The 144,179-nt window shown below is 46.1% G+C and overlaps 2 protein-coding genes across 2 annotated transcripts; one reads left to right on the plus strand and one right to left on the minus strand.

The window, feature by feature from the left end:
- Nucleotides 1-3,581: 3,581 nt before the first annotated feature.
- On the minus strand, nt 3,582-73,692 carry LOC138364950 (uncharacterized). Its single transcript, XM_069325033.1, has 5 exons — nt 73,493-73,692; nt 56,331-57,032; nt 55,515-55,661; nt 6,016-6,195; nt 3,582-5,899 (listed from the first exon to the last, which is right to left on the minus strand). The coding sequence occupies exons 2-5, from the start codon at nt 56,832-56,834 to the stop codon at nt 5,714-5,716; spliced, it is 1,017 nt and encodes a 338-aa protein (XP_069181134.1). The 5' UTR covers nt 56,835-57,032; nt 73,493-73,692; the 3' UTR covers nt 3,582-5,713.
- Nucleotides 73,693-92,445: 18,753 nt separating this feature from the next.
- On the plus strand, nt 92,446-94,581 carry LOC123753271 (uncharacterized). Its single transcript, XM_069325206.1, has 4 exons — nt 92,446-93,178; nt 93,697-93,912; nt 94,027-94,416; nt 94,523-94,581. Exons 1-4 carry the CDS (start codon nt 93,013-93,015, stop codon nt 94,579-94,581), a joined length of 831 nt encoding a protein of 276 aa, XP_069181307.1. The 5' UTR covers nt 92,446-93,012.
- The last annotated feature ends 49,598 nt before the right edge of the window (nt 94,582-144,179 follow it).

Below are 144,179 nucleotides of genomic sequence, written 5' to 3' on the forward strand. Positions count from 1 at the left end.
AAACCTAATGGCAGATGAAATATAATTAGAACTAGGTATAACAGTCAGGACACAAAGGGGAAATAAAGTGTATAGACACAACACTTAACGAAGCCCTACCAAGACATAATGGGAAATCCTAGAATTAACAGGCGGGCAGAAAATACCTAGTGACTGGGGAAAATTGATATGACAAATAGGAGAAGTTTTTCCCAGGGCGTGAGGCCGGCCGCTAAGGAATAAGAAGTGTTTCCTGACTCTTACTAGCACCTAGACTGGGCAAAGGATTAGCTGCGGACAGCGGGACACTTGGGGACCGGCGCTGCACCCCCCTCCCCACTTGCGGTGGGGAAGACAGGGACACTGGCACAAAGCATGACTGGGAACTGCCACTTGCATGAAGGGGAGGCGGGTGGGAGTTTCGAGTACTGCGGCGGTCGGGTGGGAGTGAGGGAGAGCCCCTCTCTGCCTCAGAATTTATATGGCCCCAGACTTCCCGCGCATCTGCGCGGGGCACACTGCGCAATTGTTTCTTTGTCCCCCTCTTCAGAAACATCTCCGCTTTGTATTTCAAAGCAGAGGCCATTTCCTGACCAGGGGGAAAAAGACACAGGCCGAATGGGCTTAAATTTTTTATTAGTAAATTAAATTCTGCAGAACATGTAAATAATATAAGTAGGAATTGACAAATGTAACATGTCATTTATGTAACATGTCAAATGTAACATGTCATTTATTTGTATTGTTCTATGTCATTTATTGAAATCAATTATTGATCTCATTTTTGTTCTTTTAATTAAATTCATACTAATTATAAGTTAAAACTAAGCTTAATAAAATTTATTATCTTTAAGATTATTTTACTTTACAATTATCATTTGTCAATTTTTTTATATATTCATCTTGTCAGTCTCTACTGATTTTTTGTTCTCTCCACCAAACTTGTGTATCCTCCATGGCTATCTAGTGACCTTAATTCTACCTCTAATTGTTTCAATTCTTTTGTTTACTTGCATTTATTGTTGTGTTTTGCCATAATTATTCTCTAATTTAGCAGACTCAATACTTTGTAAGCTCTTATTGTATTGTTATATTATTATATTGTTGTGTTTTGCTATAATTACTTTCTATTTTACAGCAGATTTGTTTTCAACTGTTCCTGTAACTGCTTATCTTATTGTATCGTGACATTCTTATCTATATTGATATATATTATCTATCTATTGTTACTTACAGTGTACCTGAGAGTACTTGTAAGCAATCTACCTCATTTTTCATTTTTGCTCAATTTGTTTTTGTATTGCTTAGTCTTGTTTATATTTTTGTTTTGTATATCTATATCTTGTGTTTTGTATAGTCCATGTTTATATGTTTTTTCTTTAATCTCATTTATTACCTAGGTTGCCTAGCCTAGCCATACTCCCTTACTCCATTGTACCCCTGTAAGCCCCTTTTGTGTTTGTTTTGTACAGTATTGTGTACATTTTTTTCCCTATTTTATAGCTTATTTCTACCTCGTAATTTGCCTTTCTTTCCTTGTTTTTCCTGCATTCAGCTTTTTTTATGCAGTCAAGTATAGACCCAGAACTTAACCTCTTATCCACTATCTGTGAAAATAATCACTTTAATGATCTAAATTGCAGATATTTTGCAGCACATGATGTAAACAATGTAGTAACTCATAATCACAATATCTCTGTAATCAATTTGAACGTTAGATCCCTAGGTAAACACTTCGATGATGTTAGTGCCTTGATTGAAGCTATTGACAACAAATTCTCTTTTATTATACTTACTGAAACATGGTTGAAAGAGGATACTACTCAACTCTTTAACATGCCTAACTACTCAGCAATTCACAACTGTCGTCAACTTCAGAGAGGTGGTGGCACTGCTCTTTACTACCACCAAGAACTAACATGCTTAAAAGAAATTAGAACTAGAGACTGCTATGGGGAGTATATCTTCGCCAGCTTCAGAGTCAAGGGTGCCGAGTCTGTCCTGTCTGTGGGTGCAGTCTATAGAATTCCTAACACTGATGTGTCCGAATTCAACTCAAACCTTAGAAATCTAATACTTGATAACAGACTGAACAAAAACCATCTAATTATCGCAGGGGACTTTAATATTGACCTCTGCGAGCATGAACACCCTACTGCTGTTAGTTTCCTCAACTGTATGAATTCCTGCTTCCTCATACCCTTAATCACTAGACCTACTAGAATCACTGATAGCACTGCCACGACTCTATATCACATCTGGACAAACATAACCTCTCCGCTTACTTCAGGTATAATCACCGATAACACTACAGACCATTACCCCACATTTCTCTTAACTAACATTAGCAAACCAACTCTAGAGTCAAGAGAGTTACGTTTTAGACTGCACAATGAAACTGCTATAGACAATTTTATAACTGCTGCTGATAATGTCAACTGGGAGTCCGAGTTAGGTAACATAGAGGACATCAACCTAGCAGTGCAATCTTTTCTTCAAAAAACTCTTAGCCTTTATAACACCCACTGTCCTATGCTTACAAAACAAGTCACAACCAAAAGGCTTAACAATCCCTGGCTTACAAAGGGAATACTTAAATCCATTATTAAAAAACATGACCTTGAGAAGAAGTATAGGTTAGGAATTGTCTCCAAAGAATTCTCAAAGAATTACTCATTATTGCTATCTAAGATAATTAGAAGAGCCAAAACTAAATACTACGAAGATAAATTTACCTAAATAAAGAGCAACATTAAACAAACTTGGAGCACAATTTCACAAATATTGGGATCAAAGAAGTCTTTAAATAACAAACCAACACTCCTGTCCAATAACGATGGTCAGCTTTCAGCCTCTGATTTTGCTATTGAGTTCAATAGGTTCTTCTCTTCCATTGGGTCATCAGTTGCAAATGATATTCCATCTTCCAGTACTGACATTAAGGACTATCTTACAGGTAACTATCCACAGTCTCTGTACCTAAAACCTATTAATTCCACTGACATCAATGAGATAATTCCTTTCCCTTAAAACCAAGTCTAGTGCCCTTGAGGAGATACCAACTTTAATTTACAAAAAAGCCTCCAGATCTTTAGCCCGTGCTATTGCTTTGCTCTTCAACAAGTCACTTTAACTGCAAACTTTACCAGCTATTCTAAAAAAAAGCGAGAGTAACGCCTGTCCACAAATGTGGTGATCTCACAGATGTTAACAACTACAGACCTATATCAATCCTGCCAAACTTGTCAAAAATTTTTGAAAAACTAATCTATAAGCAGCTTTACTCATATCTAGCCAAACACAATATACTTAGCCCTTGCCAATATGGCTTCAGACCCAAAAAAAGCACTAACGATGCACTTATTAGTATGCTTAACTCGATTCATACAGCTCTTGATAAAAATGAGTTCCCTGTTGGGTTATTTGTGGACCTGCGTAAAGCTTTTGACACTGTCAACCACCAAAACCTTCTTCTTAAATTACATCATTATGGAGTCAGAGGACACTCCCTGCAATACCTCAAATCCTACCTTACTGACAGGCTCCAATATGTTTCTGTGAATAATACAATTTCTCCCACCCTACCCATCAACATTGGTGTTCCTCAGGGCAGCATACTTGGCCCTCTCCTCTTTCTCATCTACATTAATGACCTTCCAAATGCCTCCCAACACCTCAAACCAATTCTATTTGCTGACGACACAACCTTCATTTACTCCAGTCCTGACCCCCTTGCTCTAAATGCCACAGTAAATACTGAGCTAAATAAAGTCCATCTTTGGTTAACTGCCAACAAACTCACCCTTAACATTGACAAAACTTTCTATATTATGTTTGGCAATAAATCCTCTAATCAAATAAATCTCAAAATAAACAATACCCAAATTTGTAACAAATTAGATGGCAAATTCCTTAGCATTCTCATTGACCATAAGCTGAATTTCCAGGGACACATTCTAAATATATCAAAAAAAGTTTCAAAAACTGTGGGCATTCTTTCTAAGATCAGATATTATGTACCACACCCTGCCCTGGTGACTCTCTATTACTCCCTTATCTATCCATATCTCAACTATGGTATTTGTGCTTGGGGCTCTACTACCCAAAATCACTTACGTCCTCTAATTACTCAACACAAAGCTGCTATTAGGACAATATCCAACTCTGGCCCCAGACATCACTCGGTACCCCTACTCAAATCTCTGAAAATGTTAGACATTAAGTCACTGCACATTCTCTCATGTGTATTATACATATATAAAACGCTAAACTATAATGCCAATCCTGATCTCAAAAGCTTCATAGAAGGTTGTAACAGAACCCATGAGCACTACACCAGAAATAAATACCGTTTTGATATTCCTAGAGTTCGACTTAATCAAACTAGAAATGCTCTACGAATCAAGGGGCCCAGAATGTGGAATGACCTTCCCAACCATGTTAAAGACTGTACCTCTCTCAACTAGTTTAAGATAAAAACGAAGCTATACCTAATAAATTCCCTGTAACCTACCTTACCCTTCTATTGTCAACCAATGTCTGTTTTTTTTTTAAAGATCGCTGTTTGTCGACATAATTGTATTTCTGCTGCTTTTTCAGCTATGTTTTCATTTCTTGTTTTCATTCTACTCTTTATGCTCAATTAGTATTAAGCTTGTCATTTAAGTTTTTCATGCCTGAAACGCTTTGCGTAAAAGTGGCTTTAGGCATTGTATGTACTAGCTCTACCTATAAGTCAACCAATCTTTGTAAAAATTTCTTGTATGTATGTACCCTACCTAAATAAACATTTATTTATTTATTATTTATTTAACTAGAGTGGAAGCACAACACCACAGTAGTGATGGTGATAGTACAGTGAACTAGAGTGGCAGCACAACACTACAGTAGTGATGGTGGTGATAGTACAGTGAACTAGAGTGGCAGCACAACACCACAGTAGTGATGGTGATGGTACAGTGAACTAGAGTGGCAGCACAACACCACAGTAGTGGTGGTGATGGTACAGTGAACTAGAGTGGCAGCACAACACCACAGTAGTTATGGTGGTGGTACAGTGAACTAGAGTGGCAGCACAACACCACAGTAGTGATGGTGATGGTACAGTGAACTAGAGTGGCAGCACAACACCACAGTAGTTATGGTGGTGGTACAGTGAACTAGAGTGGCAGCGCAACACCACAGTAGTGATGGTGGTGGTACAGTGAACTAGAGTGGCAGCACAACACCACAGTAGTGATGGTGGTGGTACAGTAAACTAGAGTGGCAGCACAACACCACAGTAGTGACGGTGGTGGTACAGTGAACTAGAGTGGCAGCACAACACCACAGTAGTGATGGTGGTGGTACAGTGAACTAGAGTGGCAGCACAACACCACAGTGGTGATGATGGTGGTGGTACAGTGAACTAGAGTGGCAGCACAACACCACAGTCCACCACAGTCACCTCCCTAATGTCACTGTGGTTGACTGCTGCCCTCACCACATCCAGGCCGCTCACCACATCACCGAAGACACGTGGCCACTGGTAACTATCCTGGAGGTCCCTGGTGGTGATGGCGAACTGGGCACTCCCGGGACCCCGCGACCCACCACTGGCCAACACAGCTCCTGCGCGGGCTGACCCCCGGTACTGCCCCTGGAGGTCAGGCAGCAGTGGGGCTCCTCCCTCACCATCATTACTCTCGTAGTATCCGCCCCCCACACACTCCCCCGGCTGACCCTTGCCCCACACCTACAACAGTTTAGTGTTGCGGTAGGTGTGGCCCCGCTGGCCCGTACACAACAACACAAACTGTCTGGCCAGCGGAGTGTCAGGGGTCAGCTGGATGGTGACCCGCCCTCTTGTTGACCCCGCCCACCCGAGGTCAAGGAACGCCAGGGTGCAGGAGGGCTCCAGCACGCCCACAACCTCACTCTCCTGCAGAAAATGAAATAAATCATGCTGATAACTGTATAACAAAATGTTATCATATTAGTTATCATAACTCAGTAAGTCAGTAATGTTAGTAAGACAAGTGGGTGTGATAAAGTAACCTGGAGGGTGTGAGCGTCGGCGGGCGTGGGCTGACGCAGGAGTGGGTGGAGGTACAGCTGTCCGTCTTGTAGAGTTTTCCTGGCAGAGCGGCGGCCATCTTGGTCTTCCTGGACGGCCAACACCCGGCCAGCCTCCACCAGCCTCTTGACGGGCTCCCTTATCCTGCGGAGGTCCTCAACCTGTGGACAGTGTCAGCCCCATTATCACCTGTGGTTAGTGTCAGCCCCATTATCACCTGTGGACAGTGTCAGCCCCATTATCACCTGTGGTCAGTGTCACCCCCATTATCACCTGTGGTCAGTGTCACCCCCATTATCACATGTGGTCAGTGTCACCCCCATTATCACATGTGGTCAGTGTTACCCCCATTATCACCTGTGGTCAGTGTTACCCCCATTATCACCTGTGGTCAGTGTCAACCCCATTATCACCTGTGGTCAGTGTCAGCCCCATTATCACCTGTGGACAGTGTCAGCCCCATTATCACCTGTGGACAGTGTCAGCCCCATTATCACCTGTGGTCAGTGTCACCCCCATTATCACCTGTGGACAGTGTCAGCCCCATTATCACCTGTGGTCAGTGTCAACCCCATTATCACCTGTGGACAGTGTCAACCCCATTATCACCTGTGGACAGTGTCAGCCCCATTATCACCTATGGTCAGTGTCAACCCCATTATCACCTGTGGACAGTGTCAGCCCCATTATCACCTGTGGACCGTGTCAGCCCTATTATCACCTGTGGTCAGTGTCAGCCCCATTATAACCTGTGGACAGTGTCAGCCCCATTATCACCTATGGTCAGTGTCAGCCCTATTATCACATGTGGACAGTGTCAGCCCCATTATCACCTGTGGACAGTGTCAGCCCCATTATCACCTGTGGACAGTGTCAGCCCCATTATCACCTATGGTCAGTGTCAGCCCCATTATCACATGTGGACAGTGTCAGCCCCATTATCACCTGTGGACAGTGTCACCCCATTATCACCTGTGGACAGTGTCAACCCCATTATCACCTGTGGTCAGTGTCAGCTCCATTATCACCTGTGGACAGTGTCAGCCCCATTATCACCTGTGGTCAGTGTCAGCCAAATTATCACCTGTGGTCAGTGTCAGCCCCATTATCACATGCGGACGGTGTCAGCCCCATTATCACCTGTGGTCAGTATCAACCCAATTATCACCTGTGGTCAGTGTCAACCCCATTATCACCTGTGGTCAGTGTCAGCCAAATTATCACCTGTGGTCAGTGTCAGCCCCATTATCACCTGTGGACAGTGACAGCTCCATTATCACCTGTGGTCATTGTCAGCCCCATTATCACCTGTGGACAGTGTCAGCCCCATTATCACCTGTGGTCAGTGTCAGCCCCATTATCACCTGTGGTCAGTGTCAGCCCCATTATCACCTGTGGACAGTGTCAGCCATATTATCGCCTGTGGTAAGTGTCAGCCCCATTATCATGGACCTGTACCTCCAGCCCCCCCCCCCTCTACTGGCAGGGGGTTGGTACTGGACCTCTAGCTCCAGCGCCCCTCTACTGGCAGGGGCTTGGTGCTGGACCTGTAGCTCCAGCCCCACCTCTACTGGCAGGGGGTTTGTGCGGGACCTGTAGCTACAGCCCCCCTCTACTGGCAGGGGGTTGGTGCTGGACTTGTAGCTCCAGCCCCCCTCTACTGGCAGGAGGTTGGTGCTAGACTTGTAGCTCCAGCCCCCTCCCCCCTTTACTGGCAGGGGGCTGGTGCTGGACCTGTAGCTCCAGCCCCCTCTACTGGCAGGGGTTTGGTACTGGACCTGTAGCTTAAGGCCCCCCCCCCTTAACTGGCAGGGGGTTGGTGCTGGACCTGTTGCTCCAGCCCCCGTCTAATGGCAGGGGGGATTGGTACTGGACCTGTAGCTCCAGCCCCCCTCTACTCGCAGGGGGTTCGTACTTTACCTGTAGCTCCACACTCCCTATCTACTGGCAGGGGGTTTGTGCTGGACATGTAGCTCCAGCCCCTATACTGGCAAGGGGTTGGTACTAGACCTGTAGTTCCAGCCCCCCTCAACTGGCAGGAGGTTGGTGCTGAACCTGAAGCTCCAGCCCCTCTCTACTGGTAGTGGGTTGGTGCTGGACCTGTAACTCCAGTCCCCCTCTACTGGCAGGGAGTTGGTGCTGGACCTGTAACTCCAGCCCCCCTCTACTGGCAGGGGGTTGGTGCTGGACCTGTAGCAGCAACCCCCCTCTACTGGCAGGGGGTTGGTGCTGGACTTGTAGCTCCAGCCCCTCTCTACTGGCAGGGGGTTGGTGCTGGACCTGTAGCTGCATCCACCTCTCAACTAGCAGGGGGTTGGTGCTGAACCTGAAGCTGCAGTCCCCTCTCTACTGGCAGGGGGTTGGTGCTGGACCTGTAGCTCCAGCCACCTCTCTACTAGCAGGGGGTTGGTGCTGAACCTGAAGCTCCAGCCCCTCTCTACTGGCAGGGGGTTGGTGCTGGACCTGTAGCTGCAGCCCCCCTCTACTCGCAGGGGGTTAGTGCTGGATATGTAGCTCTTGCCCACCCTCTACTGGCAGGGGGTTGGTGCTGGACCTTTAGATGCAGCCCCCCTCTACTGGCAGGGGGTTGGTGCTGGACATGTAGCTCCAGCTCCCTTCTACTGGAATGGGGGTGGTGATGGACCTGTTGCTCCAGCTCCCCCTTTACTGGCAGGGGGTTGGTGCTGGACCTGTAGCTCTTGCTTGCCCTCTACTGGCAGGGGGTTGGTGCTGGACCTGTAGCTCCAGCCCTCCATATACTGGCAGCGGGTTGGTGCTGGACCTTTAGCTGCAGCCCCTCTCTACTGGCAGGAGCTTAGTTCTGGACATGTAGCTCCAGCCCCCCCCCCCCCACCCTCGACAGGCAGGGGATTGGTGCTGGACCTGTAGCTCCAGCCCCCCTCTACTGGCAGGTGATTGGTGCTGGACCTGTAGCTCCAGCGTCTCCTCTAATGGCAGGGGATTGGTGCTGGTGCTGTAGCTCCAGCCCCTCTCTACTGGCAGGAGATTGGTGCTGGATGTATAGCTCCAGCCCGCCTCTACTGGCAGGGGGGGTTGGTGCTAGACCTGTAGCTTCACCCTTCCCCCTCTATTGGCAGGGGGTTGATGCTGGACCAGTAGCTCCATCTTCTCCCCCCCCTCTACTGGCAGGAGGTTGGTGCTGGACCTGTAGCTCCAGCCCCTCTCTACTGGCTTAGGGTTTGTGCAGGACCTGTAGCTCCAGCTCCCTCTACTGGCAGGGGGTTGGTGCTGGACCTGCAGCTACAGCCCCCCCTCTACTGGCAGGGGTTGGTGCTGGACCTGTAGCTACAGCCCCCCTCTACTGGCAGGGACTGGTGCTGGACCTGTAGCTCCAACCCTCCTTCTATTGGCAGAGGGAAGGTGCTGGACCTGTAGCTCCAGCCCCCGTCTAATGGGATGGGGCTGGTGTTGGACCTATGGCTCCAGCCTCACTCTACTGGCAGGGGGTTTGATGCTGGACATGTAGCTCCAGACCCCCCTCTACTGGCAGGGGGTTGGTGCTGGACCTGTAGCTCCAGCCACTTCTACGGGCAGGGGGTTGGTGCTGGAACTGTAGCTCCAGCCCCCTCTACTGGCAGTGGGTTGGTGTTAGACCTCTAGCTCCAGCCCCCCATCTACTGGCAGGGGATTGGTGCTGGACCTGTAGCTTCAGCCCCCCTCTACTGGCAGGGGGTTAGTGCTGGACCTGTAGCTCCAGCCCCCTCTACTGACAGGGGGTTGGTGCTGGACCTGTAGCTCCAGCCCTCTCTACTGACAGGGGGTTGGTGCTGGACCTGTAGCTCCAGCCCCCTCTACTGGCAGGGAGTTGGTGCTGGACCTGTAGATCCAGCCCCCAATCTACTGGCAGGGGATTGGTGCTGGACCTGTAGCTTCAGCCCCCCCTCTACTGGCAGGGGGTTAGTGCTGGACCTGTAGCTCCAGCCCCCCTCTACTGGCAGAGGGTTGGTGCTGGACCTGTAGCTCCAGCCCCCTCTACTGGCAGGGGGTTGGTGCTGGACATGTAGCTCTAGCACCCCTCTACTGGCAGGGGGATAGTGCTGGACATGTAGCTCCAGCCCCCCCTCTACTGGCAGGGGCTGGTGCTGGACCTGTAGCTCCAACCCCACTCTACTGGCAGGAGGTTGGTGCTGGACATGTAGCTCCAGCCCCCTCTACTGGCAGGGGGTTGGTGCTGGACCTGTAGCTCCAGCCCCCCATCTACTGGCAGGGGATTGGTGCAGGACCTGTAGCTCTAGAACCTCTCTACTGGCAGGAGGTTGGTACTGGACCTGTAGCTACAGACCCCCCTCTACTGGCAGGGGTTGGTGCTGGACCTGTAGCTCCAGCCCAAATCTAATGGCAGAGGGTTGGTGCTGGACCTGTAGCTTCAGCCCCCCTCTACTGGCAGGGGGTTAGTGCTGGACCTGTAGCTCCAGCCCCTTCTACTGGCAGGGGGTTGGTGCTGGACCTGTAACTCCAGCCCCCCTCTACTGGCAGAGGGTTGGTGCTGTACCTATAGCTCCAGAACCCCCCTATGCTGCAGGGGGTTAGTGCTGAACCTGTAGCTCCAGCCCCCCTCTACTGGCAGAGGGTTGGTGCTGGACCTGAAGCTCCAACCCCCCCTCTACTGGCAGACGGTCGGTGCTGGGCCTGTAGACCCAGTCCCACCTCTACAGGCAGGGGGTTGGTGCGGGACCTGTAGCTCCAGCCCCTCCTCTACTGGCACGGGGTTGGTGCTGGACCTTCAGCTCCAGCCCCCTCTACTGTCAGGGGGTTGGTGCCAGACCTCTAGCTCCAGCCCCCCTCTACTGACAGGGGGTTGGTGCTGGACCTGAAGCTCCAGCCCCCCTCTACTGGCAGGGGGTTGGTGCTGGACCTGTAGCTCCAGCCCCCCCCCTCTACTGGCAGAGGGTTGGTGATGAACCTGTAGCTTCAGCCCCCCTCTACTGGCAGGGGGTTCGTGCTGGACCTGTAGCTCCAGCCCCCTCTATAGGCAGGGGGTTGGTGCGGGACCTATAGCTCCAGCCCCCCTCTACTGGCAGGGGGATGGTGCTGGACCTGTAGCTCCAGCCCCCCCCCTCTATAGGCAGGGGGTGTGTGTGGGACCTATAGCTCCAGCCCCCCTCTACTGGCACAGGGTTGGTGCTGAACCTCGAGCTTCAGCACCCCCTCCCCCTCTACTGGCAGGGTGTTGGTGCTGGACCTGTAGCTTCAGCCCCCCTCTACTAGCATGGGGCTGGTGCTGGACCTGTAGGTCCAGCCCCCCCCCTCTACTAGCAGGGGGTTAATACTGGACCTGTAGCTCCAGCCCCCCTCTACTGGCAGGGGATTGGAGCTGGACCTGTAGCTCCAGCCCCCCTCTACTGGCAGGGGGATGGTGCTGGACCTGTAGCTCCAGCCCCCCTCTACTGGCAGGGGGTTGGTGCTGGACCTGTAGCTCCACCCCCTTCTCTACTGGCAGGGGGTTGGTGCTGGGCCTGTAGATCCAGCCTTCCCCCCCCCTCCTCTACTGGCAGACGGTCGGTGCTGGGCCTGTTGCTCCAGTCCCACCTCTTCAGGCAGGGGGATGGTGCGGGACCTGTAGCTCCAGCCCACTCTACTGGCAGGGGGTTGGTGCCAGACCTCTAGCTCCAGCCCCTCTCTACTGGCAGGAGGTTGGTGCTGGTCCTGTAGCTTCAGCCCCCCTCTACTGGCAAGGGGTTGGTGCTGGACCTGTAGCTTCAGCCCCCCTCTACTGGCAGGGGGTTGGTGCTGGACCTGTAGCTTCAGCCCCCTCTACTGGCAGGGGGGTGGTGCTGGACCTGTAACTCCAGCCCCCCTCTACTGGCAGGGGGTTGGTGCTGGACCTGTAGCTCCAGCCCAACCCTACTGGCAGGGGGTTGGTGCTGGACCTGTAGCTCCAGCCCCTCGCCCCCACTCTATTGGCAGGGGGTTGGTGCTGACCTGTAGCTGCAGCCCCCCCTCTACTGGCCGGGGTTGTTGCTGGACCTGTAGCTGCAGCCCCCTCCCCTTCTACTGGCAGGGGGTTAATGCTGGACCTGTAGCTGCAGCCCCCTCTCTACTGGCAGGGGGTTGGTGCTGGACCTTTAGATGCAGCCCCCCTCTACTGGCAGGGGGGGTTGGTGTTGGACCTGTAGCTCCAGCCCCCTCTACAGGCAAGGGGTTGGTGCTGGACCTGTAGCTCCTGCCCTCCCCCCCTCGATTGGCAGGGGGTTGTGCTGGACCTGTAGCTTCAGCCCCCCTCTAATGGCAGGGGGTTGATGCTGGACCTGTAGCTCCAGCGCCCCTCTACTGGCAGGGGTTAGGTGCTGGACTTGTAGCTCCAGCCTCCCTCTACTGGCAAAGGGCTGGTGCTTGGCATGTAGCTCCAGCCTCACCTCTACTGGCAGGGGGTTTGTGTGGGACCTGTAGCTACAGCCCCCCCTCTACTGGCAGGGGGTTGGTGCTAGACCTGTAGCTCCAGCCCCCCTCTACTGGCAGGGGGTTGGTGCTGGACCTGTAGCTCCAGCCCCCCTCCCCCCCTTAACTGGCAGGGGGTTGGTGCTGGACCTGTAGCTCCAGCCCCCCTCTACTGGCAGGGGGTTGGTGCTGGACCTGTAGCTCCAGCCCCACTCTAGTGGCAGGGCGTTTTTCTGGACCTTTAGATGCAGCCCCCTCTACTCGCAGGGGGTTGGTGCTGGATATGTAGCTCTTGCCCACCCTCTACTGGCAGGGGGTTGGTGCTGGACCTTTAGATGCAGCCCCCCTCTACTGGCATGGGGGTTGGAGCTGGACATGTAGCTCCAGCTCCCCTCTACTGGAATGAGGGTGGTGATGGACCTGTTGCTCCAGCCCCCACCCCTCTACTGGCAGGGGGTTGGTGCTGGACCTGTAGCTCCAGCCCCCTCTACTGGCAGGTGATTGGTGCTGGACCTGTAGCTCCAGCCTTTTTACCTCTACTGGCAGGGGATTGGTGCTGGACCTGTAGCTCCAGCCCCCCTCTACTGGCAGGTGATTGGTGCTGGACCTGTAGCTCCAGCCTTTCCTCTAATGGCAGGAGATTAGTGCTGGATGTATAGCTCCAGCCCGCCTCTACTGGCAGGGGGAGGTTGGTGCTAGACCTGTAGCTTCACCCTTCCCCCTCTATTGGCAGGGGGTTGATGCTGGACCTGTAGCTCCATCTTCTCCCCCCCCCTCTACTGGCAGGAGGTTGGTGCTGGACCTGTAGCTCCAGCCCCCCTCTACTGGCAGAGGGTTTGTGCAGGACCTGTAGCTCCAGTTCCCTCTACTGGCAGGGGGTTGGTGCTGGACCTGCACCTACAGCCCCCCCTCTACTGGCAGGGGTTGGTGCTGGACCTGTAGCTCCAGCCCCCCTCTACTGGCAGGGGGGATGGTGCTGGACATGTAGCTCCAGCCCCCCCTCTAATGGCAGGGGTTGGTGCTGGACCTGTAGCTCCAGCCCCACTCTACTGGCAGGAGGTTGGTGCTGGACTTGTAGCTCCAGACCCCCTCCCCCCTCTACTAGCATTGGGGTTGGTGCAGGACCTGTAGCTCCAGCACCCCTCTACTGGCAGGGGGTTGGTGCTGGACCTGTAGCTACAGCCCCCCTCTACTGGCAGGGATTGGTGCTGGACCTGTAGCTCCAACCCTCCCTCTATTGGCAGAGGGTTGGTGCTGGACCTGTAGCTCCAGCCCCCGTCTACTGGCATGGGGCTGGTGTTGGACCTATAGCTCCAGCCCCACTCTACTGGCAGGGGGTGTGATGCTGGACATGTAGCTCCAGCCCCCATCTACTCGCAGGGGGTTGGTGCTGGACCTCTCGCTCTAGACCCCCCTCTACTGGGAGGGGGTTGGTGCTGGACCTCTCGCTCTAGACCCCCCTCTACTGGCAGGGGGTTTGTGCTGGACCTCTCGCTCTAGACCCCCCTCTACTGGCAGAGGGGTTGGTACTGGACCTCTAGCTCCAGCCGCCCCCCTTTGCTGGCAGGAGGTTGGTGCTGGACGTGTAGCTCCAGCCCCCCTCTACTGGCAGGGGGTTGGTGCTGGACTTGTAGCTCTAGCCACTTCTACGGGCAGGGGGTTGGTGCTGGACCTGTAGCTCCAGCCCCCTCTACTGGCAGTGGGTTGGTGCTAGACCTCTAGCTCCAGCCCTCAATCTACTGGCAGGGGATTGGTGCTGGACCTGTAGCTTCAGCCCCCCTCTACTGGCAGGGGGTTAGTGCTGGACCTGTAGCTCCAGCCCCCTCTACTGACAGGGGGTTGGTGCTGGACCTGTAGCTCCAGCCCCCTCTACTGGCAGGGGTTGGTGCTGGACCTGTAGCTCCAGCCCCCCATCTACTGGCAGGGGATTGGTGCTGGACCTGTAGCTTCAGCCCCCCTCTACTGGCAGGGGGTTATTGCTGGACCTGTAGCTCCAGCCCCCCCTCTACTGGCAGAGGGTTGGTGCTGGACCTGTAGCTCCAGCCCCCTTCTACTGGCAGAGGGTTGGTGCTGGACCTGTAGCTTCAGTCCCCCCTCTACTGGCAAGGGGATAGTGCTGGACATGTAGCTCCAACCCCACTCTACTGGCAGGAGGTTGGTGCTGGACCTGTAGCTCCAGCCCCCTTTACTGGCAGGGGGCTGGTGCTGGATCTGTAGCTCCAGCACCCCTCTACTGGAAGGGATTGGTGCTGTACCTGTAGCTCCAGCCCCCTCTCTACTGGCAAGGGTTGTTGCTGGACCTGTAGGAGCAGCCCCCACTCCCCCTTCTACTGGCAGGTGGTTGGTTCTGGACCTGTAGCTGCAGCCCCCTTTCTCCTGGCAGGGGGTTGGTGCTGAACCTGAAGCTGCAGCCCTCCTCTACTAGCAGGGGGTTGGTGCTGGACCTGTAGCTTAAGCCCCCTCTAATGGCAGGGGGTTGGTGCTGGACCTGTAGCTCCAGCCTCTTTCCCCCTTTACTGGCAGAGGGTTCGTGCTGGACCTGTAGCTCCAGCCTCTTCTACTGGCAGGAGGGCTGGTGCTGGACCTGTAGCTCCAGCCCCACTCTACAGGCAGGAGGTTGCTGCTGGACTTGTAGCTCCAGCCCCCCCTCCCCCCTCTACTAGCACGGGGGTTGGTGCAGGACCTTTAGCTACAGCCCCCCCCCCCTCTACTGGCATGAGTTGGTGCTGGAACTGTAGCTCCAGGCCAACTCTACTGGCAGGGGGTTGGTGCTAGACCTGTAGCTCCAGCCCAACTCTACTGGCAGGGGGTTGGTGCTAGACCTGTAGCTCCAGCTAACCTCTACTGGCAGGGGGTTGGTGCTGGACCTGTAGCTCCAGCCAACCTGCACTGGCAGGGGTTTGGTGCTGGACCTATAGCTCCAGCCCCACTCTACTGGCATGGGGTTGGTGCTGGACCTGTAGCTTCAGCCCCCCTCTACTGGCAGGGGGTTAGTGCTGGACCTGTAGCTCCAATCCCCTCTACTGACAGGGGGTTGGTGCTGGACCTGTAGCTCCAGCCCTCTCTACTGACAGGGGTTTGGTGCTGGACCTGTAGCTGCAGCCCCCCCTCTACTGGCAGGGGGTTAGTGCTGGACCTGTAGCTCCAGCCCCCCTCTACTGGCAGAGGGTTGGTGCTGGACCTGTAGCTCCAGCCCCCTTCTACTGGCAGAGGGTTGGTGCTGGACCTGTAGCTCCAGCCCCCTCTACTGGCAGGGGGTTGGTGCTGGACATGTTGCTCTAGCACCCCTCTACTGGCAGGGGGATAGTGCTGGACATGTAGCTCCAGCCCCCCCTCTACTGGCAGGGGTTGGTGCTGGACCTGTAGCTCCAACCTCACTCTACTGGCAGGAGGTTGGTGCTGGACATGTAGCTTCAGCCCCCTCTACTGGCAGGGGGTTGGTGCTGGACCTGTAGCTCCAGCCCCCCATCTACTGGCAGGGGATTGGTGCAGGACCTGTAGCTCTAGAACCTCTCTACTGGCAGGAGGTTGGTACTGGACCTGTAGCTACAGACCCCCCTCTACTGGCAGGGGTTGGTGCTGGACCTGTAGCTCCAGCCCAAATCTAATGGCAGAGGGTTGGTGCTGGACCTGTAGCTTCAGCCCCCCTCTACTGGCAGGGGGTTAGTGCTGGACCTGTAGCTCCAGCCCCTTCTACTGGCAGGGGGTTGGTGCTGGACCTGTAACTCCAGCCCCCCTTTACTGGCAGAGGGTTGGTGCTGAACCTTTAGCTCCAGCACCCCCCTATGCTGCAGGGGGTTAGTGCTGAACCTGTAGCTCCAGCCCCCCTCTACTGGCAGAGGGTTGGTGCTGGACCTGAAGCTCCAACCCCCCCTCTACTGGCAGACGGTCGGTGCTGGGCCTGTAGACCCAGTCCCACCTCTACAGGCAGGGGGTTGGTGCGGGACCTGTAGCTCCAGCCCCTCCTCTACTGGCACGGGGTTGGTGCTGGACCTTCAGCTCCAGCCCCCTCTACTGTCAGGGGGTTGGTGCCAGACCTCTAGCTCCAGCCCCCCTCTACTGACAGGGGGTTGGTGCTGGACCTGAAGCTCCAGCCCCCCTCTACTGACAGGGGGTTGGTGCTGGACCTGTAGCTCCAGCCCCCCCTCTACAGGCAAAGGGTTGGTGATGAACCTGTAGCTTCAGCCCCCCTCTACTGGCAGGGGGTTCGTGCTGGACCTGTAGCTCCAGCCCCCTCTATAGGCAGGGGGTTGGTGCGGGACCTATAGCTTCAGCCCCCCTCTACTGGCAGGAGGATGGTGCTGGACCTGTAGCTCCAGCCCCCCCCTCTATAGGCAGGGGGTGTGTGTGGGACCTATAGCTCCAGCCCACCTCTACTGGCACAGGGTTGGTGCTGAACCTCGAGCTTCAGCACCCCCTCCCCCTCTACTGGCAGGGTGTTGGTGCTGGACCTGTAGCTTCAGCCCCCCCTCTACTAGCATGGGGCTGGTGCTGGACCTGTAGGTCCAGCCCCCCCTTTACTAGCAGGGGGTTAATACTGGACCTGTAGCTCCAGCCCCCCTCTACTGGCAGGGGATTGGAGCTGGACCTGTAGCTCCAGCCCCCCTCTACTGGCAGGGGGATGGTGCTGGACCTGTAGCTCCAGCCCCCCTCTACTGGCAGGGGGTTGGTGCGGGACCTGTAGCTCCACCCCCTTCTCTACTGGCAGGGGGTTGGTGCTGGGCCTGTAGATCCAGCCTTCCCCCCCCCCTCCTCTACTGGCAGACGGTCGGTGCTGGGCCTGTTGCTCCAGTCCCACCTCTTTAGGCAGGGGGATGGTGCGGGACCTGTAGCTCCAGCCCACTCTACTGGGTGCCAGACCTCTAGCTCCAGCCCCTCTCTACTGGCATTAGGTTGGTGCTGGTCCTGTAGCTCCAGTCCCCCTCTACTGGCAGGGGGTTGGTGCTGGACCTGTAGCTTCAGCCCCCCTCTACTGGCAGGGGGTTGGTGCTGGACCTGTAGCTTCAGCCCCCTCTACTGGCAGGGGGGTGGTGCTGGACCTGTAACTCCAGCCCCCCTCTACTGGCAGGGGGTTGGTGCTGGACCTGTAGCTCCAGCCCAACCCTACTGGCAGGGGGTTGGTGCTGGACCTGTAGCTCCAGCCCCTCCCCCCCACTCTACTGGCAGGGGGTTGGTGCTGGACCTGTAGCTGCAGCCCCCCCTCTACTGGCCGGGGTTGTTGCTGGACCTGTAGCTGCAGCCCCCCCCCCTTCTACTGGCAGGGGGTTAATGCTGGACCTGTAGCTGCAGCCCCCTCTCTACTGGCAGGGGGTTGGTGCTGGACCTTTAGATGCAGCCCCCCTCTACAGGCAGGGGGGGTTGGTGTTGGACCTGTAGCTCCAGCCCCCTCTACTGGCAAGGGGTTGGTGCTGGACCTGTAGCTACTGCCCTCCCCCCCTCGATTGGCAGGGGGTTGTGCTGGACCTGTAGCTTCAGCCCCCCTCTACTGGCAGGGGGTTGATGCTGGACCTGTAGCTCCAGCGCCCCTCTACTGGCAGGGGTTAGGTGCTGGACCTGTAGCTCCAGCCTCCCTCTACTGGCAAAGGGCTGGTGCTTGGCATGTAGCTCCAGCCTCACCTCTACTGGCAGGGGGTTTGTGTGGGACCTGTAGCTACAGCCCCCCTCTACTGGCAGGGGGTTTGTGCTAGACCTGTAGCTCCAGCCCCCCTCTACTGGCAGGGGGTTGGTGCTGGACCTGTAGCTCCAGCCCCCCTCCCCCCCTTAACTGGCAGGGGGTTGGTGCTGGACCTGTAGCTCCAGCCCCCCTCTACTGGCAGGGGGTTGGTGCTGGACCTGTAGCTCCAGCCCCACTCTAGTGGCAGGGCGTTTTTCTGGACCTTTAGATGCAGCCCCCCTCTACTGGCATGGGGGTTGGTGCTGGACATGTAGCTCCAGCTCCCCTCTACTGGAATGAGGGTGGTGATGGACCTGTTGCTCCAGCCCCCACCCTCTACTGGCAGGGGGTTGGTGCTGGACCTGTAGCTCCAGCCCCCCTCTACTGGCAGGAGCTTAGCACTGGACCTGTAGCTCCAGCCCTTTTACCTCTACTGGCAGGGGATTGGTGCTGGACCTGTAGCTCCAGCCCCCCTCTACTGGCAGGTGATTGGTGCTGGACCTGTAGCTCCAGCCTTTCCTCTAATGGCAGGAGATTAGTGCTGGATGTATAGCTCCAGCCCGCCTCTACTGGCAGGGGGAGGTTGGTGCTAGACCTGTAGCTTCACCCTTCCCCCTCTATTGGCAGGGGGTTGATGCTGGTCCCGTAGCTCCATCTTCTCCCCCCCCCTCTACTGGCAGGAGGTTGGTGCTGGACCTGTAGCTCCAGCCCCCCTCTACTGGCAGAGGGTTTGTGCAGGACCTGTAGCTCCAGTTCCCTCTACTGGCAGGGGGTTGGTGCTGGACCTGCACCTACAGCCCCCCCTCTACTGGCAGGGGTTGGTGCTGGACCTGTAGCTCCAGCCTCCCTCTACTGGCAGGGGGGATGGTGCTGGACATGTAGCTCCAGCCCCCCCTCTAATGGCAGGGTTGGTGCTGTACCTGTAGCTCCAGCCCCACTCTACTGGCAGGAGGTTGGTGCTGGACTTGTAGCTCCAGACCCCCTCCCCCCTCTACTAGCATTGGGGTTGGTGCAGGACCTGTAGCTCCAGCACCCCTCTACTGGCAGGGGGTTGGTGCTGGACCTGTAGCTACAGCCCCCCTCTACTGGCAGGGATTGGTGCTGGACCTGTAGCTCCAACCCTCCCTCTATTGGCAGAGGGTTGGTGCTGGACCTGTAGCTCCAGCCCCCGTCTACTGGCATGGGGCTGGTGTTGGACCTATAGCTCCAGCCCCACTCTACTGGCAGGGGGTTTGATGCTGGACATGTAGCTCCAGCCCCCATCTACTGGCAGGGGGTTGGTGCTGGACCTCTCGCTCTAGACCCCCCTCTACTGGCAGGGGGTTGGTGCTGGACCTCTCGCTCTAGACCCCCCTCTACTGGCAGGGGGTTGGTGCTGGACCTCTCGCTCTAGACCCCCCTCTACTGGCAGAGGGGTTGGTACTGGACCTCTAGCTCCAGCCGCCCCGCTCTGCTGGCAGGAGGTTGGTGCTGGACGTGTAGCTCCAGCCCCCCTCTACTGGCAGGGGGTTGGTGCTGGACTTGTAGCTCTAGCCACTTCTACGGGCAGGGGGTTGGTGCTGGACCTGTAGCTCCAGCCCCCTCTACTGGCAGTGGGTTGGTGCTAGACCTCTAGCTCCAGCCCCCCATCTACTGGCTGGGGATTGGTGCTGGACCTGTAGCTTCAGCCCCCCTCTACTGGCAGGGGGTTAGTGCTGGACCTGTAGCTCCAGCCCCCTCTACTGACAGGGGGTTGGTGCTGGACCTGTAGCTCCAGCCCCCTCTACTGGCAGGGGTTGGTGCTGGACCTGTAGCTCCAGCCCCCCATCTACTGGCAGGGGATTGGTGCTGGACCTGTAGCTTCAGCCCCCCTCTACTGGCAGGGGGTTATTGCTGGACCTGTAGCTCCAGCCCCCCCTCTACTGGCAGAGGGTTGGTGCTGGACCTGTAGCTCCAGCCCCCTTCTACTGGCAGAGGGTTGGTGCTGGACCTGTAGCTTCAGCCCCCCCCCTCTACTGGCAAGGGGATAGTGCTGGACATGTAGCTCCAACCCCACTCTACTGGCAGGAGGTTGGTGCTGGACTTGTAGCTCTAGCCCCCCTCCCCCCTCTACTAGCATGGGGGTTGGTGCTGGACCTGTAGCTCCAGCCCCCTTTACTGGCAGGGGGCTGGTGCTGGACCTGTAGCTCCAGCACCCCTCTACTGGAAGGGATTGGTGCTGTACCTGTAGCTCCAGCCCCCTCTCTACTGGCAAGGGTTGTTGCTGGACCTGTAGGAGCAGCCCCCACTCCCCCTTCTACTGGCAGGTGGTTGGTTCTGGACCTGTAGCTGCAGCCCCCTTTCTCCTGGCAGGGGGTTGGTGCTGAACCTGAAGCTGCAGCCCTCCTCTACTAGCAGGGGGTTGGTGCTGGACATGTAGCTTAAGCCCCCTCTAATGGCAGGGGGTTGGTGCTGGACCTGTAGCTCCAGCCTCTTTCCCCCTTTACTGGCAGAGGGTTCGTGCTGGACCTGTAGCTCCAGCCTCTTCTACTGGCAGGGGGGCTGGTGCTGGACCTGTAGCTCCAGCCCCACTCTACAGGCAGGAGGTTGCTGCTGGACTTGTAGCTCCAGCCCCCCCTCCCCCCTCTACTAGCACGGGGGTTGGTGCAGGACCTTTAGCTACAGCCCCCCCCCTCTACTGGCATGGGTTGGTGCTGGAACTGTAGCTCCAGGCCAACTCTACTGGCAGGGGTTGGTGCTAGACCTGTAGCTCCAGCCCAACTCTACTGGCAGGGGGTTGGTGCTAGACCTGTAGCTCCAGCTAACCTCTACTGGCAGGGGGTTGGTGCTGGACCTGTAGCTCCAGCCAACCTCCACTGGCAGGGGTTTGGTGCTGGACCTATAGCTCCAGCCCCACTCTACTGGCATGGGGTTGGTGCTGGACCTGTAGCTACAGCCCCCCTCTACTGGCAGGGGTTAGTGCTAGACCTGTAGCTCCAGCCCACCTCTACTAACAGGGGGGTTGGTGCAGGACCTGTACCTCCTTCCCCCCTCTACTGGCAGGGGGTTGGTGCTAGACGTGAAGTTCCAGCCCCCCCCCTCAACTGGCAGGGGGTTGGTGCTGGACCTGTAGCTCCACCCCCCTCTCTACTGACATGGGTAGGTGCTGGACCTGTAGCTCCAACCCCCTCTACTGGCAGGGGGTTGTTGCTGGACTTATAGCTCCTGCCCCCCTCTTCTAGCAAGGGGTTGGTGCTGGACCTGTTGCCACAGCCCCCCCCTCTACTGGCAGGTGGTTGGTGCTAGACATGAAGCTTCAGCCCCCCCCCTCTACTGGCAGGGGGTTGGTGCTGGACCTGTAGCTCCAGCCCCACTCTACTAGCAGGGGGTTGGTCCTGGACCTGTAGCTCCAGCCCCCCTCTACTGGCAGGAGTTTGGTGCTGGACCTGTAGCTCCAGCCCCACTCTACTAGCAGGGGGTTGGTCCTGGACCTGTAGCTCCAGCCCCTTCTACTGGCAGGGGTTGGTGCTGGACTTGTAGCTCCAGACCCCCTCCCCCCTCTACTAGCATTGGGGTTGGTGCAGGACCTGTAGCTCCAGCACCCCTCTACTGGCAGGGGGTTGGTGCTGGACCTGTAGCTACAGCCCCCCTCTACTGGCAGGGATTGGTGCTGGACCTGTAGCTCCAACCCTCCCTCTATTGGCAGAGGGTTGGTGCTGGACCTGTAGCTCCAGCCCCCGTCTACTGGCATGGGGCTGGTGTTGGACCTATAGCTCCAGCCCCACTCTACTGGCAGGGGGTTTGATGCTGGACATGTAGCTCGAGCCCCCATCTACTGGCAGGGGGTTGGTGCTGGACCTCTCGCTCTAGACCCCCCCTCTACTGGCAGGGGGTTGGTGCTGGACCTCTCGCTCTAGACCCCCCTCTACTGGCAGGGGGTTGGTGCTGGACCTCTCGCTCTAGACCCCCCTCTACTGGCAGAGGGGTTGGTACCGGACCTCTAGCTCCAGCCGCCCCCCTCTGCTGGCAGGAGGTTGGTGCTGGACGTGTAGCTCCAGCCCCCCCTCTACTGGCAAGGGGTTGGTGCTGGACTTGTAGCTCCAGCCACTTCCACGGGCAGGGGGTTGGTGCTGGACCTGTAGCTCCAGCCCCCTCTACTGGCAGTGGGTTGGTGCTAGACCTCTAGCTCCAGCCCCCCATCTACTGGCAGGGGATTGGTGCTGGACCTGTAGCTTCAGCCCCCCTCTACTGGCAGGGGGTTAGTGCTGGACCTGTAGCTCCAGCCCCCTCTACTGACAGGGGGTTGGTGCTGGACCTGTAGCTCCAGCCCCCTCTACTGGCAGGGGGTTGGTGCTGGACCTGTAGCTCCAGCCCCCCATCTACTGGCAGGGGATTGGTGCTGGACCTGTAGCTTCAGCCCCCCTCTACTGGCAGGGGGTTAGTGCTGGACCTGTAGCTCCAGCCCCCCCTCTACTGGCAGAGGGTTGGTGCTGGACCTGTAGCTCCAGCCCCCTTCTACTGGCAGAGGGTTGGTGCTGGACCTGTAGCTTCAGCCCCCCCTCTACTGGCAAGGGGATAGTGCTGGACATGTAGCTCCAACCCCACTCTACTGGCAGGAGGTTGGTGCTGGACTTGTAGCTCTAGCCCCCCTCCCCCCTCTACTAGCATGGGGGTTGGTGCTGGACCTGTAGCTCCAGCCCCCTTTACTGGCAGGGGGCTGGTGCTGGACCTGTAGCTCCAGCACCCCTCTACTGGAAGGGATTGGTGCTGTACCTGTAGCTCCAGCCCCCTCTCTACTGGCAAGGGTTGTTGCTGGACCTGTAGGAGCAGCCCCCATTCCCCCTTCTACTGGCAGGTGGTTGGTTCTGGACCTGTAGCTGCAGCCCCCTTTCTCCTGGCAGGGGGTTGGTGCTGAACCTGAAGCTGCAGCCCTCCTCTACTAGCAGGGGGTTGGTGCTGGACCTGTAGCTTAAGCCCCCTCTAATGGCAGGGGGTTGGTGCTGGACCTGTAGCTCCAGCCTCTTTCCCCCTTTACTGGCAGAGGGTTCGTGCTGGACCTGTAGCTCCAGCCTCTTCTACTAGCAGGGGGGCTGGTGCTGGACCTGTAGCTCCAGCCCCACTCTACAGGCAGGAGGTTGCTGCTGGACTTGTAGCTCCAGCCCCCCCTCCCCCCTCTACTAGCACGGGGGTTGGTGCAGGACCTTTAGCTACAGCCCCCCTCTCTACTGGCATGGGCTGGTGCTGGAACTGTAGCTCCAGGCCAACGCTACTGGCAGGGGGTTGGTGCTAGCCCTGTAGCTCCAGCCCAACTCTACTGGCAGGGGGTTGGTGCTAGACCTGTAGCTCCAGCTAACCTCTACTGGCAGGGGGTTGGTGCTGGACCTGTAGCTCCAGCCAACCTCCACTGGCAGGGGTTTGGTGCTGGACCTATAGCTCCAGCCCCACTCTACTGGCATGGGGTTGGTGCTGGACCTGTAGCTACAGCCCCCCTCTACTGGCAGGGGTTAGTGCTAGACCTGTAGCTCCAGCCCACCTCTACTAACAGGGGGGTTGGTGCAGGACCTGTACCTCCTTCCCCCCTCTACTGGCAGGGGGTTGGTGCTAGACGTGAAGTTCCAGCCCCCCCCCTCAACTGGCAGGGGGTTGGTGCTGGACCTGTAGCTCCACCCCCCTCTCTACTGACATGGGTAGGTGCTGGACCTGTAGCTCCAACCCCCTCTACTGGCAGGGGGTTGTTGCTGGACTTATAGCTCCTGCCCCCCTCTTCTAGCAAGGGGTTGGTGCTGGACCTGTTGCCACAGCCCCCCCCTCTACTGGCAGGTGGTTGGTGCTAGACATGAAGCTTCAGCCCCCCCCCCTCTACTGGCAGGGGGTTGGTGCTGGACCTGTAGCTCCAGCCCCACTCTACTAGCAGGGGGTTGGTCCTGGACCTGTAGCTCCAGCCCCCCTTTACTGGCAGGAGTTTGGTGCTGGACCTGTAGCTCCAGCCCCACTCTACTAGCAGGGGGTTGGTCCTGGACCTGTAGCTCCAGCCCCACTCTACTGGCAGGGGGTTGGTGCTGGACCTGAAGCTCCAGCCCCTTCTACTGGCAGAGGATTGGTGCTGGACCTCTAGCTACAGACCCCTTTTACTGGCAGGAAAAGGTGGGCCTAGACCTGTAGCTCCAGCCCCACTCTACTAGCAGGGGGTTGGTACTGGACCTGTAGCTCCAGCCCCCATCCTCTACTGGCAAGGGTTTCGTGCTGGATCTGGTGCCCTATCGCCCCTCTACTGGCAGGGGTTGGTGCTGGACCTGAAGCTCCAGCTCCCTCTACTGGCAAGGGGTTGGTGCTGGACCTGTAGTTCCAGCCCTTCTCTACTGGCAGGGGGAAGGTGCTGGACGTGTAGCTCCAGTCCCCTCTACTGGCAGGGGGTTTGTGCTGGACCTGTAGCTCCAGCCCACGTCTACTGGCAAGGGGTTGGTGCTGGACCTGTAGCTCCAGACCCCCTCTACTGGCAGGAAGTTGGTGCTGGACCTGTAGCTCCAGTCCCTTCTACTGGCAGAGGGTTGGTGCTGGACCTGTAGATCCAGTCCCCCTCTACTGGCAGGGATTTGGTGCTGGACCTGTAGGTCTAGCCCCCCTCTACTGGCAGGGGGTTGGTGCTGGACCTAAAGCTCCGGACCCCTCTACGGGCAGGGGTTGGTGCTGGACCTGTAGCTCCAGTCCCCCCTCTACTGGCAGGGGGTTGGTGCTGGACCTGTAGTTCCAGCCCCTCTCTACTTGCAGGGAGTTGGTTCTTGACCTGTTGCTCCAGTCCCCTCTACTTACAGGGGGTTGGTGCTAGACGTGAAGTTCCAGCCCCCTCTACTCGCAGGGGGTTAGTGCTGGACCTGTAGCTCCAGCCCCCCCTCTCTACTGACATGGGTAGGTGCTGGACCTGTAGCTCCAACACCCTCTACTGGCAGGAGGTTGGTGCTGGACCTGTAGCTACAGCCCCCCTCTACTGGCAGGGGTTGGTGCTGGACCTGTAGCTCCAGCCCAACTCTACTGGCAGGGGGTTGGTGCTGGACCTGTAGTTCCAGACCCCATCTACTGGCAGGGGGTGTGTGCTGGACCTGTACCTCCAGCCAACCTCTACTGGCAGGGGGTTGGTGCTAGACCTGTAGCTCCAGCCCACCTCTACTAACAGGGGGGTTGGTGCAGGACCTGTACCTCCTTCCCCCCTCTACTGGCAGGGGGTTGGTGCTAGACGTGAAGTTCCAGCCCCCCCCCCTCTACTGGCAGGGGGTTGTTGCTGGACTTATAGCTCCTGCCCCCCTCTTCTAGCAAGGGGTTGGTGCTGGACCTGTTGCCACAGCCCCCCCCCCTCTACTGGCAGGTGGTTGGTGCTAGACATGAAGCTTCAGCCCCCCCCCTCTACTGGCAGGGGGTTGGTGCTGGACCTGTAGCTCCAGCCCCACTCTACTAGCAGGGGGTTGGTCCTGGACCTGTAGCTCCAGCCCCCCTTTACTGGCAGGAGTTTGGTGCTGGACCTGTAGCTCCAGCCCCACTCTACTAGCAGGGGGTTGGTCCTGGATCTGTAGCTCCAGCCCCACTCTACTGGCAGGGGGTTGGTGCTGGACCTGAAGCTCCAGCCCCTTCTACTGGCAGAGGATTGGTGCTGGACCTCTAGCTACAGACCCCTTTTACTGGCAGGAAAAGGTGGGCCTAGACCTGTAGCTCCAGCCCCACTCTACTAGCAGGGGGTTGGTGCTGGACCTGTAGCTCCAGCCCCCCTCCTCTACTGGCAAGGGTTTCGTGCTGGATCTGGTGCCCTATCGCCCCTCTACTGGCAGGGGTTGGTGCTGGACCTGAAGCTCCAGCTCCCTCTACTGGCAAGGGGTTGGTGCTGGACCTGTAGTTCCAGCCCTTCTCTACTGGCAGGGGGAAGGTGCTGGACGTGTAGCTCCAGTCCCCTCTACTGGCAGGGGGTTTGTGCTGGACCTGTAGCTCCAGCCCACGTCTACTGGCAGGGGGTTGGTGCTGGACCTGTAGCTCCAGACCCCCTCTACTGGCAGGAAGTTGGTGCTGGACCTGTAGCTCCAGTCCCTTCTACTGGCAGAGGGTTGGTGCTGGACCTGTAGATCCAGTCCCCCTCTACTGGCAGGGATTTGGTGCTGGACCTGTAGGTCTAGCCCCCCTCTTCTGGCAGGGGGTTGGTGCTGGACCTAAAGCTCCGGACCCCTCTACGGGCAGGGGGTTGGTGCTGGACCTGTAGCTCCAGTCCCCCCTCTACTGGCAGGGGGTTGGTGCTGGACCTGTAGTTCCAGCCCCTCTCTACTTGCAGGGAGTTGGTTCTTGACCTGTTGCTCCAGTCCCCTCTACTTACAGGGGATTGGTGCTAGACGTGAAGTTCCAGCCCCCTCTACTCGCAGGGGGTTAGTGCTGGACCTGTAGCTCCAGCCCCCCCTCTCTACTGACATGGGTAGGTGCTGGACCTGTAGCTCCAACACCCTCTACTGGCAGGAGGTTGGTGCTGGACCTGTAGCTACAGCCCCCCTCTACTGGCAGGGGTTGGTGCTGGACCTGTAGCTCCAGCCCAACTCTACTGGCAGGGGGTTGGTGCTGGACCTGTAGTTCCAGACCCCATCTACTGGCAGGGGGTGTGTGCTGGACCTGTACCTCCAGCCAACCTCTACTGGCAGGGGGTTGGTGCTGGACCTATAGCTCCAGCCCACACTCTACTGGCAGGGGGTTGGTGCTGGACCTGTAGCTACAGCCCCCCTCTACTGGCAGGGGTTAGTGCTAGACCTGTAGCTCCATCCCACCTCTACTAACAGGGGGGTTGGTGCAGGACCTGTACCTCCTGCCCCCTTCTACTGGCAGGGGGGGTTGTTGCTGGACCTGTAGCTCCAGCCCCTCTCTACTGGCTGGGGGTTATTGCTGGACCTGTAGCTCCAGCCCCCCCTCTAATGGCAGGGGGTTGGTGCTGGACCTGTAGCTACAGCCCCCCTCTACTGGCAGGGGTTAGTGCTAGACCTGTAGCTCCAGCCCACCTCTACTGGCAGGGGGTTGGTGCGGGACCTGAAGCTCCAGCCCCCTCTACGTAAAGGGGGTTGGTACTGGACCTGTACCTCCAGCTGCCCCTCTACTGGCAGGGGGTTGGTGCTGGACCTGTACCTCCAAACCCAATCTACTTGCAGGGGGTTGGTGCTGGACCTGTAACTACAGCCCCCCCTCTACTTGCAGGGGGTTGGTGCTGGACCTGTAGCTCAAGTCCCCCTCTACTGGTAGGGGGTTAGTGCAGTACCTGTAGCTCCACCCCCCCCCCCTCCCTCTACTGGCAGGAGGTTGGTACTAGACCTGTATCTCCAGCTGCCCCTCTACTGGCAGGGGGTTGGTGCTGGGCCTGTAGCTCCAGCTCCTCTCTACTGGCAGAGGGTTGGTGCTGGACCTGTAGCTCCAGCCCCCCTCTACTGGCAAGGGGTTGGTGCTAGACGTGAAGCTCCAGCCCCCTCTACTCGCATGGGGTTATTGTTGGACCTGTAGCTCCAGCCCCCTCTACTGGCAGTGGGTTGGTGCAGTACCTGTAGCTCCACCCCCCTCCCTCTACTGGCAGGGGGTTGGTACAGGACCTGTACCTCCAGCTGCCCCTCTACTGGCAGGGGGTTGGTGCTGGACCTGTACCTCCAGCCCCATTCTACTGGCAGGGGGTTGGTGCTGGACCTGTAACTACAGCCCCCCCTCTACTTGCTGCAGGGGTTGGTGCTGCACCTGTAGCTCCAGCTCAACTCTACTGGCAGGGGGTTGGTGCTGGACCTGTAGCTCCAACCCCTATCTACTGGCAGGGGGTTGGTGCTGGACCTGTAGTTCCAGACCCAATCTACTGGCAGGGGGATGGTGCTGGACCTGTAGCTCCATCCAACCTCTACTGGCAGGGGGTTGGTGCTGGACCTGTAGCTCCAGCCCACCTCTACTGGCAGCGGGTTTGTGCTGGACCTGTAGCTCCTGCCCCCTTCTACTGGCAGGGGGAGGGGGTTGTTGCTGGACCTGTACCTCCAGCCCCTCTCTACTGGCAGGGGGTTGGTGCTGGACCTGTAGCTCCAGCCCCCCTCTACTGGCAGGAAGTTGGTGCTGGACCTGTAGCTCCAGTCCCCTCTACTGGCAGGGGGTTGTTGCTTTACCTGTAGCTCCAGTCCCCCTCTACTGGCAGGGGTTTGGTGCTGGACCTGTAGGTCCAGCCCCCCTCTACTGTCAGGGGGTTGGTGCTGGAACTTAAGCTCCAGCCCCTACTACTGGCAGGGGGTTGGTGCTGGACCTGTAGCTCCAGCCAACCTCTACTGGCAGGGGGTTGGTGCTGGACCTGTAGCTACAGCCCCCCTCTACTGGCAGGGGTTAGTAATAGACCTGTAGCTCCAGCCCACCTCTACTGGCAGGGGGTTGGTGCGGGACCTGAAGCTCCAGCCCCCTCTACGTAAAGGGGGTTGGTACTGGACCTGTACCTCCAGCTGCCCCTCTACTGGCAGGGGGTTGGTGCTGGACCTGTACCTCCAAACCCAATCTACTTGCAGGGGTTGGTGCTGGACCTGTAACTACAGCCCCCCCTCTACTTGCAGGGGTTGGTGCTGCACTTGTAGCTCCAGCTCAACTCTACTGGCAGGGGGTTGGTGCTGGACCTGTAGCTCCAACCCCTATCTTCTGGTAGGGGGTTGGTGCTGGACCTGTTGTTCCAGACCCAATCTACTGGCAGGGGGATGGTGCTGGACCTGTAGCTCCATCCAACCTCTACTGGCAGGGGGTTGGTGCTGGACCTGTAGCTCCAACCCACCTCTACTGACAGCGGGTTTGTGCTGGACCTGTAGCTCCAGCCAACCTCTATTGGCAGGGGGTTGGTGCTGGACCTATAGCTCCAGCCCCACTCTACTGGCAGGGGGTTGGTGTTGGACCTGGAGCTACAGCCCCCCTCTACTGGCAGGGGTTAGTGCTAGACCTGTAGCTCCAGTCCACCTCTACTGGCAGGGGGGTTGGTGCAGGACCTGTACCTCCTGCCCCCTTCTACTGGCAGGGGGGGGGGGGTTGTTGCTGGAACTGTAGCTCCAGTCCACCTCTACTGGCTGGGGGTTGGTGCTGGACCTGTAGCTCTGGCCCCCCTCTACTGGCAGAGGGTTGGTGCTAGACGTGAAGTTCCTGCCCCCCTTCTACTCCCAGGGGGTTAGTGCTGGACCTGTAGCTCCAGCCCCCCCTCAACTGGCAGGGGGTTGGTGCTGGACCTGTAGCTCCAACCCCCTTTACTGGCAGGGGGTTGGTGCTAGACCTGAAGCTCCAGCCAATCTCTACTGGCAGGGGGTTGGTGCTGGACCTGTAGCTCCTGCCCCCCTCTACTGGCAAGGGGTTGGTGCTGAACCTGTTGCCACAGCCCCCCCTCTACTGGCAGGTGGTTGGTGCTACACATGAAGCTCCAGCCCCCCCTACTCTACAGCACCTACTCTCTACTGGCAGGGAGTTGGTGCTGGACCTGTAGCTCCATCCTACCTCTACTGGCAGGGGATGGTTCTGAACCTGTAGCTCCAGCCCCCCCTCTACTGGCAAGGGGTTGGTGCTGGCCCTGTAGCTCCAGCCCCTTTCTACTGGCAGGGGATTGGTGCTAGACCTCTACCTACAGACCCCTTTTACTGGCAGGAGAAGGTGGGCCTGGACCTGTAGCTCCAGCCCCACTCAACTAGCAGGGGGTTGGTCCTTGACCTGTAGCTCCAGCCCATCTCTACTATCAGGGGTTTAGTGCTGGACCTGTAGCTCCAGCCCCACTCTACTAGCAGGGGGTTGGTCCTTGACCGGTAGCTCCAGCCACCCTCTACTGGCTGGGGGTTGGTGCTGGACCTGTAGCTCCAGCCCCACTCTACTGGCAGGGGGGGGGGGGTTGTTGCTGGACCTGTAGCTCCAGCCCCCCCCCTCTACTGGCAAGGGTTTCGTGCTGGATCTGGTGCCCTATCGCCCCTCTACTGGCAGAAGGTTGGTGCTGGACCTGAAGCTCCAGCCCCCTCTACTGGCAAGGGGTTGGTGCTGGACCTGTAGCTCCAGCCCCTCTCTACTGGCAGGGGGTTGGTGCTGGACCTGTAGCTCCAGCCCCCCTCTACTGGCAGGGGGTTTGTGCTAGACGTGAAGCTCCAGCCCCCTCTACTCGCATGGGGTTAGTGCTGGACCTGTAGCTCCAGCCCCCCTCTACTGGCAGGACGTTGGTGCTGGACCTGTAGCTCCAGTCCCCTCTACTGGGAGGGGGTTGGTGCTGGACCTGTAGCTCCAGTCCCCCTCTACTGGCAGGGGTTTGGTGCTGGACCTGTAGGTCCAGCCCCCTCTTTACTGGCAGGGGGTTGGTGCTGGACCTATAGCTCCAGTCCCCTCAACTGGCAGGGGGTTGGTGCTGGACCTGTAGGTCCAGCCCCCCTCTACTGGCAGGGGGTTGGTGCTGGACCTGTAGCTCCAGTCCCCTCTACTGGCAGGGGGTTCGTGCTGGACCTGTAGCTCCAGTCCCCCTCTACTGGCAGGGGGTTGGTGCTGGACCTGTAGGTCCAGCCCCCCTCTACTTGCAGGGGGTTGGTGCTGGACCTGAAGCTCCAGCCCCCTCTACTGGCACGGGGTTGGTGCTGGACCTGTAGCTCAAGTCCCCCTCTAATGGCACGGGGTTGGTGCAGCACCAGTAGCTCCACCCCTCCCTCTACTGGCAGGGGGTTGGTTCTGGACCTGTACCTCCAGCTACCCCTCTACTGGCAGGGGGTTGGTGCTGGACCAGAAGCTCCAGCCCCCTCTACTGGCAAGGGGTTGGTGCTGGTCCTGTAGCTCCAGCCCCTCTCTACTGGCAGAGGATTGGTGCTGGACCTGTAGCTCCAGCCCCCTCTACTGGCAAGGGGTTGGTGCTAGACGTGAAGCTCCAGCCCCCTCTACTCGCATGGGGTTAGTGCTGGACCTGTATCTCCAGCCCCCTCTACTGGCAGGGGGTTGGTGCTGGACCTGTAGCTCCAGTCCCCCTCTACTGGCAGGGGGTTAGTGCAGTACCTGTAGCTCCACCCCCTCTCTACTGGCAGGGGGTTGGTGCTGGACCTGTAGCTCCAGCCCCCCTTTACTGGCAGGGGGTTGGTGCTGGACCTGTAGCACCAGCCCCCCTTTACTGGCAGGGGGTTGGTGCTGGACCTGTAGCTCCAGCCCCCCTTTACTGGCAGGGGGGTTGGTGCTGGACCTGTAGCTCCAGCCCCCCTTTACTGGCAGGGGGTTGGTGCTGGACCTGTAGCTCCAGCCCCCCTTTACTGGCAGGGGGTTGGTGCTAGACCTGAACGTCCCGCCAACCTCTACTGGCAGGGGGTTTGGTGCTGGACCTGAAGCTCCAGTCCCCTCTACTGTCAAGGGGTTGGTGCTGGACCTGTAGCTCCACCCTGTCTCTACTGGCAGGGGGTTGGTGCAGTACCTGTAGCTCCACCCCCCCCCTCTACTGGCAGGGGGTTAGTGCTGGATCTGTAGCTCCAGCCCCCCTCTACTTGCAGGGGGTTGGTGCTGGACCTGTAGCTCCAGCCCCCCTTTACTGGCAGGGGGTTGGTGCTGGACCTGTAGCTCCAGCCCCCCTTTACTGGCAGGGGTTTGGTGCTAGACCTGAAGGTCCCGCCAACCTCTACTGGCAGGGAGTTGGTGCTGGACCTGTAGCTCCTGCCTCCCTCTACTGGCAAGAGGTTGGTGCTGGACGTGTTGCCACAGCCCCCCTCTACTGGCAGGTGGTTGGTGCTGGACCTGAAGCTCCAGCCCCCCCTCTACTGGCAAGGGGTTGGTGCTAGACATGAAGCTCCAGCCCCCCACTCTACTGGCAGGGGGTTGGTCCTAGACATGAAGCTCCGGCCCCCCCTCTACTGGCAGGGAGTTGGTGCTGGACCTGTAGCTTCAACCCCCGTCTTCTGGCAGGGTGTTGGTGCTGGACCTGTAGCTGCAGCCACCTTTCTACTAGCAGGGAGTTGGTGCTGAACCTGAAGCTGCAGCCCCCTTCTACTGTCAGGGGGTTGGTGCTTGACCGGTAGCTCCAGCCCCCTCTACTGGCAGGGGGTTGGTGCTGGACCTGTATCTCCAGCCCACCTCTACTGGCAGGGGGTTGGTGCTGGACCTGTAGCTCCAGCTGCCCCTCTACTTGCAGGGGGTTGGTGCTGGACCTGTATCTGCAGCCCACCTCTGCTGGCAGGGGGTTGGTGCTGGACCTGTAGCTCCAGCCCACCTTTATTGGCAGGGGGTTGGTGCTGGACCTGTAGCTCCAGCCCCTCTCTACTGGCAGGGGTTTGGTGCTGGACCTGAAGCTCTATCCCCCCCTCTACTGGCAAGGGGTTCGTGCAGGACCTGGAGCTCTGTAGCTCTAGCCCACCTCTACTGGCAGGGGGTTGGTGCTGGACCTGTACCTCCAGCTGCCCCTCTACTTGCAGGGGGTTGGTGCTGCACCTGTTGCCCCAGCCCCCCTCTACTGGCAAAGGGTTGGTGCTGCACCTGTAGCTCCAGCCCACCTCCACTGGCAGAGGGTTGATGCTGGACCTGTAGCTCCAGCCCACCTCTACTGTCAGGAGGTTGGTGCTGGACCTGTAGCTGCAGCCCCCCTCTACTGGCAGGGTGGTGGTGCTGCACCTGTAGCTCCAGCCCCCCCCCTCTACTGGCAGGGTGGTGGTGCTGGACCTGTAGCTCAAGCCCCACTCTACTGGCAGGGGTTTGGTGCGGGACCTGTTGCCCCAGCCCCCCCTCTACTGGCAGGGGGGTTTGTGTTGGACCTGTATCTCCAGTCCCCCCTCGACTGGCAGGGGGGTTGGTGCTGGACATGTAGCTCCAGCCCCCTCTCTACTTGCAGGAGGTTGGTGCTGGACCTGTAGCTCCAGCCCCCCCTCCTACTGGCAAGGGGTGGGTGCTGGACCTGTAGCTCCAGCCCCCCTCTACTGGCAGGGGGTTGGTGCTGGAGCTCCAGCCCCCCCTCTACTGGCAGGGGGTTGGTGCTGAACCTGTAGCTTAAGCCCCCCTCTACTGGCAGGGGGTTGGTGCTGGACCTGTAGCTCCAGCCCCCCCTCTACTGGCAGGGGGTTGGTGCTGGACCTGGAGCTCCAGCCCCCCCTCTACTGGCAGGGGTTTGGTACTGAACCTGTAGCTCAAGCCCCCCCCCCCTCTCTACTGGCAGGAGGTTCGTGCAGGACCTGTAGCTCCAGCCCCCCCCCCCCTCTACTGGCAGGGGGTTCGTGCTGGACCTGTATCTCCAGCCTCCCCCCCTCTACTGGCAGGGGGTTGGTGCGGGACCTGCAGCTCCAGCCCCCTCTCTACTGGCAGGTGGTTGGTGCTGGACCTGTAGCTCAAGCCCCCTATCCTGGCAGGGGGTTTCGTCTGGACCTGTAGCTCCAGCCCATTTTTACTGGCATGGGGTTGGTGCTGGACCTGTAGCTCCAACCCCCCTCTACTGACAGGAGGTTCGTGCAGGACCTATAGTTCCAAACACCCCCTCTATTGGCAGGGGGTTCGTGCTGAACATGTAACTCCAGCCCACCCTCTACTGGTAGGAGGGTTTGTGCTGGACTTGTAGCTCCAGCCCCCCTCAACTATCGGGGGGTTGATGCTGGACCTGTAGCTCCAGTCCCACCTACTGGCAGGGGGTTGGTGCTGGACCTGTAGTTCCAGCCCCCCCTCTAATGGCAGAAGGTTGGTACTGGACCTGTAGCTCCAGCCCCCCCCCCACTTCTACTGGCAGGGGGTTGGTGCTGGACCTGTCGCCCCAGTCCCCCTCTACTGGCAGGGGATTAGTCCTGGACGTTGTGATGGTGTCCGCTACAGTTTCTCCCATATGCCAGGTTTAAGAGTCATATCAGCTTACCTGCAGGTTCTCTGAGGCGCAGGGAATCTTTTGAGGTATGAGGCTTTCAGAATGGTTGTTAATTTGGGGAGAAATTTGTATTTGTAAATTTGCAGAGAAGTGGAAAATTCGCGCCCTGGGTACAACAAAATGGCGCCGCCTGGCTTGCAAATCCATCATTTTGTGTACGACGCCCTCTGATTCGGTGGCTGCGGTCACATGACTTCATTGACCCATCAGAGCCCGCCCCTGGGTCTGTGACGCCACCGAGAGATCTGGCCCGCCGCCTGCAGAGCACCAGGCGCTCAGAGATATTCGGCGCTTCATTGAGAGCGGATGTGCGCCGATTGAGCTCTCTAGTTCTGAGGTCTAGGAGCCTCCATAAGTGGATATACACAGCCTGACGAGTATATAGTGGCTAACAAGGACTGCAGAACTTCAGGGAAGTGCGAGGAAGCCTAATCCAGCGGTGAAAGGGCGCCGAGGACCGTGTGCTAATAGTTTTGGAGAAGTTGAGAGAGTTACGATGGCTGGAGGAGTGAGTGACTCGCTGTCGGTGGAACTCCAAAGCATTCAGAGCTGCTGTGATCAGATCACGCCTACTAGGAACTCAGAAGGAAGAAAGTGCATCCTGATCCTTGAGTGTGGTCTCGGTGAAGGAATGCTTGAGGGAACGACGCATGCAGTGACAAATGGATGAGCCAACGCCCAGGAACATCACTCAGGGAATGAGCACGGAGATGCCGAGGATCTTCACACCTATGGACTGGTGATGCTTCTGGAACACTGGGAACAACGCGAGGAACGGAGTACCCAGCGGGCGACTGGAGCCTAGGCGTCTGAGGACGGGATATGTTAAGGTAGATCATATTTCCCTCCCATAATTCCCTTGATTGTTAGGCAAAATAGTCCTATTATTATGCTTAGGCATTTATATAATAAATAATAATAATAATAATAATTTTTATTTAGGTAAAGGTACATACATAAAGAGATTTTACAAAGTTTGTTGGCTTTATAGATAGAGCTAGTACATACAATGCCTAAAGCCACTATTACGCAAAGCGTTTCGGGCAGGAAAAAACACTAATAACTAAAGCTTAAAACTATTGGGTAAAAAGAATAAAATGTGTTGAGTACAAATAAAAATAGAGTTAAAAGAGGGGAACATTGTTGAAAAAGCAGCACAAATACAATTACAAATTATTACAGAAAATTACATTCAAACAGCGTTGAACTGAAAAAAAAACAAAAAAAAAAAAACATACATGGGTTGACAATAGAGAGGTAAGGTAGGTTACAGGGAATTTATTAGGTATAGCTTCGTTTTTAACTTAAACTGGTTGAGAGAGGTACAGTCTTTAACATGGTTGGGAAGGTCATTCCACATTCTGGGCCCCTTGATTTGTAGAGCATTTCTGGTTTGATTAAGTCGTACTCTAGGAATATCAAAACTATTTATTTCTGGTGTGGTGCTCATGGGTTCTGTTACAACCTTCTATGAAGCTTTTGAGATCAGGATTGGCATTATAGTTTAGCGTTTTATATATGTATAATGCACATGAGAGAATGTGCAGTGACTTAATGTCTAACATATTCAGAGATTTGAGTAGGGGTACCGAGTGATGTCTGGGGCCAGAATTGGATATTGTCCTAATAGCAGCTTTGTGTTGAGTAATTAGAGGACGTAAGTGATTTTGGGTAGTAGAGCCCCAAGCACAAATACCATAGTTGAGATATGGATAGATAAGGGAGTAATAGAGAGTCACCAGGGCAGGGCGTGGTACATAATATCTGATCTTAGAAAGAATGCCCACAGTTTTTGAAACCTTTTTTGATATGTTTAGAATGTGTCCCTGGAAATTCAGCTTGTGGTCAATGAGAATGCCAAGGAATTTGCCATCTAATTTGTTACAAATTTGGGTATTGTTTATTTTGAGATTTATTTGATTAGAGGATTTATTGCCAAACAGAATATAGAAAGTTTTGTCAATGTTAAGGGTGAGTTTGTTGGCAGTTAGCCACAGATGGACTTTATTTAGCTCAGTATTTACTGTGGCATTTAGAGCAAGGGGATCAGGACTGGAGTAAATGAAGGTTGTGTCGTCAGCAAATAGAATTGGTTTGAGGTGTTGGGAGGCATTTGGAAGGTAATTAATGTAGATCAGAAAGAGGAGAGGGCCAAGTATGCTGCCCTGGGGAACACCAATGCTGATGGGTAGGGTGGGAGAAATTGTATTATTCACAGAAACACATTGGAGCCTGTCAGTAAGGTAGGATTTGAGGTATTGTAGGGAGTGTCCTCTGACACCATAATAATGTAATTTAAGAAGAAGGTTTTGGTGGTTGACAGTATCGAAAGCTTTACGCAGGTCCACAAATAACCCAACAGGGAACTCATTTTTATCAAGAGCTGTATGAATCGAGTCAAGCATACTAATAAGTGCATCGTTAGTGCTTTTTTGGGGCCTGAAGCCATAATGGCAAGGGCTAAGTATATTGAGTTTGGCTAGATATGAGTAGAGCTGCTTATAGATTAGTTTTTCAAAAATTTTTGACAAGTTTGGCAGGATTGATATAGGTCTGTAGTTAACATCTGTGAGATCACCACATTTGTGGACAGGCGTTACTCTCGCTTTTTTTTAGAATATCTGGAAAGGTTTGGAGTTCAAGTGACTTGTTGAAGAGCAAAGCAATAGCAGGGGCTAAAGATCTGGAGGCTTTTTTGTAGATTAAAGTTGGTATCTCCTCAAGGGCACCAGACTTGGTTTTAAGGGAAAGGATTGTCTCATTGACGTCAGTGGAATTAATAGGCTTTAGGTACAGAGACTGTGGATAGTTCCCTGTAAGATAGTCCTTAATGTCAGTACTGGAAGATGGAATATCATTTGCAAGGGATGAACCAATGGAAGAGAAGAACCTATTGAACTCAATAGCAGAATCAGAGGCTGAAAGCTGACCATCGTTATTAGACAGGAGAGTCGGGTTGTTATTTAAAGACTTCTTTGATCCCAATATTTGTGAAATTGTTCTCCAAGTTTGTTTAATGTTGCTCTTTATTTGGGTAAATTTATCTTCGTAGTATTTAGTTTTGGCTCGTCTAATTATCTTAGATAGCAATAATGAGTAATTCTTTGAGAATTCTTTGGAGACAATTCCTAACCTATACTTCTTCTCAAGATCATGTTTTTTATTAATAGATTTAAGTAATCCCTTTGTGAGCCAGGGATTGTTAAGCCTTTTGGCTGTGACTTGTTTTGTAAGCATAGGACAGTGGGTATTATAAAGGCTAAGAGTTTTTTGAAGAAAAGATTGAACTGCTAGGTTGATGTCCTCTATGTTACCTAGCTCGGACTCCCAGTTGACATTATCAGTAACAGTTATAAAATTGTCTATAGCAGTTTCATTGTGTAGTCTAAAACGTATCTCTCTTTACTCAAGAGGTGGTTTGCTAATGTTAGTTAAGAGAAATGTGGGGTAATGGTCTGTAGGGCTATCGGTGATTATACCTGAAGTAAGCGGAGAGGTTATGTTTGTCCAGATGTGATCTAGAGCCATGGCAGTGCTATCAGTGATTCTAGTAGGTCTAGTGATTAAGGGTATGAGGAAGCAGGAATTCATACAGTTGAAGAAGCTAACAGCAGTAGGGTGTTCTGGCTCGCAGAGGTCAATATTAAAGTCCCCTGCGATAATTAGGTGGTTTTTGTTCAGTCTGTTATCAAGTATTAGATTTCTAAGGTTTGAGTTGAATTCGGACACATCAGTGTTAGGAATTCTATAAACTGCACCCACAGACAGGATAGACTCGGCACCCTTGACTCTGAAGCTGGCGAAGATATACTCCCCATAGCAGTCTCTAGTTCTAATTTCTTTTAAGCATGTTAGTTCTTGGTGGTAGTAAAGAGCAGTGCCACCACCTCTCTGAAGTTGAAGACAGTTGTGAATTGCCGAGTAGTTAGGCATGTTAAAGAGTTGAGTAGTATCCTCTTTCAACCATGTTTCAGTAAGTATAATAAAAGAGAATTTGTTGTCAATAGCTTCAATCAAAGCACTAACATCATCGAAGTGTTTACCTAGGGATCTAACGTTCAAATTGATTACAGAGATATTGTGATTATGAGTTAATACATTGTTTACATCATGTGCTGCAAAATATCTGCAATTTAGATCATTAAAGTGATTATTGTCATAGATAGTGGATAAGAGGTTAAGTTCTGGGTCTATACTTGACTGCATAAAAAAAGCTGATTGCAGGAAAAACAAGAAAAAAAAATGTACACAATACTGTACAAAACAAATACAAAAGGAGCTTACAGGGGTACAATGGAGTAAGGGAGTATGGCTAGGCTAGGAAACCTAGGTAATAAATGAGATTAAGAAAAAATATATAAACATGGACTATACAAAACACAAGATATAGATATACAAAGCAAAAATTTAAACAAGACTAAGCAATACAAAAACAAATTGAGCAAAAATGAAAAATGAGGTAGATTGCTTACAGGTACTCTCAGGTACACTGTAAGTAACAATAGACAGATAATATATATCAATATAGATAAGAATGTCACGATACAATAAGATAAGCAATTACAGGAACAGATGAAAAACAAATCTGCTGTAAAATAGAAAGTAATTATTGCAAAACACAACAATATAATAATATGACAATACAATAAGAGCTTACAAAGTATTGAGTCTGCTAAAATAGAGAATAATTATGGCAAGACACAACAATAAATGCAAGTAAACAAAAGAATTGAAACAATTAGAGGTAGGATTAAGGTCACTAGATAGCCATGGAGGATACACAAGTTTGGTGGAGTGATCAAAAAATCAGTAGAGACTGCCAAGATGAATATATAAAAAAATTTGACAAATGATAATTGTAAAGTAAAAAATTCTTAAAGATAATAAATTTTATCAAGCTTAGTTTTAACTTATAATTAGTATGAACTTAATTAAAAGAACAAAAATGAGATCAATAATTGATTTCAATAAATGACATAGATCAATACAAATAAATTTAAAATATAAATGGAATAGGGTAAGATTAGATTTAAGAGTAAAATTTTACAATGAAACTGAGGTAGATGCTTGCATAAGTGCATGGAGACTTGATGGATTATTTAGGAAATTATATGAATAAGAGAACATTAGGTAAATGGTAAGGCAGAGACAGCACCTTAGACAAAGTTAGATTAAGTTAGGTTAGGCTCAGGCACTGAAAGAGTTATTTTAAGTACTGGCATTGGTCGGGTTCAGGTTTTCCGATATACCACAATCACTTAAGAAGGCCAGGAGTTGTTGGTCACATTTTATTTCATATCTTTTTCCTGTACCTTCTTTCTTCGCAAAAATCGTACCATTCCTAGTGTAGCACTGCTTGATAAGACCAGGTTTTTGTTTGCGAATTTGGCGCAGCCTGTAGAGGAGGGATCCCCGCTGCTTTGTAAGACACTCATTTATATAGAGGTTGGTTTTTTGCTTAGCAGCTGATTGTATGAGGTCTAACTTCGCAGAGGGATTTGCAAGTTTGATGAGCATTCTCCTACTGTTACGGGGATTGTTTTTATCTATCCTAATAGCCGATTTGATTTGAACATTGACACTGATCTTTGAATTAATTAGGGTGTTGGCTATGTTACAGCAATCCTCACCTTGTTGTTCATTAGTAGATCAGTAGAGCTAATTATCAGGGAGTCATGAAGTTGTTGTTGCTCTTGGTCATCTTCGGAAGCCGCCTGGTGAATCTGAAGGAGATTGATCTGTTTTTCCAGCTTTTGAAGGAGGTCACTTTGAGCTTGGAGGGTTTCTTCGGCCTGAATCTTACGTATTTGATCCATTGCATCATTTGCAACAGTTTGTATGTTGAGAATTTCTTGGTTGTTGTTCATCGACGATTCAAGGAGGCGGTCTATGGTATGTTGTTGTCGGGTGACTGTCTTGGAGGGCCAAAATAGCTTCTGATTGCATTTTCACAAGGTTTTGCAGTTTCTGGAGCCATGGATTACTTCGGAGAGGTTTGAAGTTTAGACAGGGAGCCATAGATTGAGTGAATTCTACAGCTAGAGATCCGAGGTGAGTTGAAGGGGGGGAGTGAGGAGGGGGAGCGGATGCTGTGTTTACCAACATCGGCGAGGGTTGCGGCGTTGCCAGTGTTTCATTCAGATTTCTAGGAGTAATGGAACCAGAGCGAGAGGCATCCCTACCTTGCTTGTTGTTATGTTTGGGCATGTTTTCGACGAATAGATTCTTGGTAGCGTTTCTAAAGGTAGATACTTGGTGAATTATAGTAGGGATGCCTAGCGTATAGGGAACACTTGGCAGAAGGGTCGTAGAAAGGCAGGCGAAAATTGGTTAATTTTGGTTGATTACTGTTGAGGTTCACTGTGAGTTATGGCATATTAAGTCTCCATGCACTTAACTCGTGCTTAGAGTGCATTTAAGTCATAGGAGTAGATTAGGCTGTGGGACAGCACGTATATATTATTCTACTGAGTGGTGAAAACAGCGTGTGGCCGGCCCGTGGAGGAGTGAGGAGCGACGCTGACGGAGCCGCCCCAGTGAGGAGGGGCCAGTGATCCCTTTAATTCATCAGCTGATGCGAGCTGCTGGCGGCCACCAGAGGAGCCCTGCTGTCATCATTATTATTATTATTTCCATAATTCATACATGTATCTTGTGTGTTGTAGTATACTTTGAGTAAACCTTTACTATTTTATCACTGCTTTTGGTATAACCTCCATCTCATTGAGCTTTGTGGTTAATAACATGATTATACTGTACTGTTACTGGAATGACAGAGAGAGACCCCTGTGTTGGCAACACGACATGAGATTTGAACACTGGTACTGGCATTCCCTAATGAGTGACCCAGAGATGGCAACATGACTGTACATTTGAATTCTAGTATTGGCAGCACACAGTAAGGTCCTAGGCTGCTGTAAATATATTATATTTGAACTAACGGCGTTGCTGGGACGCTGAGGAATTACCCAGCTGGCGACCAGGAAGGAAGAGGTGAAAGTGAGGCTACGGCCGGAAGTCCGGCAAATTCTCTGCACACACAGGTGGGCAGGCCCGGTGGGGGAGTCACATACTGCAGGATTGAGTTTAGCAGTGTGGGCTGGGCCTTCTCCTCTCGTCCTTGGGTCCAAGGTCAAGTGGTAACCGGTCTTGAGGTATGACTAGGAGAGCTCCCTGGGGTGATATGTGATACCCTAGTGGAGGGAGTGAAGTCCCATGGCATGAGATTAGAGGAAGAGTAGCACGATCCCCCGCTGTTTAACTGTAACCTCATGTAACACAAGGCCGAGGTGAGCGGCGCGTGACAGAATTGGCGACCTTGCCAGGATGCATTGATCAGGCTACAGTGTTGCCAGGATGCGCTGATCAGGCTGCAGTGTTGCCAGGATACGTTAATCAAGCTACAGTGTTGCCCAGATTTCAAGACAGTGTTGCCAGAGTACAAATACAGTGTTACCAGTGTCGTGACCAGGATTGACAGTGAACTCAGTGAACAGTGCCAGTGTTGCCCAGTAGTGCCGAGACTGGAATAGTGAAACCAGTGAGACAGCAGTGCTATAGCTCAATTATTGAGATGGAGGAGGATAGAGTGGATAGATTTATTGCGACGAGGGATGAGAGAATTTTGGAAGAGTGTACCAAGGCCCAGCTCCAACAAGTGGCAGGCCACTTGGGGATCCGATTGAGGACGACCAAGGTAGCGGAGTGTAGGTGTTATGATCTAAGCCTGCAGGAGAAACGAGTCTCCCTCCTTGAGAGTTATTCATCAAGCCTGACCTGATTAGAAGGTCTAGCAAATATTGAGGTGATAATGCATATGTAAAATAGTTGCTTGGATATGTATAACAGTTTGAGATTATGGGCAATGAAGGAGAAAACAGATAAATGACTGGCTAGGAGATGTGGACATTTTGCTGGAGGCGTGAGGCTCGCTTCTGGAGGACCTTGACCTCACTTGAGTGCCAGACATCGCAGGGGAAAGCCGCGCTCCGTTTGAGCTCCCGCCAGAAGGGAACCCCTAGTGATATATCTCGAAGAGAAGAGAAGTGTGTAGACGTGCCAGCTGTGGAACCGAGCTGGGAACGTTGTGGTCTCAAGTCTTGGTCGACGAGCAGAGTTCAATAAGCTGCTCAGAGGCATTTTCGTGGGCTGTGTGGAGCGCCCTGACCAGACGCCGTCAGAGGGAAAGCGCCCTCGACCAGATAATCTGTGGTAAGCACGATATACGCCAGTTCATAGTGATTGCTTGTAGTTGGTCGTGTGCCCAGCGACAGTAGCGATGTTTATTTATAAGTTAGACATGTTTTAATAAGGCAGAAAGCCTGAAATAGGAGAATGAAGAGGGAGGAACACGGAGCGACGTCCGTCCCCTCTGAGCTCTGACAGACGACTGAGGGAGCCCGGCTCCTGACGGAGGAAGACCCTCCCAGCGAGTGAGGACCGCCGCCGGGCGAGGTGGAGTATGGACCCGCCTAAAACGGGGGAGTCCACTCTCACTGTATGTAGAGAACAGATAGAGGTTTGAGGCAAGCATAACGTGTGGTTATTTTTGTTTATGTGTTAAAGGGGAACATTTTATTGGAGTGTCGATGGGTTGCAGGTTTGTCTTTGGGGAAGAAGTTGCCGAGAACTTCGAAGCCAGCCTAGATGAGGTAATTGATGAGACTCCAAGGTAGTGAAGCAGAGGACCTCGAGCTGGGAGGAGAAGCAGTGAAGAGGAGTGTCACATGCTTCTGTAGAGGTGGTGAAGCACCATAGTTGCTCGAGGAAACTTCATGGTGTAGCAGCCAAGAGAGCTGTGGAGGAACCTAGCAGAAGGGTGAAGTACCGTAGTTACTCAAGGAAACTTCATGATAGCAGCCTGGAGAAGCTGCAGAGGATCCTGGTAGTGAAGCCCGGAAGAACCTAAAGATATTAGGGTAGTGAACTTCCAGAGGTGGAAGGGAAGTTCTGGTGGATTACTTGTAGGGAGTTGATAGTGTTTGGTTGTCATTAGCGTGCATGACGCAGTGAGAGGTGAGTGATTGTTGGCATTCTTATGTCAAGGAGTGTTTTATACTGAAGTTTAGAGTTACAGACGTAGGCTGGATTACCTGCGGTTGTATGCGTTCTAGGACTGATAGGGTGATCGATTGATCATTGCAGTGTAGCAAGGAACATTTATGCTGATATATGTTATTGCATTCAAATGCTGATTTTCTTTGTACACATTTATATATATATATATATATATATATATATATATATATATATATATATATATATATATATATATATATATATATATATATATATATATATATATATATATATATATATATATATATATATATATATATATATATATATATAACTGAAAACTCACACCCCAGATGTGACTCGAACCCATACTCCCAGGAGCCACGCAACTGGTATGTACAAGACGCCTTAATCCACTTGACCATCACGACCGGACATAATGAGGTGATAGCCGAGGCTATTTGAACCACCCCACCGCCGGCACTCGGATAGTAATCTTGGGCATAGCATTTTACCAAATCACCTCATTCTTTGGGGCACACGTGAGGAACACAAATGCGAACAAGCCTGAATGGTCCCCAGGACAATATGCAACTGAAAACTCACACCCCAGAAGTGACTCGAACCCATACTCCCAGGAGCCACGCAACTGGTATGTACAAGACGCCTTAATCCACTTGACCATCACGACCGGACATAATGAGGTGATAGCCGAGGCTATTTGAACCACCCCACCGCCGGCACACGGATAGTAATCTTGGGCATAGCATTTTACCAAATCACCTCATTCTTTGGGGCACACGTGAGGAACACAAATGCGAACAAGCCTGAATGGTCCCCAGGACAATATGCAACTGAAAACTCACACCCCAGAAGTGACTCGAACCCATACTCCCAGGAGCCACGCAACTGGTATGTACAAGACGCCTTAATCCACTTGACCATCACGACCGGACATAATGAGGTGATAGCCGAGGCTATTTGAACCACCCCACCGCCGGCACTCGGATAGTAATCTTGGGCATAGCATTTTACCAAATCACCTCATTCTTTGGGGCACACGTGAGGAACACAAATGTGAACAAGCCTGAATGGTCCCCAGGACAATATGCAACTGAAAACTCACACCCCAGAAGTGACTCGAACCCATACTCCCAGGAGCCACGCAACTGGTATGTACAAGACGCCTTAATCCACTTGACCATCACGACCGGACATAATGAGGTGATAGCCGAGGCTATTTGAACCACCCCACCGCCGGCACTCGGATAGTAATCTTGGGCATAGCATTTTACCAAATCACCTCATTCTTTGGGGCACACGTGAGGAACACAAATGCGAACAAGCCTGAATGGTCCCCAGGACAATATGCAACTGAAAACTCACACCCCAGAAGTGACTCGAACCCATACTCCCAGGAGCCACGCAACTGGTATGTACAAGACGCCTTAATCCACTTGACCATCACGACCGGACATAATTTGTGTTCCTCACGTGTGCCCCAAAGAATGAGGTGATTTGGTAAAATGCTATGCCCAAGATTACTATCCGAGTGCCGGCGGTGGGGTGGTTCAAATAGCCTCGGCTATCACCTCATTATGTCCGGTCGTGATGGTCAAGTGGATTAAGGCGTCTTGTACATACCAGTTGCGTGGCTCCTGGGAGTATGGGTTCGAGTCACTTCTGGGGTGTGAGTTTTCAGTTGCATATTGTCCTGGGGACCATTCAGGCTTGTTCGCATTTGTGTTCCTCACGTGTGCCCCAAAGAATGAGGTGATTTGGTAAAATGCTATGCCCAAGATTACTATCCGAGTGCCGGCGGTGGGGTGGTTCAAATAGCCTCGGCTATCACCTCATTATGTCCGGTCGTGATGGTCAAGTGGATTAAGGCGTCTTGTACATACCAGTTGCGTGGCTCCTGGGAGTATGGGTTCGAGTCACTTCTGGGGTGTGAGTTTTCAGTTGCATATTGTCCTGGGGACCATTCAGGCTTGTTCGCATTTGTGTTCCTCACGTGTGCCCCAAAGAATGAGGTGATTTGGTAAAATGCTATGCCCAAGATTACTATCCGAGTGCCGGCGGTGGGGTGGTTCAAATAGCCTCGGCTATCACCTCATTATGTCCGGTCGTGATGGTCAAGTGGATTAAGGCGTCTTGTACATACCAGTTGCGTGGCTCCTGGGAGTATGGGTTCGAGTCACTTCTGGGGTGTGAGTTTTCAGTTGCATATTGTCCTGGGGACCATTCAGGCTTGTTCGCATTTGTGTTCCTCACGTGTGCCCCAAAGAATGAGGTGATTTGGTAAAATGCTATGCCCAAGATTACTATCCGAGTGCCGGCGGTGGGGTGGTTCAAATAGCCTCGGCTATCACCTCATTATGTCCGGTCGTGATGGTCAAGTGGATTAAGGCGTCTTGTACATACCAGTTGCGTGGCTCCTGGGAGTATGGGTTCGAGTCACTTCTGGGGTGTGAGTTTTCAGTTGCATATTGTCCTGGGGACCATTCAGGCTTGTTCGCATTTGTGTTCCTCACGTGTGCCCCAAAGAATGAGGTGATTTGGTAAAATGCTATGCCCAAGATTACTATCCGAGTGCCGGCGGTGGGGTGGTTCAAATAGCCTCGGCTATCACCTCATTATGTCCGGTCGTGATGGTCAAGTGGATTAAGGCGTCTTGTACATACCAGTTGCGTGGCTCCTGGGAGTATGGGTTCGAGTCACTTCTGGGGTGTGAGTTTTCAGTTGCATATTGTCCTGGGGACCATTCAGGCTTGTTCGCATATATATATATATATATATATATATATATATATATATATATATATATATATATATATATATATATATATATATATATTCTCTTGCTGATGGTGCAACGGTGTATGTAGACTTGATCTACTTGAGGAGATTGATAGTATCAGGTGGTGAACCAGGAGATAGGATACCACTTGATAAGCTGATGATAGAGTTCTGATGATGTTGGAGTGCAACCTGATTGTAATATTATAGAGTATAGGATTCATTATTATTATATGTGCGTATGTATCGTGTATGTGCTTTGTCCAGTAAATGTATCCCAATTTGCTGGTGTTTGCCCTTGTCCTAGTGAGGCTTCCCAGGAGGTAGTAAAGAAAGAGAGAGAGAAAGAACCAAGAACCACTGCTGTGGACAGGGTAGAAGGTAATACTAGTAAGTCATAGGGGATTGAGGAGATCACATCTGATAAGGAGAGAGTGGGGAGTCACAGCGGCTCGAGTGGGTGTGTGCACGTGACAACGAGGCTAAGCGTTGGAGCCGTATCCCCCTAAACGTGTGACGTTGAGCCCCTCTCCAAGAGCCAGAAGTGCCAAGGGTGATCTTCTAGTATAAGCACTCTACCGAGTTGTGGGTTGGGTTGTCTGCAAAGGAGGAACAACACGACACCACCAACCAACCCACAGACTATAATATAGACATTGATCAGGCTGCAGTGTTGCCAGGATGCGCTGATCAGGCTGCAGTGTTGCCAGGATACGTTAATCAAGCTACAGTGTTGCCCAGATTTCAAGACAGTGTTGCCAGAGTACAAATACAGTGTTACCAGTGTCGTGACCAGGATTGACAGTGAACTCAGTGAACAGTGCCAGTGTTGCCCAGTAGTGCAGAGACTGGAATAGTGAAACCAGTGAGACAGCAGTGCTATAGCTCAATTATTGAGATGGAGGAGGATAGAGTGGATAGATTTATTGCGACGAGGGATGAGAGAATTTTGGAAGAGTGTACCAAGACCCAGCTCCAACAAGTGGCAGGCCACTTGGGGATCCGATTGAGGACGACCAAGGTAGCGGAGAGTAGGCTAGAAATAATGGCACAACTCACAGCTCGAGAAGAGACGACAGGGGAAGAGCCGTCCCGAGAAGGGCCGTCCCAAGGTGAACCGTCCCAACTAGAGCCATCCCATGCGCCTACCAGTGTGGGAAGAACTCACAGTGAACATAGGAGCAATGGAGGATCCAGCTGTAGTAAGAGGAGCCTGCAACTGGAAGTAATGAAGATGCAACTGGAAGCCCAACTGCGACGAGAGGAGAGAGAAGTTCAACTACAGCGAGAGGAGCGTGCAGCTCAGCTACAGTGAGAGGAGCGTGCAGCTCAGCTACAGCGAGAGGAGCGTGAGCGTGCAGCTCAGCTACAGTGAGAGGAGCGTGAGCGTGCAGCTCAGCTACAGCGAGAGGAGCATGCAGCTCAGCTACAGCGAGAGAAGGGTGCAGCTCAGCTACAGCGAGAGGAGCATGCAGCTCAGCTACAGCGAGAGGAGCGTGCAGCTCAGCTACAGCGAGAGAAGCGTGCAGCTCAGCTACAGCGAGAGGAGCGTGCAGCACGGCTGCAGCGAGAGGAACGTGAGCGTGCAGCTCAGCTACAGCGAGAGGAGCGTGCAGCTCAGCTACAGCGAGAGGAGCGTGCAGCTCAGCTACAGCGAGAGGAGCGTGCAGCTCAGCTACAGCGAGAGGAGCGTGCAGCTCAGCTACAGCGAGAGGAGCGTGCAGCTCAGCTACAGCGAGAGGAGCGTGCAGCTCAGCTACAGCGAGAGGAGCGTGCAGCTCAGCTACAGCGAGAGGAGCGTGCAGCTCAGCTACAGCGAGAGGAGCGTGCAGCTCAGCTACAGCGAGAGGAGCGTGCAGCTCAGCTACAGCGAGAGGAGCGTGCAGCTCAGCTACAGCGAGAGGAGCGTGCAGCTCAGCTACAGCGAGAGGAGCGTGCAGCTCAGCTACAGCGAGAGGAGCGTGCAGCTCAGCTACAGCGAGAGGAGCGTGCAGCTCGGCTACAGCGAGAGGAGCGTGCAGCTCGGCTACAGCGAGAGGAGCGTGCAGCTCGGCTACAGCGAGAGGAGCGTGAAGCACGGCTGAAGCGAGAAGAGCGTGAAGCTTGGCTGCTGTGGCGAGAAGAAGGAGAGAGACAACTGCGACTGGAGGAAATAAAAGCAAAGAAAGAAGTTGAATTGTGTCGCGTTGAGCATGGGCTGCCCTCACTACCTGCACGGCGGGATGACCTCAAGGTAAGGGAACTTGACTTGCCTACGTTCGAATCACAAGAAGCTGAGGCATTTTTTGAACACTTCGAACGGATAGCGACTCCGAGGGAGTGGCCGGAAGATGATTGGGCTGCTCTGGTCCAGGGCAGGTTGACTGGTGAGGCCCGGGAAGCCTACAACATGCTGGACCTAGAGGAGTGTGCTAGTTATGACGCGATTAAGAGTGCGGTGCTCCACTCGTTCCGGCTGACTCCGGAGATGTACCGGAAGCGGTTCAGTGTACGAGAGCGTCAGGAAAGTCTTACGCCGAGACCGCCAGGGATATGGAACGGAAATTCCTACGATGGTTGAAGGAAGAGGAAGCAGAGTCAGTGGATGAGATCAAACGACTGATAGTGATGGAGAAGTTTATGTCAGTGCTCCATCCCGAGCTGCGAGTAAGGGTGAGAGAAGCAGGTATTAAGGACATTAAGGCTGCTGAAGACAGAGCCGACATGTTGGAGGAGGCACCACATCTCAGGAGAGAGGAGCCGCCCAGACACTTGCCTTACCCCAGGTCGGGAGGGAACTTTAGGAGTTCAGGAGGAGCGAGGACGGGCAGGGACACTTACAAGAGTAGTTTACCCAGTGAAGGGACCCGGTTTAAGAGTTCAAGGGACGTGGGGAGGACGCCCCAAGTTGTGAGCGGTGGACCTAGCTCGGGAGCAAGTGCTGCTGCCCGGGAACCGACGACGTGAAGTCCAAGGAGGACCCAGGGAATGTCTACTGTTGGTGCTACCAGGGTGACTGGTAGAGGATCACCTGGGAGAGACAGTCGGTGTTTCAACTGTGGGGGACGAGGACACTTTGCAAGGGAGTGCGGTCGCTCCAGGCACGGCGGGAATGTGGCTTTCACAAGAATGGGAAGCGAAGAAGCCAACCATAACTCAGGTGATATGCCGGTGATGAGGGAGAAGAGGATTCACCCCTTTGTGTGTGAGGGGCTGATCCTGTGTCAGCGAGGATGCCGAGGGACACGGGATCGAACTTCATCCTTGTTAGTGAATCCCTCTTCCCCGAGGACTACAAGAGTTCCAATACAGGGGTAGCCCTGATAAAAACGTTAGGGGGACAGGTGAGGATGGCCCTTCATAAAGTAACTCTTAATTCTGACTACGGCTGTCAGACTCTGGTGGTAGGAGTCTGTGCTTCACTGCCCAGGATGGAAGCTCAGGTGATCCTAGGGAACGACTCCTGTGGAGGATGTGTTCTCCCGAAATTGATTAAGGACACAGAGTGTATAGAGCCCTATCGACATAGCAGCATGATGGACGCCAGCGGCGACACGACGGAAATTGCGAGAGTGGCATTTCCAGTATGCGCTGTGTCATCGAGACAGGACGTCAGGGAAGATGATGTGAGCAGATCCAGTCACGCCGAGGAGAACATACTGGGTGACCTGGGGCTCGATCATTTGTTCCGAGAGGAGGCCAGAGGACAAGTACTAGGTGAGGAAGAGTCGGATAGGAGTATCCAAGTTACTCTCACCAGTCCACTTGGTATTGACAGCACCCGTCTTGGTGAGCTGCAAAAGGCGGAGTTTCCGGAGTTGGTACGGGAGGCGGAATGAGGTCTCGCCGGACCCTAGTCGCCGACTCACTTTTTCATGGAGAAGGGGGTGCTAATGAGGCAGTGGAGACCAGTGAGAGAAGAAGCGGGTGGTGATATGCTGAGAGTGAGGCGTCAGGTGGTGGTGCCAGAGCAGTACAGAGGCGCGGTGCTAAAGCTTGCTCACTCAGTTGATCCCGTGGGACACTTGGGAGTGACCAAGACCTTAAATCGGCTTCGGGATCATTTTTATTGGCCGGGAATGGACGCTGATGTAAGGAGAGTCTGCAAGACATATTTCCCATACCAAAGGGCAGGGAAAAATGCCCCTGCCATCCCGAAAGCCCTTTTGGTTCCAGTTCCTGCGTTTGGCCCAGCGTTTGAATGCCTAATAATTGACGTCGGGGGATCATTACCTATCTTGAGGTTATCTTGAGATGATTTCGGGGCTTTAGTGTCCCCGCGGCCCGGTCCTTGACCAGGCCTCCACCCCAGGAAGCTGCCCATGACAGCTGACTAACACCCAGGTACCTATTTTACAACTAGGTAACAGGAGCATAGGGTGAAAAACTCTGCCCATTGTTTCTGGCCAGCGCCTGGAATCGAACCTAGGACCACAGGATCACAAGTCCCGCGTGCTGTCCGCTCGGCTCCAAAATGAGAGAATGGTTCTTCAAGTGCGTACTGGAGTTCAGCTCAAGCAAGTGGAAAGTAATGCAGGTGGGAATAGAATAAGGATATCGGGTACATGATATCACAAGGAAATCCTTCTGGAATCGAACAGAGGAACAAAGACCTTGTGATTCGGTGAAATATCAACCATCTACCACCAGAAGACCACCTAGGACGAAAAGGGGAAATAATTACTTATTGACCATCATGCGTGTTTCGACTAGATTTCCGGAGGCAATCCCAGAGCGGAAGGTGACATCAAGATGCGTCATGGGACACCTTCAGCGGTTCTTTGCCTAGGTAGGCGTGCCCAAGGAAATCCAGTCCGACTGCGGAAGTATTTTCCAGTCGAAATGGTTTAGGCAGGCTGTTTCAAGCTGGGGAATAGCCCAACTACGGTCACCACTTTATAGGCCTCAGTTGCAGGGAGCGATCGAGCGGTTCCACTCCACCCTGAAAACCGTCTTGAGAGTGTATTGTGCGGAACAGGGGGCGGAATGGGATGAGGCTGTCTATCCAGCCCTGTTTGCAATCAGAGATGCTATAGTTGAGTCTCTGGGATTCTCTCCATTCCAACTAGTGTTTGGGCACGAAGTGAGGAACCCATTATTGATGCTGAAGGAGCAGTTAACTGTGAATAAGACGTCAGCGCCGGTGGAGGAGTATGTGCAGAAATTCCGCGAATGATTGAAGATGGCGAAGGAGCTGGCTGCTGAGCACCTAAAGACAGCTCAAGAAAATATGTCTATCCGGTACGACAAGAAGGCTGTCCCAAGAAAATTCGAGACGGGAGCCAGAGTGATGATGTTGCTACCTGGGTGAGGTAGAGTGACGGAATCACGCTTTGGTGGTTCATACTCGGTTGTTAGGCAAGTGGGTCCTGTGAATTATGAGATCAGCAAGCCGAATCGCCCCCGCAAGACTCAAGTATGCCATGTCAACTGTTTGAAGCCATACTTCCCAGAAGAGCAGGAGAGTGCGAAAATAAGTGGAACAGCCCAGTCTCAAGAGGAGAAATTGGTCCTGTGTATGGAGATGAGCCAAGTGTTGCCAGCAGAGGAAGAGAAGTGGGCCCGGGCCGATGATACACGCCTGTCAAATACTGAGAGTTTTACACACCTAGAAGAGAAGCTGCGTCATCTGGATAAAGGAAAGAGAAGAGAACTAGTGACCCTAGTAAGGAAGAACCAGTCACTCTTCACGGATGTGCACCGACGGCACAAGAGTGTGGTGCACGAGGTAGATGTGGGCGGAGGCAAGCCAATCAAGCAGAACGCTTATCGGGTGAGTCCTGAGAAGAGGAAGATCATGTGACAGGAGGTGGAGTATCTGCTAGCGAATGACCTCGCGGAGCCCAGCAACAGTGAGTGGAGCTCACCCTGTGTGCTAGTTAAGAAGGATGATGGCTCGTATTGCTTTTGCACCGACTACCACAAAGTGAACTCCATAACAGTGTCGGATTCACACCCTATACCCCGGATAAGTGACTGCGTTGACCAAGTGGGTAACGCAAGGTTTGTCACCAAGGTCGACCTGCTAAAAGGATATTATCAGATACCTTTGTCTCCGAGGGCAAGAAGGATCTCGGCGTTTGCTACTCCAGATGGATTATACCAGTACAAAGTACTTCCGTTCGGCATGAAAAACAGCGGAAGCTGTTTCCAGCGGAAGCTGTTTCCAGCGGAAGCTGTTTCCAGCGGATAATGAATGAGGTACTGAGAGAAATGGAAGGCTGTGCCGTATACATCGATGATATAGTGGTGTACGCGGATAACTGGAGACAACACATGTATCGTTTGAGGGAGTTATTCCGGCGGTTAGAAGAAACTAATCTGACAGTTAATCTGGCCAAGAGCGAGTTCGGGAAGGCCCGACTAGAATATTTAGGTTTCGTCGTGGGTCAAGAAGTGACTCCAGTGGAACACAAAGTGATAGCCATCGAAGAATATTCAATTCCCAGGACAAGGAAGGAGTTGTTACGATATCTGGGGATGGTTGGATATTATAGAGGATTATGCAAGAACTTCTCGACAGTGGCGCACCCTTTGACGGACTTGCTGTCTAAGAACGTTAGATGGAAGTGGGGTGAAGCCTATCAGGAAGCCTTCGAGAAGACAAATTTGTTAACCGAAGCACCAGTGCTGATTTCACCTGACTTCGACTTTATCCTGTACGTCGACGCGAGCAGTGTAGGAATTGGAGCCATGTTAGCTCAAGAAAAGGACGGAGTTCACCGTCCGTAGCATTCTACTCAAAGAAATTCGAGAAGTATCAGAGGGCTTATAGTACAGTGGAGAAGGAAGCTTTAGCCCTGATTCTGGCACTGAAGCACTTTGACGTTTACGTGGGTGGAGGTACTAGACCGGTGCGAGTGTTTACCGATCATAACCCCCTTGACGTTCGTGCACAGGATGTAGAACTTGAATCAAAGGCTGACAAGATGGGCCCTACTAATACAAGAGTACTGGTTGGAAATCCGGCATATCAAAGGAAGGGAGAATGTGGTAGCGGATGCCCTCTCCCGGATTTACTAACCGATATTATCTATGTTAAGGGGGGGTATGTGATGGTGTCCCCTACAGTTTCTCCCATATGACAGCTTTAAGAGTCATATCAGCTTACCTGCAGGTTTTCTGAGGCGCAGGGAATCTTTTGAGGTATGAGGCTTCCAAAATGGTTGCTTATTTGGTAAGAAATTTGCATTTGTAAATTTGCAGGGAAGTGGAAAAGTCGCGCCCTGGGTACAACAAAATGGCGCCGCCTGGCCAGCAAATACACCATTTTGTGTACGATGCCCTCTGGTCGGTGATTAGCTGGCTGAGGTCACATAACTTCATTGACCAATCAGAGCCCGCCCCTGGGTCTGTGACGTCACCGAGAGACCTGGCCCGCCTGCAGAGCACCAGGTGCTCAGAGATACTCGGCGCTTCGTTGAGAGCGGACGTGCGCCGATTGAGCTCTTGAGTTTTGAGGTCTAGGAGCCTCTGTAAGTGGATATACACAGCCTGACAAGTATATAGTGACTAACAAGGACTGCAGTACTTCAGGAAAGTGCGAGGAAGCCTAATCCAGCGGTGAAAGGGCACCGAGGACCGTGTGCTAATAGTTTTGGAGAAGTTGAGAGAGTTACGACAGCTGGAGGAGTGAGCTGAAGTGGACCTGGAACACTCGCTGTCGGTGGAACTCCAAAGCATTCAGAGCTGTTGTGATTAGATCACGCCTACTAGGAACTCGGAAGGAAGAAAGTGCATCCTGATCCTTGAGTGTGGTCTCGGCGAAGGAATGCTTGAGGGAACGACGCATGCAGTGACAAATGGATGAGCCAACGCCCAGGAACATCACTCAGGGAATGAGCACGGAGATGCCGAGGATCTTCACACCTATGGACTGGTGATGCTTCTGGAACACTGGGAACAACGCGAGGAACGGAGTACCCAGTGGGCGACTGGAGCCTAGGCGTCTGAGGACGGGATATGTTAAGGTAGAGCATATTTCCCTCCCATAATTCCCTTGATTGTTAGGCAAGATAGTCCTATTATTATGCGTAGGCATTTATTAGAGTGCATATAAGTCACAGGAGTAGATTAGGCTGTGGGACAGAACGTATCTATATTACTCTACTGAGTGGTGAAGACAGCGTGTGGCCGGCCCGTGAAGGAGTGAGGAGCGACGCTGACGGAGCCACCCCAGTGAGGAGGGGCCAGTGATCCCTTTAATTCATCAGCTGATGCGAGCTGCTGGCGGCCACCAGAGGAGCCCTGCTGTCATCATTATTATTTCCATAATTCATACATGTATCTTGTGTGTTGTAGTATACTTTGAGTAAACCTTTACTATTTTATCACTGCTTTTGGTATAACCTCCATCTCATTGAGCTTTGTGGTTAATAACATGATTATACTGTACTGTTACTGGAATGACAGAGAGAGACCCTGTGTTGGCAACAAGACATGAGATTTGAACACTGGTACTGGCATTCCCTAATGAGTGACCCTGAGATGGCAACATGACTGTACATTTGAATTCTAGTATTGGCAGCACACAGTAAGGTCCTAGGCTGCTGTAAATATATTATATTTGAACTAACGGCGTTGCTGGGACACAGAGAATTACCCAGCTGGCGACCAGGAAGGAAGAGGTGGAAGTGAGGCTACGGCCGGAAGTCCGGCAAATTCTCTGCACACACAGGTGGGCAGGCCCGGTGGGGGAGTCACACACTGCAGGATTGAGTTTAGTAGTGTGGGCTGGGCCTTCTCCTCTCCTCCTTGGGTCCAAGGTCAAGTGATGACCGGTCTTGAGGCACAACTAGGAGAGCTCCCTGGGGTGAAATGTGATACCCTTGTGGAGGGAGTGAAGTCCCACGGCGTGAGGTTATAGGATCAGTAGCACGATCCCCCCGCTGTTTAACTGTAACCTCATGTAACACAAGGCCAAGGTGAGCGGCGCGTGACAACCTGTAGCTCCAGCCTCTATATACTGGCAGGGGGTTGGTGCTATACCTGTAGCTCCAGCCCCCCCTCTACTGGCAGAGGGTTGGTGCTGGACCTGTAGCTCCAGTCCCCTCAACTGGCAGGGGGTTGGTGCTGGACCTCCAGCCCCCCTCAACTGGCGAGGGGTTGGTGCTGGACCTGTAGCTCCAACCCCCCCTCTACAGGCAGTGTGTTGATGCTGGACTTCCAGCCCCCTTCTACTGGCAGGGAGTTGGTGCTGGACCTGTAGCTCCAGACCCCCCCCCCCCTCTACTGGCAGTGGGGGTTGGTGTTGGACCTGTAGCTCCAGACCCCCTTTACTGTCAGGGGGGTTGGTGCTGGACCTGTAGCTCCAGCCCCTTCTTCTGGCAGGGGGTTGGTGCTGGACCTGTAGCTCCAGCCCCCTCTACTGGTAGGGGGATGGTGCTGGACCTGTAGCTCCAGGCCCCCTCTACTGACAGGGGGTTGGTGCTGGCATTGTTCGGGAGTTTATTAGCAGTTTCAAGGCTTCAGTCTCTTCGAACCCAGCAGAGGTCTGTTTTGGTTCACTGTCTTCCTGGATGCTTTCCCGGTAGGTTGGTGGAGTGTCACCCGCTCTCTGCGCCTCTGTGAGTGGGCCAGGATCCCGGGTTCAATAGAGGATCACAGGTTCAATCTTTATGCAGGACGGAAATGATTCACATGTTTCTTTTCACCTGTTTCTGTTGTTCACCTACCAGTAAATGTTTACCAGGAGTTAGGCTACTATTGTGTATTATATGTTAAAGAAAGTCAGTAGTTGACCTTGGGGAACCTCCATAAACCTAAGAACAGGCTTCCTCTCCTCAAGACACAACTCAATATCTTGTGATATGAACCATGAGAGAAAACAACACACTTACTGTTAATTGCTTCTGGGGGATCTCTCCAGTGATTTCCTGAACTTTATTCATGATGCTGGAGGCTGAGTCTCCCAGGTGTACGGGGTCAGCTGTGGCACCAGTCTCTGGGGTCGTCATCTCCAGGGCCTCCCTGATGGTCTCCTGCACCTGTCATTACCAACACAAACATTAATGGTGGAGGCTGAGTCTCCCAGGTGTACGGGGTCAGCTGTGGCACCTGTCTCTGTGGTCATCATCTCCAGGGCCTCCCTGATAGTCTCCTGCACCTGTCATTACCAACACAAACATTAATGGTGGAGGCTGAGTCTCCCAGGTGTATGGGGTCAGCTGTGGCACCTGTCTCTGTGGTCATCATCTCCAGGGCCTCCCTGATGGTCTCCTGCACCTGTCATTACCAACACAAACATTAATGTGGAACCTGGACTATAATGAAGCATCAGGCTCTGAGTAAAGTAACTGGACTATAATGAAGCATCAGGCTCTGAGTAAAGTAACTGGACTATAATGAAACATCAGGCTCTGAGTAATGTAACTGGACAATAATGAAGCATCAGACTGAGTAAAGTAATTTGACAATATAAGTAATGTTTCTCTACACTGACCACAGTGTAGTGAACACTGAGTGCTGACCACAGTGTAGAGAAACACCAAGATGACAGTTGACTTTATTAATAAAAATGTTTCAGGTGTTAGAGCAAAAAGTTTCCTATACATGAAGTCAACTCTCATCATGATGTGTGTCCATGTCAAAAGTGTTTATATAGAGGCAATACTACACTCAGTTGGGTGAGAACAATGTGACCTTCAGCAGCGTACCTTCACTGAGGTGTGGACAGTCTTGGCATCTGGGAAGAGTTCCTGGCACTTCCAGAGCCAATTTTCTACCTTCATCTTGCACCCATCAGCTGTGTCTATGGTTGTGTCAACCTCCTGTGCTGTGTTGACTGTGTCGAGGTTCCCCACCATGACCTGCAGCTGAGTCTTCCCTTCCTCTCCTTGTGTTGTCATATCCATTACACTGGTATCCTCCAGTTCCAAGAGCTTCATTGCTGACTTGTTCTGCTCTACCAGAGCATAGAGTCTGTCCTGGAGCTGGAGGTGATGAGTCTTCCAGTCCCCCATCTGCCCCCGGTACTCCCCCAGCTGGGACAGTACCTCTTCACAGCTAGTAATGAGGCTGCTGATGATGCTCTTCTGCTCCTGCACCAGGGAACGTAACGTCTTACTGATGCCTCTTGCAGGAGCTTTAATGGGTTTTGCTGGTAACGTTTTCTCTGGTACAACCTCGATAAATTTTAGTTTTCTGATAAGGGCCTCCATACCATAATTAATTGAGAACTGAGTAGCAGCTGTGGCAGCATGCTGGGCACGGCAGCTGGGGCAGGTCAGCTGCCCATTCTTGATAGCATTGTTAATACACTGGGAGCAGAATGTGTGTCCGCACGGCAGTGTGCGAGGCCGTAGCTGATTGTCATCATAATTGTTAAAACACACTGAACATTCCTCTGGGTTGTTATCCTGTGGAAAAAATATTTGGTTAAGCTAGAAGAATTTACAACAAAAAGTAATATTACAGTATTGTACTGAATTTACCGATACAAATTACATAATATTTACATAATTTCTTTGTACAGAGGAGCCTCGGTGTTTGCACTGCTAATAATTTGCACTTTTCGGTATTCAGGCGCTGTGTTCATGTTCGGTATTCGTCTGTTTGCTCGGCATTCAAATGTAAACACGCGCCCTGATGCATCAGTTTCACCATAGCTGTTGGTCACTGCACAACCTACTACACTTTTCTCTTGGATATTTTTTATATTCTTATTGTAAATAAGTCACCATGTCATCTATGAAAGTTTGTATGAGCCTAGCAAAAAGAAAAATGATTAGAATCACGATACAGATGAAGAAAGAACTCACAGCTAAATATGAGAGTGGTACCTGAGTGTCAGCTCTTGTTACAGTGTTTGGTATGCCTAACTCTAGTTCTCTATTAAAAGAAATGTGTGCAAAATGAGGGAAAGTGCAAACCTTTTCTTGAAATTATCACCTTGACAAAATGTGTTACAAATCTGTTGAATGACAATGCTATGTCTCACTTTAAAAACATTTTAATGCACAGGCAAAAACAATCATCCTTGGACAAGTTACTTGTAATGAAAGCATTCAGTGAGTGTAATGAGGGAAACAGAAAAAGACAGAAAAGAGAAAGAACATCAGAAGCACAACTTCCAGAAGTTTTAATGTTAGGGAACTCCCCTGCCAAAGAACATCTCTCTTCCTCTGCCTCACTAGTTTCCACATATGCCATCAACTCTCCGAAGTACAGGTAAAGTGTAGTGTGTTAGCATTTATTCCATTTAATTATTGTATAACTATACATCATTTATTTTTGTGGTTTGGAACTGATTAATCCAATATACATTATTCCTTACTAGCTGTACTTGGCCACGCATTGTTTTGGCTCAGCAACGCATGTGCGTTGTTGAGCCACAGCAACCTTTCCCTGTCTCCCAGCCCTCCCCACCATTCCCCAGTCCCCTCATCCTCCCAACCATTCCTCACTCCCCCGTCCCCTCGTCCTCCTAATTATCTCTCATTACCCTATCAACTCATCAGCCCGACAATTCCCCCGTCCCCTCATTCTCTTCACCATCACCCACTTCCCCTGTCCCCTTGTCCTCCCCACCATTCTCCATTCCCCGGTCCCCTCGTTACCATCCCCAACTCCCGCCATCCCCTCATCTTTCCCATCATTACCCCCTCTCCTGTCCCCCCTCACCATCCCCCCCCCCACTCCCGTCCCCTCGTCCGCCCCACCATTCTCCACTCCCTCGTCCGATGCATTTCCAAATGATCTGATGTTCCATTAGAAAATTGGGAACATCAAATGATCTGATGTTCCCATTAGAAAATTGGGAACATCAAATGATCTGATGTTCCCATCACTGAAATATAAGAAAAACAGTTAAAAAAAATAAAAAAACAAAAAAAACAAACAATCTACACTCACAAAATTTACGGGATGATAAAAACACAGCTCAATTCCAATGCCATGTCACACAAAATAATTAATTATTTTGATAATTATTAATAGATAATCGAATAGATTATTAGATTATTATTAGATTATTAATAGATATTTTTAATAGACATTAGATATTAGATATTTAATAGATATTAGATATTATTAATAGATATTAGATTATTAATAGATATTAATAGATAATTATTAATAGATAGTTATTAATAGATAATTATTAATAGAGATATTATTAATAGATAATCGAGCCAACTCGATTATCCGGATTCGAATATCCGGAAAACACCCTTATACGGTCAAAATCGTGACCGGATAAAGTTATCTCAATATCCGGTCAAAATGTCCATAGGAGCCGGAATATCAGGTGTTTGTCTGGATAGAAATCTGGGCCAGTTAACTTGCTGCCAATGTTGCAATATCCAGACAGTCAGCCAGACAAGGAGTGAATTGTCCGGATATGAAAGCCAGGCTGCGGGCCGTACCATATTAATCCAGTATGGCTGTAGCTCGAGGCACATGGTGTAGGCGGTTTTGTGTCAGGAGAGAGGGGAGCGTTGGGAGGGATAACCTGGGGGCTAAGGGGGATGTGGAGCGGCCTATACACTACAGTACAGTAATTACCATTAATTTTAGAACAATTCATCATAGCCAAAAACAAAAGAAATACTAGAATACTAAATATTTTTTCCAGTGTTCTGACATCAATTTTCGTGTTACGTCTTCCATTTTGATATCAAATTGTGCGAAATCTAAAGGCGCATATTTTAAAACTAATCCCATAATAAAACAATAAATAGAATTTAACAAATATTTTAACTTTTGGACACTTTTTAACGCTCACCATAAAATTATTTATATCTTTCCAGTGTGCTGACATCAATTTTCGTGTTACGTCTTCCATTTTGGCATCAAATTGTGTGCAATCTAAAGGTGCTCATTTTGAAACCACTCCCAGACTGATTAGTTAAAATTGTAATTTTTAACAAATATTTTAATGAATGATTTCAGACCGCGTCATCCGAGACGGCCCAGGAGAAAAACTGATGTCACTGGAAAGCGACATCGGAGTGTGAAAGTGATAATTATTATTACACTCACCAACACAGGTTAGTGACAACTGTTATGAGCCACCAGTCCCTCATAATATCCATCCCACCCGGTATGAGAGTTATAGTATTCCATACTTATACCCTGTTTGGACTGGCTTATAACCCATTAATATGCAATACAGCATGTGTAGTTAGGTAGGTAGTACTGAATTTATAAGCGTTTCAGGCTCTCCAGATAACAGTATCAACAAAAACTCCATGATTTGTTCATCATCAGCTCTACTGAACTGCCTGAAGAACAAGAAGGTCAAAACTGTTCAAGTGTAGCCCATCAACTGATTAGATCAGAGATAAACTTTAATGATACTAGTAAATCTATCAGAATAGATAAAAACAATCACCACAGCACCAGGCAGATGCTCACTAAACTAGCTTATCCCAATGATAAGTAAGACCTCATTCATTCAATAGCAGTCTCCGTGGTGTAGTGGTAAGACACTCGCCTGGCGTTCCGCGAGCGCTATGTCATGGGTTCGTATCCTGGCCGGGGAGGATTTACTGGGCGCAAATCCTTAACTGTAGCCTCTGTTTAACTCAACAGTAAAATGTGTACTTGGATGAAAAAACGATTCTTCGCGGCAGGGGATCGTATTCCAGGGACCATAGGATTAAGGACTTGCCCGAAACGCTACGCGTACTAGTGGCTGTACAAGAATGTAACAACTCTTGTATATATCAAAAAAAAAAAAAAAAAAAAAAAAAAAAAAAAAAAAAAAAAAAAAAAAATCAGCTACACATATAAAACCAATCTTTATATTAATGAATGCCTTACCAAGCAGCGTTGATCCTCCTCTACAGACAGCATCATATTATATTAATGAATGCCTTACCAAGCAGCGTTGATCCTCCTCTACAGACAGCATCATATTATATTAATGAATGCCTTACCAAGCAGCGTTGATCCTCCTCTACAGACTGCATCATATTATATTAATGAATGCCTTACCAAGCAGCGTTGATCCTCCTCTACAGACAGCATCATATTATATTAATGAATGCCTTACCAAGCAGCGTTGATCCTCCTCTACAGACAGCATCATATTATATTAATGAATGCCTTACCAAGCAGCATTGATCCTCCTCTACAGACAGCATCATATTATATTAATGAATGCCTTGCCAGCAGCGTTGATCCTCCTCTACAGACAGCATCATATTATATTAATGAGTGCCTTGCCAGCAGCGTTGATCCTCCTCTACAGACAGCATCATATTATATTAATGAGTGCCTTGCCAGCAGCGTTGATCCTCCTCTACAGACAGCATCATATTATATTAATGAGTGTCTTACCAAGCGGCGTTGATCCTCCTCTACAGACAGCATCATATTATATTAATGAGTGCCTTACCAAGCTGTGTTGATCCTCCTCTACAGACAGCATCATATTATATTAATGAGTGCCTTACCAAGCTGTGTTGATCCTCCTCTACAGACAGCATCATATTATATTAATGAATGCCTTACCAAGCTGTGTTGATCCTCCTCTACAGACTGCATCATATTATATTAATGAGTGCCTTACCAAGCTGTGTTGATCCTCCTCTACAGACTGCATCATATTCACAAACAAACCCCAAATCTTATCAAGCAGTGCGACACCAGGAATGGAACGATCATTGCTAAGAAAGAACAGCAAAAGACATGAAATCAAAAGTGTCCAACAATTACTGGCTTTCTTTGTTGATTGTGACAGAACTGGAAGTCAGCGAACTTCCAATGTCATTGTTGAGAGTAACACATGAGTGACCAAGCCTTACTGAGAGTAACACATGAGTAACCAAGCCTTACTGAGAGTAACACATGAGTGACCAAGCGTTACTGAGAGTAACACATGAGTGACCAAGCCTTACTGAGAGTAACACATGAGTGACCAAGCCTTACTGAGAGTAACACATGAGTGACCAAGCCTTACTGAGAGTAACACATGAGTGACCAAGCCTTACTGAGAGTAACACATGAGTGACCAAGCCTTACTGAGAGTAACACATGAGTGACCAAGCCTTACTGAGAGTAACACATGAGTGACCAAGCCTTACTGAGAGTAACACATGAGTGACCAAGCCTTACTGAGAGTAACACATGAGTGACCAAGCCTTACTGAGAGTAACACATGAGTGACCAAGCCTTACTGAGAGTAACACATGAGTGACCAAGCCTTACTGAGAGTAACACATGAGTGACCAAGCCTTACTGAGAGTAACACATGAGTGACCAAGCCTTACTGAGAGTAACACATGAGTGACCAAGCCTTACTCAGAGTAACACATGAGTGACCAAGCCTTACTGAGAGTAACACACGAGTGACCAAGCCTTACTGACAGTAACACATGAGTGACCAAGCCTTACTCAGAGTAACACACGAGTGACCAAGCCTTACTGAGAGTAACACATGAGTGACCAAGCCTTACTGAGAGTAACACACGAGTGACCAAGCCTTACTGACAGTAACACATCAGTGACCAAGCCTTACTCAGAGTAACACACGAGTTACCAAGCCTTACTGAGAGTAACACACGAGTGACCAAGCCTTACTCAGAGTAACACATGAGTAACCAAGCCTTACTCAGAGTAACACATGAGTGACCAAGCCTTACTGACAGTAACGCATGAGTGACCAAGCCTTACTCAGAGTAACACACGAGTGACCAAGCCTTACTGAGAGTAACACACGAGTGACCAAACCTTACTGAGAGTAACACATGAGTGACCAAGCCTTACTGAGAGTAACACATGAGTGGCCAAGCCTTACTGAGAGTAACACACGAGTGACCAAACCTTACTGAGAGTAACACATGAGTGACCAAGCCTTACTGAGAGTAACACATGAGTGACCAAGCCTTACTGAGAGTAACACATGAGTGACCAAGCCTTACCTTCCCTAACCATATTTATATTTAGACTTTTTATATTTGTATATTAGTTACTAAATGCTTCCTTTTTATATTATTGGCTTCAGTTACATGTAATTTGCCCTCTTATAACTGTTACTACAAGCACTTCAATTTTATACAATGTAATAATTCTTTGAGTGCCTAATATGTCTAGTTATCTGATTCTTAGCTTAAAATATTTGCAACTTATCGATGTATCTGTCACTACTAAGACTTCAATTTCACAAAATTTTATAAACCTTGAACTCTTAATTTGTCAATGTATCTGAATCTTTAATTCATTACTCTGTGAATTAAAAAATATTCATTTAATTTTTCGCTTATACATACCTGCCCATTAATATTAACTACTAGTCCTATCTGTTGTATAATATTCCTATATTGTTAATGGATTCTTAAACTTTAAGTACATGAGTGTCTCCAGCTTATACGTGTTTGTTTCTATTGCATACCCTTATCCAACTTGTCTTATTACCATATGATATTAATGTATTACAATATTAATCTAAGTCTTAACTTGGCTAATTATTTGTATTCCAGTTGAATGATGGTGTTGACCTTGGTCGGCAGGGCAGGGCTGGTGAGAGCTGTGTACTGTACACACACTCTACATCGTCCACTTCAATATCCATATTCACTAGTATCAGACACCTGTGATAGGTCTTGGTCCAGATTTGTGTTATCAATATCACTGGCATGGTCATCTTCAAGCAATATGCCCTGTATTTCAACATCAGGGAGTGTTTTCTCAGCAACACAGCTGGCTGGGGACTGGGAGCTTGATGAATAAGGGAGCTTGATGTCTGACTTGGTTGTTACCTTGAAAAGGAGCCTGCCCACTACCGGCTAAGTGGCAAGCTAGTAATTTTTTTCAAGCTGACAGACGCTCACTGGATGCCCTCAAGCCTCCATCTTGTACCCAAGCTTTGAATTCTACAATACACCTACGATTGCTTAACCAGCTCTGCCCCCAAATATGGCAAACCCCTGGTGCGCAGAAAATAAATTGTTCGCAAAATTTTTTGTGCTTCTAATAATGTTAAATACCCTTCCATGATCATATATATGTTGAAATAATACGAAATTGTACTTACTTTGGCCGCCGTGTGGTTCAGAAAATCGCATGTGATGTCATGGTTTGGTGGTCGCCCGAGGCATAGACTCCCGGAGTCACTACCACTTTTTAGTGATATTTCCTCTCATATCACTAAAAATCTTCTGCATCTTCCAAAATCTATCGTGTCTGTCTTCATTATCATTGTTCTCAAAGTGCAGGCACCTGAGAAGCAGCAGGAACCTATTACGTGACATGAAACAGTTGAACACGAGGGACGGAACAAGGCTGTCTTAGATCCAATAATCCTGGATCACTTGTTTTTGTGATCCGAATGTTTCATCATTATCATGCTCAACGCCAAAAACATATACATTTCCTCATTTGTCGTGTCTGTTCATAGTGTCATGCGAGAGACAGGTAAAATGCTGAAGTCAGTGAGGCTGTGAGCATATCTGTTCGTCTCTGCAACGAGATGGTCCAAGAATTCCTTGTCAAAATATGCCCCATAAAAAAAGTCAATTTCAGCCATATCATCACCTGTATAGGGAGGAATAACGGTGTCACACCAACATCGGTACCATCAAATGTTGGAATTTGTGGGACAAAAGTCTCACAATCCTCCCACACGAGTACACCTGTGGGTTTGGTTTTGGAGCCAACACCACCACGAGCACCAAAAACACGGCTCCGTTATCTTGTGCTAAAGCTGTGTATAGGCAAACCAGTAGATGAAAGTGTTCTGCATAGTGTAGGCCTACCACGAACACCTGATGTCGAGGAAACACTGTCAACATTGTCCTCGGGCCGCGTGACGCTGCAGCTTGCCTCGGTGTGCTAATGGGGCAGCAAAACCCCGCCTAGTAACACCATCGCTGCTCGTACTTTGTTCGTCAACACTGCTTGTATCAGAGCCTATGTCACCGAAGCCCGAAAATGATTCACCACATGTACTATCACTAAATAAACTTGCCTCAGAGGACACACATGGTTGTGGTGATTAACAGTACTCACCCAGGGCGGCAGGGCTGGCCAGGTGAGGCGCGTGTATTGAACACACTCGTGACCACCTCCACCTCATTCTCCCCCTTACTGGTGTCAGACCTCTGTGTTAGGTCTTTCTCTGGATTGTAGTCTAAATGATCATCCATCACCATACAATATGTCGCATATTTCGTCCTCTGAGAGTCGTTTTCCTGGACCGCAGCTGATTGTGGACCGGGAGCTCGTAGACGATGCATCAGACATGGTTGCTTCCTTGAAACTGAGGCTCCCCACGGCCCTGGGGCATGCTGGGATTTTTTTCAAAATGGTGGACGATCACTGGAGCCCCTCAGGCATCTATTTCATACCCACGTCACCGTGCGCCAAAATTTAAATAGTACGCTATATCTAAGAGATCCCTGAGGCGAGTTGCACACCACCCGTCGAATGCCTCATTGCGCAGTGCAGTGGTTAATGGGTTATGTACACCCCTGATCGAGCACATTAACCCCTGTGCAGCGCTGCTGGTAATAGCTGACAACACTGCTGTGCACAAGAAAAAAATTCTTCTAAGATTGTTAAAATGTGTTCCTGCCCAAGTCTCAGAAACCTCTAAACCCTGCTCCAACCCCGAAGCTCTCAGACTCTTAGCAGCCGGAAGCAGGGGGGGGGGAGGAACCGAGTGAAGCACAGCAGGGGAAGAACGAGGGGGCGCGGACTGAACCAGGGCCGACGCGACCGACACCCCTAGCTAAGTCCGGATCCCTAAAAGCAAAATGGAGCAAAACTCGCAGCATCCGAGGAAGTAACTAGATTAGCACGTTGCAACCAAAACCTATCCTGCAAGGCATGACCCGCCTACACCCAAATAATATCATCAGGAGAATGGGTGAATTGAGTGACAAACAAGCAACAAAGCTCGCAGGACTTTGGGCCGAAGGTGTCATCAACCCAACAGGCAGCATAACAGACAAAAACAATGAGCGTCGCCTTGAGACAAGGGGACAGAGCAACCCTCAAACTTGCACAAAGCGAGAAGGGATTTAGGGGTCGCACTCATCGCACCCGAGAGCCCCCGCGGGGTTTCCGAGGGCCCCTAGACTGGGTCTGCTAAGGGTAATCCCAGGCAGGGTACTGGTATTACCCATACCCAAGTCTACCAAACAAACCGCTAAACCTGAACCTCCGGGACGTATCCACTCACAGCGGTGAAGGAGGGGGGGAGGGGTACCACCGAACACAGGAAGTCAACACCCTAACTAAACAGGGGAAAGGGACACAAGCCAGCCCCCCCCCCCCCCCTTACAGGCCAAAACAAAAAAGGAAAAGAAAAACCCCTGCAAGAGGAAACATGCCCAAGAGGAACAGAGCTGGATGATGTAATAGGTGAAAACTAGCTGCACAATACCCCACGCTCTACCAGTGCAATAAACTACCACTTACCTCAAGGTAAACATGGGCGGAAACCCCCAAAACACTCGAGGCGGTCAATTGCCAAGCAGTGAAAGACCAACAGAGGTAGACCCAAGGTGACTTACGGAAGATAACCCCAAGCCCCAAGGGCGGTACTTACAGGGAACTTAGGGAATGGAACCCTAAGCACATGCAGCCCGAGTACCTAGGAATATTACTCCCTGCTCGCATACCACCGTAGGAGCAGTACTGAACCAAGGCACAGCGTAACACAAAGAGTCTGGAGCTGGAGCTATACGACCGTAATGTCTCGCATCAGCTGAAGAACTGGGGTGTGGATCACCGGCGCGGGGGGTCTTGGGCTTCCCCTTCCCCCTCCTGGGGTGAGGGGGGAGCTGTGCAGACATGTTTGTTTGACGTAATGTTTGTTTGCTTGTTTTCATTTGGGGAGTTCTGTCCACTCGTTTGTCTATATTCGTCGTTTTAACCAGAATAGGGGTTTGTTTTGGGGCGCTTACCTTTCTGGGTGCCTGTCCCAGTCGATGGCAGATATAGAATGCTCCACAATCACATGTGTATTTCTATAGGTCATTGCTTCCCGTGCCTCTCTAAAGAGGCCAGGACCTGGCTCGTGGTCCCCGGTCGGCCGGGGACGATCATACGTCAGGCTGCGAGCAGCCGCGTCCAACAGCCTGGTTGATCAGTCCGGCAACCAGGAGGCCTAGTCGACGACCGGGCCGCGGGGACACTAAGCCCCGGAAGCACCTCAAGGTAGGCCTAAAACTCTACCCATATCGACTGATGCCAAAGTTAGGAATAATCATATCAGCCTGGATTGCTCCGGGGAGCCGTAGGGGCTCCCCCAAGAAAAAAAACAGTTTAATGTAATGAAACACCAATTTCTGGGGAAGCCCTGAGGCTCCCTGAAGCACTCCAAACTGACATGTGAAATATTAGTTTGGGTTCATCAGTAACGGGAGTGCTTTATGCCTACCGATGACCATGAGCCAGAACCAGGTCCCCTCAGAGACGTGCAGGGAGCAATAGCCTGTGAGCACTCTACATTTAGAGTATGTCATACTTACCATCGACTGGGGAGGGCACCCAGGAAAATTGGCGAAACAAAACAAGCCACTAGCTGGTTAAAATAATAACCAGCCACTGGCTGGTTATTTTGCTATGTCCAAACATAGCAAAATAATTCCCCACAAAAAAAGTCATTAAACTAGTGCACTCACTCATTAGCGCCCCCTTTCCCCCAAGAGAAGGGGGGGGGGAGATGGAGCCGGCTCAGCCAGCGGCTCTCTCCTTTTGTTCTTGAATGATGAAAACTGTTGACCGGAGGGAGTCAGGGAGCCGTCTACAAAATGGCATTTCATTATATTCAACACTGGTTTTCTGTGGGGAGCCCTGTCGGCTTCCTGAAGCTAACTACCCCTAGATAAGTAAAAACGGGGACTTACCCGGGAGGCGGCAGCACTGCAGGTCTCAAGACGAAGAAGAGTCATCTGGCCACAGCAGACACACCAGTGCTACACCAGGATTGAGAGGATCCAGAACGTTCACGAGATATCTGGTGGCCAGGACCCTGTGCGACCTTCAAAACTCCTGCGCCCGAATATTGACACAAGACATATTACCAAAGACAGCTGCCAGAGCAGCATATGTCCACACATCATGTTGTGCGGACATCCCTTCATAAACGGGCATGAAGGTAGACCACAGGCTGGCAAGACTTGATGACACTGGGCAACCTGAGATACACGAGCGCTGGAACAGGGAACCAGAGAAACCGGATCCACCCAAAGCGCATCCACAGACACCGAACCATTGGGCCACAGGCAGCGACGTAAAGCCGCCACCAGACACAGAACATGATGCATCACTTGCCGAATCAACCACGCATCCACCACCACTGGACCCTTCCGGAAGCTTGCCATCTCAATCTTTAGCAGAAAAGGAGAAGGCTGTCAACGAACAAAACGACCACCATGTTAAAAAGAACAGTGCCCCCGGTCCTGAGAAGGCATGAAGGTCCCCAACCCGACCCCCAGAGGCCAAAGCCAACAAAAACAAGGCTTTCATAAAACAAATCTGAACTGAAGAGGCCACCAAGGAGAAGAGAAAAAAGAGAGCACCCGATTCAAAGACCAGGACGTGTCTGGCGGCGCACGAGCAGGCCAGAGGTGAAAAAATGCTCGAGAGAGCTTGCAGAAAGGAGCAGAAGTGACAAGCACCTCAAAAGCAAGCTAGAGCGGCTCTGCCAATGCCGCACAATAAGAAGTGAAAACATGCGATATTAGATACCAGTCCAGAGAGAGCCAAGAGAGAAAAAAGACAAAATAAATTGACAGACACCGACAACACCTTATGAAGGAAAAGGAAATTGCAGACAGACTGCCAGGAGACTTCATACTATCGCTGAAATGAAGACTGCAGGTGGGACAACATTAAGGGGGCATATCATTCTAAATCGTTATAAATTAAAAGTTGTTCAATTTGCTTATAAATATTTTTATGAAATGGGTATAGAAAGGGCTGCAACTGGTCCAAGTTTCACCATCACACCCTAAACAGAAAAGGAGAAAAAAAATACACAACGTATTATGCAACGAATGTTCAACATTCTCAAATAATCTCACGGAACACATGTGTCAACTAAAATGTCTACTATGTGCTGAAGAAGCACAAACTCTTGTAATAATTGTAATATGTATGTGCAATATATTTATATTTAAATTTTTTTTTTTCTTTTTTTTTTTTTTTTGCTTTTTTTTTGGCCAATATTTTTTTCTCGTTTGTTATCAAGGGATTTGCATGAAACTTGCACACCTTGCTCAATGGATGCCTATCTGCAAGGGTGCCAATTATGAACGAAATCTGTCAAAGTCAAGCTCAGCTACAGGTGGCCGAACTTGGATCTTTATTTTACTCTGGAAAGTAATTTACACCTTCAAATTACTTCAGAGCTTTTATTTATTATTCAATTTACATGCAAATTACACCTTATATGTAGCGTTTGTGCTTCTACAGAATCTAGTAGACATTTTAGTCCAAAGTCTATTTGTTGATTTTATAAAAATTTATAAATATCATATATTGCATATTTTTTTTAGAAGGGTAACTTTGAAAAATTATATTATTGCACTAAACACTTTTTTATAAAACTGATCACTAGAATCCTTTATTATGTGCTTAATTTAATATATGAGTGTTATAGAAATGATTTTAGTTGACACATGTGTTCCCTGAAACTATTTGAAAATTCGTTGCATAATTCGTTGTTTATTTTTTTTCTCCTTTTCTGTTTAGGGTGTGATGATGAAACTTGGACCAGCTGCAGCCCTTTCTATAACCATTGTATTAAAAAATGTATAAGCAAATTGAACAACTTTTAATTTTTCATTGATATGCCCCCTTAAAAAAGTCCCCTGATCACCATACAAAGGGCGACACACCCACGTAAAAAAAACCCACACGCGAAGAGCGGAAGAGCACAACGAACCAACGAGGTACCTTACCGGCCAAACTTGCTGAAAGAGGCAGAGTCACGGAAAGACTCCCGGGTTCAGGCACCAAGCAAGCAGCACCTGAAACCAAGGCTGGGCCGGCCACCATGGGGCCAGGAGATTCCCTCTCCGCTGATAGGATTAAGGTCGAGTCAGAACACGGAGCAGCAGCTGGACTGGGAGAGAAAGGAATTAGGACCTCCACCTCAACAAGTCCTGCCGGAAAGCGTCCACCGCGATAGCCTCGTAAGGCGCTATTCAGTGGCGCTGTTCCCCGCGAGGGGGAACAGCGCCACTGATAATGGGAGATGCCGAGATCACGTCGACGCGAAGAGGTCCACCTCTGGGCGCCCGAATGTCTTACAAATAAAATGGAAGCAGCTGGTATCAACTGTACACTCCGTGGATAGAGGAATGATTCGTGGCCTGGTGAGCGCTGGTCACTAAGCCCAAGTCAAGAGACGAGGCATCCGTGAACACATCGAGCAAGGGAAGGGGAAGGCGCCATCCACCAAACCCCGAAAACCCCAAGAGGAAGCCAGAGACACAGCAACCGACATAAGGACTCCGGGGGACAAACCCAGCGGTCGCAAGAGCGGTGAAAGGGGCTGCCCATAGGAAACTAGAACATCCTCCGAAGCCAAAACTTTGCCCAGTGGGTAAACCATCATGACAAATTTTAGGCTCCCACACAACTGCACCAGCAACCGCCGAGTGACCCGGGTCCCCCCCTCCCTTATAAACCATTAAAAACGGTTTTTAAATCTTGTCTTCCCCTTAACAACTGTACTGTGCAATGCACTTTGATGCTCTTGACGGGTGGTGCGCAATGAGCCTTGAGGATCTCGACGGATGGTGCACAATGCGCCTCAGGGATCTTGTAGGTATATATCATACGATGGGGGGCATTTTTTCTGCACAATTACAAATGCATTTATATTGTTTTTTCTGGCTAATCCTATGTATATTGAACACATATGCAATATTCTGGCAGTAGAACATCCGTACTGTTCCAAGACACTGTGTTACATGTATAACAAATGTGTCCACAAACATTTTTCATATTTACAATATTTCATGTTCAATTATGTACATTTATAACATATTTACACACTGTACACTATCACACACTATATACATCCCCTATCAATACACTTGGAACTCCACGAGTGTGATAATCAATGAAGCAGTCAACGGGGCATAGGGAAAGTTTGCACTCAAAGCACCAGGTGCAGATACTTGTGTACCCTACGTTGTGTGTTCTTGCAAACTTCGCAAGCACGTTTACCCTTGTTCCGTTAGTCTGTGCCTGGCATATAACCCAGCTTGAGTACAGCAAGGTGCTCATTACTCCTGAGTCTGTCAGGAACTGTGTGAGGCATTGTTGCTGGCACCCCACTTGGCATCACAGCCCTTCACCCCATACTTTACGAGAGGTTGGGACACTAGAGCAACACTGAATGTACGTAATGGGGGTCTCTTGCCTTACTTCACGAGATACATGTTGAAACAGTTGAGCACTGTAACATCAATGAGGGAAAAAAAAATTCATCGTCAACTTCACATATTTTCTGAAGCACTCGACAGCACCAAGCATCATGTCACATTTATCAACTAGCCGCATGTTTATGTTGTAGTCAATGACACAATCAGGTTTATATATTGGGAACCGTGTTGCAAAGTGCGCTTTGCCACTGTCCAACATGGAACCGGTGTGAATAGTGGTCAACATATTTACCTCGCGTCTGTCTCTCCAGCACACTGATAACATTTTTTCACACTGTCGCAGCTGGCAATCACCCACTGCAATACCAATGTTAAACACTGGCATTTCCATCCTGAAGGTCTTGACAGTGTCATATACGACGGTGTTGTGGTCAAGGAGCATTCTGGTTAGCAAGGGGCTGGTATAGTAGTTGTCAAGGAACAGGATATGCCCCCTGGTTCAGCAATGGTTCCATGAGTGTTTTCATGACACGTGAAAACCCTGTGACGTGCCTGAAAATCCGTGAATATCTTGACCTAGTATGTCAACGTCAGTACCTGAATACAGTATCATGAACATGACAATACCAGTTTCGCAGTCACATAGCACCAAAAACTTGAACCCAAACCGATGCCGCTTAAATGGACTGTACTGCTTGAACGCCAGTCGTCTCTTGAAGAGGACTAGCGATTCATCAATCACGACATTCTGTCCTGGTACAACTTTCTGTACCTAGACAGAATATCCACAACTGATCCTGTCCACGGAACTTTCCTCTCATATCACTAAATATCTTCCACACTTTCCATAGTCAGTCGCGTCTATCTTCAATATCATTGTTCTCAAAGTGCAGGCACATGAGAAGCAGCACGAACCTATCACGTGACATGTACCTGTTGAACACGGGAGATGGAACAAGGCTGTCTTCTTTACTCCAATAATCTGCATGATGTGTTCATCTGAATGCCTCATTATCATGCAGAATGCTAAAAACACTTGCATTTCCTCATTGGTCGTGTCTTTCCAAGGTGTCATGCGAGAGGCAGGTAAAATGCCAGAGTCAATGAGGACGTGAGTGTATCTGTTCGTCTCTGCAACGAGATGGTCCATGAATTACTGATCAATATATGTCATAAAATAATTTATTTAAGCCTTATCATCACCTGTATAGAGGAATAAAGATGTCTCACTAGCATCGTTATCATCAAATGTTGAAATTTGTGGGACAAAAGTCTCACAATCCTCCCATACAAGTACACCAGTGGTTTTGCTGGACCGCAGCTGACCGTGGACCGGGAGCTCATAGACAATGCGTCAGACATGGTTGCTGCCTTGAAACTGAGGCTCCACACGGCCCTGGGGCATGCAGGGAATTTAAAATGGTGGACGATCACTGGAGGCCTCAGGCATCCATTTCGTACCCGCGTCACCTCTCGCCAGCTTTGAATCGTACGCTATACATATGAGGTCCCTGAGGCCCATTAACACCACCCGTCGAGCGCTTCAAGGTGCGTTGCACAACCACCCGTCGAGCGCTTCAAGGCAAGTTGCACAGTTCAGTGGGTTAAACACTGTAAAAATATATTTGCTGTTATTACACTATATGCACACGTTATATATAAGTACTGTATCTACATTTGTGTTTACTATAACGAACCACGGTAACGAATACTATCATCAATAAATAATAGCAGTTACACATGTATTTGGACATTTTTAGGTGATGCTGTGGTCACAAGCTGAACAGCAGTGCTGTTAGCTCATGCTGCGTGCACCAGCCTTCGTTGCTCACTCAGTACTGAGGCTCTCACACCCGGCAATGTTGCCCACGATTTTCTTTTAAATTTCGTCTGTAAATTTCGTCTGTAAATAAATTGTAAATTTTAAATTTCGTTTTTCAAAATAAGCATGTTTTTTCCTGTCACAGGTGAGGCATGTATATAGTAGGTATATAAAAACACCTGCCTATTCAAATGCCACGTTGTATCAAAATTTCAAAGCAATCGGTAAAGAGGTTTAGAAGATTTCTCACATGAAAAACAGTTTAAAAAAAAATCCGTCAAAGACGTGATATCAATATAGTATGTATATAAATACCTTGCTCGTATGCAAACTGAACATTGTGTGAAAATTTCAAAGCAATCAGTGAAGAACTTTCGGAGATTAGCGATTTTTAACAAACGAACATTTCCATTTTTATTTACATAGATTATATAGGCTAATGTTCACACCCCAACAATGCCATAGGCATATAATTCACCCTAACAATTTCATAGGCCCACGTCCACACCCCCAACAATTCTCTAGGCCAGTCCCCAACCGAACAATTCAATAGGCCTATATCCAAACCTGAATATATAATTCACCCCAACAATTCCTTAGGCCCATGTCCACACCCTCAACAATTGTATAGGCCTATTTCCACACCCCAACAATTGCATGTTGAGGTGTAAGACAATGGTGGTGAAGAAAGTACTCCAGTACTTACTGAGGATGATGAGAGTGCGAGGAACAAGGTGGTCAGGTGGAGCCAGTGACTCCTTCCTTCAACAGTTTTGTCTCTCCCTCGTGGTATATCCTCAATGTCTTCAGTGGTGTGGCCTCACCACACACACTGCCATAAGTGTCCTGAGAGTACTGTGGGAGGGACAATTTGGCGAGTATTGTGGTCACAGGTGACCGTCTCTAAGACAGTGAGGAGCATCAGTGTTATCTTCTTCATGATGGTAGCTGCAGTTCTTATCAGAGTTGTTATCTTGTTGTTGGTGATTAAGTGGCGACATTGCTATCAGTTGAGGAGCGGCAGTGTTATCTCCCGGGTCGTCATCTACACCTCGTGTAGCAGCTTGTTTTTGTTGTGATGACGTCACTCGCTCGCTTGCCCGCCATCTTGCTCCTTGCATTTTCTTTGGTTACTGATCTTTCCCAAAACTGACTTTTTAATTTTGTTTATTTATACACAGGAGTTTATTTATTTATATATATACAAGAAGGTGCAATGGGTTTATGAGAGTATCTTGAGGTTATCTTGAGATGATTTCGAGGCTTTAGTGTCCCCGCGGCCCGGTCCTCGACCAGGCCTCCACCCCCAGGAAGCAGCCCGTGACAGCTGACTAACTCCCAGGTACCTATTTACTGCTAGGTAACAGGGGCATTCAGGGTGAAAGAAACTTTGCCCATTTGTTTCTGCCTCGTGCGGGAATCGAACCCGCGCCACAGAATTACGAGTCCTGCGCGCTATCCACCAGGCTACGAGGCCCCTCGTACATAGCACACGAGTACATAGCATTGATGTTTTTACATTCTTGTAAAGCCACTAGCACACACAGCGTTTCGGGCAGGTCCTTAATTAAATAATTTTAAAACACTTTCGGGTTCCACTGACTGACTATCTTGTCACTCAATCTTCTACTGAATAGGTTCCAACGACGCAGCACTGAATCACTCTTTAAAATATTTGTTAAAATTTTTAATTTTATCAGATCAATCTGGTAGTGGTTTTAAAATAAGCGCCTTTAGATTGCACACAATTTGATACCAAAATGAAAGATGTAACACAAAAATTTATGTCAGAACACTGGAAAGACATAAATAATTTTGTGATGATGAGCGTCCAGAATTTAAATATTTGTTAAAATTCCAGTTATTGCTCTATTATTATAGGACTAGTTTTAAAATACTCGCCTTTTTATTGCGAACAATTTGATACCAAAATGAAAGACGTAACACGAAATTTGATGTTATCAAACTGAACGAGTATACACATTAGGTTGCAGTGTACAAATTGGTGCTCGTTCACGGGTAACTTTAGGCTTTCCTGCGGGGAGGCACTCCAGGCTTTTGTACATTATATTCATACACATCTGTAGGGAATTTAATTGCGAACACAATGATACCAAAACGAGCGACGTAGTAGAGAATTCAGATGAGAAAGCTGGAACGAGTATACACATGATATTTACCCTAAATGAGTCGGATATAAGGGAAGTTAGGTTGGAAGCCCCCTTGGGAATGAGTGATCATAGTGTATTGAGCTTTGAGTACCTGGTTGAGCTGGGAATTATCACCCCCAAAAAAGAACTGGGAACCAAAGGGCTGGCGTACCGAAAGGGAAACTATGAGGAAATGAATAAATTCCTATGGGATATACATTGGGACACAGAACTCGGAACCAAGTCCGTACAAGACATGATGGACTATGTCACCCAAAAATGTCAGGAGGTTGTAAGCAGGTTTGTCCCAGCCCGACAGGAAAAAACAGAGAAGCAGAGGAAGAATCCGTTGTTTAATAAGGAATGTATGAAAGCAAAGGAGCAGAACAAAAGGGCATGGAGGAACTTCCGTAATAACAGAACACCAGAAAGAAGAGAGAGATATCAGAGAACCAGGAACGAGTATGTCAGTGTGAGAAGAGCAGCTGAGAAAAGGTATGAAAATTATATAGCTAATAAAGCGAACACCAAGTAAGTAAGTAATTATCAAAAGAAGGCACCAAACCGGGAAGGCTATGTAGCACCATCAAATACGCCAAATAATCAGAGGGCGCTAAATATCACCAAGGATGCCAATACGAGAACAAAAACGCATAAGGCGAACGATATCAAATGTATCCGAGTCACCAAGAATTCTATCGAGGGACAGGTGACCGTGAGGGGCGGTCGGAAAGCAAGACACACGCTCGTCCTGGAAGTCAGGACATTCAAGAAGGACATGCACGACCGTAAGAGGGACAATGCAACTAGGACAATAAGGGGCAGGGCGGCGCTCCATCAAGTGACCATGGGTTAAGCGAGTATGGCCAATACGCAACCTCGCCAGAGCTGTTTCCCACCTCCGGTTACGGTGGAAGGAGGATGGCCACGAGGAAACACAACATTTAAGAGTACGTAGCTTGCTACCAGTAACAGACATCCAAGAAGCCTGCCAACGGGTAAGGACTGAGGAATGGATAACCGGGTAAAAGTCGGAATATGGAATGCCTTTACGAGAGATGGGACAAGAGCGGACAGCTTCCTTGGCGGCAGCATCCGCACGCTCATTTAAAGACACACCAATATGGCTGGGAACCCAACAAAACTCAACCGACTTAAATTTACTGTGAACGAGAAACAGCCAATGCTGGATTTCGACAACTACTGGATGAACCAGATTAAAGGACCCGAGAGCCATGAGGGCACTACGAGAGTCAACAACAACTACAAAGGAAGACTGACAACGAGAAAGCAGGAGACGAAGAGCATAGAGAATAGCATAAAGTTCCGCTGTAAAGATGCTAGTCTCCGGAGGCAAGCGACACATATAAGTGCGATCAGGAAAAACAACAGAGTAGCCAACACCGTCCGCTGACTTAGACCCATCGGTGAAGACAGAAACGGAGCGGGAGTGAGAAGAAAAGTGCTCGAGGAAAAGGCGTTTTAGAACCGTAGGAGGGGTAAAAGCTTTAGTGATACGGGTCAAGGATGTACAAAACCGCGGAAGAGGGACCCTCCACGGGGGTAAAGAAGAAACAACACGAGGAGAAACATCAGAAATACGAACGGAAAGAGAATCCTGTAGGCGAGATAACCGGACAGAAAGAGGGAGGTGGTGAAGAGGAACAGGATCCGCAGGAGGGGTAAAAGTTAAAGCACGACAGAGGCGAGAGGAAGGATGTTGCAAGGACCGCGCAAGATAGCGAAGACAGTAGCGATCACGGCGGTCCTGGAGAGACAGGAAGCCAGTGTCAACATACAAGCTAAGGATGGGAGTCGAACGAAAGGCACCAGAACTGAGGCGCAACCCAGTATGGTGCAAAGCATCAAGACGGCGAAGAGTAGAAGGAGAAGCAGACGAGTAAGCAGGGCAACCATAATCGAGCTTAGACAGGACGAGAGAGGAATGTAAAGCAAGGAGAGTGCGCCTATCTGCCCCCCAAGAAGTATGGGACAAGACCCGAAGGAGGGTAAGGGCCTTAGAGCACTCAACACGGAGGTAAGAGATATGGGGAGACCAAGACAAACGAGTGTCAAGGAATAACCCCAAAAGCTTCGCGGAATCTTTGTATTCAAGGGGATGACCATAAAGTGACAAAGAGGGACGAAGAACAACCCGTTTCCGCGTAAAAGTCATGGCACAAGTCTTAGAAGTAGAGAACTTGAAGCCATGATCTGTGGCCCAAGACGACACGGCATCAATTGCAAGTTGAAGCCGGCGTTGAAGGAGAGGCAAATCATCACCCTGACAACAAAGGGTAAGATCATCGACATAGAGAGCGGAGAAGACACCAGAAGGAAGAGAGGAAAGAAGACCATTGAGGGCAACCAGAAAAAGAGTAGTGCTCAGAACACTACCCTGGGGCACACCTTCGTATTGCTGAAAAGAGGGAGAGAGAGCGGTACCAAGGCGCACCCGAAAGGAACGACGAGAGAGTAAGCTGCGGAGAAAGAGAGGGAGATGACCACGAAGGCCAAAAGAATGAAGTTGAGATAGGATATGATAACGCCAAGTGGTGTCGTAAGCCTTTTCCAGGTCAAAACGGACGGCAACAACGGAGGTCTTCGCAGCAAAAGCAGTACGAATATAGACCTCCAAGTTCACCAGGACATCTGTCGTGCTGCGGCACTTGCGGAAACCAAATTGAGAAGGGGAGAGGAGGTGATGGTGTTCCAGGAACCACATCAGACGAACGTTAACCATACGTTCAAAGAGTTTGCAGACACAACTTGTGAAAGCAATAGGGCGAAAGTCCTTAGGGGAAGTACCCAGAGACCCTGGTTTGCGAACAGGGAGGACAACGGCATCGAGCCAGTCCTCAGGGACTGATGACGACTCCCAGATCCGATTATACAGACTCAGTAAATACTGAGACGTGCTCGGAGGGAGATGGCGAAGCATCTCATAATGAATACCATCGGAACCCGCCGCTGTAGAACCGCAGAGGGCCAGGGCAGAACAAAGTTCAGAGAGAGAGAAGGGATCATTATAGGGAAGCTGAAGATGAGTGCAGAAATCTAAAGGACAAGACTCAAGGACAGGTTTGCGAAGAAGGAAAGATTGGGGAAGATGAAGACCAGAGCTAACAGAAGAAAAGTGGGAACCCAGTTCGGAAGCGACCTGCAACGGGTCCGCCACAAGAGTATCATGGAGGTGAAGGACCGGTGAAACATCGGGAACGAACTTACCCGCTATCTTGCGGATGCGCTTCCAGATCTGGGCCAGAGGGGTTTCGGACGTAATTGTTGAGACATAAGATGCCCAACATTCACGTTTAGCCGTACGGATGGCCCTACAGGCCACCGCACTCGCTTTCTGAAAGAAAAGAAAAGAATCGGTCGTCTGCCTACGGCGGTGCCTCTTCCAGAGAGGAGAGGAGAGGAGAGCGCGAGAGAGAGGCAGAAGGGAGAGGTCAGAGAGAGCAGCACTGAGGGTAAATAGGGTCCAGTCTGCCTTAGTAAACTGCCACCTAGGGAAAGAGAGGGAAGGGCGAAAAGAGAAAAAGGAAACAAGGATGGGGAAATGATCACTTCCATGGAGGTCATCAAGAACCTGCCACGTGAAATCTAAGTAAAGAGAAGAAGAGCAGAGAGAAAGATGAAGACAAGAAAGGGTGCGAGTTAGAGAGTCCAAATGAGTGGGCTCACCAGAATTCAGAAGAGACAGGGAAGAAGAGAGGAGAAACGGCTCAAGGAGGCGACCCCGGGTATTCGTCAGAACGTCACCCCAAAGGGAATGACGACAATTGAAGTCACCCAGCAGGAGCACAGGCTCCGGCAAGGAGTCCAGGAGGTGTTTCAAATCAGGAAGAGAGAGCGGGACACTCGGGGGGAGATAAATGGAACAAACTGTGTACCATTTCCCCACAAAGATACGAGCAGCAGAACAATGGAGAGGCGAAGGAAAAAGTACAGGAACAAAGGGAACATCAGCACGAATCAAGAGAGCAGAAGAATTAGAAGCCCCAGCAATGGCTGGGGGGGGGGGAGAGAAAGGAATAGCCACGAAAACGACCAGGACGAGCACCAAGCATTGGCTCCTGGAGACAGACACAAAGGGGCGAAAACCGCGAAATCAGAAGTTGGAGTTCGAGGAAATTGGCGTAATAACCTCGAACGTTCCATTGAAGAATGGACAACGACGAGAAGAGAAAGGACAAAACCAGAGAACAAGGAAGAAACCAAGGCGAAAGAGCAACAGAGCACGTTAAAGAATATCAGGGTCGGGATCAGGGTCAGCAAAGTCAGGGTTAGGGGGCATGGGTAAACTGAGCAAAGACGGAGGGAAGGAAACGGGAGAACAGATCAGAGGTGGGCGGGCGGGGTCCAGAGGAGGAGGAGGAGGAAGAGGAGGAGACAACGGAGAGGAGCAGTCAAGGACAGCAGCAGGAAGAGGGGGAGTAGAAAGAGGGGAGCGCACCCCAGCAAGAGCAGCAACCGAAAGGGAAGCAGGGGCCAAAAAAACCTCCATAGCAGGAACAGGGGGCGCAATCACTGAAACGGGAGGGGAAGGAGCAACAGAACCAGACGTAGGAGCTGAGGAAGAAAGCGAAGCCTTCTTACCCGCCGGGGAAGAGGAAGGAGAGGAGCCAGGCTTACGCTTCTGACTTAAAGAGACCGGTGTCCCAGCAACTACGTACCGGGCAACGGATTCCAGTGTCTCAACAGGAGAAGCCGAACGAGAGCACACACGACGGCCGCTAGGAGAGCGATGGACATCCGCCCGCACCGACAGGCGGTGGGGAGAGCCAATAGATGGAGGAAGAGGATGGGAAGGAGGATCGGAGGGGGACAAGGAAGAAGACACAGGAGACACGACAGACCGGGTAGAAGGAAGGGGAACCCCGGACAGAGGACCAGGAGGAGGATCCTTCGGGAGAGAACCCAAAGGAACAGAGGAGGGGGCAGTGGGCGCATCAGGGTCCAAGGCCCGGAAACGGTTGTGAGTCTGAGGAAGGCGGGAAGGACGAGGAGAGGAAGAGCACAACACGCGAGCATAAGAGATATTAGCATAAGGCGGGAGCCGGCGAACCTGGCGTCTCACCTCAGGAAAAGATAAACGCTCCCAGTGCTTCAAGTTGAGGACGGCTGCCTCAAGCTTGTAATGGACACACGCACGGGAGAAGGTAGGATGGGCCTCACCGCAGTTGAGGCAACGAGCCTGGAGAGAAGTGCACTCCGACTTAGAGTGACCTTCGCCACCACACAAAGGACAGAGAGAGACAGTCTCGGAGCAGCGGAGGGCACCATGCCCAAACCTCCAGCACTTGTTGCAGAGCCGAGGAGAAGGAATGTACTCCTGGACAGAGCACCTGGCACCAGCAAGAATGACAGAGGGTGGAAGGGTCCTACCATCAAAGGTAATCTTCACAACCCGGAGGGGTTGACGGCGACTACCACGAGGGGGACGAGTAAACGTGTCCACCTGGAGAATAGAATGGCCCTGGGCAGCAAGGATATGTCGAATATCGTCGTGGCAGTCGCGCAGGTCTCGAACACCGGTCGCAACATGGGACGGGAGCAAAATAGTGCCAACACTGGCATTCAACTGAGCGTTCTTCGAGACCCGAACAGGGGTCTCGCCAAGGCTGGATAAGGCAGCCAAGCGGGAAGCAGCATCCTGAGAAGGAGCAGCAACGACACGTGTACCGAGACGAGTGGGGTTGAAAGTAATGGAGGCATCCACGGAATCAACGAGATGTCGATGGAGGGAGAAATCGTCAGGAGGCGCAGAATCAAGAGGGAGGAGATCAAAATATTTGGCCCACGAAGCGGGACCAAACAAGGCTTGATAGGTAGCAGAACTGGAAGGAATTGAGCGAGGGCGGCCGTGACGAGGACGGCGGTGAGAACCCCCAGAGAGAGGGGTAAAAAGGCGCAGTATTTACAACTAGAGAAGGAGCCGCGCCAGGGGACGAGGTAGTCACCACTGGGGGCCTGGGGCTCGACCCAACCACAGAGGAGGGAGGGGAGCCAGGGGAAGCAGTCAGAGGCCAAAGGAGGAGCAAGGTCGGGGCCCAATGCAGCAGAGGCTACAGAGCCCGGTCTTCCAATACGGACCGACTCGGGGGCTTGGTCGCCCACCCCACGAGCCTGAGAAGGTACACCAGAAGCAGCCGAAACAGGGGTTATCATCATGACGAAAAGAAGAATTCATTCACGAATGTGCCCCCACACCCACCATGGAGCCACAATTAGAGGCAGGATACCCAACAAGAAGCTATCGCCGATCTTGCCGGGGCCTCCTAGGGGTGCGTCGTGAGTATACGCCCCACAAACGCCACCTTAAGAAACCGACAGTCCGTCGAGATCGGGTTCAGTGACGAAAGGGGGATTGACAATAAAAGGTTCCCCTCGCCCTCTACGTCGGGTACTACAGTTCTACGGGTGCAAAAGTATGCCTCCTCAAGCACCCGGGCGTCAAAATAGAAGAAGTCCAAGGGAAGAACTAGAACGAGCAAAAGGTCGGCAGGAAACTGCAAGCAGATAGGAGAAGAGGGGGGAGAAAAACGAAACAGAAGAAGGAAAAGATGCCCAGCAGAATTGGAGAGGACGGCAGCAGGAGCACAAGGCTAGAATAGGACAGAGGACTGTCCCAAGGAGCATCACACTCCGGCAGCCGTCCACTAAGCCCCCACACGGCGACAACGAGCTGAGCGGGGAGGGGGATGGTCGAACAAATGGCTGTTAGATTTTAATCCAAGCAAATGCAATGTAATGAAGATAGGGGTAGGAAGCAGGAGACCAGATACAAGGTATCACTTGGGAGATGAAATACTTCAAGAGTCCGAGAGAGAGAGAAAGAGAAAGACCTGGGGGTTGATATCTCGCCAGACCTGTCCCCTGATGCTCATATCAAGAGGATAACAGCAGCAGCATATGCCAGGTTGGCTAACATAAGAACGGCCTTTAGAAACTTGTGTAAGGAATCTTTCAGAACATTATATACCACATATGTCAGACCAATCCTGGAGTATGCGGCACCAGCATGGAGTCCATATCTTGTCAAGCATAAGACTAAAATGGAAAAGGTTCAAAGTTTTGCCACCAGACTAGTACCCGAGCTGAGAGGTATGAGCTACGAGGAGAGACTACGGGAATTAAACCTCACTTCGTTGGAAGAGAGAAGAGTTAGGGGGGACATGATCACCACATTCAAGATCCTCAAGGGAATTGACAGGGTTGATAAAGACAGGCTGTTTAACACAAGGGGCACACGCACTAGGGGACACAGGTGGAAACTGAGTGCCCAAATGAGCCACAGATATTAGAAAGAACTTTTTTAGTGTCAGAGTGTTTGACAAATGGAATGCATTAGGAAGTGATGTGGTGGAGGCTGACTCCATACACAGTTTCAAGTGTAGATATGATAGAGCCCAATAGGCTCAGGAACGTGTACACCTGTTGAGTGACAGTTGAGGGGCGAGACCAAAGAGCCAGAGCTCAACCCCCGCAAGCACAACTAGGTGAGTACACACACACACACCCCTACCTACCTACCTGGTTGATGGGGTTCTGGGAGTTCTTCTACTCCCCAAGCCCTACCCGAGGCCAGACTTGACTTTTGAGAGTTTGGTCCACCAGGCTGTTGCTTGGAGCGGCCCGCAGGCCCACATACCCACCACAGCCCGGTTGGTCCGGCACTCCTTGAAGGAAACAATCTAGTTTCCTCTTGAAGATGTCCACGGTTGTTCCTCTAATATTTCTGATGCTCGCTGGTAGGACGTTGAACAACCGTGGACCTCTGATGTTCATACAGTGTTCTCTGATTGTGACCATGGCACCTCTGCTCTTTACTGGTTCTATTCTGCATTTTCTTCCATGTCGTTCACTCCAGTACATTGTTATTTTACTGTGCAGATTTGGGACCTGTCCCTCCAGTATTTTCCATGTGTATATTATTTGGTATCTCTCTCGTCTCCTTTCTAGTGAGTACATTTGGAGAGCTGTGAGATCATCCCAATAATTTAGGTGCTTTATCTCGTCTATGCGTACCGTATATGTTCTCTATATTCCCTCAATTTCAGCAATTTCTCCTGCTCTGAAGGGGGAAGTGAGTACTGAGCAGTACTCAAGGGAGTTATATATTGGGAGTTCATAGTATTGTAAAAGGAGACAAATTGAGGTAAAATTTTTCAGAAACGGTTGGGCACTTCCATGCCGACTTGACCCTGGTGGGCCAGATCGACCAACAGCTTATTTTTAGGTGGTTAGGTTAGGGCACAGTCAGCGCGCTCCTGGCTGGCTGGCGGGGGTGGGGTGGTGGTCCCCCCTGGGGTCCCGGGGGGACCACCACCCAGGGTATACCTGAGGAACTGGTGCCCTATCCTAACCTGTTTTTTTTTTACTTTTTGTCGCCTTGCTTTAAGATGAGTCTAGGGCCTTAAGAAGGGGGGTCTCTACTTATGAGAGGTACCGAGGATGAATGTTCAATAGTTGGAAACCAAAAAATACACTGGTGAAAGGCGTATAAACGTTTTTGGAGTATTTTAATGGCATGAGCAAAAATTCACGATTTGTCCCGGGGGTGTTACGAGAGTACTACGGTATCAATTTGGGGGCCCTTACATTTGAATGGATCAGAGGGTGAATGTTCAATAGATTCAAACCAAGAAACACAGTTGAAAGCGAATATAGAAGTTTTTGGAGTACTTTAATGAGGCTATGACTGAATAGTATAGGGAGCCCTTGGGCACAGCTCCATTTTCTGTAATGGTCAGAGGTGGATAACCCCAGTGGGGGTCAAGCATACAAGGGGGGGTCATGATTCCTTACAAAGACCAAGTTTGGATATATAGGTGTAGTATGCCTTATCTTGAATTTGCATGATACTGTGGGGTACATTGACATGAAGGGCGAGTCATAGAACAGGATCTGCATGTGAGATGGGTCATATTGGGGTTTTAAAGAAGTTAAGATAGCTTTAAAGAGTCCTGTGTGCTTAATAGTGGGGAAATGTTCAGTCAATAATTCTCGTGTTTTGAATCTGAATGAGGGGTCCTAGTTTGCGTTCTAGTCGTAAAATGAGTTCCTTAGTATATTTGCTATGGAAAATGAGCTTTCAGTACTCTATATAATTTGAAATAAGGTCAAGAAAGACATGTTTATGTGCGAGAAGAGTCAGGTTGGAAACTGTTTATTCCAGTCATCCCCCTTGGCTTTGCTCCGTTTTCTGTAGCTAAAGTAAATATTCCATTTTCTGTGGCATTCAGTTGATTACTGGTGAAAAAGGCATACTTGCCTTTATATGGTTCTAACCTGTTTATAGATTTTATAGATATATTTTTTGGGCCTCAAATTAGATTTTAATATGAAAAATAGCATCAAATGTATGTCTATCTTTTGTAATAAACGTTACAACCATTAACAATACCTGTGATATTTCATAGAATACGAAAAGAAGTTTAAATAGTGGGGCCTCAGCCATATTGTGTTGGGTTTGACACTCCAAACATTAATTTGACTCGTAAATATACTATAAAGGAAAGTAGTTGAGTGGTTTAAGCAATTTAATACATACATCAGTGCCGTGGTATATCAAGCGCAAAGGTTTTCAGAAAATGTTACACCTCCACCTTTCAAAAAGTGAGAAGATGAATTCATTTTGGCATTACTGTCATTACTTTGGAAGTTTTTTAATTATAGCACATGCTTAAACAAACTCGCTCGCAAAAACAAACTCATTTTTTTTTTTTAACTTACACAAATAAACCCAGGGCTTTCACATTCGCGCAAAATACTTAGTCCCCCCTAAACTTAAAACAGTTGCACAATCTTACTTAAACACATTGCTAAACTCTTATACACAAACAAAAACTCAATTTTTAACTTGCACAAATAAACCCAGGGCTTTCACATTCGCGCAAAATACTTAGTCCCCCCTAAACTTAAAACAGTTGCACAATCATACTTAAACACATTGCTAAACTCTTATACACAAACAAAAACTCAATTTTTAACTTACACAAATAAACCCAGGGCTTTCACATTCGCGCAAAATGCTTAGTCCCCCTAGACTTGAACACTCACAATCTTACGGTGCTTTAATTTCCAAAGCCTTCCAAACCTGCACTGGGTCCTGCCCAGCAGACTGCGGCTGAATGGGTTACAATTGAGCCAAAAACAGTTGGTCAGGGCGAGATACGGCCTCATTTTTAGAGACAGTTACTATAGCAAAAGCTTGAACGTCGAGAACTGAATGCGGGCCTGCACGAGAGTTGTTCTTGGCACTCAAATGTTTAGAGATTAAAATACATAGAATCTGCAAGAGCCCACCAAAGTCGCTCACGCGGGCAATAGACATGTTTTTCGCCCAAATGTATTTATTTAAAATAATACATCAGATAGAAAGAGTTTCGCATTGCTATTATATTTACCTTATAAAGCCTCTTTATAAAAATGATATGCCACTGCGTATTATGATTGTTTTATAATAAATATTGCATAAATACTTACACGATTTCATAAACAAAAAAAAACGTTTAATGAGCCATGGTTGAAGGCTTCATCATTACGGTAAATACAGACTTTTAAAACTAACTAAAAATATATATCTCATAGAGGAAGATTTATTCTTCAGGATATATATTATTTATTAATTAAGAGTGTCATTCTGTATAAAAAAAAGAAGTTGCCAATATTTTCAAAACTCTGACCACAAATTTTTTATAAAAGTTTTCCAAGGGAGTAAATCTTGCTTCCTCTCTTTCTCCCAAATGTTTCCTCATTTGCACAGGAGCAGAGCAACCTTCGTGCGGGCCCTGGTTCAGTTCCCCAACGTCTGAGCTAATGGACATTACAAATTTCACTAAATGACGCAGTATCTTAGCTGTCTCTCTAATTATAAAGGTGTTTATCTTTTTTTTTAACCATTGAGTGCTAGGTCTCAAAAAAGGTTCTTTACCTCAGAAAGAAAGAGAGAGAGAGAGAGATTCTATTTTTGTCCATATTCGAGCGGAATGTTGAACAACCTTCGTGCGGGTCCTGGTTCAGTTCCCCAACGACCGAGATATTGGACATTACAAATTTCACTAAATGATTCATTATCTTAGCAGCCTCTCTAATTATAAAGTTGTTAATCTTTTTTATAACCTTTGAGTGCTAGTTCTCAAAAGGTTCTTTACCTCAGAAAGAGAGAGATTCTATTTTTGTCCATATTCGAGCGGAATGTTGAGCAACCTTCGTGCAGGACCCGGTTCAGTTCCCCAACGTCCGAGCTATTGCACATAGCAAATTTCTCTAAATGAGGCAGTATCTCGCCCTCACCCCCCCCCCCCCGGATCAATGATTTTAGGGCAGTAAATAAGCAATTGCAATCCATCCAGCCGGCGACTTATCAGTGACTGTGGAAAGAATTTGTGTTCTTAGGACCATTATGGCCTCTTCGCGCATTTTCATTCCCTCACACATTTGAGTATTTGTTTCCCACATCAAGAATTTTGTCAAAAAAACGTTCAAGGAAATACGAGCTTATTTATTCCAACTTATAGATAAAAAACAAAAAAAATAAACTGGCGACCCCTGGCAGCAAGTTCAGGAGGTCTCGGCCTATATCTGGCTGGGGAGGGGGGGGTGTGGGGTTCTTAGTGAGAGATCATACGACCAAGCTGTGATGGAGACCATAAATGGTATGCATAAACCCTAATACTTTACAGGACTTGTCATGGTTTGTGCCTCATTGATAATTCGTTCCAAGTAGTTAAAAGTTAAATCTAAAAGAAATCCAATTAAGTTCAACGATTTTTTCTCTCTCTCTCTCTCTCTATGGGCGTATGCAATTAATTTTTTTCTGTTATATCTTTTATCAGAGCTCGGCCATCAGGCTGTAGATGTTGAGGAAAAGAGGAAAATGCAATGCAGGGAATCGCCCCTGGTATTTATTTCACGAGGTCATTGCGTCGTGGAGTATGAGGAATTGCCCAAGTTCATCGCACGCGTCAAGGCTTTGGCGGCAATTGAAAAGCAGTATGAAGGCGCAGATTTAGAAGACTCACATATTCAAAGACAGAAAACAAAAAAAATTAACGCCGTTGAGACCGTATATGGCGGTTTTTGTGACGAAACAGAAATAAGACTACCTCTCGAAATAGGAATAGGCTTGATTAAAGTGGCATATAATGGAATACCCAACTTTATCGAGTGGGTGCAAGCCCAAGGTGAAATAGAAAAACAGTTTGCGGGGATTGATTTTAAACAGCGTGAAAACTGGTTTATTTATCATGACAAAGTTCGAGCGCAGAATGCATTTAGAGAAATTTTCTTTGGGGATTATGGGGATTATTGTTCCACCTCCGAAGCTGAGGAAATTGCGCCAGAGGATGAGGTTTATTGGAGGGAAAATTTGCATCCAGTCATTAAGGCAGATCTAGATAAAGCTCCACCCACAAGATAACTCTTAGGAACTAATGATGCAAAGGGGACATACTACAGGAACAATGTGCGGTGGCCTGATGGGGGGGGGGGGGTTATCCCCAAATCCCGAGACTTTGTCCCCCAACCCAGACTCTGTTCAACCAGAACATTATTTTGTTTGTATATATATATATATATATATATATGTGTTTTTTACCTAAATAAAAAAAAATCATGTATCATTATTATTATTATTGCACACTCCCCTTGAAGATGAAATATGTTAAAAAAAAAATGTCAGGTAGTATTTGCTAGAGTACTTGTCATGGGGGTGAATAAGTGATGAGGTCTCTCTCTTATTTTTAAAAACTACTTTAACATAAAAAAAAAAAACTTGACATTTATACAATTTTTTATTTTATTATGAGTACATATACAAAAAAAACAAGCACTTTTTTATTATTCGTCGTTAGTGTAATAAGATCTAAGGTTCCTCCTTTTACTCGATGGTCTTTTCAGTATTGTGGCGGTACTTGACCTTTCCCTGCTCCATCTTGTTTAGGACGCACCAGCACAAATTCTTTTTTTGCATTTTTTCATTACATGGGCCAAATGAGCCAGTGTAGGGTAGTAAGATGCCAGCCATTCTTCTTCTTCACCCGCTCTAGACCAACCCACCCCAGAATTGCAGCCTATACCAAATGTCATAACTATCCGTTTGATAGAATTATTACTCTTGGCTTCGCTCATAATGCGACTCACGGCCTTTTTAAAACACCATCGTCTGTTGATAGTTGTATCTCTCCGCAATCCCGCTACTAAATCAATATCTTTACTGTGCTTAATATGAAATTGGTTAATGTCATTATTTTCAATAGACGCACCTACACTATATTGACATATGAGGGCTATGAGATAAGGCTGCACATTAGGTTCTGGTGGTGGGGAGAGGATTATATTTCCTGGAGTGTCACGATCCGTAACTACAGAACAAAGCGTTTCAGGACATATTTTCTTTTCAACCACCCCATAAGGATATTTTTCCCACAGCTGTTGGGAGTAACCATTAGAAAACTGGTGTAGGGCAGGAAGATCATAGACAATACAGTCACCGGGTTTAAATATATCATCGTTGGGGAAATCCACTTCAATAACAGAATCTTTGAGTCTCCGTAATTTGGCTCGCATGTAGTTGGAACACATCTCGAAGCGATTAAAAAGGTTTTTTAACTTAACCTTCGTCTTATATGCACCTTGTCACAGAGAGTTGTTAGAGGCTTTTATAATATTGCGCCAGAGAGTTAGTTAGTCCCCTTTAAGTTATTCGGTATTTAATTCGGTATTTATTCGGTATTCGATATTTAAGTTATCCCCTTTAAGTTAAAATGCGGCCGAGCACTATTCTAAACATATCAAAAAAAGTTTCAAAAACTGTGGGCATTCTTTCTAAGATCAGATATTATGTACCACGCCCTGCCCTGGTGACTCTATTACTCCCTTATCTATCCATATCTCAACTATGGTATTTGTGCTTGGGGCTCTACTACCCAAAATCACTTACGTCCTCTAATTACTCAACACAAAGCTGCTATTAGGACAATATCCAATTCTGGCACACACATCACTCGGTACCCCTACTCAAATCTCTGAATATGTTAGACATTAAGTCACTGCACATTCTCTCATGTGTATTATACATATATAAAACGCTAAACTATAATGCCAATCCTGATCTCAAAAGCTTCATAGAAGGTTGTAACAGAACCCATGAGCACCACACCAGAAATAAATACAGTTTTGATATTCCTAGAGTACGACTTAATCAAACCAGAAATGCTCTACAAATCAAGGGGCCCAGAATGTGGAATGACCTTCCCAACCATGTTAAAGACTGTACCTCTCTCAACCAGTTTAAGTTAAATACGAAGCTATACCTAATAAATTCCCTGTAACCTACCTTACCCCTCTATTGTCAACCCATGTATGTTTTTTGTTTTTTTGTTTTTCAAATCAACGCTGTTTGAATGTAATTTTCTGTAATAATTTGTAATTGTATTTGTGCTGCTTTTTCAACAATGTTCCCCCCTCTTTTACCTCTATTTTTATTTGTACTCAACGCATTTTTTTCTTTTTACCCATTAGTTTTAAGCTTTAGTCATTAGTGTTTTTTCCTGCCCAAAACGCTTTGCGTAATTAGTGGCTTTAGGCATTGTATGTACTAGCTCTATCTATAAAGCCAACAAACTTTGTAAAATCTCTTTATGTATGTACCTTTACCTAAATAAAAATTATTATTATTATTATTATTATTATATATGTAATTCATAGTTTTTCTTTTTGTACAGAGAAATTAGGAAACAATAAATAAATAAATGTGTGTGTGTGTGTAGAGAAATTAGGAAAAGTAAATAAAAATACAGGTTAACATTTCTTTTTTTTTTGTGGTTTAATTTGTATGAAATATTTCAATATAGATTCTACAGCTTTTCTAATCTCATCTTCATTATATTCCATTTCCATTTTCTCTTTGTCTTCATTGTCGTCGTCTTCCACAATAGTGAGCACTTCATCACCTACAGTAACAGACATGGCGCCGGTAGATGGATCATCTTCCACGACAGCTGACCCGTCTTCTCTCACGTCAGCGGCAGGTCCGACAGTAGAAACAGAGTCTTTATCATTCGTAGAAACAGGTGGAATGGCCATACGTGGAATCTTGTGTCTAAAGATGCCATGGGTTGGAGAGCGAGTTGGCGTGTCATTATTTATAGGACATATCATTAAAGTGTCTATACCACGTTCTTGCAGTTTCTGAGCTAATTTGCACATCACAGGGAAATATTTAGTCTCCCATATGTTGCGTTCGCCACTTGTGAGATACTGCCCGCAAGCCTTGCCCAACCCATATGGGAAAATAATCCTTCCCACTTGTCATCTTCGGCTTCTCTGAAGAATATGTTCAATGGTTTTTCGCAGAGCTTTGTCAAACCAACGCCATCTTTGGTGTTCGGTATCATTTTGCAGGCCGTCATAAAAATGCTCATCCAAACTCCATGCTTCGTGCCTGGGCTTTTTGTAAGAAGATGGCGTCGCTGGACCGTTGGTAAACTGGGTTATTAATCCAATAAGGTGCGGTAAAACAGCATAACTTTCATAGGGGTCGTCATCCATCCTATTGCAGAATTCGGGTGCTTCGCCAACAAATATGAGGCCGGGGATATCTCTATCAGTTCTAACAGCACGATTTTTGTACGGCAGGTTTTTCCGATGCAATCGAGCATAGGGGTATCGTTCCCATAAAGTGTGCACCATTTCGCTCAACTGCACTCTTGTTGCATCCAAATCATAGAGCAGACAATCACGATTGTTATAGATGGGCAAAGAGGCAAAGTCGCCAATCAGGGAGGGGAGCTCCATAGTGCTGGCTTGTGAGGTAGTGACTCAGAAGGGGGTCTATATACACTTTTCACGCCGGCGCGGGGGACAACTGCGCATCGTAGAGTTGCCAGGGACATTTTTTTTTTCCTTGGAGCTCTGGTCATTACGCACCAATATAACATTAACATCGAAATGTTTTAAGTTTTCATACAGATCTTCGATAATTGGAAGATATGTTTCCTCCCAAACTTCATCTCTTTGAACACAGGTGCGACCAATACCCACACGTAATACAACTCGTGCGATTTCCGGAGAAGACTTGATGAATCTCATTATGGCTTCTATAGCCTTTTTGAAATAGATGAGGCGATTTTGCGTTGTATCTTCTTTTAATCCGGCGAGCATATCACGATCTTTGGATTTTTCTATATGCGACTTGGCGATCTCATTATTCTCTACAGGCGCCCCTATACCATATTGCACTGCAGCAGCAATAATGCAGGGGAGATTTTCAGCTCGACGATTGGAGACATGAATTGAACCGGGAATTGGGCGATCATGGGGAACACATCTCTTGAGATTATACAAAGGCCTGCGTTCACCATAGGCGCTTGCGTGTTTGTATTTCACTGATATGTCCTTCGCCATCCCGTACGGAACGCAAGATATGCAGTTTACAGGATACACAATGCAAGTTTCATTATTCCAAAATTCTTCATCGGTTAAATATCCGGTGTGCGTTTCCAGCCACGTCTCCATTTTTCTTTTTTTTTACTTTCCCTTATGTTTTGGATAAAGCCTAGTCAACCGCCCTGTGTCGACCCTGCGAATATTCGTCGTGGGGGCTTTGCGCCCTTATATCTCCATCCCTGCTAGTGCGTGTAAAAGTTACCACGTACTGAGCAAATATTTATATTATTATTATAAGGGCCTCGACCAACAAGAAGCCCATAGGAACATTTTTTTTTTCACTGACTTAATTAGTATAAAAAAAAAAACACCTCAAATAGCACAATATGTATCTCAAAATATCTTGCCATAAAATATCAATATACGTCAGCTTAATACCCAAACACTGGCAACCTTTTTTTCAGAAGCAGAAAAGGTCAAACACAGTGCGACATGTTACAATTTTTTTTTAATGTCCCCCCCCCCCATGAAAAAACCATAGTCAGACCATATTCCCTTAATGAAATATATATATATATATATATATATATATATATATATATATATATATATATATATATATATATATATATATATATATATATATATATATATATATATATATATAATATATATATATATATATATAAAGTCATGGAGGCCACATCATTATTGGAAGGTTTGTGATAACTTATTGACATTAGGGATACCTTATGTAGTTAATGACATTTCTCGATAATTATCACAATAAATAAGTACTTGGTCACCTTTCCTAGACTACGAACTGCCATCTTTTTTTTTTTTTTAATTCACTGCATTATGCAACATGATTTAGCACATTTGCGAGTCATTTTTTCCTTTCCCTGTTTCCTCATAATTATGCCATAAAAAAAAGAGTAGCGGTGGCTAGAATTGCCAAACCAAAAAAAAAAAAAAAAGAAACTAGCACATATGTAGCGATCTTTGACACTTATTTCGGGAAGGGAAAGGACGGGCAATATATAGCCTAGGATCTTGCCTCCATTCGCCAGTGTCGCACCAGTACACAATGGAACCTTCTTGTACTAAAACGTTTTACTCCAGGGACAGTCTTAAATGTGCCCAAATGCGTTTAGACACCTTTATAAATTGGCCTGTCGAGTGGCTAAACCCCCAAGACCTGGTGAATGAGGGATTTTATTATCTGAGAGTTGCGGATCATTGTTCCTGCGCCTTTTGTTGTAAAGTTGTGCATGCTTGGATTGAGGGCGATACGCCCCGTAGTAGGCATGCGAAAGTGTCGCCAAATTGTTCCTTCATAAGAGGCGAAAAGGACAATAACGTTCCTTTGGAAATCACCAAACTGGCATTCGAATATGGGCTGGATTTCTTTTCACCCCTATTCGAACCAAAGAATATAGCAACATCTGATCGTGAGTATATTGTATAAATATAATTTACTAGTTTATCTGTGAATAATTAGTATTGGCGATGTGGAGGGAGGACAAAAATAAGTATAAACGCAGGAAGTCTTTTCAAATAATTTTTCTTTATTTTTTTTGTTTTTGAAAGAATTGACTTAGAACCTGTGTCTTATGCATATATGTGATGGAGCATCTTTGTTTTTTTAGAGACCCCACCCCGCGAGGAAGAAACTAAAATGACTGGAGATGATTTGCAGGTTCTGGGGGTAATTCCATACGCTAAACCTAGATATCCAGGCTTGGCAACATACAAACAGCGTTTGGAAACATTCGACCTCAGCTGGACTGGTTGTGTCAAGCAAACATCTCACGAATTGGCAGAATCAGGATTTTTCTTCTGTGGTAAACAAATATTGTTGGAGTTTTTGTTATTATTAGTGTGTGTATCCTCCTGGCCGGGGAGAATTTACTGGGCGCAAATCCTTAACTGTAGCCTCTGTTTAACTCAACAGTAAAATGGGTACTTGGTTGTAAAAAACGATTCTTCGAGGTGGGGATTGTATTCTAGGGACCAGCCCGAAATGCTAGGCCGTACAAGAATGTAACAACTCTTGTATATATCTAAAAAAAAAAAAGTGTGTTTACTCCCCCAATTGTGCTTGCGGGGGTGGAGCTCTGGCTCTTTGGTCCCGGGAAGTGTGTGTGTGTGTGTGTGTGTGTGTGTGTGTGTGTGTGTGTGTGTGTGTGTGTGTGTGTGTGTGTGTGTGTGTGTGTGTGTGTGTGTGTGTGTGTATGTGTGTGTGTGTGTGTGTGTGTGTGTGTGTGTGCGTGTTCGTGTGTGTGTTTTGTATTACAACATTGCCGGATGTGAGCTATAATAATAATAATGAATGGGAATATTTTTTTTCTTAAATTTACAGGCCTAAGTGACCACATGCGCTGCTTTTTCTGTGGAAATGGTTTTCGTAATTGGGAACCCGCTGACGACCCTTGGACACTGCACGCACAATGGTATCCTGAGTGCACCTTTGTCAACATTAAAAAGGATGCACAGTTCATTAAGAATGCTAGAGAATCTTCGCAGCGTCGAACTATAAAACCCATAGATGAACATCTTTTAACTGGTCTGATGGAAGGTTTGGGTTTTTTCCCAGCATTAATTGAACATTTTGGATTTCCTGATGTCTGTGTGAGACCTGCCTTACGGCTATATCTCAAAAGCACCAAAGATTTATTACCGTTTGTTACAGAGGCCAGATGTATAGAATTAATGTTGTGGTATATGCAAGAGAGCACTAAAGCCGAAATGGGTTTAAGGGGAATTCATCATGAGGATGTGGAAGGTAGGGTAGAGCCTGCGAATCTGGAATGGCAATCCGCGCCCTCTGACATGGAAACAGTCGCCACAGCTAATGAAATGGATGTCGACGTTGTTGGATCAATGAGCGGGTTCATGAGCACTAATCTTGGTTTGCGGGCTTTGCCTTCTCCTGTTGAAATAGAGGCGAAAGAGACGACTATAGTCGCTAATGAAATGGATGTTGAAACTGGCGAAGAGGCCACAGACTTTGATGCGACATCCCATGTTGAAACTGTGATGAACACATCTACGCCAACGTCTTGGGCTGCTGATATTTTGTGTAAGGTGTGCTTTAACAATGCGTGGAGTGTCGTACTGCTGCCCTGCAGACATATGGTAACATGCAGTAATTGTCTTGTATCTATGAGAAACTGCCCCATTTGCAGATGCACCATTTCGCATGTCCTTCAACCGATTATTTCCTAAGAAGACAAAAAAGGCATAGAGACTAATTTATTTATGTAAATAAAAATTGTACAAATGTCGAGTTGTTTTTTTATATTCATAAATTAGTATAAATAAGCTCACATTTTCATGAACAGTATTTTTTTTTGGGGGGGGGGGGGATTAGATTGCAATTGCTTATTTACTGCCCTAAAATCATTGATCCGGGGGGTGGGGGCGAGATACTGCCTCATTTAGAGAAATTTGCTATGTGCAATAGCTCGGACGTTGGGGAACTGAACCGGGTCCTGCACGAAGGTTGCTCAACATTCCGCTCGAATATGGACAAAAATAGAATCTCTCTCTCTCTTTCTGAGGTAAAGAACCTTTTGAGAACTAGCACTCAAAGGTTATAAAAAAGATTAACAACTTTATAATTAGAGAGGCTGTTAAGATAATGAATCATTTAGTGAAATTTGTAATGTCCAATATCTCGGACGTTGGGGAACTGAACCAGGACCCGCACGAAGGTTGTTCAACATTCCGCTCGAATATGGACAAAAATAGAATCTCTCTCTCTCTCTCTCTCTTTCTTTCTGAGGTAAAGAACCTTTTTTGAGACCTAGCACTCAAAGGTTAAAAAAAAAAAGATTAACACCTTTATAATTAGAGAGACAGCTAAGATACTGCGTCATTTAGTGAAATTTGTAATGTCCATTAGCTCGGACGTTGGGGAACTGAACCAGGGCCCGCACGAAGGTTGCTCTGCTCCTGTGCAAATAAGGAAACATTTGGGAGAAAGAGAGGAAGCAAGATTTACTCCCTTCGAAAACCTTTATAAAAAAATTGTGGCCAGAGTTTTGAAAATATTGGCAACTTTTTTTTTTATACAGAATGAAACTCTTAATTAATAAATAATATATATTCTGAAGAATAAATCTTCCTCTATGAGATATATATTTTTAGTTAGTTTTAAAAGTCTGTATTTACTGTAATGATGAAGCCTTCCAACCATGGCTCATTAAAAGTTTTTTTTTGTTTATGAAATCGTGTAAGTATTTATGCAATATTTATTATAAAACAATCATAATACGCAGTGGCATATCATTTTTATAAAGAGGCTTTATAAGGTAAATATAATAGCAATACAAAACTCTTTCTATCTGACGTATTATTTTAAATAAATACATTTGGGCGAAAAACATGTCTATTGCCCGCATGAGCGACTTTGGTGGGCTCTTGCAGATTCTATGTATTTTAATCTCTAAACATTTGAGTGCCAAGAACAACTCTCGTGCAGGCCCGCATTCAGTTCTCGACGTTCAAGCTTTTGCTATAGTAAATGTCTCTAAAAATGAGGCCGTATCTCGCCCTGACCAACTGTTTTTGGCTCAATTAAAACCCATCCAGCCGCAGTCTGCTGGGCAGGACCCAGTGCAGGTTTGGAAGGCTTTGGAAATTAAAGCACCGTAAGATTGTGAGTGTTCAAGTCTAGGGGGGACTAATCATTTTGCGCGAATGTGAAAGCCCTGGGTTTATTTGTGTAAGTTAAAAATTGAGTTTTTGTTTGTGTATAAGAGTTTAGCAATGTGTTTAAGTAAGATTGTGCAACTGTTTTAAGTTTAGGGGGGACTAAGTATTTTGCGCGAATGTGAAAGCCCTGGGTTTATTTGTGTAAGTTAAAAATTGAATTTTTGTTTGTGTATAAGAGTTTAGCAATGTGTTTAAGTAAGATTGTGCAACTGTTTTAAGTTTAGGGGGGACTAAGTATTTTGCGCGAATGTGAAAGCCCTGGGTTTATTTGTGTAAGTTAAAAATTGAGTTTTTGTTTGTGTATAAGAGTTTAGCAATGTGTTTAAGTAAGATTGTGCAACTGTTTTAAGTTTAGGGGGGACTAAGTATTTTGCGCGAATGTGAAAGCCCTGGGTTTATTTGTGTAAGTTAAAAATTGAGTTTTTGTTTGTGTATAAGAGTTTAGCAATGTGTTTAAGTAAGATTGTGCAACTGTTTTAAGTTTAGGGGGGACTAAGTATTTTGCGCGAATGTGAAAGCCCTGGGTTTATTTGTGCAAGTTAAAAATTGAGTTTTTGTTTGTGTATAAGAGTTTAGCAATGTGTTTAAGTAAGATTGTGCAACTGTTTTAAGTTTAGGGGGGGACTAAGTATTTTGCGCGAATGTGAAAGCCCTGGGTTTATTTGTGTAAGTTAAAAAAAAAAATGAGTTTGTTTTTGCGAGCGAGTTTGTTTAAGCATGTGCTATAATTAAAAAACTTCCAAAGTAATGACAGTAATGCCAAAATGAATTCATCTTTTCACTTTTTGAAAGGTGGAGGTGTAACATTTTCTGAAAACCTTTGCGCTTGATATACCACGGCACTGACATAAATGGCAACTGTCGACTTTTAAATTTTAACACATGATTTCAAAAAGCATTTCATAGCAACAGATAGTGGCAGTCGATGCGCTATATGAAGTTATTGGGCCCCCACCACAATAGCTGAAAACTATTATGATGTTAAAAAATGAAATTTCATACAGAACACAAACAGATTCCCAGTACGTATTAAATTGCTTAAACCACTCAACTACTTTCCTTTATAGTATATTTACGAGTGTCAAATTAATGTTTGGAGTGTCAAACCCAATACAATATGGCTGAGGCCCCACTATTTAAACTTCTTTTTGTATTCTATGAAATATCACAGGTATTGTTAATGCTTGTAACGTTTATTACAAAAGATAGACATACATTTGATGCTATTTTTCATATTAAAATCTAATTTGAGGCCCGAAAAATATATCTATAAAATCTATAAACAGGTTAGAACCATACAAATGCAAGTATGCCTCTTTCACCAGTAATCAACTGAATGCCACAGAAAATGGAATATTTACTTTAGCTACAGAAAACAGAGCAAAGCCAAGGGGGGATGACTGGAATAAACAGTTTCTAACCTGACTCTTCTCGCACATAAACATGTCTCTCTTGACCTCATTTCAAATTATACAGAGTACTGAAACTCATTTTCCATAGCAAATATACTAAGGAACTCATTTTACGACTAGAACGCAAACTAAGACTCATCATTCAGATTCAAAACACGAGAATTATTGACTGAACATTTCTCCACTATCAAGCACACAGGACTCTTTAAAGCTATCTTAACTTCTTTAAAACCCCAATATGACCATTCTCACATGCAGATCCTGTTCTATGACTCGCCCTTCATGTCAATGTACCCCACAGTATCATGCAAATTCAAAATAAGGCTTACTACACCTATATATCCAAACTTGGTCTTTGTAAGGAATCATGACCCCCCCTTGTATGCTTGACCCCCACTGGGGTTATCCACCTCTGACCATTACAGAAAATGGAGCCGTGCCCAAGGGCTCCCTATACTATTCAGTCATAGCCTCATTAAAGTACTCCAAAAACTTCTATATTCGCTTTCAACTGTGTTTCTTGGTTTGAATCTATTGAACATTCACCCTCTGATCCATTCAAAAGTAAGGGCCCCCAAATTGATACGGTAGTACTCTCGTAACACCCCCGGGCCAAATCGTGAATTTTTGCTCATGCCATTAAAATACTCCAAAAACGTTTATACGCCTTTCACCAGTGTATTTTTTGGTTTCCAACTATTGAACATTCATCCTCGGTACCTCTCATAAGTAGAGACCCCCTTCTTGAGGCCCTAGACTCATTTTAAAGCAAGGCGACAAAAAGTAAAAAAAAACAGGTTAGGATAGGGCACCAGTTCCTCAGGTATACCCTGGGTGGTGGTCCCCCCGGGACCCCAGGGGGGACCACCACCCCACCCCCGCCAGCCAGCCAGGAGCGCGCTGACTGTGCCCTAACCTAACCACCTAAAAATAAGCTGTTGGTCGATCTGGCCCCACCAGGGTCAAGTCGGCATGGAAGTGCCCAACCGTTTCTGAAAATTTTTACCTCAATTTGTCTCCTTTTACACTACTGTTCATAACCTCATATCATAACAGGTGGGGATTATTTCTTAGTTCTTTCTCACCCAACTTGGGAGTGTCAACAAGAATCACTGCTGTCGTTGCTGAGCAGCAATATGAGCCCAGAGGTCCACTTTGGATAGTCGTTGTCCCTGTGAGGCTTTGGGCACCCCCAGCTCCACTGGTTCCTCCCCTCAACTGTGAAGGAAAGAAAGCTCTGCTTCTGGCACTTCACTGATGCCAGTAACACCCAGAGAGTCACCTGGTGAGGCCTCACATCAACCATACGTGCACCAACCATACCAGATTGAAGAAATGCCATTTATTTATTTATATACAAGAAGGTACATTGGGTTTATAAGAATACATAGCAATGATGTTTTTACATTCTTGTAAAGCCTTGCAAATTGTAAATTAGAACAGAAAGCCACTTAAGAGATAAAGAAGACTCCAAAATATTTCTTCATGTTTGTGAAATCGTAATAAAAATCTCCTCCAGTATTGGACCTATTATTATAAACAAAGATTCATGTACAGAGGACGACAAAGAAATTAGTATAAGCCTAAAAAATCAATATGAGGGCATGTTTAGCAATCCTTACCAATACTAATTTGATTCACAGCGAGTAATCACACTAACAACCTATGTGTTTGGTAGTCCAATGCACACACCTCAGACAATCCCTGAGGTAATTAAGATCAGCCATTCTTGACACCAAGACAAAAGAATATTACATGCATGGAAAGGTATGAGCAGTTGGTCATAGGAGACACTGCTAACGACCCGTTGTTGAGTGCCTTAAACACTCCAATGGGATGTTGGGGCAATGTTTACACTGATGCATCTGGCAGCGTGGCGCCTCCCTTGCTGGCTGAGACCCAGTAACAGTCTGGGCTTCACACTCTCCTCCAAATATATCAACCCAGCCTCTTGTTTACACACTGCTTTTGTAACTGTGTGCACCTGTGTACTGCTGTGTAACTATGTGCACCTGTGTACTGCTGTGTAACAATGTGCACCTGTGTACTGCTGTGTAACTATGTGCACCTGTGTACTGCTGTGTAACTATGTGCACCTGTGTACTGCTGTGTAACTATGTGCACCTGTGTACTGCTGTGTAACTATGTGCACCTGTGTACTGCTGTGTAACTATGTGTACCTGTGTACTGCTGTGTAACTATGTGCACCTGTGTACTGCTGTGTAACTATGTGCACCTGTGTACTGCTGTGTAACTATGTGCACCTGTGTACTGCTGTGTAACTATGTGCACCTGTGTACTGCTGTGTAACTATGTGCACCTGTGTACTGCTGTGTAACTATGTGCACCTGTGTACTGCTGTGTAACTATGTGCAACTGTGTACTGCTGTGTAACTATGTGCACCTGTGTACTGCTGTGTAACTATGTGCACCTGTGTACTGCTGTGTAACTATGTGCACCTGTGTACTGCTGTGTAACTATGTGCACCAGTGTACTGCTGTGTAACTATGTGCACCTGTGTACTGCTGTGTAACTATGTGCACCTGTGTACTGCTGTGTAACTATGTGCACCTGTGTACTGCTGTGTAACTATGTGCACCTGTGTACTGCTGTGTAACTATGTGCACCTGTGTACTGCTGTGTAACTATGTGCACCTGTGTACTGCTGTGTAACTATGTGCACCTGTGTAACTATGTGCACCTGTGTACTGCTGTGTAGCTATGTGCACTTGTGTACTACTGTGGGAGTGGACGGGGTTAGAGGGAAAGACCCAGCTTAAAAAAGGTGAAACTTATAAGAGTCAATATCTTCACTAGTTTATAATCACATCTCCACCATTCTAGTTCTCTTCACACAATGGGACTTTCCACCTGCAGAGTCCATAATGATGTAATTTAAGAAGAAGGTTTTGGTGGTTGACAGTGTCAAAACCCTTACGCAGGTCCACAAATAACCCAACAGGGAACTCATTTTTATCAAGAGCTGCATATATCAAGTTAATGATACTAATAAGTGTATCGTTAGTGCTTTTTTGTGGGGTCTGAAGCCATATTGGCACGAGCTAAGTACTGTATATTGTGTTTGGCTAGATAAGAGTAAAGCTGCTTGTAGATTAGTTTTTCAAATATTTTTGACAAGTTTAGCAGAATTGATATAGATCTGAAGTTGTTGACATCAGTGAGATCACCACATTTATAGACTGGGGTTACTCTCGCTTTTTTTTTAGAATATCTGGAAAGGGTTGGAGTTCAAGTGACTTGTTGTAGAGTAATGCAATGGCAGGAGCTAAAGATCTGGAGGCTTTTTTGTAAATTTGAGTTAGTATCTCATCAAGGGCACCAGACTTGGTTTTAGGGGAAAGGATTATCTCATTAACATCAGTGGAATTAGCAGGCATTAGGTACAGAGACTGTGGATAGTTACCTGTAAGATATTCCTGAACATTAGTCCTGGAAGATGAAATATCATTAGCAAGGGATGACCCAATGGATGAGAAGAACCTATTGAATTCAATAGCAGTATCAGAGGCTGAAAGCAGACTATCGTTATTGGACAGGAGTATTGGTTTGTTATATAAAATCCTTTTTTTAACTCAATATTTGTGAAATTGTGCTCCATGTTTTCTTAATGTTGCCCTTTGTTTGGGTAAATTTATCTTCGTAGTATTTAATTTTGGCTCCTCTTGTTAATTTAGATAGCAATGATGAGTAATTCTTTGAAAATTCTTTGGAGACGAGTCCTAACTTATACTTCTTCTCAAGGTCATGTTTTCTATTAACAGATTTAAGTATCCCCTTTGTAAGCCAAATATTGTTTATCCTTTTAGTTGTGACTTATTTCGTTAGCATAGGACAGTGGGTGTTATAAAGGCTGAGAGTTTTTTGAAGAAATTATTGCACTGCTAGGTTGATGTCCCCTATGTTACCTAATTCGGACTCCCAGTTGACATTAGCAGCAGCAGCTATAAAATTGCGTATAGAAGTTTCATTGTGCAGCCTAAAGCTTATCTTCCATGTATCTAGAGGTGGTTTGTCAATGTTGGTTAGGAGAAATGTGGGGTAATGGTCTGTAGTGCTATCGATGATTATCCCTGAAGTAAGCGGAGAGGTTATGTTGGTCCAGATGTTGGTATTGGTATTTGTATTGTATTGTATTTACTGTATAGGGTTCTGTAAACTGTTCTGTATATTGTATGCTGCTCTGTATACTGTACACTGTTCTGTATACTGTGCACTGTTCTGCATACTGTACACTGTTCTGTATACTGTACACTGTTCTGTATACTGTACACTGTCCTGTATACTGTACACTGTTCTGTATACTGTACACTGTTCTGTATACTGTACACTGTTCTGTATACTATACACTGTTCTGTATACTGTATGCTGTTCTGTATACTGTATGCTGTTCTGTATACTGTATGCTGTTCTGTATACTGTACACTGTTCTGCATACTCTACAGGGTTATGTATACTGTATGCTGTTCTGTATACTGTACACTGTTCTGTATACTGTACGCTGTTCTTTATACTGTATGCTGTTCTGTATACTGTACTGGGTTCTGTATGCTGTACACTGTTCTGTATACTGTACGGGGTTCTGTATGTTGTACACTGTTCTGTATACTGTACAGGGTTCTGTATACTGTACGCTGTTCTGTATACTGTACACTGTTCTGCATACTGTACACTGTTCTGTATACTGTATGCTGTTCTGTCTACTGTACGGAGTTCTGTAAGCTGTACACTATACTGTTCTGTATACTGTACGGGGTTCTGTATACTTAACGTTGTTCTATATACTGTACGCTGTTCTGTGTACTGTAAGGGGCTCTGTATACTGTATATTTCTCAGTATACATGTGATGTATACTGAGAAGATTCCATATTAGTGTTGCACCTTGCATTACCCATTTGTCCTGATATTATATGAAAGTATGGCACTGTGAACTGTTTGCTACTTAGACAATCTTATGATACACATGTTGTATATATATTTAATATATTTATTATCTTTGTATGCATATGTATGACCGTTGGTGTATGTCGTTGAATCCTCCCTAACCCCCCCCCCCCCTCCCCTCTCCCCCAGTGAAGTACCGACTCTGCCAGCGTTGCCATCTCGTATCCGTGTGATTTCTTTGTGTACTTATTTTGTATTTCATGATAATTTCTTTAATGTATCAAATTACTATTATATATCATTATGTAAGGTTGTGCCTTATACTCTTAAGTTGTTGTATAGCGAATTAGAAGTTCCTGAATGAGTTTATATTATAAACGAGTTAGAGAGATTTGAAAGTTGAAGGTCCGTTGACTTACTTGGAGTTGGTAACAGTGTCGCCTCTGGCAAACTTGCCTCAAGACGTCACTGTTCTTTGATCTCCTCAGGCGAGCGGACGTGTTAGGTTTTTGTCCGTGATTTGTGACCTTATATTGGGGTATTCTGTACACTGTACAGGGATCTTTATACTGTACACTATTTTGTATACTGTACACTGTACTGTTACGGCCACAATGGGTTGCAACCGGGTTCTTTTCTGGCGGAACCAAAGTTCTGGTATCCGACCCCAAGTTAGTAGTGGCTTTCAAGGAGTGAGCTCTGTAATGCAAGTAATACACAATGGGGGAGATGCAAGGAATACGACACTTCATCAATTATCAATATATTCACATATAATAACTTTCCCATCACCTCAAATAAAATCATAAAGAGAGTATTACTACACTGATATATACAAAAGTGTCGCTCTCATAGGACACTAAGCGCTCCTCAATGCTCATGCGATGCAGCCGTGTCAACTTCCGTGTTTCCTCAACACACAGTACTGTCCTCAACCAGTACTGGGAAACACCAACGAGTCTACCCTAGCCACGGGCCAGCCTATCTACAGTATCACTAGGTGCTCCTTGTGAACGCCCACAATCACTCTCCAGCCTGGTGCTGGCAGAGAACATCAGCCTCGCACTGCTGGGCCTCTTCACGAATGAATACAAGGGTAGCAAACCCCTGTCAGGAACTTCTTGCAGCTAGCTAGTTACACTCCTCCGTAGCACCTTACTGTCAGTCATCTCTTCCTCTAGCCAGTCCCGGGATACGCCGAATTCTGTCACTGCCACTTTACAGGCAGACACAACACAGTTCCTCTTTGGCGGCGGCTCACTGCTCATGTAAAGCAGAATGGAGTAGAGAGATATAAGCTGCCCTGGGTACTCTGACTGTCCTCGTACCACAGCAGCCCTACGTCGCCTCTTTGGATACAGACACGTCATTAGTAAAGTGGTCAGTACATGGGACACTAGGAAATACCATTTATGGACTCTGACATAAACATACAACTCCTCCTACAATAGATGGTGCTGATTTTCTAGGCGCCACGTCACCAGAGGTCAGTGTCTTGTTCACAGAAAACGGTACCATCCGTTTTCTATGTGCTAGGAGTCAGACGCAAGTAGAGAGAGGTAAACAAGAGAGCGTACAGGACGCTACCAGCTTGGTAGCTACTAGTCATGTATCAGTTTAAGTATTAAAGTCAGTAACCAAGCAATGGCTTTATATCAACCCTACAACCAAGACTTCCTCAGTAACACACAACACCACACTAACGACGAGGATGAACTGTGAACGCAGGTATTTGTTCAACTCAAAACAAGGGAGAAGCATGCTGTCCCACGCCCGGAGGAGGAGGGAAGTCGTGCTGTCTGTAAGCACCATACCCGATGCTGCGTGCTAACCAATGCTGTGTGCTAACTGATGCTGTGTGCTAACCAATGCTGTGTGCTACCCAAACTGTGCTGACAAGCTGTGTACTGAGGAATCTGGGAATCTGCCGATGCCGTGTACGAAACGACGCTTTGATGCTGTATACAAAACCCGATGTTTTGTGTACGAAACGCGCTCTGTTCTACAATTCTTCACGCTGTGAACTGACTGCTGTACCAACTGCCACACCAACTGCTGCCAACTGCTGTACCAACTGCTAACAGCTACTGTATTAACTGCTGACAACTGCTGTGCTGCTGTGAGTAGCAACAACACATGTACACAAGGGCTAGGTAAGAAGTCAGTTAATGCTGTATTGTTTATTTATTTATTTATTTATTTATTTATATATATACAAGAAGGTACATTGGGTTTGTGAGAATACATTGGATAGTACAGTATTTACATTCTTGTAAAGCCACTAGTACGCACAGCGTTTCGGGCAGGTCCTTAATCTAGCAGATAATTTTAAGTAGGTAATTTCAATCAGAATTGATAAATGATAAAGATACATTCCAAGAGAAAAATGAGATGAGAGAGATAAGTAGGTATATTAAAGCACATTGTTATATTAAAGCTCTGATTGATTACATTGACAGCTTGATTAGTAATTTAAACAAGGTTAATAGACACCATACAGCAGATTGACAGCACATATAAGACAGCAATGATCACAATGGTAAAGATGTTCAGATTGGGTACATAAAGATTGGGAGACTGGGTAGCAAAAGATACAGATAAACAAGATTTATAAACACCATACAACAGATTAGCAGCACATATAAGAAAACAGCAATGATCACAATGGTAAAGATGTTCAAATTGGGAACATAAAGGTTGGGAGATTGGGTAGCAATAGATACAGTGCAATTTTAAGGCAAAAAGTGAAAAACTATGAAGATGAAATTAGGTGCTTTTTAGTATTGATTTTGAATGATGTAAAAGTTGGACAGCTTTTCAATTCAGTAGGGAGTGAGTTCCATAAACTGGGTCCCTTTATTTGCATAGAGTGTTTATATATATATATATATATATATATATATATATATATATATATATATATATATATATATATATATATATATATATATATATATATATATATATATATATGTATATATATATATATATACACAGCCAACGCATATTATACATCCCCAAGACCATTTCATAAGAGTTAGTGCTGCACCCCTCCAGGTAATTTTACCTAAAATTTGTTGTGTATGGCACAACCAAAAGCCAAATTTCCCAAAGCTTAAAAAAAACAGCCCAAGCTAAATTTATTTAAATTTACTCCAGTTTAAAGACAAGTCCACCAAAAGTTATCTCCAATTATAAAAAAAAAAAAACTAAAACTGAATTTAAATGTAACTAATCATATAAGAACCAAAAGCTAAATTTCACTCTCCCCAGCAAACACAGAACGTTTGTGGACGTTTTTAAATGGTGCCACAAAGGTAATACTGTAACTGTTGACATAAATACGTATATCTGACGTTCTTAAAATCAAAGGATATAACTAAAAACATATATTCTTGAGACACAGTTTTTTAAGATTTATGTAAAAATTTAAAAATAATAGTGAATGCTATGGTATTATAATGTTTTCATGCTTTATATTTAAGAATAAATAATTTTCAGTCAACATTTAGTTTTTTTTGTTTACTTTCTGTAAAGCTATCCAATTTACGTTCTTATAACATAAATATAACATTTATATGACGTCAGTATAACGTTATTTACACGACATCATTACGTTATTATGATGTTATATTAACGTATAATTCCTGTGTGAAAACCAGAATATATATTGAACTTTATGTTTTAAACCTTGTAAAGTTATCATAAAACTTGGAATAAGATGGTAAGCATGCTTTACTTATGAAAATATACAAACAAATCAACAAAAACATTTTAACATAAAAAACATGAACATAACATAAATTAACAGCATGCATGGGAGTTAATTGGAACTCTGTAATATTGCATACATGAACCTTGAGGTACAAACCCAGTGTATTTACCCATGCAGTTCTTTCCTAACTCTAAATTTTTCCAATTTTTACACTTTGTTTCGAGTTCTGTCTTGTGTTGCTACTTTTAATACCCCATTAATGTCCCCTTTGTTATGTCCATTCATCCCATTGTGCACCTCTACCATATGTCACTCCTAATTCTTTGCTTTTCTAGAGAATGTAATATAAGCTTTGACAATCTTTCTTCATATGACAGGTTAACAGGTAGAACAAAGATTACCATTTATATATGGATAACTATTATAAGTCGGTTTGAATGAGTGAATTGCTGCTTGAAGAAAGGTATATACACGTGTGGTACTATCAGATTGCATAGTGGTGAGCCTAAAACCCTTCAGATCCAAGCAAAGCGTAAAATGCCAGCAGATACAATTGTGAACACATTGATACCAAAATGAAAGACATATGACGAGAATTGAGGTAACCAAAGTGAAAAGAGTGTTGACATTACATTGCACTAGAGTGCTCCTGGGTTACTTTCTCTCACTTTCTCTGTTTTGTCCGGATGGTCCGCCGTGCTTTCATCACGTCAGCGGGTGGAGCACGCTGCTGTTTTTGACATATCATGCATATATTCCGGTTGGAAATTCTATTGCGAACACATTGATACCAAAATGAAAGACCTAGGATGACAATTGAGGTGACCAGAATGAAAAGAGTGTATACATTTTATCGCTCTTGTGCGCTCCCTGGTAACACGCTCTCGCTTTCTCTGTTTGTTGCGGATGGTAAGCCGGGCTTTTGGAGTTTATATGCCTTTAGTCCTGTAGAGAATTCTATTGCGAACACATTGATGCTAAATTGAAAAACCTAGGATGAGAATTGAGGTAACAAAGTTGAAAAGGGTATACACTTTTCAGTATTATCACGCTCTCTAATGTAATGAGAGTTGCCTGAGGGTGGCTCAGCTTTCTTTTTCTGGTACCCTTGGCCTACATTCATCTTGTCGGCGGGTGGAGCGCGCTGCTGTCTTTGACATTATATGCACATAGTTCTGTTGGGAATTCTATTGCGAACGCATTGATACCAAAATGAAAGACATAGGACGAGAATTAAGGTGACAAAGTTGAAAAGAGTATACACTCTACAGTATTTCCGCACACTACCAGGGAATGTCCAAAAAAAAAAAATGGAGAGAGTGGAGGGGTAACTTGCCCAAAACGCGAAAGTGTTTGGGGAGATTAACTTTCGTTCAATACTATTATGCAAGAGGAGCGACACATCTGTGGTTCATCCAATAAAATCAGCAGACTTCTAGATGTTACTACTGCTCGGCTTAGACTCGGTTACAAGTATTTCTGGGAATTCTCATTATCTGCCGATGTAGACCTGACCAAATGTTAACTGTCAACAAAATTATTTGCACACCCTCCGTCACTATGTGATAGTGAATTCAGAGACAATTCTATAACCAATGTACCAACGATGTGTCAATATTTCATTCAAAATGATCTGGTACCAGAAATTTTAGCCAAATATCCCCAGTTTGCTAACTGTAAGTAGTAACAAAGTGATTGTAACCTATCCACCGCTGCCCACTGGATGGGGGGCGGTGTGCAGGACAAACATATCAATTGTGACACTAGCTCTCCACATATGTCAGTTGCTTAATTTAGAAACTGTACTTGTGATCGATCTCGAACCCATTGTTGATGTGACGACTTATACTGAATTTTGTAACTAGCTCATCAAGATTGTAACTTGCTTAGCTAAATGAATTGTGGGGTTCAGTCCCTGAGCCCATTATGTGCCTCTGCAACCCTTTCCACTACCGCCCACAAGATGGGTATGGGGTGCATAATAAATGAACTAAACTAACTTTAAGGCATCCTGAAAGAAAGCTTGGAGGGCTTGAAAAATTGCAGAACGAAGCCGTGAGGATAATCCTTGGGTGCCCTCGTACCACAAAGATACTTAATATGAGAAAGGAACTTAATATTCCGAGCGTTGTTTATCGTGTTACTGAAAATAACTGTCAAATTGGTATAAAAATGCTTAGGCTAGCTCATCCTAACCCTTTCACAGAAGCCCTCCAGAATTTCTTTATTGAATGTTGAAAACAACCCTCAAGTTGACTATTTCCGTAACAGCATGCACTCCTGTATGCTAATCCCCACAATCACCAAGCCCACCCGAGTCACTCAAACATCTGCCACTACCCTGGATCACCTTTGGACTAATATAACAGCTCCCCTTACATCTGGGGTAATTTATGACAGAACAACTGACCACTATCCTACTTTCCTCATAGCAAACATTGACACATCACCACCAGAAACCAAAAAACTTTCATTCAGGCTACATAGTGAATCAGCTTTAGGCAATCTCTCTAATGCACTTCACAATATTAACTGGGAATCTGAATTTAATAATTCACAGGATATAAACTCATCAACTAACCTCTTTCTCTCCAAAACTCTAAGCCTCTACAACACTCACTGTCCCCTCCTTACCAAACAAGTAACTGATAAAAGAAAAAATAACCCGTGGCTCACAAGTGGCATAATTAAATCAATCAACAAAAACATGAATACGAAAAGAAATTTAGGAGTGGCCTAATTCCAATGGAAGTAGTTAAAAGGTACTCATCAGTGCTTACCAGTATCATAAGAAAAGCAAAACTTTCATACTATGAGACTAGATTCAAAGAAGCAAAAGGCAACATGAAAAGCACATGGAATACCATCTCTAACATCCTGGGAACTAAACAACACTCCCACAACCAGATAACACTCTCTAAGGATGGCCTTACACTGTCATCTGACTTAGAAATGGCGAATGAATTTAATAGCTTCTTTTCATCGATTGATGCTAACCTTGCAAGTAAAATCCCACAGACTCAGACACATATCAACACATATCTCTCAGGCAGCTATCCAAACTCTCTTCTCCTCTCACCAGTCAGCCCGTCAGATGTTGTGTCCATCATACACTCACTAAAAACCAAAGCTGGGAACATCAGTGAAATCCCATCCATTGTATACAAGAGCGCCTCCCATGCCCTTGCGCCACCTATAGCTCTGCTGTTCAACAAATCCCTTGAGTGTCATACCTTCCCTGATATCCTTAAAAACGCAAGAGTAACGCCAGTTCATAAAGGAGGTAATCCGTCAGACATAAACAACTACAGACCAATATCGAACCTACCCATACTATCAAAAATATTTGAAAAAATTATCTACAAACAGCTCTACTCCTATCTCGTAAAATTCGACATTCTTAGCCCCTGTCAGTTTGGCTTTCGCTCTCAAAAGAGTACCAACGATGCAATTATTAGTCTCCTTGATATAATTTACTCTGCCCTTGACAAAAATGAGTTTCCAATTGGACTCTTCATTGACCTGAGAAAGGCCTTTGATACTGTTAATCACGATTACCTCTTGCTACTTGTTATGCTAACATGCAGAACACTCTTAACTCTGTATTAGTCTTATATGTCAGGACTTAGGTTTAGTCATATATCAGCAGAGGAAACAAAGTTACTAAACGGGTGTCCACCCAGGCAGGGAGGAGCTGTTCGCAAGATGCAACTGTATGATGGCTCCCAGCTTGACTATGTTAACAGATTCAAATACCTTGGTCTTGTATTGTCCTGTTGTATTCAGACTCTGTCGTCAGTATAATGAGAGGCTCCATAAGCCCTCTTGGAGATGTTGCAGGTTATCACTCAGGCTATGGTGCCAATGTCACAATTGTCAAAATGATGTACCTTGCATACATCAGATCTTTAGTGGATTATGTTGCATCTCTGCTTGCCTTGATGACTGAAAGAAAGCTTAAAGGGCTTGAAAACTTGCAGAACGAAGCCTTGAAGATAATCCTTGGATGTCCCTAGTACCACAAAGATACTTAACATGAGGAAGGAACTTAATATTAACTTAATAATAGAATATGAGTGCATATTCTACTGCATTACTATTTGTAATGATCCTCATATTGTGCTTCAGTAATCCAATGTATAACCCTGAGATGTTTTCCTAATTGTACTTAGGATTCCTTGTTCATTATTGTGTATTGTTCTGATCTGCTTTTGTGTCGAAAATTCTTGCATCGTACCTGTAAACAATTTTTTGACAATTTTACTGTAATTATCCTACTTAAAATCATCTGTACTTGTAAAGTAAAGCTGTAATGTACCTGTTAAACACTTTTTATCAATTTTACATTTAATTATTTCTCTAAAACTTTGTTTAAGAATTTGCTCAAAGATTAGTTTAAGGACTTGCCCGAAACGCTATATATGCAAGCTAGTGGTTTTACAAGATTATAATTCTAACTTAAGCTCTATGTTGTCTCTTAACCCCCAATGTACGTTCTTGTATATATATAAATAAATAAAATAAATGAATAACGAGGGATCGAGGCATTAATGCGCAGTACGTGCTTCCCTCATCTGTGACGTCACAGCGCCATCTGACGACAGCATAAACACAGGCGGCCATTTTATGTTCCACCAAGATTAAAAAAAAAAAAATAATTTTGCCCCGAGGGGCGAGTTGATTGGGCAGCGCCCAATGTGTTCGCAATAGAATGTTCTACAAGAACATGTATAAAATAAGTGACACAGAGATTATTGATGTGTGTATTTGTGTGGGTGATTATAAATATGTATGTGTATGTATATATGTATACGTATATATATATATGTACATGTATGTATGAGAGTGTGTACATGTATATATAACATTAATAATTTTGTAACTAGCGTCAAAAATTGTTATTTGCTTAGCTAAACAAACTAGAGAGTTCAGTTCCTGAACCCATTATGTGCCTCTGTAATCCTTTACACCACCGCCCACGGGATGGGTATGGGGTGCATAATAAAGAAAGAAATTGAAATAATAAGGGTATGAAATGTATCAACATAAAACATTAATGTTAGTGGCCATCAGGTAAAATCAGGTTATTATTTGTAAAGAATTTAAATGAGTTAAACTAAATACGAACTTAATATGTTTTGCTAACGCAAAAATATATTCCCGAGGTATTGTAATTGCAAATAAATATTTAATACAATTATTTGTATCATTTTTTTATTTTAGATTTCCGTATTGCTTGATAATATATAATAGCGTTTAGATAATGCCAGCGCTGGACATTCTTTAGGCTCGTTGCATGTTGTGGTAGTCGCCGCCATTTTAAAACCGTGTCGAGAGGGACTGCTGCTGGCTTATCCACAAAATCCTGCTGCATCTTCAATAGTTAAGGTAACTGTTTTCTTTTATTTGCTCTTAGACATGTGTAGTATATATATAAGCTTCTGGTGGTAGGCTGGATGGTGTGTTGATGGTGGTGTTGTGTTGATGGCCCTGGCTGGAGGTGTGTTGATGGTGGTGTTGTGTTGATGGCCCTAGCTGGAGGTGTGTTGATGGCCCTGGAGGTGTGTTGGTGGCCCTAGCTGGAGGTGTGTTGGTGGCCCTGGAGGTGTGTTGGTGGCCCTGGAGGTGTGTTGGTGGCCCTGACTGGAGGTGTGTTGATGGTGGTGTTGTGTTGATGGCCCTGGAGGCGTGTTGATGGCCCTGGAGGTGTGTTGGTGGCCCTAGCTGGAGGTGTGTTGATGGCCCTGGAGGTGTGTTGGTGGCCCTGAAGGTGTGTTGGTGGCCCTGGAGGTGTGTTGGTGGCCCTGGCTGGAGGTGTGTTGATGGTGGTGTTGTGTTGATGGCCCTGGAGGCGTGTTGATGGCCCTGGAGGTGTGTTGGTGGCCCTAGCTGGAGGTGTGTTGATGGCCCTGGAGGTGTGTTGGTGGCCCTGGAGGTGTGTTGGTGGCCCTGGAGGTGTGTTGGTGGCCCTGGCTGGAGGTGTGTTGGTGGCCCTGGCTGGAGGTGTGTTGATGGTGGTGTTGTGTTGATGGCCCTGGAGGCGTGTTGATGGCCCTGGAGGTGTGTTGGTGGCCCTGGAGGTGTGTTGGTGGCCCTGGAGGTGTGTTGGTGGCCCTGGAGGTGTGTTGGTGGCCCTGGCTGGAGGTGTGTTGATGGTGGTGTTGTGTTGATGGCCCTGGAGGCGTGTTGATGGCCCTGGAGGTGTGTTGGTGGCCCTAGCTGGAGATGTGTTGATGGCCCTGGAGGTGTGTTGGTGGCCCTGGAGGTGTGTTGGTGGCCCTGGAGGTGTGTTGGTGGCCCTGGCTGGAGGTGTGTTGATGGTGGTGTTGTGTTGATGGCCCTGGAGGCGTGTTGATGGCCCTGGAGGTGTGTTGGTGGCCCTAGCTGGAGGTGTGTTGATGGCCCTGGAGGTGTGTTGGTGGCCCTGGAGGTGTGTTGGTGGCCCTGGAGGTGTGTTGATGGCCCTGGACAATTATTGTGCATGTGTAGTATGTATATTTATGTAGTATATTTGGCATATTTAATGGCATTTAGTTAATGCCACTTAGTGGCATGTCTCTGCACCGTTTCCAGTTTGTTGATATGCTTTCTAAGATATATCAACAAACCCTGGAGTTTGTTGCTCCAGCCCTAACTAAACCCTAGTTTGCCCTAGTTTGTTGAAAAGCCCTAACTAAACCTAGGGCTTTTATTACCCTGTTAATTAACCATTACTAAGCTAATTATCTTCAAGGTCATTTTTTTTATGATTATTATTTTTCTTATTATTTTTTATTTTACATTTATATTGTCAGTCTCTACTGATTTTTTGTGTTTTATTTTATGTAACTTCTGTGTCCTCCCTGGCTATCTATTGGATCTTTATTTTACTTCTAAATTGTTACTATTTTATTGTATCTGCTCTTATTCTTGTGTTTTGCTTTATCGTGTATCTTGTATCGTGATCCCTCTGCATCTCTATGCACACTGATATTGATCCTGATCAAAATCTTCTGTCTCATATCTATACCAACCAGCACATTGATCATCATTATTGTAAGTATTACACAGCACACCAGGCTAAAAACAAACTCCAAAATAGCACCAATCTATCAGTTTATAACCAAAATGTTAGATCACTTGGTAAACATTTTGACGATTTAAATGCACTACTCACAGCACTAGGTACTAACCTATCGTTCATTATTTTAACAGAAACTTGGCTAAATAAAGACTATACCCAACTCTACAACTTAGCTGGTTATAAAGCCATTCATAACTGTAGGCCTAATAAAAAAGGTGGTGGCACAGCTATATATTACCGAGATACATTTATCTGCAACAGTGTTATTAGTGACAGAGATGACTACTGTGAATATACTTTTGCTCAGTTTACAATTAAATCCCTTAAATCCTCTTTGACTATTGGAGCCATCTATAGATTTCCTAATACTAACATAGCTTCTTTCTCAGACAACCTAAGGAATCTTATTATAAACAACAATCTCAACAAAAACCACATCATTCTGGGAGGAGACTTTAATATTGACCTGGGTCAACAAAATTGCTCTCAAGTTGACTATTTCCTTAAGAGCATGAACTCCTGTATGCTAATCCCCACTATCACCAAACCTACCCGAGTCACTCAAACATCAGCCACTACCTTGGACCACATATGGACAAACATAACAGCTCCCCTTGTATCTGGTATAATCTACGACAGAACAACTGACCACTATCCTACCTTTCTCATAGCGAACATGGATATAACACCACCAAAAAGCAAGAAACTTTCATTTAGGCTACACAGTGAATCAGCTTTAGACAATCTTACAGAGGCACTTCACAATATTAACTGGGATTCTGAATTCAATAATACCCATGATATAAATTCATTAGCTAACCTCTTCCTCTCCAAAACTCTAAGCCTCTACAACCTTCATTGTCCCCTTCTTACAAAGCAAGTAACTGACAAAAGATTAAACAATCCATGGCTCACAAGTGGCATTCTCAACTCAATCAACAAGAAACATGAATATGAAAAGAAAGTTAGGATTGGCCTAGTTTCAAAGGAAGTAGCTAAAAGGTACTCATCAATGCTTACCAGTATCATAAGAAAGGCAAAACTTGCATATTATGTGAATAGATTCAATGAAGCAAAAGGCAACATGAAAAACACTTGGAAAACTATCTCTAGTATCCTAGGAACTAAACAACACTCACATAACCAAATAAAACTCTACAAGGATGGGGATATACCGTCAACTGATTTAGAAATGGCAAATGAATTTAATAGTTTCTTTTCATCGGTTGGTGCTAATCTTGCCAGTAAAATCCCACAGACTCAGACACATATTAACACATATCTCTCAGGCAGCTATCCAAACTCTCTTCTCCTTTCACCAATCAGCCCGGCAGATGTTGTGTCCATCATACACTCTCTAAAAACCTAGGCAGGGAACACCAGTGAAATTCCGTCCATTGTGTACAAGAGAGCCTCCCATGCCCTTGCCCCACCCATAGCACTACTGTTCAACAAATCTATAGAGTGTCACACCTTCCCTGATATCCTCAAAAAAGCAAGAGTAACGCCAGTCCATAAAGGAGGCAATCCGGCAGACATAAACAATTATAGACCAATATCAAATCTACCCATTCTATCAAAAATATTTGAAAAAATTATTTACAAACAGCTCTATTCCTACCTCGTAAAATTCGACATACTCAGCCCCTGCCAGTTTGGCTTCCGGTCCCAAAAGAGTACCAATGATGCAATCATTAGTCTCCTTGACATTATCTACTCAGCCCTTGACAAAAATGAGTTTCCGATTGGACTCTTCATTGACCTAAGAAAAGCCTTTGATACTGTTAATCACAACTACCTCTTACTTAAACTCCAGCATTATGGAATCCGAGGCCTTGCCCTTGACTACATCCGATCCTATCTTAGTGACAGACACCAATATGTAACCATCAATGATACAACTTCTTCCACTCTACCAATTACCGTTGGAGTGCCACAGGGCAGCATCTTAGGACCTCTTCTATTTCTTATATATATAAACGATCTGCCTAATGTCTCTAATATTCTCAAACCTATATTGTTTGCTGACGATACTACCCTTATCTACTCAAACCTCAACCCACATACACTAAATAATGTTGTGAATAATGAATTAAAAAAAGTCCACTTATGGATGTCAACGAACAAACTAACATTAAACATCAAAAAGACTTACTACATCTTATTTGGAAGCAAATCATCAAATGCAATTCAGCTACAGATAGACAACATTAACATCAGTAATAAAAATGATGGCAAGTTTCTTGGCCTATTCCTAGACAAGAGACTCAACTTCAGCACCCACATTCAACACATAACTAAGAAAGTCTCTAAGACAGTTGGTATACTCTCCAAAATCAGATATTATGTTCCTAACTCTGCTCTCCTCTCACTATATTATGCACTAATCTACCCCTATCTTAATTATGGTATCTGTGCATGGGGGTCTACCACTGCAAACCACCTTAAGCCCATCATCACACAGCAAAAATCTGCTATCAGAATAATAACTAACTCTGCTTTCAGACAACACTCAGCTCCCTTGTTTAAATCTCTAAACTTGCTAAATATTAACTCCCTCCACACATTCTCTTGTGTCAACTACATTTACAAAACCCTGTTCTTAAATGCAAACCATGCTCTGAAACTCTCCCTGGACAGATGTAATAGGACCCATTATCACCACACCAGAAATAAATATCTCTTTGATATCCCCAGGGTCAAACTTAATCTGTGTAAACACTCTATGCAAATTAAGGGACCTAGTCTATGGAACTCACTCCCTAGTGAATTGAAAAACTGTAAAACTTTTGCCTTATTTAAAAGCAAAACCAAAAAGTACCTAACTTCATCTATTTAGTTTCCTACACTGAGCTTTAAATTTGCTCTGTACCTAGTGGTACCCAATCTCCTAATTTTTATGTAATATCAAACAACCTTATCATTGTGTTCATTGCTGTCTTCTTTTATGTGCTAGCCATATGCTGTATTGTGACTACCAATTTTTGTCAACTACCATTCAAGCTGTCATTGCAATCAATCTTATATTGTTTCTGCTGTATTGTGCCTACCAATTTGTTGTCAACTACCATTTTAAGCTGTCATTGCAATCAATCATAGCTACCTATGTGCTTTAATATACTGTACCTATAATTTTCTCTCATCTTTTTTTTTTTTTTTTTTTTTCATTCCATGTAATCTGTTATCATTTTTTGTCTATAAATTTTGCAAGTATTTACCTCCTTAAAATTTTCTTAGATTAAGGACCTGCCCGAAACGCTGCGCGTGCTAGTGGCTTTACAAGACTGTAATTACCATAATTGTATCCTCACATTCCTTATGTACATTCTTGTATATGCATAAATAAAAAATAAATAAATAAATATGGGCACCATACAACTGCTGCATACTCCAACTTTGGTCTAACAAAAATTGTGAACAATTTCAAAATTTCTGTTGAAGAAATCCTGTTTCCTAGTTCTGCATCTGTTTTGGTATAACACCTCCTTTTTTACTAGGCCTGCAATTATGAATGCCTTTATAACCAGCTAAGTTGTAGAGTTGGGTATAGTCTTTACTTAGCCAAGTTTCTGTTAAAATGAGGGTCCGTTTAATTACCACAAGCTACCACAAGCTACACAAGCTTCACAAAGCTTCCTGGCAATACGTTAGTAATGAATAAATATAATATGTTAGGTTAGGTTGACCTAACTTAACCTAACCGACGCTTGGATCGTCGACTTGATTTGGCGTCACCAGCTCTTTATTTTCGTCTAATTTCGTTATAAAAAGATACTTTTTCAGATTAAAATTATGTTTTTTCGTGTTGTACATTCAGCACCAACATTATAATGAGTAAATATATCATATTTATTCATTACTAACGTATTGCCAGGAAGCTGAGTGGTTAGGTCTCGATAAATTTCCTGGTATAATATTATTGTTTGCTATTCTCCATCTTAGACTAGGCAAGTTGAAGTCACCTAGGAAGATAATATGAGGTATCGAGTTCTCCATTTTGTTTATCTGTTCTGTGAATTCCTCAGCCGTTGCATCTGGCGGTTTGTATATTAGAATAATCACTAAATTTATTTTCTCTATTTTTAATCCCAATACCTCTACCACCTCATTTGTAATGTTAAGGAGCTCCGAGCATACAAGGTCTTCCATAGTATACAGACCCACTCCTCCATGTGACCTAATTTTACTATCACAGTTGTGTACTTTTCGAGACTACATTTCAAATATTCCCTAACATACATGGCTTCTCCCCCCTCTTTGTGTAAAATAGTTTAAATCCATTTATGGGACATTCAGCAAATAGTTCTCTATTTTTTACATTCATCAATGTTTCGGTACGTGCAATAGTATGTATTGTTTCATTGCAGATAACAGCATTTAAATTTTTTTTGTTTCTTAGACTTAGACTCGTACTACCAAGTTGCTGTTGGCAATTGGATAATTTTTTTATGAAGTCATTTGTTATTTTTTCCCCTACTTTAGTAATTTATGCTTTTGATCTCAATTAGTTTTATATCCTAGCTTTTTAATTTTTTCCCCTTATATATTGCCATCTTATCTGTCTGCTTTGTCCATTTACTCTCCAGCCCTTCACAAGCCACTGCTGCACCTCCTCCATGCCCATACTTACTGTGCTTATTCTTACAGGACTGCACTGCATTATGTGGTGCTCACTGCCTGGACACCTTGGCAATGTAGAGACAGATATTCTGCAATACCGTGATATTAGCAGTAGAGTGATAAGCTGACACACGGGAGGTACAATGGAAAGAAGTTGAGTATCAACTCTTGTAATTTATATTGCTTCCAGTGAGTTTTTAGTTTTCTTATAATCACTATGTTATCTATCCTCTACAACCTAGTTATCTGCTTGATACATGCATTATAGGGTTCTGGTAGTTGTTCTACTCACCAAGCCCTTCCAAGGCCAGGCTTGACATGTGAGAGCTTGGTCCAACAGGCTGTTGCTTGGACAGGCCCCTCAGGCCCACATATCCACCACAGCCTTGTTTGTCCAGCACTTCTTGAAGATGTTCAGGTTTTCTCTTGAAGGTGTCGACGGTTGTTCCAGCAATACTGTATTTCTTTTATTGCTGAAAACATGTTTTCAGCCATAAAAAAAATAATCCTGAATCCAGAAAAAAATCCCTTTTGTATCATCTGGAAATTTTCAAATATTGCTGATCAAACCTGAGTCTAAATTATTTGTATATATTATGAATTACAGAGGTCCCAGGACAGAGTTTTGAGGAACTCCACTTACATTTTCCCACTCTGATTTAACCCCATTTATACAAACTCATTCTTATCTTTTAGCTAATCATTTATTGTACACACCATACTCAGCCTGGGTAGGGTAGTTTATTGTGCATCCTAGTATTGTGTATGTGTAGTATATTTGGTATGTTGACCAGACCACACACTAGAAATTGAAGGGACGACGACGTTTCGGTCCGTCCTGGACCATTCTCAAGTCGATTCTCACAATCGACTTGAGAATGGTCCAGGACGGACCGAAACGTCGTCGTCCCTTCAATTTCTAGTGTGTGGTCTGGTCAACATACTTCAGCCATATCTCCTCTTTTCCTTCTGTCTTTTAGTTTTGGAATATTTAATGCCTCTAATGTCTCCTCATAAATCCTGCCCTTCAGTTTTGGTATGAATGTTTGTGTGCCTTCATCGTATATTATGCAAAATATGGAATACCTCTCATTTACTTTACTTTAAGAATATGGTTCGATCAATTAAAAGCCCTCTTGTTCAAATTGCAAAGAGACTGAAAGAGATGTAGCATGCTCAATGGATTATATATTAGTGATTATTATTAGGATTATATATTAGTGAATCATATTAGTGATTCAATTATTATGCTTATAAAACAATAAACAAATAGTTTTGCTGTTATTACACTCTATTCACAGGTTATATATAAGTACAGTATCTGCATGTTTTGTTCACCATTACAAACCACTAAGTTGGTTTGATTTTTGTTGAGATTGTTATTTATGATAAGATTCCTTACGTTATCTGAGAATGAAGCTATGTTGGTATTGGGAAATCTATAGATGGCACTTATAGTCAAGGAGGATTTAAGGGATTTACTGGAGAACTTGGCAAAGGTATATTCACAATAGTCGTCCCTATTACTAATGACACTATTGCAGATGAAGGTATCTTTGTAAGATATTGCTATGCCACCTCCTTTTTTTATTAGGCCTGCATTTGTGAATGGCTTTATTATCAGCCAAGTTGTAGCATACAACATAGCATATATATGTATATGGCATACATACACACACATATATATATATATATATATATATATATATATATATATATATATATATATATATATATATATATATATATATATATATATATATATATATATATATATATATATAAATATATATATTCAAAATTCGTCAGTGTACTACATTTTTGTTGTTGCTTTTAGGTGTTGCTTTTAACCAGTGTACGTGGGTCTGATTGTGCAACCACGGTTCGAAGAATAATGAAGATATGAACAAACGGCCTGTGGTCACTATACAGTCTGGAAGGGCAAAAGAAGAAATTGGCATTTCTACAAAAACAAGAACTATATAATGTTATTTTAAGTAAGTAACCAAAAAATTAAATAATTTTTTTAAAGTTTAAAATTTACTTAAAAATTTAAATTTTCAGTTAAAAATTTTTAACCAAAAAACTTAATATTTTTCATATTTGGAACCATTCCATAATATTTTCCCAAGCATAAATGATTATATTTCTATCACTTGCTCTTAAGATTGTTTCATTTAATAGAGGTTGGGCATAATTGTTCTCTGCTGCTAATAGAACTGACTGACTTAGCTATAGGAAAATGTAAACTTAATTGGTTTATCCATTACAGTAATTTGCAGTTTATTTCATGATCCTGTGCTTAATACTTGCATAAATAGTAGATTACAAAATGCATTTTTATATCATTAGTATTGAATAATAATAATGCAAATAATTGACTTATAAATGATGTACAATTAATTGGTAGGTGATATTATATTATTAATATTTTTTCATTCTTGCAAAGCCTTAACAAAGCCATTAACATGTTAATATAAACTTGATCACCTTCCACTTATTTTCTCATGTGCTACCTACATGTACAAAACCTTATTCCTAAATGCATATTTTGTTCTGAAACTTGTCCTTTATATGTTGTGTATCACCATCTCTGGAGAGTTTTATCTGATTGATGTATAAATTACTTTTAATTTTACAGAATATTATTGTTATACTGAATTTATTATTATATAAATAACTTAATTTTACAGAATCATCTATCAACGCACATCCACAAGTTGAGGAGGAGGATGTGACCTTCCAGATTTCTGAAGTACTGAAACATGCACCAAACAGGCCTAGTGGATCTAGGTACAAGGTAAAATAATTTAAATTTTTTTTTTTTTTTTTTACTAATTGTCCGATATATATATATATATATATATATATATATATATATATATATATATATATATATATATATATATATATATATATATATATATATATATATATATATATATATATATATATATATATAAATATATATATAATGTGTCGTACCTAGTAGCCAGAACGCACATCTCAGCCTACTATGCAAGGCCCGATTTGCCTAATAAGCCAAGTTTTCATGAATTAATGTTTTTTCGACTACCTAACCTAACATTTTCAGTTACCTAAACTAACCTATAAAGATAGGTTAGGTAGGGATGGTTAGGTTCGGTCATATATCTATATTAATTTTAACTCCAATAAAAAAAGAATTGACCTCATACATAATGAAATGGATAGCTTTATCATTTCATAAGAAAAAAAATAGAGAAAATATATTATTCATGAAAACTTGGCTTATTAGGCAAATCGGGCCTTGCATAGTAGGCTGAAAAGTGTGTTCTGGCTACTAGGTACGACATATATATATATATATATATATATATGTCGTACCTAGTAGCCAGAACTCACTTCTCAGCCTACTATTCAAGGCCCGATTTGCCTAATAAGCCAAGTTTTCCTGAATTAATATATTTACTATAATTTTTTTCTTATGAAATGATAAAGCAACCCTTTTCTCTATGTATGAGGTCAATTCTTTTTTATTGGAGTTAAAATTAACGTAGATATATGACCGAACCTAACCAACCCTACCTAACCTAACCTAACCTATATTTATAGGTAAGGTTAGGTTAGGTAGCCAAAAAAAGCTAGGTTAGGTTAGGTTAGGTAGGTTAGGTAGACGAAAAAACATTAATTCATGAAAACTTGGCTTATTAGACAAATCGGGCCTTGAATAGTAGGCTGAGAAGTGCGTTCTGGCTATTAGGTACGACATATATATATATATATATATATATATATATATATATATATATATATATATATATATATATATATATATATATATATATATATATTAGTATATTTTGGTAGCAGTCTTTCCTGTAGACATATATTATTAAATATGACCGAAAAAGTAAGATTAATAGTTCTAACACGAATTTTCTCAATCTTTCGTACATTACGCTTCACTGTTGGAGGTAAATCAAAAATCACTTCTCCAAAATTCATTTTTATTTCTAGTCTGACGCGACACGGGCGCGTTTCGTAAAACTTATTACATTTTCAAAGACTTCACAAATACACAACTGATTAGAACTTGCGTTTCCCTGATTTTATATCTACATTTGAGTGAGGTGGGAAGGGTGATGTGGCATTAACACAAGACAGAACACTAGGGGATATTAATAGGGTATTAGCTTGACGTTTGCGAGGCACTACACATCAAGAAGTCAACACCAGCAATCAACAGCCAATTATTGCACAACTATATTCTACCCACCTCAAGACTCCGCTCCATAATAGAAGCATCAAGAAATATGGACCAATAGGCTTTCTACAAACACTTCTATTCAATACCCATTGTTTCTGTTCTGTCTTGTGTTGATACTTTTAATACCCTATTAATATCCCCTAGTGTTCTGTCTTGTGTTAATGCCACATCACCCTTCCCACCTCACTCAAATGTAGATATAAAATCATGGAAACGCAAGTTCTAATCAGTTGTGTATTTGTGAAGTCTTTGAAAATGTAATAAGTTTTACGAAACGCGCCCGTGTCGCGTCAGACTAGAAATAAAATGAATTTTGGAGAAGTGATTTTTGATTTACCTCCAACAGTGAAGCGTAATGTACGAAAGATTGAGAAAATTCGTGTTAGAATTATTAATCTTACTTTTTCGGTCATATTTAATAATATATATATATATATATATATATATATATATATATATATATATATATATATATATATATATATATATATATATATATATATATATATAACTGAAAACTCACACCCCAGAAGTGACTCGAACCCATACTCCCAGAAGCAACGCATCTGGTATGTACAAGACGCCTTAATCCACTTGACCATCACGACCGGACATAATGAGGTGATAGCCGAGGCTATTTGAACCACCCCACCGCCGGCACTCGGATAGTTATCTTGGGCATAGCATTTTACCAAATCACCTCATTCTTTGGGGCAACACGTGAGGAACACAAATGCGAACAAGCCTGAATGGTCCCCAGGACATATGCAACTGAAAACTCACACCCCAGAAGTGACTCGAACCCATACTCCCAGAAGCAACGCATCTGGTATGTACAAGACGCCTTAATCCACTTGACCATCACGACCGGACATAATGAGGTGATAGCCGAGGCTAAATTACCATTCAGGCTTGTTCGCATTTGTGTTCCTCACGTGTTGCCCCAAAGAATGAGGTGATTTGGTAAAATGCTATGCCCAAGATAACTATCCGAGTGCCGGCGGTGGGGTGGTTCAAATAGCCTCGGCTATCACCTCATTATGTCCGGTCGTGATGGTCAAGTGGATTAAGGCGTCTTGTACATACCAGATGCGTTGCTTCTGGGAGTATGGGTTCGAGTCACTTCTGGGGTGTGAGTTTTCAGTTGCATATGTCCTGGGGACCATTCAGGCTTGTTCGCATATATATATATATATATATATATATATATATATATATATATATATATATATATATATATATATATATATATAGTGTGTGTGTGTAATTACCTAAGTGTTGTTACAGGATGAGACCGTCTTCCCAGCACTCTTTGTCATATAACGCTTTGAAACTACTGACAGTCTTGGCCTCCACCACCTTCTCACCTAACTTGTTCCAACCGTCTACCACTCTATTTGCGAAAGTGAATTTTCTTATATTTCTTTAGCATCTGTGTTAAGCTAGTTTCAATCTATGACCTCCTGTTCTTGAAGTTCCAGGTCTCAGGAAATCTTCCCTGTCGATTTTATCAATTCCTGTTACTATTTTGTATGTAGTGATCATATCACCTCTTTCTTCTGTCTTTTAGTTTTGGCATATTTAATGCCTCTAACCTCTCCTCGTAGCTCTTGCCCTTCAGTTCTGGGAGCCACTTAGTAGCATGTCTTTGCACCTTTTCCAGTTTGTTGATATGCTTCTTAAGATATGGGCCAACTTCTGTTGTTGGGCACCACACAACAGCTGCATATTCTAGCTTTGGCGTAACAAAAGTCATGAACAATTTCTTTAGTATATCACCATCCATGTATTTAAACGCAATTCTAAAGTTAGAAAGCGTAGCATAGGCTCCTCGCACAATATTCTTTATGTGGTCCTCAGGTGATAGTTTTCTATCTAGAACCACCCCTAGATCTCTTTCTTTATCAGAATTCTTTAAAGATTTCTCACATAATGTATAGGTTGTGTGGGGTCTATGTTCTCCTGTTCCACATTCCATAACATGGCATTTATTAACATTAAATTCCATTTGCCAAGTGGTGCTCCATATACTTATTTTATCCAGGTTTTCTTGAAGGGCATGCCAATCATCTAAATTTCTTATCCTTCCTATTATCTTAGCATCATCAGCAAACATGTTCATGTAATTCTGTATACCAACTGGTAGATCATTTATGTAGACAATAAACATCACTGGTGCAAGAACTGAACCCTGTGGTACTCCACTTGTGACATTTCTCCAGTCCGATACATTGCCTCTGATTACTGCCCTCATTTTTCTATCAGTCAGAAAATTTTTCATCCATGTTAGAAGCTTACCTGTCACCCCTCCAATATTTTCCAGTTTCCAGAACAACCTCTCTATGTGGAACTCTGTCGAATGCCTTTTTTAGGTCCAGATAGATGCAGTCAACCCAACCATCTCTTTCCTGTAATATCTCTGTTGCTCGATCATAGAAACTGAGTAAATTCGATACACAGGATCTTCCAAATCGAAAACCATACTTTCTGTCTGAAATTATATCATTTCTCTCCAGGTGTTCTACCCATTTAGTTTTAATTATTTTTTCCAATATTCCAATTCCAATTTTTTCCAATAATGTGTGTGTGTGTATGTATATTTGTGTTGTTGAATATGACCGAAAGTCATAGTCTTTCTGCCCCTCTCCTTACTGCTATTGTTGTTTCTCGCATCTTTGTATTGCTTGTATGTTTGGGCAATTTTTCCCCTTTTCCTAGTTCTGCATCTCTGCTTTAGTATAAATTTTGTTGTGCCATTATCATATATTTCACAAAACTTGACATACATCTCATTTACTTCATGTCCTAACAGCAAGTGTTTGTCAAATTCCTTAAGGAAATATCTGAGTTCCCCATAATGACCTCTCCACAAGTCAGGTTTTTCAACTGCTTCAAGCTCATTTTCTTCCAGATTATAATGCATTGCATACTTTATTCCCAAAAAGACATGGTCACTTTTACCCAAGTGACCATGTCACTTGGGTAAAAGGAGGGAGGTACTGAAAGGAGGAAAAGGGAGGTACCAAAGGAGGGAGGTACTGAATGATAAATATATCTTTCTCTTTCCTGGTAAATATAATATCCAGCATGGAGGGAACATCCCCTTCCCTCATCCTTGTAGCTTGTTTAACATGTAGAAACATGAATGTTTACAGGGTGAGGCTTACGAAATTATATATATATATATATATATATATATATATATATATATATATATATATATGTATATATATATATATATGTATATATATATATATATATATATATATATATATATATATATATATATATATATATATATATATATATATATATATATATAGATATATATATATATAATTGGTCTCTGGTCTCTATATATATATATATATATTATATATATATATATATATATATATATATATATATATATATATATATATATATATATATATATATATATATATATATATATATATATATATATATATATAAAGTTTGTGTGTGTGTAATTTATATAAATAAATAATTAAATATTAATTTTGTTAATATCTTTTCAGGGAAAACTTGCAAGTACAATTCGTATACAAGAGGGGCAACAAGAGCCAGAGGATGTCTACTAAGAAAATATAAGTCTTTATCCTCACACTCTTGATATATGGTCTTCTCTGGTCTCTTTGTTTTCTCTCCTCACAAATGTCCCTTTTTTTTATTTCTTTTACGTTTCTCTCCTGTTTTTCTTGTCTTTTAATCTCTCCTTTCCTCCTCTCTTCTAACACCTCTCGTTTCCTGTCTCTTCTAGCTTCTCTCTTCCTTTACTTTTTATTTTTGTGGTATTCATTTATGTCATTTTTATCTTGTATATTTTTCTTGTATCTTTTTCTTATCTTGTGTTTCTCTTCCCCTTCTCTTCAATGATTTCTCATTTCACTCCTCTCTCTGTTGTTTCTTTTCTGTCTTCTCTCCTTGCCTTAATTTTGTTCTGTCTCCTCTTTTGTTGTGTGTGTCTTTCTGTCTCTGTCTGTCTGTCTCTCTCTTTCTCTCTCTCTCTCTCTTTCTTTCTCTTTCTTTCTCTCGCTCTCTCTCTGGCTCTCTTGCTCTCTCTCTCTCTCTCTCTCTCTCTCTCTCTCTCTCTCTCTCTCTCTCTCTCTCTCTCTCTCTCTCTCTCGCTCTCTCTCTCTCTCTCGCTCTCTCTCTGGCTCTCTTGCTCTCTCTCTCTGGCTCTCTCTCTCTCTGTCTCTCTCTCTCTCTCTGGCTCTGGCTCTCTCTCTCTGGCTCTGGCTCTCTCTCTCTGGCTCTCTCTCTCTCTCTCTCTCTCTCTGGCTCTCTCTCTCTCTCTGGCTCTGGCTCTTTCTCTCTCTCTCTCTGGCTCTCTGTCTCTCTGGCTCTCTCTCTCTCTCTCTCTCTGGCTCTCTCTCTCTCTGGCTCTCTCTCTCTCTCTGGCTCTCTCTCTCTGGCTCTGGCTTTCTCTCTGGCTCTCTCTCTCTCTGGCTCTGACTCTCTCTCTCTCTGGCTCTATTTCTCTGGCTCTGTGGCGCTCTCTCTCTGGCTCTCGCTCTCTCTCTCTGGCTCTGGGTCTCTCTCTCTGGCTCTCATATTTCATTTGATTTAAAAATGTCTGAGATTTTTACTTAATCTAAGTTATATTGCATGGTGCTAATATGAATATTATACATGACTGTTTTTTCTTTTCTTTCTCTCTCTCTTTCTCCCTTTCTTTCTTTCTCTTTCTTTCCTTCTCTCTCTCTTTTTCTTTCTCTTTCTACATGAATATTATACTTGACTGTGTTTACATTCACTTGTAGATTTTTATTTTTAGTTAATTAGTCCTAAACTTTTGATTAATAGATTTTTATTATTAGTCATAGAAAAACTATAGTGTTATATGTATACTCGGAAAATTTTACTTGTTTTAGTTTTAAGTAACAATAATTGCTTGTAACGTCAGACTGATCTCTGCATGACATGAATCACAGGCTGCTTGATCACAAAATCTATTGTATTCACATATTGCATATATAGATTTTTATAGATTTTTAAATTTTTACTTTTATATTCTGTTATAGATATAGTCTATATATTTAGATCTATTTCATATATTTTGTTGTATTACTCATTCTTAATTAAATAAATATAATATTTTAATTCTCTTTTTGTACCCTATTTATTTGTAATTTACACATACATATATAGGATGTCCATTTCTTTCTCAGATATGTCTTCTTTCTTTCTCTCCCTTTCTATTTCAGATATGAATTAAAAAATTATTATACCCTAAACGTTTTAATGTAGGTAATTAAAAGATTATAAAAATGTTTTTAGAAATGTTAATTATATACGTTCTAAGGTTGTATATAAAAGTTCTCAAAAAACCTTTTCTAAACGTAATTATAAACGTGCTGAAAACAATGAAATGTCGTTTTTAGGATGTTTTAAAAACATGAAAATGTTTGCTGGGTCCCTCCCCCTCCCCCACCCACTCAACCCCCACCCCACCCCAAGAATAGGCCTGATTTGTTCAAGCCAAAGCCCAGGCTACCAAACCTGAGGCTACCTTATGGATTACTGGCGGCCAGGAGATCCACCATCCACCACAACCACCTGAGGCTACCTTATGGATTAATGGCGGCCAGGAGATCCACCATCCACCACAACCACCTGAGGCTTCCTTATGGATTAATGGCGGCCAGGAGATCCACCATCCACCACAACCACCTGAGGCTACCTTATGGATTACTGGCGGCCAGGAGATCCACCATCTACCACAACCACCTTAGGCTACCTTATGGATTACTGGCGGCCATGAGATCCACCATCCACCACAACCACCTGAGGCTACCTTATGGATTAATGGCGGCCAGGAGATCCACCATCCACCACAACCACCTGAGGCTACCTTATGGATTAATGGCGGCCAGGAGATCCACCATCCACCACAACCACCTGAGGCTTCCTTATGGATTAATGGCGGGCAGGAGATCCACCATCCACCACAACCACCTGAGGCTACCTTATGGATTAATGGCGGCCAGGAGATCCACCATCCACCACAATCACCTGAGGCTACCTTATGGATTAATGGCGGCCAGGAGATCCACCATCCACCACAACCACCTGAGGCTACCTTATGGATTACTGGCGGCCAGGAGATCCACCATCCACCACAACCACCTGAGGCTTCCTTATGGATTAATGGCGGCCAGGAGATCCACCACAACCACCTGAGGCTACCTTATGGATTAATGGCGGCCAGGAGATCCACCACAACCACCTGAGGCTACCTTATGGATTAATGGCGGCCAGGAGATCCACCATCCACCACAACCACCTGAGGCTACCTTATGGATTAATGGCGGCCAGGAGATCCACCATCCACCACAACCACCTGAGGCTTCCTTATGGATTAATGGCGGGCAGGAGATCCACCATCCACCACAACCACCTGAGGCTACCTTATGGATTAATGGCGGCCAGGAGATCCACCATCCACCACAATCACCTGAGGCTACCTTATGGATTAATGGCGGCCAGGAGATCCACCATCCACCACAACCACCTGAGGCTACCTTATGGATTACTGGCGGCCAGGAGATCCACCATCCACCACAACCACCTGAGGCTTCCTTATGGATTAATGGCGGCCAGGAGATCCACCATCCACCACAACCATAGTGGAACTCCACCAGTACCATGGCGGCTGCTCCTGCCTGGACGGGGGAGCACCTTTGCCACAACACCTTGTTGCAAGGTAAGATTGTCATCCACTCTGACCATCAATACTCTCCCCAATACTTTGTTCTCACAACTGTTTTATCACACCATTGTTGCTAATACTGTGAGGTAGTCAATAACATTTGTTTCATTTGTTCTTCATTAGCTTTAGTTGTGACTACCTAATATTAACTGGTTATGACTGCTGGCAAGCCGCCAGGAACGAACTCCTGGCAAGCCACCAAGAACGAACTCCTGACAAGCCACCAGGAACGAACTCCTGGCAAGCCACCAGGAACGAACTCCTGGCAAGCCACCAAGAACGAACTCCTGGCAAGCCACCAAGAACGAACTCCTGGCAAGCCACCAAGAACGAACTCCTGGCAAGCCACCAGGAACGAACTCCTGGCAAGCCACCAGGAACGAACTCCTGGCAAGCCAACAGGAACGAACTCCTGGCAAGCCAACAGGAACGAACTCCTGGCAAGCCAACAGGAACGAACTCCTGGCAAGCCACCAGGAACGAACTCCTGGCAAGCCACCAGGAACGAACTCCTGGCAAGCCACCAGGAACGAACTCCTGGCAAGCCACCAGGAACGAACTCCTGGCAAGCCAACAGGAACGAACTCCTGGCAAGCCAACAGGAACGAACTCCTGGCAAGCCACCAGGAAGGAACTCCTGGCAAGCCACCAGGAACGAGCTCCTGGCAAGCCACCATTAACGGACTCCTGGCAAGCCACCAGGAACGAACTCCTGGCAAGCCACCAGGAACGAACTCCTGGCAAGCCCCCAGGAACGAACTCCTGGCAAGCCACCAGGAACGAACTCCTGGCAAGCCACCAGGAACGAACTCCTGGCAAGACACTAGGAACGAACTCCTGGCAAGCCACCAGGAACGAACTCCTGGCAAGCCACCAGGAACGAACTCCTGGCAAGCCACCAGGAACGAACTCCTGGCAAGCCACCAGGAACGAACTCCTGGCAAGCCACCAGGAACGAACTCCTGGCAAGCCACCAGGAACGAACTCCTGGCAAGCCACCAGGAACGAACTCCTGGCAAGCCACCAGGAACGAACTCCTGGCAAGCCACCAGGAACGAACTCCTGGCAAGCCAACAGGAACGAACTCCTGGCAAGCCACCAGGAACGAACTCCTGGCAAGCCAACAGGAACGAACTCCTGGCAAGCCAACAGGAACGAACTCCTGGCAAGCCACCAGGAACGAACTCCTGGCAAGCCACCAGGAACGAACTCCTGGCAAGCCACCAGGAACGAACTCCTGGCAAGCCACCATTAACGAACTCCTGGCAAGCCAACAGGAACGAACTCCTGGCAAGCCACCAGGAACGAACTCCTTGCAAGCCACCAGGAACTCCTGGCAAGCCAACAGGAACGAGTAAGCTTCAATTAATGATTTTAATCACTTTTCTTATTGTCATATCTGCCTCATGTTGTTGTTATTGTCTTTCTACAGTGTAAACTTTTGGCAGGTGAAATTGTGACGAAAGGAAATATTGGCAGCATCTTTACTGGTTTACCATGATTCGTGACGACGCCATTAGGCTCCTGCAGGGGCCAGATTCACGAAGCAGTTACGCAAGTACTTACGAACATCTTTTCTCAATCTTTGGCGACTTTGTTTATAGTTATTAAACAGTTAATGAGCTCGGAAGCACCAGGAGACTGTTTATAACAATAACAACAGTTAATTGGGTCATTGTTGTCATTGTTTTCCATTGTGAACTGTGTGAGATGGGTTTTAGTTGACATTGTATTCTATGTTGTATTGTGTATGGAGGGTCATTGTATGCAATGATGTATTGTGTGAGAAGGGTCATTGTATACCATGGAGTATTGTGTGAGAAGGGTCATTGTATACCATGGAGTATTGTGTGAGAAGGGGTCATTGTATTCCATGGTGTATTGTGTGAGAAGGGTCATTGTATTCTATGGTGTATTGTGTGAGAAGGGTCATTGTATTCAATAGTTTTTGTGTGAGAAGGATCATTGTGTTCCATGGTGAATTGAGTGATAAGGTATTTAATTGTATACCATTGTATTTCATAGTGTATTGTGTGAGATGGGTCATTGTTGTCTTTGTATTCCATGGTGTATTTGAACCATAGCCTAAAAAAAGCCACAAAGACTTGTTCATTTCATGGTAACTTTTGATATAATTTCTTCTCTTTTAATATACAATTAGTCCAGTAATCTTATCATAGTGGTTTGTCGTTCACCTTTGTACCAAATGTTCTGGATCTTGCCAATGTTCTTTAACTGAATGTCTATTTAACGAGAATATTCTTTGTCTGAGTTATTTCATGGAAAAAACGAGTTAAGTTGACATCATTCAGTTACCTTCTTTACAGTTAAGGGTCTGACGGCTGAGTTGACAGCGCTCGGGGTTCGAAGTCCTAGGGTTACGGGTTTGATATTCCCTGGCATAGGTGGAAACAAATGGGCAGAGTTTCTTTCACCCTGATGCTCTTGTTCACCTAGCGGTAAATAGGTACCTGGGAGTTAGACAGCTGTTACGGTCTGCTTCCTGGGGATGTTTAACACAAAAAGGAGGCTTGGTCGGGAACCGGGACGCGGGGACGCTAAGCCCCGAAAACATCTCAAGATATCCTGAAGATAACCACCAGGAAGTGCTTCAGTTCCAGCTAACTTGTATATAATATTTCAAATGTTGCCTTTTATGTTTATTTAATGTTAACTGGTTATGACTCATGGCAAGCCGCCAGGAACGAGTAAGCTTCAATTAATGATATTAATCACCTTTCTTATTGTCATATCTGCCATATGTTGTTGTTATTGTCTTTCTACAGTGTAAACTTTTGGCAGGTGAAATTGTGACGAAAGGAAATATTGGCAGCATCTTAACTGGTTTACCATGATTCGTGACGACGCCATTAGGCTCCTGCAGGGGCCAGATTCACGAAGCAATTACGCAAGAACTTACGAATCTGCACATCTTAACTCAATTTTTGACGTCTTTGGTTACATTTATTAAACAGTTTACAAGCATGAAAATTTCCCAACCAATTGTTGTTATTATTAAAAACAACCTCCTGGTACCTCAGAGCTAATTAACTGTTTAAAAATTGTAAAGAAACCCGCCAAAGATTGAGAAAAAGATATAAATATTCGTAAGTTCTTGCTCAACTGCTTCGTGAATCTGGTTCCAAGTCTGCAAGTTGCCAGGGCTCACGGAATCTGGACGGGCCGATTATTGTGAACCAGACTACATACTACAACACCAGCTAGGCCTAGCTGAAATCATTATTTAACTTTTCATGTAAATATAGACTAACAGTAGGCTATAATAATCGATTACTTTTGATTTGGCAAACCATATAAATAGCCCCCCCCCCAGGCCTGTGAAGGGAAACTACTAGTGGGACAAATATCAATCCACTCTCTATAAAGTAATAATTACTAATAAATTATATATAATTATTAAATAATTAAATAAATAACAAAACCCTGATATGTGAGTTTTCCCCACAATTGGGAACCTAGCTTGTGGACCCCAGGTTAGGAACCTAGCTTGTGGACCCCAGGTTGGGAACCTAGCTTGTGGACCCCAGGTTGGGAACCTGGCTTGTGGACCCCAGGTTGGGAACCTAGCCTGTGGACCCCAGGTTGGGAACCTAGCTTGTGGACCCCAGGTTGGGAACCTAGCCTGTGGACCCCAGGTTGGGAACCTAGCTTGTGGACCCCAGGTTGGGAACCTAGCTTGTGGACCCCAGGTTGGGAACCTAGCCTGTGGACCCCAGGTTGGGAACCTAGCTTGTGGACCCCAGGTTGGGAACCTAGCCTGTGGACCCCAGGTTGGGAACCTAGCCTGTGGACCCCAGGTTGGGAACCTAGCTTGTGGACCCCAGGTTGGGAACCTAGCCTGTGGACCCCAGGTTGGGAACCTAGCCTGTGGACCCCAGGTTGGGAACCTAGCCTGTGGACCCCAGGTTGGGAACCTAGCCTGTGGACCCCAGGTTGGGAACCTAGCCTGTGGACCCCAGGTTGGGAACCTAGCCTGTGGACCCCAGGTTGGGAACCTAGCTTGTGGACCCCAGGTTGGGAACCTAGCCTGTGGACCCCAGGTTGGGAACCTAGCCTGTGGACCCCAGGTTGGGAACCTAGCCTGTGGACCCCAGGTTGGGAACCTAGCCTGTGGACCCCAGGTTGGGAACCTAGCCTGTGGACCCCAGGTTGGGAACCTAGCTTGTGGACCCCAGGTTGGGAACCTAGCCTGTGGACCCCAGGTTGGGAACCTAGCCTGTGGACCCCAGGTTGGGAACCTAGCTTGTGGACCCCCAGGTTGGGAACCTAGCTTGTGGACCCCAGGTTGGGAACCTAGCCTGTGGACCCCAGGTTGGGAACCTAGCTTGTGGACCCCCAGGTTGGGAACCTAGCTTGTGGACCCCAGGTTGGGAACCTAGCTTGTGGACCCCAGGTTGGGAACCTAGCCTGTGGACCCCAGGTTGGGAACCTAGCCTGTGGACCCCAGGTTGGGAACCTAGCTTGTGGACCCCAGGTTGGGAACCTAGCCTGTGGACCCCAGGTTGGGAACCTAGCCTGTGGACCACAGGTTGGGAACCTAGCTTGTGGACCCCCAGGTTGGGAACCTAGCTTGTGGACCCCCAGGTTGGGTACCTAGCCTGTGGACCCCAGGTTGGGAACCTAGCCTGTGGATCCCAGGTTGGGAACCAAGCTTGTGGACCCCAGGTTGGGAACCTGGCTTGTAGACCCCAGGTTGGGAACCTGGCTTGTAGACCCCAGGTTGGGAACCTGGCTTGTGGACCCCAGGTTGGGATCCTAGCTTGTGGACCCCAGGTTAGGAACCTAGCTTGTGGACCCCAGGTTGGGAACCTAGCTTGTGGACCCCAGGTTAGGAACCTAGCTTGTGGACCCCAGGTTGGGAAAAAAGCTTGTGGACCCCAGGTTGGGAACCTGGCTTGTAGACCCCAGGTTGGGAACCTGGCTTGTAGACCCCAGGTTGGGATCCTAGCTTGTGGACCCCAGGTTAGGAACCTAGCTTGTGGACCCCAGGTTGGGAAAAAAGCTTGTGGACCCCAGGTTGGGAACCTGGCTTGTAGACCCCAGGTTGGGAACCTAGCTTGTGGACCCCAGGTTAGGAACCTAGCTTGTGGACCCCAGGTTGGGAAAAAAGCTTGTGGACCCCAGGTTGGGAACCTGGCTTGTAGACCCCAGGTTGGGAACCTGGCTTGTAGACCCCAGGTTGGGAACCTGGCTTGTGGACCCCAGGTTGGGATCCTAGCTTGTGGACCCCAGGTTAGGAACCTAGCTTGTGGACCCCAGGTTGGGAACCTAGCTTGTGGACCCCAGGTTAGGAACCTAGCTTGTGGACCCCAGGTTGGGAACCTGGCTTGTAGACCCCAGGTTGGGAACCTGGCTTGTAGACCCCAGGTTGGGAACCTGGCTTGTGGAACTCAGGATGGGAACCTTGCTTGTGGACCCCAGGTTGGGAACCTAGCTTGTGGACCCCAGGTTGGGAACCTAGCCTGTGGACCCCAGGGTAGGAACCTAGCCTGTGGACCCCAGGTTGGGAACCTAGCTTGTGGACCCCAGGTTGGGAACCTGGCTTGTAGACCCCAGGTTGGGAACCTGGCTTGTGGACCCCAGGATGGGAACCTGGGTTGTGGACCCCAGGTTGGGAACCTGGCTTGTGGACCCCAGGTTGGGAACCTGGCTTGTGGACCCCAGGTTAGGAACCTGGCTTGTGGACCCCAGGTTGGGAACCTTGCTTGTGGACCCCAGGTTGGGAACCTGGCTTGTGGACCCCAGGTTGGGAACCTAGCTTGTGGACCCCAGGTTGGGAACCTAGCTTGTGGACCCCAGGTTGGGAACCTGGCTTGTGGACCCCAGGTTGGGAACCTCTGCTGTTGATGATAAAGGGACTGTCAAATACAATTCTTTAGCTCTTTTATTGTCCCACAAACCACTTGCCTCACACTAAGCTTCTCTAGCAGACACATGTTCTCTTTACACACACCAACAAATGTCAATGTTTGTTTCGTCTAAAATGTCAAATTATGTAATAGTTATTGCAACAAGTTGGCAACTAAAACAGTCGCTGGAGCCTTCCAAACAACTCGTAAGTATTGACATCAATCTAAGTAACAAGTAATTTTTCAAATCAAAATGTATAATAATAATGTTAAATATAATAATAACTCTTAAGATGATTACAAAAAAGAAATAAAGTTTACGTCTTTAAATATATCTTATATTAGTGACATTTATGTTATTGTCATATATAACAAAGTTAACGGGAAAAAAGCAGTTGGTCTAAAGAAGATCATGATATTCTTAATTTAGTATTTATATTCCTTTATAGCATTTTTGGGTTCTTCGTAAGGGATCAAATAGTTGTTAAATGTATTATTGTTAATATATGAATGAAATTTAGCAAAGTAATTCACTATTAGGGGCCCGGATAGCTGAGTGGACAGCGCTCGGGATTCGTAGACCTAAGGTTCAGGGTTCGATCCCCGGGGGAGGTGAAAACAAATGGGCAGAGTGTCTTTCGCCCTGATGTACCTGTTCACCTAGCAGTAAATTGGTACCTGGTAGTTAGACAGCTGCTACGGGCTGCTTCCTGGGGATGACATAAGATAACCTTATGATAACCTCAAGATAACATCATCTCAAGATAACGTCATCTCAAGATAACCTCTAGATAACCTTATGATAACCTCAAGATAACGTCATCTCAAGATAACCTCTAGATAACCTTATGATAACCTTATGATAACCTCAAGATAACGTCATCTTAAGATAACCTCTAGATAACCTCAAGATAACCTTATGATAACCTCAAGATAACGTCATCTCAAGATAACCACCATAGCCAGTGTGTGTGTCTAAAAGGTTTCCATGTCTGAGTGGGACAATATTCATAGTAAGTTAATATTGTCTTCCATGTTTTGTGAAGTGTTACTCGCCAACATTACTGATCAATGTCGGTGGGATGGTTTTGTGAAGTGTTACTCGCCAACATTACTGATCAATGTCGGTGGGATGGTTTTGTGAAGTGTTACTCGCCAACATTACTGATCAATGTCGGTGGTGTGGTTTTGTGAAGTGTTACTCGCCAACATTATTGATCAATGTTGGTGGTATGGTTTTGTGAAGTGTTACTCGCCAACATTATTGATCAATGTCGGTGGGATCGTTTTGATCCCTTGTAAACAAGAGGTTGTAACTTGCTGTAATGATCTCTAATTAATTGTCTTCCACCTCCAACTGATCTTACTTATACTTGGTGGTACAGGTGAAGAGGACTTGTGACTCCTGTTAGCAAGGCTGAGAGCTCTTCCTTCCCATTGTTCATGATAAGTCTTGTCTTCTTGTTCTCCTTAGAACACTATCTCCCAATCCTGGTACCCAATTACTTCTCGAAGAACAAAAGTGAACAGCTCCATGGGAGCTATCATCGGGAAAGCACCAAGCCATTACGACTATATAGCACTGGGAAGGGGTCAGGATTAGGGATGGGACGGAGGAAAGGATTGGTGCCCAACCGCTGGGAAAGGGTCAGGATAAGGATTAGTGATGGGTCGGAGGGAAGGAATGGTGCCCAATCGCTGGGAACGGGGTCAGGATAAGGATTAGTGATGGAACGGAGGAAAGGAATGGTGCCTAATCACTTGGACGGTCGGGGATTGAACGCGGACCTGTATGAAGCCAGACTGTCGCTCTACCCTCCAATCCTCACTCTTCACGACTCTAACCCAGACTAATTGCACCACTTATAAGAACAATTGTAACTTCGTTGTCTTAAAGGCTACTCCGCCCAACCACTTGGGCTGGACGGTAGAGCGACGCTCTCTTTATGCATGCCTGCGTTCAATCCCCGATCGTCAAATCGGTTGGGCACTAATCTAACCCCCACCCACCTCCGTTCCATCGCAAATATCTTGTCCTGACCCCTTCTAAGTGGTAGTTCCCTTCCCTTAAGGCTGTTCCATCTCTCCCACGATCATCTACTGATCTGTCACAGTAGATAAGGTGTGTGTGCACAGTACTATTGATAAAGAGGTCAGTGTGATTTTTGACAGCAGTCCATTCACCTGGGCTCTAGGAGACTCGAACCATGGGCCCCACATGTGTGAGGACAACCTCTACCGACTGGGCTATTAAGAAGTCTTAGTAAGGAAAGTTTCCAGCAGCAACATCCTGCTGTCTAACTGAAATTTTCGACTTTCTTTTTATCTGACAAAATTTCCTAGTAGACAACGACACAATATTATGGAAAAAGATTCTTTTCTAGATAGATATATTAGAGTATTTACACTATAACAGGGGAAGGTTTTGGTTGTGTTCTCATCTTTTTTTTTTCATTCCATGTAATCTGTTATCATTTTTTTGTCTATAAATTTTGCAAGTATTTACCTCCTTAAAATTTTCTTAGATTAAGGACCTGCCCGAAACGCTGCGCGTGCTAGTGGCTTTACAAGACTGTAATTACCATAATTGTATCCTCATATTCCTTATGTACATTCTTGTATATGCATAAATAAATAAATAAATAAATAAATAAATAAATAAATACATAGTTTTTGAATTAAAAACATTTTACAAGTGATTGTGAAGAAGATTTACAAAGGTGATTACAAATTTACCAAGAAGGATTACTAAAGATTAAAGTTTGATTACAAAGGAGGAATACTGCTGCTTCCTGGGGATGTGTAACAAAAAAGGAGGCCTGGTCGAGGGCCGGGCCGCAGTGACGCTGAGCCCCACGACCCAGGATAATAGGTGGCGTATTGTGTCTTATCCTTAAGCTGGACAAAGGTGGCGTATTGTGTACTGTCCACGACACTGGACAATAGGTGGCGTATTGTGTACTGTCCACGACACTGGACAATAGGTGGCGTATTGTGTACTGTCCACGACACTGGACAATAGGTGGCGTATTGTGTACTGTCCACGACACTGGACAATAGGTGGCGTATTGTGTACTGTCCATGACACTGGACAATAGGTGGCGTTTTGTGTACTATCCACGACACTGGACAATAGGTGGCGTATTGTGTACTGTCCACGACACTGGACAATAGGTGGCGTATTGTGTACTGTCCACGACACTGGACAATAGGTGGCGTATTGTGTACTGTCCATGACACTGGACAATAGGTGGCGTTTTGTGTACTGTCCACGACACTGGACAATAGGTGGCGTATTGTGTACTGTCCATGACACTGGACAATAGGTGGCGTTTTGTGTACTATCCACGACACTGGACAATTGGTGGCGTATTGTGTACTGTCCACGACACTGGACAATAGGTGGCGTATTGTGTACTGTCCACGACCCTGGACAATAGGTGGCGTTTTGTGTACTATCCACGACACTGGACAATTGGTGGCGTATTGTGTACTGCCCACGACACTCGACAATAGGTGGCGTATTGTGTACTATCCACGACACTGGACAATTGGTGGCGTATTGTGTACTGTCCACAACACTGGACAATAGGTGGCGTATTGTGTACTGTCCACGACACTGGACAATAGGTGGCGTATTGTGTACTGTCCACGACACTGGACAATAGGTGGCGTATTGTGTACTGTCCACGACACTGGACAATAGGTGGCGTATTTTGTACTGTCCACGACACTGGACAATAGGTGGCGTATTGTGTACTGTCCACGACACTGGACAATTGGTGGCGTATTGTGTCATATCCTTAAAGTGGACCATAGGTTGCGTATACAAATACAAAATACAAATACAAATACAAATATTTATTCAGGTAGAGTACATACATACAAGGTGAGATTCAAAAGTTGATGGATTTATAGATAGAGCTAGTACATACAATGCCTAAAGCCACTATTATGCAAAGGGTTTCAGGCAGGAAAAACACTAAGACTAAAACTTAATACTAATTGAGATTAAAGTATAAATTGTGTTGAGAAAAATAAGAAAAAATGGAAAAAAAGGGGGGGGGGAACATGGCAGAAAAAAAACAAAAATACAATTTGGTCAACAAACAGCATTGTTTAAGGTGCTGCCATCTGTGGCTTTGGTTGACATTAATCAGTTTTCTCCAAAATTGGCACCCTTACAGATAGGCTTAAGTGCAGTCAGGTGTATAAGTTTCATGCAAATCGTCCGATAAAAAAAAATTGAAAACAAAAAATTGAAAAAAAAATTAACTTAAATGTTTTTCTAATAAAACTAATTATAACATTTTTTTAATGTATGCTATTGTGATAGCAAAGCGTCATAGACTTTATTATTTTCTTATGTATTTTCAACTAACATAAACGTTTGAATACCTTTTACATTTTTATTCAAATTAGATGAAACTTACACCTTATATGTAAAGTGTATGTATCTAAACTCCCAGCTTATGGTTTGTTCCTAAGTTCATTTATTGATTTTATAATAGCAATAAACATGATATATTTCCATAATTTTTGGGCGGAACTTTGAATATTTGTATTAGGAAAACTAAAGATGTTTTGGAAACTCCATAAGTTACGAACCTTTATTATATGCTAATGTATCAGAAAAGTGCCATACAATGATTATATCTGAAAGGTGTGTTCTTTTATTCAAACTTGAAAATGTGTAAAATTCGTTGAAAACAAAAAAATATTTCTCCCTTGCTATTTACGCTGCAGTACTGAAACTTGGAACAATTGCCGCGCTCTTCATACACAACTAGTGAAAAAATATTGGTTGACATTGAACAACTTTTCCAAAACCAAAGTAATGCTTCCTAAGTCGTACTCCTGGAATATCAAATAGGTATTTGTTTCTGGTGTGGTGTTCATGGGTTCTGTAACAACTTTCTAGGAAGCTTTTAAGGTCAGGATTGACATTACAGTTCAGCATTTTATATATATAAAATACACATGAGAGGATGTGCAGGAACTTAATATCTAACATATTCAGAGATTTGAGTAGGGGTAACGAGTGATGTCTGGGGCCAGAGTTGGATATTGTCCTAATAGCAGCTTTGTGTTGAGTAATTAGAGGACGTAAATGATTTTGGGTAGTAGAACCCCAAGCACAAATACCATAGTTGAGATATGGATAGATGAGATAATAATAGAGAGTCACCAGGGCAGGGCGAGGTACATAATGTCTGATCTTAGAAAGAATGCCAACAGTTTTTGAAACTTTTTTTGATATATGTAGCATGTGTCCCTGGAAATTCAGCTTGCGGTCAATGAGAACGCCAAGGAATTTGTCATCTACTTTGTTACAAATTTGGGTATTGTTAATCCTGAGATTTATTTGATTTGAGGATTTATTGCCAAACAAAATATAGAAAGTTTTGTCAATATTGAGGGTGAGTTTGTTGGCAGTTAGCCAGTGATGGACTTTATTTAGCTCAGTATTCACTGTGACATTTAGAGCAAGAGGGTCAGGACTGGAGTAAATGATGGTCGTGTCGTCAGCAAATAGAATTGGTTTGAGGGTGTTGGGAGGCATTTGGAAGGTCATTAATGTAGATGAGAAAGAGGAGAGGGCCAAGTATGCTGCCCTGAGGAACACCAATGTTGATGGGTAGAGTGGGAGAAATTGAATTATTCACAGAAACATACTGGAGCCTGTCAGTAAGGTAGGATTTGAGGTATTGCAGGGAGTGCACTCCCTGCAATACCCTGCAATGCAATGTCCTCCCTGCAATGCAATGTCCTCTGACTCCATAAAGATGTAGTTTAAGAAGAAGGTTTTGGTGGTTGACAGTGTCAAAAGCTTTACGCAGATCCACAAATAACCCAACAGGGAACTCATTTTTATCAAGAGCTGTATGAATCGAGTTAAGCATACTAATAAGTGCATCGTTAGTGCTTTTTTGGGTCTGAAGTCATATTGGCAAGGGCTAAGTATATTGTGTTTGGCTAGATAAGAGTAAAGCTGCTTATAGATTAGAGAGATTAATAGCAGAATCAGAGGCTGAAAGCTGACCATCATTATTGGACAGGAGTGTTGGTTTGTTATTTAAAGTCTTCTTTGATCCCAATATTTGTGAAATTGTGCTCCATGTTTTTTTAATGTTGCTCTTTATTTGGGTAAATTTATCTTCGTAGTATTTAGTTTTGGCTCGTCTAATTATCTTAGATAGCAATAATGAGTAATTCTTTGAGAATTTTTTGGAGACAATTCCTAACCTATATTTCTTCTCAAGGTCATGTTTTTTATTAATGGATTTAAGTATTCCCTTTGTAAGCCAGGGATTGTTAAGCCTTTTGGTTGTGACTTGTTTTGTAAGCATAGGACAGTGGGTGTTATAAAGGCTAAGAGTTTTTTGAAGAAAAGATTGCACTGCTAGGTTGATGTCCCCTATGTTACCTAACTCGGACTCCCAGTTTACATTATCAGCAGCAGTTATAAAATTGTCTATAGCAGTTTTATTGTGCAGTCTAAAACTTAACTCTCTTGACTCTAGAGGTGGTTTGCTAATGTGGTTTAAATTGGTGGTTTGCAAAAGTGGTTTAAATTAAATAATAGGAGGGGGAGCTTGTTGGGAGCTCCTCCTGTGGGAGTTTTTTCTCCCTTGTTAGGAGCAAGGGAGGAATGGTTAGGAGCAAGAGAGGAATCCCGATCATATGTGGCATTCTTCCAAGAAAGGGAGTTGGAAATAAATGGTTGTCGAGGGCACTTGGTGTCAATTGCCGGCTGGAAAGATATTGCAAATCCAATCCAATACCTTTCATAGACAACTGGGAACACTTCTATGGAAGAAATTAAATGTATGCTCGCGATGGGGTGCATCTATCGAGGGCTGGGGTTGTTGTTGTTGCGAACTCGTTGGAACCAGTGGTTGGAGGTCTTTGTTTGGGTTTAAACTGTTAGCAGATAGTGGTATGGGAATTGATGTGGAGGAAGGAGGTAATAAAAATATGTGTTTGTGGGAGAAAGAAATTGGCAAAATGATCAGGGGAAAGAGTAGGGCCTCAAAATAACAATACACTTAGTGTATATTACACTAACAGTAGAAGTCTAAGAAACAAAATAAACGAATTAAATGCTCTTGTCTGTACAGAAAAGTAGATATTATTGCACTTACTGAAACGTGTATGAATGTAGAAAATAGAGAACTATTAGCTGAATATCACATAAATGGATTTAAACTATTTCACACAGATAGATATATTAGACGAGGAGGTGGAGTAGCCATATATGTTAGGGACAATTTGAAATGTTCTCAAAGAGGGAATCAAAACTGAGCCACACACAGAAACTATTTGGAAAGAATTAAAGGAAAAACAAATAATCTTATAATAGGAGTTATATATAGGCCACCAAATTTAGACAGAATGGAAGCAAAGCACCTATGGGATGAAATAGCTAGAGCAGGGGTGGGCAACCTTTTTGAGAGAGCGTGCCAAAATCAGCCAAGTCTCTGACACAAACTTTTTCCACGTGCCAACCATTTTTTTTAGAACATATTTGGTATCTCTTAAGAACTTTTTAAACGAAAAAATAATAAATTACCTCAGTGCAGTAAAACATAGTATAAAAAAAACAGAAATAAAAAAATTATTTAACCTTCAGAAGTACATTTCAACAGCCTTTAAGCTTTTGTGACTTTAATAGAATACAACAGATAAAAAACTTGTTGACTCCTTTTATATACTGTCAGTGAGACTTCTGCTGCTGCATAAATGATGACAGAGATTTTACATCGGGTTTATATTTAGTAACATTGAGAGATATGCATGCAGCGCTAGTTTCATCTATCACACTACTCCTTTTACGAGACTTAACAAAGTTCATAATTGAGAACAAAGATTCGCAAGCATATGTAGACGAAAACATGGTTAGCAATGCTGTTGCAAGGATTTTTAAACAGACATAATTTTCTGGAATAGTATTCCAAGTCCTTAATACTTCGTTTTCCGCATTTCTCTTTGTTACTTTCATCTCTAATCTCTCTCTTTCAATATTTTCCAAGTCAACTCTAAGGTCAACAAATTTCTGCTTCCAAATTGAGCTACTCTGAAATTCAGTCAACTGCATCTCAAAATCATCCATGTCTATCCATGAAAACATTTGCAAGTTTAGTTCATCCATTTTGATGCTGTCTGGAAACTTGATGAACTTTACTGTCTTCCAGTTCTCTGAATTTGGCAAATCTTGTAGAGAACTGCCAAACTGTTGACTCGATAATGTTTACAAACAGCTTTTGAAGACATTTGTGGTCTGTTCTGTCATCTTTTAGATCACTGATGTACCTCTTTAGGTTTGGAAAGTATCTAAATCTCTCATTATCTATATCCCTCTTAAAAACTTTAAGCTTCATTTCAAAAGCTTTTATGTAACAAAACATAACATCAAGTGTCTTACCAGAGCCCTGTAACTTAATATTCAATTCATTTAAATGTTCACAAAAATCTCCAAAAAACATCAGTTTACAAACCCACACGATGTATTCTTACAATGATATTGAGTTTTACAAAGTTATTGATTTACAAGGGGAATAATTTTCACCTGGAGATGAAGTACTGACCTTCTTCTCGGGGAGGAGGCAAGTGAGCAACTGTGAGAAACACTACGAAGCAAGACTGCGAGTGAGAGTTACGAGTCTGAGATCGTCTGAACATGTGTTCATTACGGGGACTTCATGGGGGTGGGGGACTGTTCATTTCACTGGTTATATTACGGCCGTCAATGGAGAGAAGGGGAGAGCATAAGAATTCTTATCTTTCTTTAGCTTTCGAAGGTGAAGATGCTTTAGATTTAGATAGTAAAGTGAGTTTAATTAATATGCGTCAAACTGAAGTCGGACAACATTCAAACACATGAGGTTTAGGGGGGGGGGGAGATGTTGTGGGGGTTTAAATTCAAAATTTACGAAATTAATTTTTAAAGGTGGGCAGGCATGGCGAATTTTGCCTTCAAAGATATGATTGTCAGTGTACACTATGGTTATGGGTGCAGCCTTTAGGTTAGAAAGGCTTATTACATAAAATATGAGCCAAAGTAAATAGAGGGGAATCATCATACATCGGCATGATCGATGACGTAAAAAAAGAAGGTAACTATGGCAACAAGATCAACTTCTTTTTCTTGAGACCTCTTTAGCTTCGTAGAGCTTAAACCTCTTCAACACCAGGACGTACATATACTGTCATGGCATGTAAGCTTATACCCCAAGGAAAGTAGTTTTTTTTTTGTCTGTGCTTAGGGTAACATGTGCTTGCATCTGTGCTTAGGGTAACCTATGCTCTTGCGTGCCAGAGACAAGTCATCGGCATGCCAAGTTTGGCACGCGTGCCAGAGGTTGCCCACCCCTGAGCTAGAGCATCTAGGTCTAACAGTATTTGTGTCATGGGTGACTTTAATTTTAGTGGAATAAACTGGATTAACAGAACAGGGAATAACGAAGCAGAAGATTTTACAGAATTAATTGACGATTGCTTTCTTACGCAACACATTAAGGAACCAACGCAGGAGGATGGGGAAGTCAGGTTACAACAAG

This window comes from Procambarus clarkii, chromosome 15, assembly GCF_040958095.1.
Source record: "Procambarus clarkii isolate CNS0578487 chromosome 15, FALCON_Pclarkii_2.0, whole genome shotgun sequence".
NCBI classification, from domain to species: Eukaryota; Metazoa; Arthropoda; class Malacostraca; order Decapoda; family Cambaridae; genus Procambarus; species Procambarus clarkii.

Bases quoted from the DNA above. Each gene is read 5' to 3' on its own strand.
- LOC123753271 (XM_069325206.1), top strand. From the start codon at position 93,013: ATGACTGGAGATGATTTGCAGGTTCTGGGGGTAATTCCATACGCTAAA. The intron at 93,179-93,696 runs GTAAACAAATAT...TTAAATTTACAG, and splicing joins ATCAGGATTTTTCTTCTGTG to GCCTAAGTGACCACATGCGC. The intron at 93,913-94,026 runs GTTTGGGTTTTT...CGTTTGTTACAG, and splicing joins TTTAACTGGTCTGATGGAAG to AGGCCAGATGTATAGAATTA.
- LOC138364950 (XM_069325033.1), bottom strand. From the start codon at position 56,834: ATGGAGGCCCTTATCAGAAAACTAAAATTTATCGAGGTTGTACCAGAG. The intron at 6,196-55,514 runs GTAAGTGTGTTG...CACTGTCCACAG, and splicing joins TCCCCCAGAAGCAATTAACA to GTTGAGGACCTCCGCAGGAT. The intron at 5,900-6,015 runs GTTACTTTATCA...CATTTTCTGCAG, and splicing joins CCGACGCTCACACCCTCCAG to GAGAGTGAGGTTGTGGGCGT.